The 141,890-nt window shown below is 39.4% G+C and overlaps 1 protein-coding gene and 1 long non-coding RNA gene across 2 annotated transcripts; one reads left to right on the top strand and one right to left on the bottom strand.

The window, feature by feature from the left end:
* Positions 1–21,272: 21,272 nt before the first annotated feature.
* Positions 21,273–69,351, bottom strand: LOC120798896 (sickle tail protein-like). The gene is made up of 9 exons (XM_040143691.1): positions 69,312–69,351; positions 51,108–51,306; positions 49,922–50,120; positions 45,918–46,011; positions 30,210–30,471; positions 27,280–27,556; positions 23,554–23,796; positions 21,685–21,780; positions 21,273–21,285 (listed from the first exon to the last, which is right to left on the bottom strand). The coding sequence occupies exons 2-9, from the start codon at positions 51,217–51,219 to the stop codon at positions 21,273–21,275; spliced, it is 1,296 nt and encodes a 431-aa protein (XP_039999625.1). The 5' UTR covers positions 51,220–51,306; positions 69,312–69,351.
* Positions 69,352–69,531: 180 nt separating this feature from the next.
* On the top strand, positions 69,532–81,945 carry LOC120799491. Its single transcript, XR_005708840.1, has 3 exons — positions 69,532–69,763; positions 78,928–79,179; positions 81,564–81,945. It is a non-coding gene; the product is annotated as an uncharacterized LOC120799491 (long non-coding RNA).
* The last annotated feature ends 59,945 nt before the right edge of the window (positions 81,946–141,890 follow it).

Here is a 141,890-nt window from a genome sequence, read left to right as displayed (position 1 = left end):
CAAAATCTGTGTTGGTGTTAGGGGATGGAGGCTGACTGGAGTGAGAGCTGGCTGGCTGCTTGGCTTGGCTGGTGCTGTATTGGTTTGTGCTGCCGGTTTCTCCACTCACACTGCCCTCTGTAGTCTGTGGAGGACACACATAGTCGCACACATGAAAAAGGAGAAGAAATCTCATCCCTCCAACAGCAGATGAATCACATCTAATTTAAACAATGTGTAGTTTCGAAGTGGACTCAAGTGGGTTATAAAATAACTGCTATTCCTCAAGCATTACAATGATTTTATGTAAAATTGTAGTTAGGCCCTGCTTTACACTGAAAGAGTCCTTTAAAATCGATTGAAACAAAGGATGTATGTATGTATGTAGTGCAGCAACAGAGTGGAATGCTCATTGACCGCGATGCTCTCTGGGATTTGTAGTTGACCTCTCTGCATTTTTTAGGTTTTATGCAGACTGTTTATACCTTTCATGTCTTAAACCACAACTTCAGCTCAGTTGCATATTGCACACTCTGCACATATTCAGCTAATTACGTTGCATACATGTTATTCATTCAACAGTTAATAGGTTTCCATCCAAATGCAGAGCACATTTTAACAAAAGACGACATGGATTAATGCATGTTTTCCACTGCTGTTATGTGAATATTAGGAGGTGGTTCGTCAGGATAAACAGCTAGTACAGCTAATTCTCCAGTCAAGAGGGAGGAAGAAGATGACACAATTAAAAGAGCGCCAGTTTTTTATTGATACATCAATGTTTCCACCTAAGCCAAGCATAAAAACCTTTCATCTCACAATTTATTTGAATTTCCAGTGTTTTGACATAAAACAGGTGGATGGAAACCCACCTGTTGTCAAAGAGAGCTCTCCCACAGGACTCTGGCCATCAATTATAGCAAAAACCGAAATATTACTGAGCAAGCGGCTACTTCGTCTCCAGAAACATTACATGATACTATGTGAATATATCTACATATCATATACATATCATATATTTATATCATATATATAGGATATATGTACACATACACATACACACACACATATATATGAGAGTCATATCATTTAAAACCTACTTTCTCATTAATGAGCCTTATGGATGAGCCAAGTGTGATTCCTGCAACATGTTCAATACCACTCTTAGAATTGAAAAACTGAAGAGAAAAAAGTGACGGCAAGATATTTCATATTTGGAGGTTTGAGCTCAAACTACTGATCAGCCTTTAACTGTCAAAACAGAACAAGAATGAAGGAGAATTGTACAGGGAGAGTATACATTTAGCACTGACCTTAGGGTGTGTCTGTGTGTGTCTTACGGTGGTTTGGTCAATGTGGCTCTCCTGTGTTGGTGCTTCACCTGCCGAACTACAGAGTCCATCAGACTGCAGAAGGCGCAATCTCCTCTGCAGGGCAGGGCTGCCCTCTCTGCTGCCAGGACTCACCTTCACAGCACACATTCTACATCTACACTTATATGTATACACAGGCTCACATCTTGTCAGTTTACAATCATTCAGCACGTGGACCAATCTTTAGTGCAGTACCTTGGCGACAGTGGGTGAGTTTCGTCCATGGGTGGGTATCATTGGGGTGCTGGTTTGGTGGTGTGTGGGCTGGATCACTGTGGCCGCAGTGCTCGTCATTCTGCAGACCATGATGGGGGAGGCTGAGCCCACCAGGCTGACCTCAGCCTGACACCCAGAGAGAGGAGGGCAGGGAAGAGGGGTTTTGAGACAGGATCGAAGCTGTGGTTTGGTGGAACTCTTAGGGTTCTGAGTCCTCAGGGCTCCTTGGTCTGTTTCCAGGACCTTTACAGGCTCCACCTTGGCTGATCTACCTGGGGGGGCTGACTCTGACACACACCTGTTGAAAACAGGGAGGACAAAGATGGCCATACACACATGGTAAATGGACTGAACTTATATAGCGCTTTTCTAGTCTTATTGACCATTCAAAGCACTTTACACTACTGCCACATTCACCCATTCACACACACATTAGTACAGCGCTTTTTCACACACACACACACACACACACACACACACACACACACACACACACACACACACACACACACACACACACACACACACACACACACACACACACACACACACACGATACATCTGAGGCAATTTGGGGTTCAGTACCTGCCCAAGGACACTTCGACATGTGGACTGGAGGAGCCGGGGATCGAACCACCGACCCTCCGGTTAGTGGATGACACGCTCTACTGCCTGATCTACATCCTGATCATGATAATATTCCTCCTGAACAGAACTATTTTACTTCTGAGGGAAGTCCATGAGTACCTGCGGAGAGAACTGAGGGCTTCGGTCAGGGCTCTGACCCTCTTTAACATGGAGTCCATCTTATGAGGCTCCTCCTTCAGGAAACGCACTGCCTCCACCTCTAGCCTCAGAACTGAGCGCATCTTCATCTGCAGCTCCGGAAGCTCATCTGGAAGACAACCAGATGAAATGAAAAATTACCTGTACTCTTTGTAAACTACATAATTCTACATCACCTCATATTATTTAACAATGGACCCCCGGGGCCCTGCAGCCCTGAACTGGATAAGCTGTTTAGGAAATAACTGGACACAAACGATGTCCAGATCAAAGTATGTTTTCCCTCATTCTGATGAGTCCTGTTACACAGTATCAGATGAAGATGACTTTGATCCAGTAGAGCAAAACTGGATGATAAACTGAACTTAATCTCTTAGCAGCTTAAATTTACTCTCAATACAGTTTTCAGTAAATATAAATAACAGCTGCATGTTTGAGTTTGCTTGTATTTGCTTACACCAAGATCAAGATCAACATGTACTTTATTGTCCCTGCCTCAAAGAGCCTTAACTGCCATAAAAAATATAGCAGCATCTATTAAAGTGCCGAAGTTCACAAAGTGGGGATGTTCATACATTCAACAAATTTATTTCTGGCATCATTTTTTCATCAATATTGTTGGATGGAATTCAGGGATAAAATAACCCTAACCCTAAATGATGTACTTAGCGACTGTTTTATGTTGCTTTTGTAAATCCCTTTTTACTTTGAACTATTTGTTGACGGATTAATATTTCGTTTGTAAATTCGTTTTATAATTCCTCTTTGTATTCTAATATCAGTGAATAAATTACTTCATAATTTAGTCTATTTATTCACAGATTAAAACTAATTGTAGTTTGTAATGTTATTAATGCATATTTTTATTGTACAATTAGTAATTAATAAATGAAATGCTTTATTACTATTTCCATGATTCTCGTGGGCCTCCATAGTAAGAAACTTCTAGCGAGTAAATGAATAAGGGTTCAATCATTCTTTCCCTCGTCAGTAAAACACTGACACCTGCTTCAAAACATGTTTACCTGTTGCTGTATTTGTTCCCTGGTTAGCCATGAACCCAGCTGATGTCATTTCTTGTTGAGAGGAAGAAAGCTAATGAGACATGTGGACTGGAGGAGCCGGGGATCGAACCACTCAGTCTCCGTAATGTATTCACCACTCACATTTCAGTACGAGTATAGTTACAGCAGCTGCAGTCAAAATGTGTCTGGTTTTTCAGGAGAAATGATGATAGTAGTTTTTCTGAAAAGCTGAAAGCTTAGGCACAGTGCCTTTCACAGACTATTCCCCTCAGCTAATGTCTGATGGTCACATCATACAAACGGCTTCCTACACCTGCTAATATTACAGGGATTATTAGGCCAGTGGAAGAAGACTAGAAATAAGTGTGTACTCACTGAGAAGAGTATATGACCCCTGACCCCCATCTCTGTTTTTCAGCAGCAGTTTTTACTCAGCCAATGTATGACATCAGTTTAACACGTCATCAAAGATAACAGGTGTTTAAACTGCATTTTAAGTCAGTTGACATAAACAGTGGTTGGAAAATGTTTCCATCCTAGAGACAGAAACCTAAGAGAAGTGGTGTATGGAGTAACTGAATCAATGAGAATCTGAGAATTAAACTGGTGACACTGGTGAAAGGCTGCTGTAACTATCAACAGTTCATTGAAACCAGTACCTACTGTATCATCTGTTTTTATATATAAAAGACAGATGTACAGGCAGACAGGCAGACAGAGAGACAGACAGAGACAAGCAGACAGACAGAGAGACAGACAGGCGGACACAGACAGTGAGACAGAAAGAGACAGACACAGAGAAAGACCGGAATACATACAGGGATCACAGATTTCCTCCAGCTATTCTGTATAACGTCTACCTGGTACATTTTTAAACCAACGGCAGTATTTTAGCGGCAACATACAAATGAGAATACACAGTACATGCAAACTATTATTTTAAGCCACAATGTCTGTGGGATGCACTCAGTGTGGAAATAATTCATTTGTGCTGTTTTCACTTGCTTGTTGTGCTGTGTGTTGGGAACTGGTTCTCGTGTATTAATAGAACCCACTAGGGTGTTTAACAACAGATCTCATAGACATAGTGTGAATGGGGTAAAGTGAACAGAATCACATATGGATTGGGTTTCAAAATAGCTAATCCTGACCCATTACAGGAAGTCTTCATTGGCACAAAACATTCTAAATGAATGCTGAACAATTTACTAAATGTCTATTTTTCAATTTTCATTTCATTTTTTTTTCCATTTCAAAAATCTATTGCTTCAACATTATGTCATGTTAAACAGTCAACCAGTCCAGTCAAAGTGCAACAGTAAATACATAACTGCAGCCACTCATGCCAGGTAATAAATCCGTGGGCTCAGAGCATTGCAGAATTAAACAGCAGCACGTCTTTTCTGAAACAAAGTCTGGTTACTCTGGAGAGTGCAGTTTTTAGTGAAACTACTCTTTGTTGAAGAAGCAGTGTCTACGGTTGTAATTTGAGTCACCTGCGCCTTTAAATTTACAACTACCAGTGTAGCAATTATAAACATTTGTCTTTATTATTTAGACAAAGATGGACTAAAGCAGCTATCAGTCACATCTGGTGCTGATGTGCTGAGGTAAGCGTATTATGTCATTTCCATTTGCCGGCGTTCGTGTGATTGGTAGCGAGTTTTGCTGCTTTGCCTCGACCCGGTGAATTTAGCTAATCTCTTCATTACAGCGGCTATTAACCCACTGTACATTTATGTGTTATCTGTACTGTGCTATGTTCTCTTTCATCCATTGTATCTTATTATATGTTTAATCAGCCAACAGAGTGATGTGATCTGATTCACTCCTTTCTAGGTACAACCCAAATTTACCAACCTTTAAGGATGGCCAGAGCTTCTCCAACCTTCCGCAGACTCACTGCACCCTCCTCCACATCTCTCAAAGTGACTGACAGCTGGCTGGGACTGGAGGCAGAGCTTCTTTGCAAACGGTCCACAAAGTCCTCCAGTTCACTGAGAGGTTAAAAATACATCAGTAGTGAGAACATATGTGATAGCCTACTCTAGACATAAGATGGCAGCCGAGAGTACATTTGAGGAGTTCCACAGTGCTGCTTGTGGTCACCAAACAAACATAATGAAGGTTTAGATACAATAACAAAATGATTCTAAGCATTTCAATTAATGGTACATACGTGATCTACTGTACATACGAGTTTGCTAGTTTTCTTCAACATTTCTGAAAACACCTTTTTGATGCTCTCAAATCTTTAAGAAAAATCCTTTTTGCAACAGCCCAGCTGCAAAATGATTCATTATTTGAATTAAATTTCCATGTAGCCTCCAGATGTTGACTAGAGATCCGCTGCATTTCTGCCTGGTTGGTATGATACAACACTGATCTGTGGCAAAGAGTTTCCGACAAATAAGACTGCTAATCTTGCTGTATGAATTAAATGATGAATGGAATGCACTTATATAGCGTTTTTCTAGTCTAGCAAGTCAGGCCCAGGGACACTTCAAAATGAGGACTGGATGAGCTCAGGAGGAGGGATCAAACAGCAGACCTTCCAGTTGGTGCATGACCCACTCTACCTTCTGAGCCACAGCTGCCCGAACTACCTACAGGGTTTAGGGGTTAACATACATATTTTGTCCTCCTGAACCTATTCAGATTCTAATATCATCACATTTTTCTGCGGGGGCATAGAAATCGACAAGAAAAGCAAGAGCAAGAATTTTTAAAACAAAAAACAATTTAAAAACATTAAGCAGTGGTGGAAAGTACAGACGTACATTTACTCAAGTACTGCAATTATTTCTATTCTTCTTTATCCTTCAAATTTTAGAGGAAAATTTTACTTTTTAGTAGTAGTTAGTAGTTTTTAATGAAACTTTTTACTGCAGTACATTTATGTTGAAAGCTTCAGTGATTAGATTAGAACTAACCAAAAATATATAAAGCCGTTAAAATTAGTTTCAACTCAATTAGCTGCAACATGAAAATGCTGTTTACATGTTCATGCATCAGTAATAATGGTTCAATAATGTAATATTGCTACACTGCCAGTACGAAAGACATGTCATCCATCAGAGCCTCATGAGGCAGTTTACTGAGTTCCAACAGCAAGCAGACACATTACCTGTGTTGTGGAGATTTTGCTGATTATTGGTCAACTGGTCAGTGAAGAAAGTGTTCAGGAACCCAAGATGTCTTATGCTGAAAATATTTATTGACACTTGGCCAAGGAGAATGGTGAAATTATCAATAGTTAATAAATAAAAGTTTATGTGCATGATGCCATCTCCATTCAGAAGGTCAGTCCCCTGTGTTTAGTCTTTTAACCCCTACAGATTATGCTACGAATACCACACGCCCAGAAATTGTCAAACTCAATGACTCCACAGTATGTGGAGTTAGTCTATTGGTTCGTTATTCTGTAAACAGGGAAATATTTTTACCCGTGTTAGTTCAGATCACATTGCATCTAGCCTTCAGTATAACATTAGCACATCCTGATCTGGAGTCAGTGTTATCTGGCTATGTCCATGGATTCTAGCAGACCCCAATCTATGGCGTCTCGGCAGGCAAAAACAGCCATCTCCTTTGACCCTGGCTACTACAGCAATGCTGCTTCACTTTTATCAGAATGGCTGTTTTCCCCAGATAATCTCAGACAGCTGCCCAATGTCTCAAGGAGAGAAGACAGATTACCTTTCAGAGAGGAATTTGCTGCTGTTTTGCCTGAGGCCTTAAGGCCCATGCCTGACCTGTGTAACCCACTAGAAAATTCCCTTACAGCCTGCCACAGGGTCTAAATATGGAGGATAAAGCATGGGAAAGGACAGAGAGGAGGAAGAAACTCCCCAAACAGAGATTTACTTACCCATACCAGGTCACTAGTTCCAATTTTATTTGATTTCAGCATTATTGTTGAATTGAATTTAAACTTTGTTGGGACATCCTCAGTTTTCACAAAGACAGATTCTTACTATAACAGTATGCATATACTGTATATAAACGGGTTAATTAGCAGGCCCAACCCAGTACCCAGACCTAGTACCCCCACCGTGCCATGGCTGGTGCCAAGAGGTACCAATTTCATTGTTGCTATATGCCTTCTTTATTTTTTTTTCTATATCTACTTTTTAGTTTATTTGCCCAGTGTGGCTCCTCTTCTGTTTTTTCTCTTTCAGATATAAATACACACACACTCATCCACATACACACATCTGTTCTGCATAACCACCCTTAGCAAAAATACCTGCCTTGAATTCATTATTACTATTCTCATGATTATCATTATTATTATTTTTATTATTATTATCATCATTATTATCATTATTATTATACTATTATGTCCTTTGTTTTGTTGGCAGGACCACTACAGCGGGGCCAGCCCTACAAATGCGAATGTTTGTGGCTGACTGACTGAGTGCTGAAGTTACACCATTAGTCGGCCAGCCGACTGTTGGATTTCGCCATCGCCCTTGCAAAATGAATTGGCGTAAACAGTTTCTATTACATCAGCGGGGGGGCGTTTGCAGGCAGTGTTACCAACTTAGCACCATTGTCAATAAATTTACTGACTTTTCACAACCATTAGTGACTTTTCTTCACAAAAGCACCTAGAGACAAATGTAGTAACTTCTTGTACAAACTTAGCTACTTTCTGTAGAACAGAGTTGCCAGTATTGCCTCACAAGCTTTCCCTCCGCAGGCACCCCTCTCTATGTGTCTCATTCAATTGACTGCACGGCAGTTGACAAAGACGTTTTTGAGCTTCTAACTTTCTCTTAGTGATCTTTTTACAGGTAAATATAGCCATAATCACGGGAAGCCATCGTTTTTAACTAATGTGTGTCAGACGATGTCGTCGTTATAAAATCGTGATTTTAGCAGTGCAGAGCAGCAGCTGGGAAATCGCTTGCAAATGACTGCTGGTTAACATGTAGTCTTAAGGGGCTACGTTTCAGTCACTATTTCATACATGTTCTGTTGCCTGACAACAGAAACAGAAAAACATGTAAATGAGAACAACTTTATCGGGAATTTGGCTGTATTAAAGAACTGTATATGTGAACACAGAGAAGAGGAGAGAAGCAAACAGACAAAGGGCTGAAACTGGCTGACACTAGGCAGACTGCAAATATGACACGGTGATGTAATGATCATGCTAATTAGCATATTATGTAATCAAGAAACATTTAGTGACTTTTCCGTCAGGCTTTAGCTGCCTTCTATTGAAAGTAGTTTTTTTTACAGTGGTTCCACAACAGTTTTCAACTACGTCCTCAATTTCACACTTTAACCATGCACATTCCAGCCGTGTACTATGTTTTGAACTAGTCTTGTTTTGTTGTGTCTAGCTGTAGTCATGATTCCTCCATTTGAAAGTACACATTGTGGTATATGTTGCCTGAGAAATTCTGTTAAGGAAGATTTTGACAGCCTTTGCTTATATACCATATTAGCACCACAGATTCAGGTTTCAGATCATTAGCATTAAAGACATTAACATATTGCTTTTGATAATTTGGGACTTTTTCAGACATTTTCTGGACTAACATATGTGGGTCTGTGCACAGCTATAAACCCTATTAACATTCATGTACATACAGTTTGCTTAGACACACAGCTTTCATCACAGGATAATGTGAGGTATGTACGCAAACATGTAGTGCCCACTGTAAGTCACACAATGAGTTAGTTAAAGCCAACTTCACTTTCATGGTCCGGGATGAAGGAAAAAATCCCCCTCTATGCTTGCTACTACAGTCACAGACATTGCTCACTACTCAGTCCCTGCTCATACCACAGCCTTACCAATGGATGGTAAATGGACTGCACTTATATAACGCTTTTCTTGTCTTATCGACCGCTCAAAGCGCCTTACAGTACCACCACATTCGCCCATTCACATACAATGCTTTTTCTTTCTATACATAGAGCGCTTTCTACACACACACAACACACCCACACACACACAAACACATATGATACATTGGAGGCAATTTGGGGTTCAGTATCTTGCCCAAGGAGACTTGGACATGCAGACTGGAGGGGCCAGGTATCGAAACACCTATCGAACGACCCGCTCTACCTCCTGAGCCACAGGAGCGGCTGTACCTCTACCTAATACCTCATCTCTACCATGAGGTGAGGTATGAGGTATGTCATCATTTTACAACCATGATAAGTACAGAGTGAAAAGTGTTATAGAGCTGCTATGATAAAAAAGTTTTACATCATGTAACTTTGCAGTGAGTTGTCTACAGTCTAGCGGCAAGATGTTGGTGTGGGTGGAATAATGAGCTGGTTGAAACAAGTAGATCGACATGAGCAAATGAAAGCCTCAAACATGGAAAGCTCTGTTTTAAACAGAAGCAAATGTTGTACTGGAAGAGGTTGCTGGCTACATTGGCAACTGTAGTTACAGTAATGTGTTTAATATTTATTGGTCACCCCAGCACTAATATTACCGCAATGAGTGCTGGCACACTAACACACGCACACACAGTCGTGTCTCCTTGACTTCAGAGGACATTACATTGACTTACATTCAGTTCCTGGAGACGTACTCTAACCTTAACCATAACCACTACTCGCAGTTTAACCTGTCTTATTCTATTTCATCTTATTTTTATTTTTGGAGACAGGGGGCCAAGGGGAACAGGAGCAGATTGTGACAAGTCTTTGAGAGACCTAACTGAATGTGATTTACGTGATTTGATGTACTGGTAATGGTCTGATCCCCTGTGTATGCTATTGTATTTAAAATGCCTTCTTTCAGTTTGGGTCCAGGAGGCAGGCGCCCTCTCCATGTTGAAGCGTAAGCTTAAAACCTTCCTTTTTGATCAAGCTTATAGTTAGGGCTGGCTAAGACTTGAACCATGCCCTAGTTATGCTGCTATAGGCCTAGAGTGCCGGGGGATTTCCCATGGTGCACCCAGCTCCTCTCTCCTCCTCTTCCTCTCCATTTGTACGCGTTCATATCCCATTAATGTTCATTACTAGCTTAACATCTTCTCTCTCCCGTAGTTTTGTGCTTTCTCATCTTTCTCCTCTCTCTTCCTGTTGCTTTCTGCAGGTATTCCTGCCTCTGGAGCTGCAGAGTCAGGATCTGTGACTGCAAACAACCTACTCCTCCCTTGATTCAATATTGTTAATATCATCTGGTTCATATGTACTAAAAACTTAAAAGAGAGTTTTCCCTTTTTATTTAAAAAAAAAGAACAAAAAAGGAATATATATACACTACACATTTAGATATATTTATTGTGACAGGATCGCTACAATTGCAAATGACAGTGGTCAGAAAAACCTTCAGGGTCAAGCAAAAGATTTGTAAGAGTAGTATGCCTCTGCTGCTATAAAGGTTTTTCCAAAATGGCAAAAAAAACTTAGGGTTTCCTCAGTGTGGGAGTTTTCATCATGTCTCTATTAGAACTTTAAGAAAAGAGATTTCAAAGAGGTTTGAGGTTAAAATTAAAAAAGCTAAAGTACATCCCTATAACATGGTTAATGGCAAGTGAGCAAAGCAACTTGAAAGTTTGAAGTTGTGGGAGAAAGAAGCAAACAATAGAGATAGGACAAAGAAAGTGTGTTAAAGTCTTAAAGCATTTCCTTGTGTGTAGATGATGCACATGACAAAATGGTGCAGATGCGTCCTAGGGCTCCTGTTGAGGAGGCTCAGCTTATTATACAACGCCATTTTGTGATCATGTAGCAGAGTTTGACCCAAAATGTTCATGAGATGGCTCCTTTGAAAAATCCCAGAAAGCATTGTTGCATGAACTCATAGATCCTCCTAATCTTAATTGGAGATAACAAATGAGCTACTTCCTAAGGAAAATTATGAACTAAAAGAAAGGGCAGAGCGGCTGGGAAGCCACAGCAGAAATTACAACCTACAAGTGTTAAGCCTAACATAAGCCTGGGATAACATAACTTTCAGGGAAGAATAAAAAAAAATTCACATATGGACATGAACCGCAAGAATTCAATATATGAAGAGGAAATGGGGAATTTGTTTAGTAGTTTTTAGTGTGTGTGTTGACTTACTGACACTGCTTTTTTGAGTTGACCCAGTAGTGTGTGAATTGTAGATTAAGGAGAATGGTGGTAGGTTATAATTATGAAATTGAATTAAAAATGATTCTGAATTTTTTTTGGTTAGTAATTAGCGCCCTTAGAAGCAAATGCATTAGTGGCCATAAAAAGACTATAAATTATGATGGGAGATAGCGTGGCTTAAAGTTTCAGCTTTGTGTATGCATGTGTGCATGTATGAGTGTCTTTGTGGCAGTATCCTGTAGTATGTATACATGTTTGTATATGTTTAGTTATTTTTTCTGTTGCTCTTGTGATAGATCTAAAAATTATGAAATAAATATCTTATGTTGATTAAAGGAAATTTATGATGCAAAGACATTCCACGTTACCAAAAAATGGATTACAAATAGCTTATTTAAATATTTGCAGTTTAAGAAATAAAATACAGGACATTTCAGAAATTCCTAGAGAACAGAATTTGCATATACTGGCAATCTCAGGAACACACATAGATTCAACAATAAAGAGTTCTTTATTGGACATAGCTGGGGTTATACTCATTTATGGGCAAAACAGGAATGTAAATGGAGGTGGAGTAGTGATTTATGTTCAGAGCCAAATACCAGTAAGAGTTAGGGAAGATCTAGGAAGTGTGACGTTGAAGTAATCTGGTTACAAGTTGAACTGCCTTATCTAAAGCCAGTATTTATTGGGTGCTGTTATAGAACACCAGATGCGATGATAATGTATCTGGATCAAATATGTGAAATGTTAGATAGGGTATGTGATATTAATAATGAGGTTTACTTCCTGGGTGATTTAAATATTGATAGGAATTCAAAGTGTTGTGCACTTAGAAAAAAGTTTCTTTCTCTTGCAGACACATGCCATTTGTCACACGCTAATTACAAAGCCAACAAGAATATGTTGCAGAGCTGATGGTTTCACAATCATCGACTTGTGTTGATGTTAAAATCCAGTAATTTTTGCAAATGTCACTGAGTTGTATTTAAATGCAAAATCAACTCCAGCATGCTGTAGTGATCATAATTTAATTAAATTGGAAGGAGGACTAAAGTTACAAAATCTGGTCAAGAAATAGTATTAAAGAGGATATTTAAATATTTAAACAGAAATTTGACTATGATAAAGTAAGAAATATCGACTGGTCAACAGTTTTATTTGAGGAAGATCCTGAAATGATTTTGGATGTTTTTGCAAACTTGTTGATGCCAGTTATTGACAAACATGCCCCTGTAAGAAGCAAGTTGTGAGAAATGTTATTGCTCCATGGGTGGACCAAGAACTCAAAGAATACATAGAGCAAAGAAACCGAGCCAAGATAAAGCAATCAAATTGGATGATACAGCACCACTGTTAGGAATCTCGGAGTTCTCTTTGATCAGGATATGTCCTTTAACTCCCACATAAAACATACTTCGAGGACTCGCCTTTTTTCACCTACGTAACATTGCAAAAATTAGGCACATCCTGTCTCAAAAAGAAGCAGAAAAACTGGTTCAAGCTTTTGTTACTTCTAGGCTGGATTATTGCAACTCCTTATTATCAGGCTGTCTCAACAAATATTTAAATACTCTCCAGATGATCCAGAATGCTGGAGCACGAGTACTGACAGGAACTAGGAAAAGAGATAATATTTCTCCTGTGTTTGCTTCTCTGCATCGGCTCCTTGTAAAATCCAGAATAGAATTTAAAATCCTCCTCCTCACTTACAAAGCTCTTAATGGTCAGGCACCATCATATCTGAAAGAGCTCATAGTACCCTTTTACCCCAGAAGAACACTGCGCTCCCAGAACACATGCTTGCTTGTGGTTCCTAGAGTCTCCAAAAGAAGAATGGGAGGCAGACCCTTCAGTTACCAGGCTTCTCTATTATGGAACCATCTTCCAGTTTGGGTCTGGGAGGCAGACACCCTCTCCACATTTAAGAGTAGGCTTAAAACCTTCCTTTTTGATAGAACCACCCCCTGCTATAGGCTTAGACTGAACTTCCCATTATGCACCGACCTCCACTCTCCTCCTCTTCTACTCCCTCTGTACGCATTCATATGGCATCAATGCTCGTTACTAACTTGACTTCTTCTCTCTCCCGTAGTTTTGTGCTTTTTCTTCTCTTTCCTTTCTCTTCCTGTCGCTTTCTGCAGGTATTTCTGCCCCTGGTGCGAGAGAGTTTTGATCTGTGACTGCAAACCACCTACTGCCCCCATGATCCCGCTGAACAGCCACTGCTTCAATTATTATGATTATCTATTATTATATTTAGTTTTATTAGTATTGTTATTCACCCTATTAATATAATCATTAGTTTTATTTTTAGTCTCATTATTGTTACACATCTTTATGTTATATATCTACTGTGCTATTTCCCCGCTCCTGTCTGTTCTCCCTCTTTCTCTCTCTCTCTTTCTCTCTAAACCCAGCCAGTCAAGGCAGACTGCCGCCCACCATGAAGCAGGTTCTTTTCAAGGTTTCTACCTGTTAAAAGGGAGTTTTTCCTTGCCGCTGTCGCCAAGTGCTTGCTCATGGGGGAATGTTGGGTCTCTGTAAATATCACTATAAAGAGTCGAATCTAGACCTGCTCTACATGAAAAGTACCCTGAGATAACCTCTGCAATGATTTGGTGCTATATAAATAAAATTGAATGAATACGTATACACTCACTGAGCACTTTATCAGGAACACCACGCTAACACTAGGTAGTTCCTCCCTTTGCTCTAAAAAAAGCCTCAGTTCTTCGTCGCAGGAATTCCACAAGATGTTGGATACATGGCTTTGAGGTTCTGGTAATTGTTGACTTGATTGCATCACATAATTTATGCAGATTTGCACATTCATGCTTCCAATCTGCATTCTACCACATCCCAAAGATGTTTCACTGGATTCAGATCTGGTGACTGGGGAGACCAATGAAGTACACTCAACTCACTGTCATGTTCATGAAACCCGTTTCTGTTCTTGGTTGACAGGAGTGGAACCTGATGTGGTCTTCTACTGTTTTAGACCATCTGCCTCAAGGTTGGATGTGTTGTTCATTCTGAGATGCTTTTCTGCTCGCCACAGTTGTAAAGTGCGTTCATCTCAGTTACCATAGCCTTTATGTCAGCTCCAAACATTCTGGCCATTCTCCTCTGACCTCTCTCATCAACAAGGAAAATAGAACTGCTGCTCACTGGATGTGTTTTGTTTTTGGCTCAATTATAAGTAAATTCTAGAGACTGTTGTGTGTGAAAATCCAAGGAGATCAGCAGTTTCATAAATACTCAAACCAGCCCATCTGACCCCAACAATCATGCGTTCAAAGTCGCCAAAATGACATTTTGTCTCCATTCTGATGTTTGATGTGAAAGCTCCTGATCTGTATCTGCAGGATTTTATGCACTGCACTGCTGCCATTTGATGGCTGATTGAATAATTGCATGAATAAGCAGGGGTACAGGTGTTCCTGATAAAGTGCTCTGTGAATGTATATACACCGTACACAATGGTTATTTATATTCAAACAATGCTGTTACAAACTATAATTACTGGATCATCTGATCCTTTTGCTCTACTGAACTTTTATATATTGTGTTTAATATGTATGTGAATATCTTTTGAACAATCAATAGCTTCAACTGCTCCACCTCAACCCTGTACACCATCTTTTTTATTAATTTGTATTCTTTATTCTTATTTCTTCTTATTTCAAGTCAAGTCATTTCAATTTTATTCATATAGTGCAAAATCAACATACGTTTTCTCAGGGCACTTTTCATATAGAGCAGGTCTAGACCATAATCTATATATATAGACATTCCCCCATGAGTCAGCACTTAGTGACAGTGGGAACAAAAATCTCCTTTTAACAGGTATAAACCTTGAACAGAACCCGGCTCATGGTGGGCAGCCGTCTGCCTCGAGCGGTTGGGTTAAGAGAGAAAGAGAGAGGGGGATAGAGAGAGAGAGAGAATGGGAAGGGAGGGAGATTAGAGAGGGGAGGGAAAGAAAGAGAGAGGGCAGGAGGAAAGGGAACAGCACAATGCAGGATCCACATGAAGATGTATAATAATAATAATAATAAGGCTAATAAGACTAGTATTTTATTATTTTACCCTTTCTTCTTGAGGGCCTCCGCAAGATATCCCTCATTTTATTTTACTGTATTGCTCTTGTTATAACATATTGATATTATTTGTAGAAATTAATTTCAATGTTTAATTCTTTATGTTTTTTAAATCCTTAATTTCAAAACTATGCCACTGTTCTCACCAAAGCAACCAAGGAAAAGGAATTTCATATCATCATATGTAGCACTGTTCTATAAAAAGTATAAATTTAACCTTTATTGCACTTCATGTGAGATGACAATATAAGGTCCTTGTATCCTTTGTTGTATCCTTGTATCATCTTAGCCACAGCTAGAAAAACAGAGCTAAGATTTTTCTTGTCAAAAGGATACATCACTCACCAGTGATTGCTAACCCTAACCCTAACATAAACACAATGTCTCACTGAACAATTAAGTAGAGAAATGTGTAATGATGATCAAACAACAATTATGTTGTCGACATGTAACAAGTAAAACCTCAGTGATGTGTTGACAGCTTTTCAGCTTTTCTGACAGACTGAAGAAAGAGACCCTCTCTGACATAAACACAGAGATGTGAGAGCTAGCGGAACAGAAGCTACGTCTTCAGCTCTCTCTACAAAGATAGTGGCAAATCTTTCAGTTCTCAGTATATTTAAGCAAAGTTGCTAAGAAATACAAAGTAACTGACACTTTAGCTAAAACACACTTAATGACGGGCTCTTATCCCATCATTTTCTGAAGAAAAGTGCACGAGTGACGCTTATTCCATGTGCTGGTATTTTGCTAAAGATGGATTTGATTTGCATTGGTGTGTAGAGAGATACTGTTGTATCACACTCAGTCTGAGACTCCTACTTATGACATATGCTAGGCCTCTGTTTGCACAGAGTCATCTGTGCTATGATGTCAACGTGTAGCATGTTAACATGAAAATGGGTTCTGATGTTTCTGGAACCCCACGTCATAGCAGATCAAATCACTTCCAATCCCCTAGCTCTATTTTCATTAACAATATGTTTCTTCACATTCTCCCTCTGCCTAAAGATGTTGCCGTGCTGTATCTTATATGCCACCAATGATTTGACTTTAGCTGCAGTGACATCATTTGAGGCCTGATGTCAGAACAAGTGTTTAAATGTTGACAAGGCTAAATCACCACTTCATAAATCATTGCCACAAATGCAAAAGGCCAATCTGTGCTTCAACCTTAAGCAAAAGAATACAGCTGATATCTCACATTTCATGGAGCTGATGCTCTGCTGTGCACTCAAAGTGTTGTACAGTGTAGAATGACAGCCATAACCCAGTGTTTTTCTGCTCAGCTTGTTGTCTACTGTAAATTACGCTGACACATGTCCTGGCACATAGAGGCTAGGACCAATAAAAAATTGTTAAAGAATAAGTCAGGTGTTATTCTATAGTTTTCTTTTTCTCAACAAATTCCACTAGACCAAAATTAAAGTGTGTTATAAAATTATAGTAATAAGATTTTAATAATAACATTTACAGAGTACATTTCAAGATACTGAAAGACTCTTTACTTGACAATTAAATGAGTAACTAGATTAAAACCTGGTATATGGCTAACCACCCTTAATCTGTTTGCTTCTCTCCTACTCTCTGTACTCATAAATACACTAATTTAATACAGCTGACTTCCCAATAAAGCTGTTCTCATTTTCATGTTTTTCTGTTGCTGTTGTCAGATGACAGAACAAGTATGAAATAGTGACTGAAACGTGGCGCATAAAGATTACATGTTAAACCAGTAGTAATTTCCAAGCCATTTCCAAACTGCTGCTCTGCACTGCTAAAATCCTGATTTTATAACCGTGATGTCGTCTGACCAGGACACCAAAAACAGAAGTGAGGTGTGCTGTGATTTCAGCTATATTTACTTGTAACATGAACACTAAGAGAGAAAGTTAGAAGCTCATTCTCATCTGTGTCAGCTGCTGTGTGGTAAGTTGAATGAGATGCATAGAGAGGGGTGCCTGCAGAGGGAAAGCCTGACCTTGGGTTCATGGGGCAATACAAGCGACTCTCTTCTACAGAAAGTAGCTAAGCTTTGTCCAAGAAGTTGTTAGATTTGTCGCTAGGTGCTTTTGTAAAGAAAAGTCACTAAATGGTCTGAAAAGCTGGTAAACCTAGTGACAAAGGCATTAAATTGGCAAAATGGCCTGTAAACGCCCCGTGATTCCCCCAATTCATTTTGAGAGAGCAGCGGCCAATGGGGAATCTCCAATGCTCGGCCAGCCAACCAACAGTGTAACCTCATCACTCAGTCACGCAGCATTCGGCTGATCAATAGTGTAACTTTATTGGTCACTCACTCAGTCAGTCATAGACATTAGAGTTTTAGGCTAGTGAAGAACATTAGATAAAATAAAGTTCTACAAAGGTGAGTTTTGAACATAGCATGATCAGAATGTCATTGGGGAAAGAGTTTAAGAGGGAGGGGCTGGAACTTTCACCCAAGGTCGGTGCTTAGTCCTGGGTAGTGGGGACAGGAGGTTGGTCAGACGGAGTGTGTTGGTAAAAAATGTGGCACAGGTAGGAGGAGACCTGGTTAAGTAGGGTTTTGTGAGTGATGTGAAGGAGTTTGAACTGAATGGGTTGTAGGACATGGAGTGTGGCTGAGAGCCAAAGACAGGGCAGGAAAGTCATAAAGTACTTACTAACACATTCATAGTTTAGATTCTTTTAAACAATCTCATTGAACTTTAGTTGAACAGTGGTCACTGTGTCCACAGGTGTTGATTACTTAGGTTATGGTCAATGCTAAAATGTGGTGTAACAATGGCACAAGCAGAGAAGAGTCATAAAGTCTGTGAACTGACTCAGTAATGTCAGTCACAGAAGTATTTATATAAAGTTTGCTAACATTAGCCACTATAAGCTCTATAAGTCGACAAAACCTCTTACTGTCCTGAACTGAGCAAGGCTGTGTTTTACTGGTAATGAAACCAACCTTTTATTTGTAAGAGAATGGCTGTGTTACATCTTCTTTTAAAGGTCATTCTTTATATATAGTAAATAGTTTCCCAAGTAAATTGTAACTCTTACCTGAGCTGTGTGAATATTCTGTCCTCTGTGGCCAGGTAATGGATCCTCTCCTCCTCCTTCTCAGCTTTCCGTCTTTGTGCTGCCTCCTCAGACTGAGATAGCTGATCACACATTAACACCAGAAGCTCCTGACCTGCCATCCGCAGGATCGAACTCACACTCTCTTGGTTTGACAGCTGGAACACACGGAACAACTTAGGAATCAGGATTCAACAACAATCCCTTTTGTTCTAGCTCAAATTTCTGTTACTGTGAAAAATTAAGTGCATAAAAGATAACCCCTCCCACCCCCCAAAAAAGTTTTATTTTAACTTCAACAGTCCACAAGACTTGTTTCCAAAATGCATCAGTCTTCCTGAAGGTCTATTGCAGTCAAACAGGGGTATTGATTTGCCTTCTAGCAATCCTACAAGCAGTTCTCTCTGAAAGGTTCCAGACCTCAACTTGACCTCCAGGGTTCCTGCCATTTCTTAATTACATTATGAACTGAGGAAATGGCTACCTATAGCCTTCTCCTGCTTTCAGTTATTTGAATTTTGAGATTGCTAGGCAGCTGCTTTGGGGAGCCCATGGCTGCTTTTGTTGGGACAAGGTTTGAGGGAGCCAGAATATTTATAATGCTTTGAAATCTGAATGACCTGGCCTTTCCGTTTAACAAATTATAGCCCTTACAACCTAATTAAGAGCCATTGGTAAAAGTTATCTGAGAGCTCAAATCTTTTGGGTCGCTCAAACTTATGTATGCTGCTCCTTCCCTTTTTTCAATTTATATATGTAGAAAACAAAAACAATACACTAATCTTGCTTAAAATGTTGAAAAGATTGTTTCACCTTCAACCTTATGCTTTTTGGAGATCAGTTCATCTTCTACTCACTTAGCTATTCACTGCAACAGAAATTTTGACCAGGGTTGCCGAAAAATTTCATTCCACTGTACATTTCTATAACACTTGCTCAGCACTTTCATGATGTCAGAAGAATAAGTCCTAAAGTTTTTGGTAACATTTCCTCTAGCCAAACATTTATACATGTATTTACTCAATATAAAATAATAATAACACTAATGTTATACTGATACCATACGAGAAAGACACTTGGTGTACTATATATTTAATATACAGTAGCGAAAGGAAAAAGGGTTAGAATCACAGAATAAGGTTGAATAAAGCCATTACATGTACATTTATGATTGTGTAAGAGAGCTTTTGTGAGTGACTAGGGAATATTTTAGAATATTAGTAATGATATTAGATTGATTCATTAAAGGTATTATAAAGACAGTGAAATGAAAAATCTAATCCTGTGCCTCTGAGTTGATCGTTCATGTATTACTTCTTACAGGCCAAAAAAGATGAGTCCATTGTATCCAATCAAATGTGATTTGAGGTGACAAGTTAACTTCGCCCATCATGCAAGAGCCACAAATGCTAGCTAGCCGTTGGCTAGCTAGCAGAGCAGTAAGTTTGTTTACCAACCAACTCATGAGTGAAATATCTGGCTCTTAAGCTGCTAAATGTTCCACAATGTTCACCACCTGGTCTCTAACTTTGTCTTTGTGCTAAATAAAATGTTATAGTTTTTTCTGAGATGTTATCATGTTTCGTGATATCTCATGTTTTCTGAAATATTGTGTTTTCTGAAATGTTGATGTGTTTTCTGAAATGTGTTTTGAACCTCAGGGCAACCATACACATCCCTTCGCATACGGACACACATTCCTGTTACCCAGTGCTCATTCCTGTTACCTACCCGGTGCCCAATTCTGTTATCCTGTGTTCATTACTGTTACTAAATAGTTTTATATCTAAAAAATAAAGATAAATAAAAATGTTTTAAATTATGTTTGGTCTATCATTTTTCCAATTGTTTAATAAAGTACATGATAAAAAATGATAAAATTGAGTCTTCTTTAAGAGAAAAAATGGCTTTGCATTTTCTAGAAAAATACAACTTACATGCATATATAGTGATTTTTTTAGTTACAAATATCAAATATTTGAACATGTAACTAACAATTGCTTTAAAATAAACACTCTCTTGAAGGAAAAAAAGAATTAGTTGACATGCTTTTAAACATGCTTTTTAAATGACACATGAGTTTTGGTAATGCAACCATCTTCTGCTTAGAATCCTTGTAAAAATTGAAATAAAGCTGCCTCAGGTTGACCAATATACATTTTAGTTAAATATAATAGTAAATAATAGTTGGATATATGTGTTATTAGATTCATTGTTGCAGAAAGATTTTAAAAAATTTGAATTTGAATTTGGAAGAGTTACAATAAGCAAATAGCACCCATTTGGTGGAATTTTTACAGCTTTTTCACTGAAAACAGCTGCCTGCTACAGCTGAAAACAACACTATGAGAGCAGTGACAGTGAACCAGAACAGTAAAGTTGGGGTCCAGACACATTAACAATGAGCTGAAACTCATTATAAAGCTCTAAAGCTGTAAATTATTATAATTATTATTATTGTTATTATTACTATTATTATTTTTGCTCACTGATAAAAATCAGTGAATACATTGGTAAGTACCTGTAAGTGTCTGAGTTGGCTGAATTGCAGTCGTAGCTCACACACATTTTTCTTTGCTAACATCAAGCTCTGCTGCAATCTGCTGTCAGAAGCAGGGGCCTGAAGAGCCAGAGGGGTGGGACTGGTGCTGTCACTCAAAGTGCCAGGGCTCTGAGGCTCAGATGACACTCCTGAATATCAAAGAAAGGTGATTTTAAGATTATCCTCATATGTTTTGTATGATGGTAATGTCACCATCTGTTATAATTGTGTAAAAAACAAACAAACAACAAAATCTCACCAGATCTGTTGTTGAGGAGCTCACATCCAGCATTCTCACTGAGAAAACACACAATTATGCAATAAACCTAACCATCCTTGTTCTAGTCAGGGTTTATACAGCATATAGATCTAACTTAATGTTATTACCATAATTATTTCCTCCTTCAATGTGATAAATGACTTGACATACCATTGTTGTGTACAAATATAGTAGATAAATCTAAGGAGCATATTGGATGTGTTCACTTGCATTGCTGCGGCTGTATAAGCTGTCGTTGGCTTAAAGGGATAAAGGGAGATTTTCAGACCTGACTGTGTCCATGACTCCTGGTCCCAAAGAAAGAGCATGGTGTACCAGCCCCGCTAGACTGGCTATCTGCTCCTCCATGGCTTTAATTCTCTCACTAAAAAACAGAAATACATGAAAACATAATTTATACGAACTATCAAGTGGTGTTGTCACACATGTATTCAGCTCTTCAGTTGCATTGTATGCTATTCATCAGATATGATAATATGTGAGATATATTTGATGTGAAATATAGAGTACCCCAGGTCCCCGTTGTTGGCCCTGTGCTTTTCTCTCTTTATTTTTCACCTCTTACAATTACCAATTATCAATTACCTCCACCAAGGAAGTTATGTTTTCACCCGTGTCTGTTTGTTTGTTTATCTGTCAACAGGATTACTCAAAAAGTACTAAGCTGATTTGCACAGAACTTGGTGGAGGGATGGGGCATGGGCCAGGGATTAACCCATCAAATTTTGGTGTGGATCCCGATCATTTACAATGAATTTGAATTATATTCTCTGAAGTCTGGTGTATGTTGTTTGACATTGGCGGAGGTATGCGCTCTACTGACTGCTATTTTAGTTTCCACTGTTACACTGATTATACTCAGCTGTATCTTCCTGTAAAAACTGATTACACTTCTCAAATTATCAAAGTAGAGGCCACCCGTAAGAGTAACTCTCGACAACTGTGTGATTTCTCAAAGTAGGACAACAAAGAACCTTGGTGCTATGTTTAATCCCACCCTCTCTTTTGATCAATACAAGACATCACCGAGACCGCTTTTTTCACCCATTTCTATCTATGGCAGATACTGGGACCCTACTTCACACCTTTGTGTCATCCAGACTGGATTACTCAAATGTTTTGCTTTCAGGCCTGCTAAAAGTCGTCAAATGATTCATAATGTTGCAGAGAGAAAATCAAGAAAATTTGACCATTTTACACCAATTTTAACTTCCCTTCATTGGCTACCTATCCATTTCAGATCAGACTTTTGATGACAGACAAAAGTGGGCAGGTCCCTATATACCTGTCTGATCTCCCTAAACCTTATATTCCATCCCGTGCTCTCCGCTCTCAGATTGCAGGGATCCTGTCTGTCCCCAGAGTTAGAAAGATGTCAGCAGGCTCCAGGCAGCAGGCTCCTTTCCCTATGAGTCCCTCTTCCTCTGGAACAACCTCCCTGCTAACATCAGACTGTCTGACTCTGTGGAGGCCTTTAAATCCAAAGCTAAAACTCATCTTTATGCCTTAACTTTCAGTTGGTGGCTCATTCTTTGATTACTTCAGGCCATTATTGTTACTTTTCTGCTGAGGATGGGTCAGTCTCAGTCTCAGTCTCAATGAATCCTTTACACTTAATACGTACAATAAAAAGTCCACGTTGTTTACAGTATAGTCCAGTTTAGTTTTAATTAGTTGTAATGGGACATTTACAGCCAGACTTTTCATTTCTGGACTAACTTTATGTGAACTTTGTACATGTTACGCTCCAATTTAAGACCTCCTAAGTCTGAGGTGTCTTCAACAGCTGAACACATCTGAGATTCTTTAAAGTGACTGTAGTAAGACATGGTGAGCTAAACGTGCAAAATTACTGACACCATCCCTCAAACATCATTATAAAAGATGCCGGAAATATAAACAAACAAAAAAAGTAGCCCACCAGATGGTCATGTTGAGGCATTTTTGGAGCTCAGACTATAGCTTGAAGTTAAATTTGTGATTCAGGTTTCCTGTGTGTAGCATTACGGACTGACAACTTCAGGTCTGAACATATCCTCCTGGAATAATTAGTGTTTTTAGAGTTTTTCTTAATTGAGTTAACACCTCATAAAGTGATTACAGTGAAGTAAGATGATCAGAGTGGCTCTCAGCTCACCTCTGGCTGTTGCTGGCAGTCACATGACCCTGAAACAATCTCTCAGGTTGTACCAGAGGGCTGCCCACAAAAACAGCTGAGGTGGAAGATGAAGAGCCACTTCCTCCACTTCTGTTTATGATCTCCACAGTGGCTCCATTACTGTTCCGGCGCAGAGACTGACGAATCGGTGACGTCCTCTCCAGAGACATCAGGCTCACACCTCTGGTGTTCTGTCTGTCAATCATTTTGATTTCACCGACTCTATGAGGGGAAGTGTGTGGACACATTTACCAAGTGCAGTCCAACAACCATCAGTGACAGTTGTGAAGAATCAGTAACAGTAATAGAGAATGACCATCACAGTGATAAAGATTATCAGCAACAGTAATAGAGAATAACCATCAGCAACAGTAGTAAGAAATCAGTGACAGTAGTGAAGAATAACCATCGGCGACAGTAGTGAAATATCAACAACAGTAATAAAGAATAACCATCAGGAACAGTAGTAAAGAATTACTATCAGTGACAGTAGTCGAGATTCAGCAACAGTAATACAGAATAGACATCAGCAACAGTAATAAAGAATAACCATCAGTGACGGCAGTGAAAATTCAGAGACAGTAGTCAAGAAGCAGTGACAGTAGTGAAGAATAACCGTCAGCAACAGTTATAAAGAATGACCATCAGTGACAGTGATAGAGAATAACCATCCATGAAAGTAGTAAATAATCAGGGACAGTAGTGAAAAATAAGGGGGGGCGGCTGGTAGAGCAAGTCGTCCACTAACTGGAAGGTTGGTGGTTCAATCCCAGGCTCCTCCAGTCTGTATGTCCGTACTGTTGCAGTCCATAGGTCTCTGCTTCTTGACTATTGTCTCTGATTTTCCACTACCGTCGCTGATGGTTATTCTTTATTACTGTTGCTGATTCTTCACAACTGTCACTGATGGTTATAGGCCTGCACTTGGTAAATGGACTGCACTTAAATAGTGCTTTTCTAGTATTATTGACCACTCAAAGCACTTTACACTACTGCCACATTCACCCATTCACACACACATTCATAATGCGGTTTTTTCTATAAATTCTAATTCTAATTTCCTTTATAAATGTTACTGAAGGTCATTCTTTACTAGGGTCACTGACTACTATCCCTTACTGCTCTTATTGAATGTCATTCTTTACTACTGTTGCTGATTCTTTACTACTGTCCTGAATTCATTGCTACTGTCTTTTATCCTTTATTATTGTCACTGATGGTCATTCTATACTATGTTGCTAATTCTTTACTACTGTCATGAATTTGTTACTACTCTCATCCTTTGTTACTAACATTCATTCTTTACTACCTATATTGACGGTTATTGTTTACTACTGTCGCTGATTGGTTTTTACTGTTATTTTCTCTCATCACTTCCCTTCCTCTTCAAGAAATCCATGCCTCAAATTTTACACCTGTTTTACCCAGACCAGATCAAATTTCTTTCTTGCTTTTCTTTTCCGCAGTGTTCAATCAGTGTAAATAAATGTGTTACCAATTATTAGGTAAATTTCTAGTGGGTTACACAGGCCAAGCATGGGCCTTGATGTTGCAGGCGAAACAGCAGTAAATCTTCCTGAAGGGCACATTGTCTTCTCTCCTTGAGATGTTGAACATCTGTCTGAGGTTATTTGGGGAAAACAGAGCCATTCTGACAAAAGTGAAGCAGCGTCGCTGTAGTAGCCATGGTCAAAGTAGCTTTTGCTTCCCTAGACACCGTAGATTGGTGTCTGCTACAATCCATGTGCATAGCCAGATAACAGTGGCTCCAGACCAGGATGTGCTGACATTTTACTGAAGGCTACATGCAACGTGAACTGAACTATCACGGGTAAAAACATTTTCCTGTTTACAGAATAGCAAACCAATAAAATAACTCCACATACTGGGCGTAAAATATTTGCGGCATAATCTGTAGGGGTTAAAAGACTGAGCACAGGGGACTTCGCTTCAGAAAGAAGATGGCATCAGGTACGTAAACTTTTTCCATTCTCCTTGGCCAAACGTCAATAAATATTTTCAACAAAAGACATCTTGGGCTCCTGAACAATTTCTTCACTGATGAGTTAACCAATAATCAGCAAAATCTCCACAAGACCCATAATTTGCACCCTTCAACAGGAACACCTGAAAATACGTACAACATGAGCTTAAACACATAACTTTTACCATTGCTGCTTTTCTTCCACTTTACTTGCAAAAATCTCAGTGTGGTCCTTTAGGAAATAAGAACAAACACAATATGACTACTTAATACCCACTCTGTTATGCTGCATATATCGTGCACCACCACCAGCTGGCAATGACGTAATGTCATTTATATTACTTTTGTCATGATGATGTTGTCACAATGTTGTTTTATTAAAATCAGTTGTCAAAATGAATTAGGAAAATGTAATTATAAATTTACACAATTACTTAAAGTTAAGATGCTTAAGATTTTCATGACATCAGACCCTGTTTTCGATCATATCTAATGTCGGTACGGCATTCAATTTATTTACATTCTCTGTTGACCCCTCAAGTATGTATAGAGCAGAGGTAAGTATGGAATGTAATAATGGTGGTTTTAATCGTTGGTGGCAGAGATTGCATTTCCTAGGCTGATTTCAGATTGCCTTCACAAACGTGAGGGATTGACAGGAAATGATGCAGGATGTAATCCAGTGTTAGTGTTGGTAATTTGATCTGACTGATATCAGCTTCACTGTTTACTGTTTACTCTCCTACAGCTGTATCAAGGCTGGATTAATTTACTGCTAATGCTAAATGCTTTTAATGTGAAACAGTCACAGGAAACGGTATTTGTCACTGAGCTAAGTGCTGACAGCGACTGTTATCAATTTGTCTTCAAAACAATTTAGGTGATGTTGCCAGTGGATGAGTTGTAAGAGAGTAATGGAAAAGTGAGCAGTAGTCACAGTGAGTTTTTAGATGAAAAGCAGCAAGCAACACGCTACACACCTCCGGCTCCTCAGCACAACAACCAGTGTCTTTTACTGAGTTCTACTGTAAAAGTCCTACACAGTCCTGCTGGCTGTGTGTGCAGCATGAAATCAGATGGAGGTTGGAATTATTATTGACTGACTTCTTTATTTAAACAATGTGAGTTTATTTGGCTGCACTGTAAACATACATTAGCTGCTCTTCTGTTGTATATCTGACTAAGTAGCTGCTCAGCCATTGTTGGCAGGAGTGTTAAACTACACTTGAATCCACGGCTGTCGCCACATTAATGAGGACTGAAATCTTAAGGATTATAACTTCTAGTTTTTTGTTTAACTTGTGTTAAGAGTTTTGTCTGATATATTAATTAATATATTAAGAAAATCTGTTCTCTTTGATAACATAATATTGCTTTCATCCATATTTTCCAGTTTTAACAAACAAGGCCAATACTGTGAAGACCCTGGTGGATCTGTAGACCTATTTTAGACCAGACAGTTACTGTGTGTGCAGTTGCCATGGTAACACACAAGGCTCATTACCTCTGTCAACCCCTGACTTCCTGTTCTCTGCCGTTCTCTGCTAGTACCTCCTCCTGCACATGCTCAAATGAAGCAGAAATGACAGAAATAATCACCTTCAAAAAGTATGGAGAAGTGTCACACGTCAGCTGGACTGGGTTATGTTTCCATGCTTGTGTCACTGCTTCCAAAGGACACTGTATATGAATCTGGATTGAGTGTAAATCGGTGTATATACCTGTGGAGGGAGCAGGTCGGGTGCTCCATGCCTCCTCCGTAGCCCATCAGGGGTTTAATGGAGGCCCGGTACTGCTGCAACCCCCCTGGGATCCTTGCAACCCCAGCATCCAACTTGACTGCAGTGAGAGAGGGAGGAGCACTGCATTGGAAGGAGGCAAAGCTGTGGTGACCCCCTCCTCCGTCCTGCAGGGAGGAGCAGTAGGAGTCTGGGTAATGCAGTCCTCCTTCACCACGCACCACCAAGGCCTTGATCTTACTGCTGTCAACGTCCTCATCTAACACACACACAAACCCATACATGCTCATTAGACTTGGAGCTAAACAAACACAGATGTTCAAACACAGTTTTTTCTGGAAATGCCAATATTTATAAACAAAGCTGGACTAGTTAGGAGAGACCTCTACAGTTAGACCACTCATACAAAGTATTATTTGAAAAGTCTGCTGCACTGTTGTTTAGCTGCTGTTAAGAACTGTCTTAAATCCTGGGAAAAGTTTGTTAGAGAATGCTGATTTCTTTCATTTATGAATGACTGAATGGTTCAGCAGGGGGTAGAGAATGGTGGGGGGCTGTTTCCTATTAACAGGCTATGTACCTCAGTACAGTGCTGAAAAGAAACCAAGGGTTTTTTTTATTTTCCTCTGTTAAAGATGAGTAATCGTCTGCTCTGGCATTACAGAGGAACTTCCCATACGTTTAAGACTATCATGCCAGGCCGAACGAGATTCTTCCAGTTTGGTAGAAACGCCATATCCTTTCAAATTTTCGCATAGTTTGCTGTAATATGCAGGTTTGGGAGTTCAACAATGGCGCTAACCTTCTTTGTTTTATTATCTTCTTTTTTAAAGGGGCTACAGAGTCGGGTGTCATTCTCATTGAGCCTGCAGCACTATCAACAAGATGATCACTTTGGGAGGGACTTAGTATACGAGTCCTCTGTTATATTGCGATATGGCAGTGAATTAAGTGCTTATGGAATCACTTCCTTGAATTTAGCTATAGCACTATTAGACAGACATCTAGCGAAGACATTTTTGCCTAATGGTGTATAGTCCAGTAATAGGAAATCAAAAGTTCCCAAACAATGGTCTGATAAAAGAGGATTCTGTGGAAAGACTATTAAATGTTCAATTTCGATGCCATAAGTCAGAATGAGGATGAGGGTGTGGTTATAACAGTGAGTGGGTTTATTTACACTCTTAGCAAAGCCAATTGAGGTGGTCAATTCTTCCTCAAGGTCTTCCTCAAAAAGTCCGCAAATTATCTACAAAGCCCATGTTGTTTGCTGGACAGCACCTTGACAGCCAGTGGTTGATTGATGCGGCTATACATGTCATCACTGTCAGATTAGGCAGGGGTGCAGAAAAAAGTACAGTCCTTCATTGTCTTTGCATATGTACACACCGACTCAACATTAATTTTTGTGACGTCCAATTGGCATACTCAGGTGTCGTTACCGCTGACGTGAATAGCAATCTTACTATAATTATGTTTATCCTTAGACAGTGTTTTTAAACAGGATTCTGTGTCACCCGCTCTGGGCCCAGGAATACATTTGACTATGGTCGCTGGTGTTGCTACCTTCATGTTTTTCAAAATAGAGCCAGAATTGGTTTCTCAGCGGGTGTCTTGCTGATTGGGGAGTATCTGTTTGAAACATGAACTGGTCGGTGGTGAACCATTGGGCTTCTGCTGGACAGTTACCCATCCGTCCTGGTATCCCAGCTGCTTGGAAGCTGTTGGGGGGAGAGTAGGAGCTAGGCTGGGCCTGCTCGCACCGGCTAATGGGGGCTGGCTAACTACCGCGGCTAACGATTTGTTTTCCATGGGGTGGAGCGGTGCTTCCAATTCACTAAAGGAGGCAGAGAAATGACTATGCATTATTTAATTACTTTAAACCAAACAGTTCACAATACTTACAATAGGTGGTCCATGTAAACATTTGGAGCTCATTCAGTCTGAACTCTGCCCTCTAACTGCTACACTGCTACCACCTCCTCCTGTTTTAACAGTTAGTTGTATGTCATGGTTGAATGTTTTTAATAATTTTTTTGTGTTCATATCTGTGTCAAGCTGGTTCAGATTTGTTCCAGAGCATTGCATGAGAAGAGCCACACTTCCAAAATAACATGCATGTTGCATGCATGTGAGTGTCCTGACTGAAATACATTTAAGGCATCAGTATATCTTAAGACTTTTCAGTTTTTAAGGATTCTTACACACACATATCACATGCTAATATGAAGTTAAAATATTAGACCACCTGTTGTTGGTTTCCACTTCACATGAATCTGGGTCTTTACAGTCTCTCATGAGATGTTGCTGGAGCTGCATTCAGCTCCATATCAAAACACCTTCATGCTAATAGCCTCCTTCATTTCAAAGACTCCCTCATGACTACATTTACTCATATTGTTGAAGAGGAAACTAAACAGGCATTAGTGCTCTGCCTGATTTTGTTTGTCATGTTTTACATAAGGACAGGTGAAGCAGTAACAGGACTAGCAATATTGGCAATATTTCAATTTATGACTGGTACAACTCACTTTAACACACTCTGCTTCAAACTTTGTAACTTAACTACTTATTTCGTAATAAATATACTTAAATAACACTAATTGCTTGAGGAATCCTTCCTCTCTTGCACCTTTTTTGCTTTTCAAGGTTTTTTTTTAGTTTTTCTTGATCTGAATCAAGGGTCTCAGGATAGAGGGTGTCATGTATTGTACACATTGTAAAGCCCTCTGAGGCAAATGTAATTTTAGGCTAAATAAATAAAAATGGCTTGACTTGACTTGTGCTGCAAAAAATAGGCCATGTTAATTTCTTTCCTTTTGTCATGGAAAAAACATTTGTTGCATCTGTAAGCTTGTAATAATCAATCATTGATCATCGACAATTAGCTGAAACCCCTGCAGGTATCTCACCAGGTCTGACATCTCTCCTCTCCAGTATGACACTGCTGCTGGTGCAGATGGTTCTAGATCGAACCACCCGTGATAATGTGGTGTTGCCTGGATCCAACACCCCTGCCCCCCCCGCCATGTATGCCATCCTGGAGGGAGAGGAGGGTGTGGAGCGGACCAAAGGGGGAGACATGGAGCCCTGCAGGCTGTGCAGTGTGCTGTGGCCGGAAGATGACAGGGTGTTAACTGGACTGTGACCACCGTACAACACTTCTTTGGAGATCTGTAAAAAAATGAAAAAAGTGTTCTGAAACTCTGAGGGAATAATGAGAGTTACCAGACTTATACTACTACTCTAATAGTTACAGAAGTAGTCATTTCCTCGTAAAAGAGTTCACCAACCCAGGGACTGTCCACAGAAAAACCTTACATACCTTTAAGACATGTATTGTATAACTCTTCATTGTCCCAACATCCAGTATTTTGACATGTTTTGTAATACTGTGCTGTCTATCCAAAGGGCCATACACATGGACAAGAAACTGCAGGACAGAAAAGCCAGAAATATGTTTTGACACGAGTTCAATCTGTTGATATAAATAATGGTTGAGAAAAAAAAAGCTAACTGGTGTAGCTTTAACTGCATACACAGAAACTAACAAGTAAATGAAAGATAAAAGAAAACATAATTCCTTTAATGTTCAGAACAGGCTGGCCCAGGCCACACACTCCTACTGCAAATGTTTGAATAATTTACTATAGTCAGAGTTCTGATTCTTTTTAATAAAGGTTTTTATTGGCATTTTGCCTTTATCTGACAGTTGACAAGATAGAGAGAGACAGAAAATGACAATGAAAATCTTTGTCCTCTAGAACAACACATCCAAGTGTTTTCTGATCTGACCCCTGTCACCAGGACCACATCATCTGTTTGTGGCTTCAAAAATGTGACAAGTCACCACTGGAAATCACATCTTCTTTATGATATGAAAACACTACAGTATGGTTAAGGTTTGGTTAGCTTTAGGGAAAGACCATGGTTTGGATGTAAATTAGTACTTAGTAAAGTACCTAATTAGTACTGCTCCTGTCAAAATTCCTACGGACTCTAGAGAGCACTGTCTTTGTTTACTTTAAAGTAAACAGATGTTGTCCTAGGCACTGGCTGATATGACTGATGCTGGATGACAGTCTGATTGTTTTTATTGGAACTTATTTAATTTCCAGTAAGGTTCCCATTTTAAAGTGACACTAATCAGTATTTGATATGAACAGTGGATCAGATGACTTTGTGCACTGTGACAGGTGTCAGTCAAAGTGATGAAAGCACAGAAAATTATTACACGCTCTGCAGATTCCCTTTACAGTAGTCTTACGATCTGCACACTTCCTGTCTGTTGTCTCCATGTCTCCAGCAGGACCAGGTGAGGGAATGTATGGACACTTGAAATGAACATTACAAATCAGAAAAAACAGCCAGGAATACACTTTCCAGACACTTACTGTTCACCCTCCTAAAAGACTGACAACCTCAAAAGACATGATTTCAAAAATCTCAACAGTATTGGTATTGGTAAATGAAAATCTAAGCCAGGTTGGGAACAGTTTGCTTTAAAGTGACATCTGCCAGGTATACATGAGATGAGGAAAAAAAGGCAATAACAAAGGCTGAATGCCCTCAGAAACAAACACAAACCCACTGCAGGGAGACCTGCTTTTTACAGACAAACACTGTGAAGGCATGCAATGTGTATTTGTGTGTGTGTGTGTGTGTGTGTGTGTGTGTGTGAAAGCTTCATAGGTACAGTGGTAAGAACACCAAGCGTCAACATGCTCTCATGAAGCTGGTGAGTCAATGTGTGCCCTCCACAGCAGAAACACGTTGGTTTTAACCAAACTGAAAACACAAACTGTCAGGACAGCTGACTCCTCTGCAGCCAGTTTACAAGTGAAAAAACCACAGTTCAGTGGTTCCAGGCTCTGACTGCCACACAGATCCAGAAACAGCCAGTGCCACTCTGCATACTGCTGCTGCTGTGTGTAAGCCTCATTACTCTGATATGATGTTTCTCTCTCTGCTTGTTTTAGTTGACTTCAAGTTGTCATGGTCATTACCCACTCGTGCGGGGCCAAATGTTATTATTCACACCATAGTGGTTTGACTAGGAGCTGGGGTGCCAGTCAGAGTGAAGGTCTGACAAAGATAATATTTAGTTATTTTCCACCCTATAAAAGGGCCCATGTGTTTCAGAATGTGACCCCTGTATAACAATACCAAACAACCACACAGTTCAAAGGCACCAGCAGACAACAAGAAACACAAAGCACACAAAGTTCAAAGTTCACCATAGTGTATTGTATAGTAAGTGTCCACTATAAAACCCACAATTCAATCCCAATCAATGAGCCCTAATCTCAGGTCTAATTCACACTACAGCAGGAGTCCGTATCTCAGAAAAAATTCCTCTTCAGGATCCCTACAAGCAAAAACTCAACTTGAGACTTAATGCAACAAAGTTGGCAACTAATAAACATGCTCGGCGAAGTTTCTGGAACAGCAGAGTGGCCTCCCGTAATCTTGTCAGTAAATATGACTTGGTGGATATGTGGAGGAGATGAAATCCCGGCAAAAAACAACCTAATGCTTTATTTAAAAGTAATTACTAGCTTGCCACTTATGTTGCGGAATTTGTCTCGCATATCTCAATTTCCAAAAGCCCCATTATCTGAGTTAGTTAACAGACCATTATGATTATAGCTGCGAGCAGCCTTAGTGTTTACATTACTCTGTTACATTACTCTCTTACAATAACATGCTAAAAAATCTGAAAAAAAGTAAATTACCATTCTGAAACATCCTGTTGTAAGTGTGTTTGAGGAGATGGTGGGTCATCTCCAGCCATCTCCAATTTGGGGTCTAACTGGGGCCCAAACATATAAGGCCAAATAACATTTTCCTCAGCAGTGGCCATTGCCATTTGCATTACCATTTAGTTTTATCAAGCTGCAGCAGGCTACAATCCGTTACTTATGGTTGGCCTGGCTGTGCATCACTCAAAAAACAGTCTACCAATCAGAAGAGAGGCTCATTAATATTAATGAGACAGACACAAAACACTCTCTTCATAGTAGAGTTCCAGAGAGAAGTGAGAGAGGGGATGCAAAACTACTTTGAGATGGTTTTGGGCACTTAAAACCACAAATATATCTTCTTATGGATATCAAAATTTCAGAGAAAACACCCGTAAGATGTAAAATATGGGACCTGTAACTGATCATCCAATGAGAGAAATGGAGAAAAATTGAAGGAAACTGGAAATTTAACTCCAGTTTGATAAAAAAAATAAATAAGAGGAATACTGCACAAGGGTAAAAGGAAAAATAATGATGAGGTCAGAGAAAGTCACACAGGTCACATGAAGTCACACAAGTAAATTGGGAAATCATAAAATAAAAAACTGAAGAATTTTGCAGTAATGAGGAAAAACGAAGAGAGGATAGTGATCTGTTTCATGAAATCAGTCTCGTAGTAAAGATAAATTAAGTCATGAGAATAAAGAAAAGCTAATGGCATTACAGTCCAAACTGATGTTTGCAATTTAGAGAAAAAAGGAAAAGAAAGCAGTGGTAAGTTTGCTGATCAACAGAGTAGAATGCAAACCTATTGAAAAGGAAGTTTTTATATTTTAAAGCAATCTTTATACATTTGCAAACTCCAAAATGTATTCTACCAGCTTCTTTGAAAATAAATAAATTAATAAACAAATAAACAAATGAATAAAAGTTTTATACAGAGCAGAGATTGGGTGCTGTTAGTTTGAAATTAGCGTCAAACTAATTATAAATTCTCCTGGAAAGATTTCAGCAATGTTTTCATCAATAAACTGCAATGATGAACAGGGAGAAAGGAGCTGATGCCAAGCATGAAAAAATCTGTATCTGTTCATGTCAAAAAATAACTATGATTATAAATTATAACCATGTACCTGAATTTACCTAATAATTAAACATAATATGTATTTGATGTCCACCTTTAAAAATATAAAAGTCTAAACTGAGCTGAAACAAAATTTATGTAATTGTCAAAATGAATGGAAATTAATAGCGAAGAAGGAACAGGTCTTATTGCATCTTTTTTTTTTCATTGTGCATGCAGTGGGAGGAGGTTTAGATCGACATAAATTTAGTTTGAAATGTCTATTAAAAATGAGAAAGCTTTTGACAAAAGTTTGAAAAGCTCCCTTGGCCTATTAGCATTCACTTTAGAGACAATCCTTAACTTCAGCTCATCAGTTTACTTTCTTAAGCGTCAGACTGCAATATCTGATCCCAGGGTACAAATGCAGTAAACATCAGTCAGACTTTATTCTGCTCTGAACAACCAATCTGCTGAAAACTGATGAAAACCTTTTGAGAATGAGGATGGTGAATTTCTGAGTACTGAACTTAAACCTCAGTACAACTCCATGTTTTTAGCCTAGTTGTTCTGGCTTCTTCTGGCTCGTCTACATCATAAAAACACCTGCTGCTTTGGTAGCTAGCACTTCCTGTTCACACTGTGACCATGGAGACAGACAACAATCACCTGGATTACTTTTGATTCAGAAGAAAAAGCCTGAATCTAATGATGATGACCCGACACCACAAGCTATAAGGATCACCACTTTTAATATGATTTCTAACAAATGTATGTATGTCTGAGACCCTAACACCACTGTAAAGAGTATTTGTAACAAGGTGTGTATGATGTCTGTGTGTTTATGACAGAGCTTCCACTCTGTTTGTAGTAAATTGTGTCAGTCAGGCGACTGGTCGGCAGGTAATTATTGCTGCAGTAAATTTGAATGTTTTTCTACATGTTCGAAGCATTTTATCTGAGCATATCTGAGTAATGTATTCGTATGCAGTTATATCCCTAATGTAAACATGTTCACTTTAGCTTCAAGTCTTTTTGAAGTTTTGGTCATGTGGAGTATTACCTCCAACTGTTTTACTGTGTGCCCAGGAAGAAAACAAGCATTTTTCCTCTCTCTGCTAGACAAAGCAACATCACTACACATACATGTATGTGACTCAGCACAAAATCAAGATTTATAGGGCATTCTGTATGCTCTGAAACTCTACCTTGTCTCAAGAAAATTCTGATGAATAGTCCACAAAAATATGATATTTGAGATGAAACTGATATTTTAATGGAGGTTAGAGACACTGAACATTTCAGGTTTAATTCAGTTTCACAGAGTCTAGCTAGCTAGCTATATTTGTTCTGAAATAAGTTTCCCCTTCGGAACGCCCAGGACGTGTTCTATGACTAATATTTGTCATAGTTTATGACATGATGATGATATGAAATGATATGCTATGTCAAGAAACTTCATCACAGATGTAAAATCATAATAGCAAGAATAGAATAATAGAAGTTCAACAACTTTCTATTGGACTGCAACTTTCTGCTGCATACAGGCATGGTTATAGGTTCCAATGTGATTCCTCAGTTGAACTACAGACACCAACACAATTGATATTTTATTATGACGGGTTCAAACAGCTGTAAAACAAGATACAGCAGAGCATGAAATCAACAAAATGATGATTTAAATCAGTCTGACCTGATTTAACCTAAAGGTTTACCAAACAGTCACAATTAAGTAGGCAGTCATTATTGAGGTTCCACACCCATGACTAACCAGACTGTGTACTATGATTTTTTTTTTAGTTCCTTAATGATCCTTTTGTCCTATTAACATGTTGAGTTTGTGCAGCTATTGTTCCAAACCACAGAAAAAAATAAAAAACACAAGGTTTTATCAAATGTTCTAATATAGTTTTTGCAGTTTGTGACTTACCTCAGCATGAACACAGTCAATAATCATGTGGCTGTGTAGATGAGAGGTGCACAGCAACCTGTATGACTGAGTGGATGACACCATATGAATCCATCTCTTTATTTCAGAAGGGCCTAGATCTCTAAATCTACACAGAGCTGACATGCTGTAACACATAAACCGCCAGGAGTCTGAAAATCCAACATGAAACAGCCTGCAGTGTAACGTCCAGACCAGTTAGAAAAGGAGAACAGGCTGCCAATCAAATGATTGTTCCAGCACAAATTGAGTTGACACGGATTCCCCAGAACACCAAAATCTCCTTCCATCTGTGACTCAGCTCTGACTGGCTCTCACTTCAGCTTTCAGACAGCATCTCCTCTTTCAGCATACAAGCTTTCTGTAACCTCCAGAAAAGCAAGAAAACCTCAAATAGAAGCTGTAGACACACACGCATGCACGCACACACAAACTACTACTTCAGTTGCCTCCCCAGTCACCATATCTGAATCCAGTAGAACATCTTTGGGATGTGGTATAACCAAGATTGGCAGCATGAATGTGCAGTTTACAAATCTGCAGAAATAATGTGATGCAATCAAGTCAACATGGACCAGGATATCAAAGGCATGTTTCCAATATCTTGAGGAATCCATGCCACGAACAATTGAGGCTGTTTGAGAGCAATGGGAGGCCCTGCCCAGTATTAGTATGGTGTTCCTAATAAGGTGCTCGCTGAGTGTATTTTCGTGTCTATGTGCAGCACAGTGTATTGTATACATCGCTGAGTGCGAAAATAATGTTTGTGCTGGCTCAGCTGTGGAAGAACTATGCATTGTGAAGAAAAGCACAGAGTCACAGTTCTGCTTCTCTGTCTGCTCCTCCAACAGAGAATACAGTAGCTCTCCCCAATGGATCCATTTAGTAGCTTTTCCATAGCTTTCCGATGCTATCACATGAATCTACTTTGCCCTATTATCATAAATATTGTAGATATTCAACTTAATATTGCATCAATGCGTGTATTAAATAAATTTGTGGTGCCTGAGAACACAGGTGGAGATGTATCAAATTTCATCTTAAATGGCTTCTTAATTTTACTCAGTCACTAACACCATATAAAACGACATATCGTTTCATTTATCTGTGAAGTCCACCCCTTGATGTAACACGCACTGTTTTGAATTGTATTTAGAAACGTGAACAGTCATTAGGCCTGAGTATTTAATATTGTTCAGATACAGTTTCATTAATGACACCAAAACATTCTAATACTATTCAGTATAATAATTTTTCACATCTAAATCTCAACTTGCACTAAAAAAAAACTATAATGAGTTGACATCAAGTGTAATATGTGCAATTTCTGTTACTTCTAAAATGGTAATACACAAGAATGTCTGTCAATTTGTAACATTTAGGCGTAAAATTTCTCAGAATAAGAATGGGCTTCAGATTTGTGAAGTCAAAATGGTGCCATTAACATTGAGTCAAAAAATGCAAAATTGCTTGTTTGTCGGTATTTCAAATGTTGGGTTTATTTTATGTCTAAATATACAAAAACACATTAACTAGGGTATTTACTTTGCATAAGACACATATAAAGCTAAAATACGCTACAATGCATTTCTGCATGTAAATCACTTTAATCAAGAGATTTCTTTCCTGTGAGCATGACTAAGCAGAAATATTATACCCGACACTAACGTAATTAAGACTATAACTGTTATTCTCTGGATTTCTACAAGAATAAAGTTCTGTACGGGAATGCAGCATGTCTGTCTTCAAGCATGTCAACTATCTGTATGTGCAAAATAACATGGGGCAACAAACGGAGGACCTTCCACAGAATAACTGGACTGTCCTTCACGCCATACTGTTATTGTGTATGTGAATAGCAGAGGCGAAAAGAAGACAGAGGACTGTGGAGGAGGCAACGCTCTGTCAACATCTTATCTGTCAGATTCATGGGTGAAAAACAGCATTTACAGTTTCTGACAGAATCAGAATCCCTCATTGACTAAAAGCTCCTATAATCCCAGTAATTGGCAACACACATGATAGTGTATAATTGATCATTTTATAAACATCTCAAACTCATGTTATCAGGACAGCGGTCCGATACAATGTCTGTATTACTGCTGACACAACACCAATCCACATGTCCAACTCACGCTCCATTTTAATATCACTAGTGAATAAGACCCTGAGATACTTCAACTCCTTCACTTGGGACAGCAACTCACTGCCAACCTAGAGGGAGCAAACCACAATTTTCCGACAGAGAATCATGGCCTCAGACCTGGAGGTCCTGACTCTCAACCCGACTGCTTCCTACTCAGCTACAATGTGCTCCAAACCATGTGTGCTGAAGGTCACTGTCTGATGAAGCCAACAAAATCAAATCCTCTGCAAAGAGTAGAGAAGCACTTCTGAGGTTCCCAAACCTTATTCTTTCCTCCCCCAGCTACACCTTGAGATCCTGTCCATGAAAATCACAAATAGTCAGTGACAAGCGACAACCCCAACGGACGTCAACACCAACTGGAAACTTAGCTGTGTGACTTTCTGCCAAGGATACAGACACAGCTCTCACTCCGGTTATATAAGGACTGAATGATTCATAATAACAACCCCAGTACCCCCAACAAGACAACCCAGGAGACTTGGTTGTAAGCCTTCTCAAAGTCCACAAAACACATGTAGACTGGATGGGCAAAATCCCATGACACCTCCAGTAACCCTGCAAGGGTGAAGAGTTGGTCCACTTTTCCAGAACATGGATGGTTTCTGGTCAGTCAGCCCTAAAAGTGTTTTGTTAGCTGATTGCAAGTAACGGGTGTTTTTGCCACAGAGAAAATAAATTCATGACAGGTGAAAGTGTCTCCTGCGTCTTTACTGCAGAAGCACACTGGAGGATGACTCATCTGTCAAGCAGCCAAAAATTACAAATGTCATGATAAGATGCTCAATGAACTGACAGAGAAAATAATTCCCTCCCCTTCCAAGAGTCTGACAGAACAGTGAGTATGTGACTGATAAATAGAATTAAGAAGAATTGAAGAATTATCCAAACATGAAAACAGTTATACATAAAAACAAATAAAATGCCTTAAAACTAAAGCTAACATATTGTGGGATGTGTTGATCAGCAACATCAACAATGAAAGCAGTGCTATGGCGGTGTTGTAGAAGCAAAACCAAAAGCAGATGATTTTAGCGTGGATGTCAGCCATTGGAAGAGTGAGAAAAAGTAATCACATGGGCCGGTTTTTATAGCCTGGGAGCCGATTACCCTTCACTGTCAATTATCTGCTGAGCTTGCCAAGGACAGCCTGCTAGATAGTGTGAGGGACATCACTAAATACACTCACTGAGCATTTTAACGGGAACACCTATACAACTGCTTATTCAGGCAATTAACCAATCATCCAATCATATGGCAGCAGTGAAATGCATAAAATCCTGCAGATACAGGTGAGGAGCTCCTTCATCTTCTTAATGTTCACATTAAGCATCAGAATGGGGAAAAAAATGTGGTCTCAGTGACTTTGACTATGGAATGATTGTTGGTGTCAGACGGCTTTACTTAAAATGGTGCCAAAAACAAAAAAACAGTTCAACTCCCGGCCAGGTAACACATATCCAGTGTGGACCCTTAGGCAAGGTCCTTGATGCTGCTGGCCTACCACACTAGGAGTGATACCACAAATTCGAGAGTAACACCAGCTCGGACGTTGCCCGGGTCAACAAGGTTTGCATCAGGTGTTGGGGAACCAGGACACCCTGATGGGAAATGGGCTACTGGAAGAAGACATAGTTGGAGCAGGGCAGGGAATAGGGATCTGTTGGAATGCTAGTAACCCCGATGAGAGGGGCTACATGCAGAGATTTTGGGATATATGGATGCTTCGACAAGCAACATCTAAGCTGACAAAGAAACAACTACTAGCTCAGTGTTCCAACATCCGCAAACGGCAACTGCTATCACAACTAGAGATTGATGAGGTACAAGGACCATGCTACATGCAACAAGGCTATAAAACCGATGCTCAGTGCCTAGTGGATCTAAGAGCAATCTCCCAGAACAAGATCCAGTAACCATTAAATGGCAGACATCCAAGAACGAGTGTCAGGTATGATGAGCTGGACTGCACCGGGCCCAGACATGATCCACACCTACTGGCTAAAGAAACTGACTGCACTCCATGAACGCCTGGCAGCACAAATGAACCAGCTGCTGATGGATGGGATGCAACCAGAGTGGTTAACCCAAGGGCGGACAGTACTAAGGCTAAGATGAACAGGCACATGGCCCAATACATGAGCAGGGCCCAGAAAGGAATTGGTAGTAATACCAGGGGTGCTAAGCACGAGCTACTGGTCGATAGAGCCAGGACTGCAAAACCAGGCAGACTCAATGGCTACGGGTACCAGTTCCGACAACCATCAGTCACCTCCTCTACATGGATGACATCAAGCTGTATGCCAGGAATGAGTGAGACATCGACTCACTGATCCACCTCACCAGGATCTACAGCAACGACATCGGAATGTCATTCGTACTAGATAAGTGTGGTTGGATGGTATATCGAAGAGAGGGGCTGTGACCCACAAACTGGGAGAATGGCTCCAGCTCCAGCGGGCACAACATCACCTAGGACCAGCTAAGATACTGCGCAGACTCCTCGAACTCCCAGGGCTCTGGTAGAGGACCCCAGGTTGAGGAAGACACACCACCCGCCGGGGGGGGGGGGGGTTATTATTAACTATTTATATATACTGTACAGATATAATATGTGCTGAGTAAAATGTGACACAAACAAACAGAAGCACAAAGAAGCTAGGGACAGGCAGTATTCTTCCAGTATGGGAGTACAAAGGGAGTGAACAAAAAATACTCCCACATAAAACCAACTTCAGGGACTGCCTTTTTTCACCTAGGTATCATCGCAAAAATCAGGCATATCCTGTCTCAAAAAGATGCTGAAAATGTAGTCCATGCATCTATTACTTCTACGCCGGATTATTGCAACTCCTTATTATCAGGCTGTCTCAACAAATCTTTAAATTCTCTCCAGCTGATCGAGAATGCTGCAGCACAAGTACTGAAAGGAACTAGGAAAAGAGATCATATTTCTCCTGTGTTAGCTTCTCTGCATTGGCTCCCTGATAAATTCAGAATAGAATTTAAAATCCTCTTATTCACCTACAAAGCCCTTAATGGTCAGACACCCTCATATCTTAAAGAGCTCATAGTACCCTATTACCCCAGTAGAACACTGCTCTCCCAGAACGCAGGCTTACTTGTGGTTCCTAGACTCCCTAAAAGTAGAATGGGAGACAGAGCCTTCAGTTATCAGGCTCCTCTACTATGGAACCATCTTCCAGTTTGGGTCCGGAATGCAGACACCCTCTCCACGTTTAAGAGTAGGCTTAAAACCTTTCTTTTTGATAAAGCTTATACTTAGGGCTGGCTTGGGCTTGGCTTGAACCACCCCCTAGTTATTCTGCTATAGGCCTATACTGCCGGGGGCCTTCCCATGATGCACCAAACTCCTCTCTCCTCCTCTTGCTCTCTATTTGTACGCATTCATATCGCATCAATGCTCATTACTTACTTGACTTCTTCTCTCTTCCGTAGTTTTATGCTTTCTCGTCTCTCTCTCTCTCTCTTTCTCTCTAAGCCCAGCTGGTCAAGGCAGACTGCCGCCCACCATGAGCCAGGTTCTGTTCAAGGTTTCTACCTGTTAAAAAGGAGTTTTTCCTTGCAGCTGTCCCCAAGTGATTGCTCATGGGGGAATGTTGGGTCCCTGTAAATGTAACTATAAAGGGTACGGTTAGACCTGCTCTATATGAAAAGTGCCCTGAGATAACCTCTGTTATAATTTGCCGCTATATAAATAAAACTGAATTGAATTAATGACGACGCCATGTACACTCTGCAGTGTGCACTATATTTAAAGTTGCACTACACTGATTATACACATACAGGTGAGTTTGAGAGAATAACCCTGATGATGTCATCATGGTCATCTTGGGTTAGGAATCCAGTTTATTGAAAACTTGAACAGTGAACATTTCCAGATTGTCAATTTTCTTCATCAGTTGGTTAAAACCTCACCATTTCACGGCACGTTTTCAAGACGTTACATATAACAATATTTGATAGCTTTCTAATTACATCATGCAGACTACAGCACTGTTTGGAGCACAAAATAAATAGAAATAGATTGTTTTGCTGAACTATTGACCTCCACCACAAGCTGGACAGTTTCCTCTTCCTCCATTGTTTTTAACAATCAGCATCAAAAGGTAACATGTAACAAGAGCTGTTACTACCATATTCTAAGCAATATATTAGTTTGTCCATATGTCATGTCCCATGCAGGCATTTGATTGTGTGTCAGATTAGGGGCAGTTCCCCAGTGCATTGTAGCATTGCCTAGATTGCATCGATTGGCCCACAAGGACTACAATTCTTGTGTCTGTAACAAAGGGGCACCTCAGAAAACACTGAGTAGATGTTATCTGGATTTTAAAGCTGGGGGAAATGAGATGAAAACGAGATGACATATTTTTTGCTGATTCGCCTAGAGGGGACTGCATCATTTACGTGGTACAACATGTTTTCCTCATATCACACCTACACACAGTCAGACAGCTGCCCACTGTCTTTTCACAGTGGGCAGAGCCCAGCAATATGCTCAAGGGGCACTCCTCTGTAATGGAATATAACATACTGTGTTTTAACACCATCTGCTATATGTTGATTTAGTAGCTGTAGTCTATCCAAGATTCCTTGGGTAATATTTATTAATGCCACTTGTCTTGTTGTTTATCTCGTCAACTTTCATTTCACGTTCCAGATGAAATCCTATTTAAATCAACTATATGTCATTGCTGTCAGGTGAAAACCAGTTTAAATTTGGTCACTTCATATTTTCAGGATCTCTGAGCTGAGAATACTATTTAAGAACAGGTCAACATTTTGGGAAGTGTGAGCTGTTCAGATCATATTTCATGTCTGTGTGTTCAGCTCTGAGCTGGAGTCAGGACATGGTTAGCTTAGCTTTGCATAAAGACTAGAAGCAGTTAGCCTGACTCTGTCCTATGGTAACAAAATCCACCTACCAACACCTCTAAATATCATTGATCAACAAATTGTATTTTGTTTGTTTAATCTGTACAAAAAACAGACATAAAAATAACAGTTTATGGTTATATGGACAGTTATATTCTTGCGCTACACTAACATGGGAGGACTTTTAGGGGTTCAGTGGTTTTCTCAATGACACTTTGACACATTCACAGAAGGAGCTGGGGATTGAACCACCGAACCCTAGGATTGATAGCCAACACTCACTACAACCTGACTGACCACCTCAGTAATGAAAAGTGGATTTAGGAGTGAAAAATGTCTGCACAAACACATTTTTCACTTTAAAATGGATGAAAGGACAAGAACAAGATGAGCGAAGGTAACGGGAAGGGAAAAAAATATTTATTGCATAGTTTCAGTTGAAAATTCTGCACACAAAGTGTGTTTTTTCTGTATTTATCAGTACTTTGCAAACCCGAGCAGCAGAGGGACAAGAAAGAAAGCAGACCTGCAGGACTTTGTCCCTCAAGGGACACTGATTTCTCCCCACGAGTCCCAGGGAAGAAGAAAGACCAGTCTAAATGGCCATCAGACCTGAGACACATTCCAGGAAGCAGGATTACGTATTTACCCTTGACACAATGGAAATATGGCTCTATTTCAATGTGTCAGACTTCAAATAAGATGAGTAAATGTCTTTTTTATTCACCAAACCAAATCAAACGGGCATATTTATATACTGTAGACAGTTGTATGAAAAAGTTTGTGAAAATGAAATACGTAGTTGATTTTTGAAGTGAAAAGAAGTAAATCAACCACCTGCAGCAAACAGACATTTAAAATGATTCTTTCTTCAAGTGTGAATGCACTATTACTTTTTATTTCATGAACCTAAAAAAACAAGATAAAACATTAATTGTGGCATGTTTAAAGTTTGGGCACACTTCTGTCTGAGAACTTCATTAGGCCTTATTTGAGTCATTAGGACTTGTAAGGCAGGTGAAGAATTATCATTAGGAATTCTAAGCTGAAGATAAATTCTCTGATCCTTTAAACCTTGTGGCCATGGGTCAAAAAGATATCAAAGCGCTTTCAGTCTGAAACTTCCACTGTCTGAAAAGTCATTAAGAAATGGCAGTTAAGCGGAACTGTGGAAGTCAAGACAAGATCTTGAGGACCATGAAAATTTTCAGATAAAACTACAGGTCTGCTGGGCAGAGAAGCAAAGCCAAACCACCATATGACTGCAGAGGAGCTGCAGGAAGGTTTAGCTGACACAGGAGTGGTAGTGCACCGTTCAGGGTCAAGATGGAAGAATCATCAGAAGGAAACTTTACCTGCCACCTCATTACAAAAGTCAATGTTTGAAGTCTGCAAAGCAATATCTGGATAAGACAGAGTCATTTCCAAAATGAAACAAGTGCTGTGGACAGATGAAGTTAAAATTGAGCTCAGTGGCCACAATCACCAATGGTGCATTTTGAGAAAAAAAAGGAGCAGGATTTGATAAAGAGAACACCTTGCCCAAGCATTGGGGTGAAAAAATTCTGCTCTGGCAGTGTTGCAGCCAGTGGCACAGGAAATACTGCGCAGATAGAGGGGAGAAATATCAGGGGTACCAACACAGGGAGCTCCAGCAACCTAGGTGCGGCAAGAACAGTCAAAAAGACTGGTAGTATAACAAAATAAAGCCCATTTAGGATTGATGTTTTGGTCAGTCAAATAAACAAGTTATAGTCACAACCACTGGCCAAAACAGAATGTTATTTTGGTATGAATATTCATGACTTGAATAACTGATCTTTCTTTTAGCACAGTCATCAGGCAAACATTTCAACTCATGCACTAAAAAAATCAAACCTAATCAATCTAAATCATGCTACTAGAAGATTATTCTTTTTTGGTCACTCCATGAACTTTCCTCTAGCACCTCTAACATCGTCAGCATTGTCAAACACAAAGCCACAATCCACACCAACATGTGAGAATAGCATCTTTTCACAAAGAATAAAGAGCAGGCAGCATACACTACTGTAGCTCCAATTGAGGACCCCAAGGTCTGGACCACAGTAATTTTTTACTGCTGTGAGTGACCCAGGATATTTGAATAGATAGCATCAGTGGCAGTGAGTAGAACATCAGAAATCCATGTATTTCTTAAACAGGATAAACAGCAATTCAGCTCTATTAATTAGTAGTCATGGTAACCAACTGCAATGAAAAGAATCATGTAAAATGTGTGAGGATTTAAATCTGACTCTGGCTACAGAGTAGCATATATGAGTAGGGCAGATATGAAGTGAGTCGTTGAGCAGTAGAACAGAGTTTACTAACTCTTTCTCTAATAGTTTGAGACTAGTACATTGCTTGTTAGTTATTCAAATAAAAATAAAAAAATGAAAAATAATGAGAAACTAATTGTATGTTTCAAGCAACATGGTGATAACATCTCTGTTTCTTGTATATGTAATTTTTTCAAAATTATACTGTATGTTAACCTTAATATATTTTATCACAATTTACTGTTATATGTAATTACAGCACACACATATAATGGAGTCTCCAGATTGTCAGTATCAAACTAATGTTTATGGCGTATTGTTTTGCATTTCTGAAAGGATACATCATGTTCCTGTTACAAAGCTCACACCTGGAACACACATCATTCCTTAAAGTCACATCAAAGTCTTATCAGTCATGTCTGAAACACAGTTGATCAACATGTAGTCACCCCGTCAACACTATAAGACACAATGAAAGACATTAAGGGAGAAGACAGAGGCAAAGTTTTGGCTGACTCACCCTTCCCTCTGTTTTGGCAGGCCTGCCATGGCGGGTGAACACCTGTGCTGGGTCTTTATGATAAACCTTCAGACAGGAGTGGGATGTGATGTTTCTGGAAGCAAACACAGCACACACAGTGACAGTTTAATGTGTGTGTGAAGTCATACAAAGGGACACATTTTTATATTCAGAATCAGCATTCACATGTGTGCAAATGATTAATTAGGATTTAGATTTATTTTCAGTTCATGCATGTTGAAAACAGTGATTGATCAGAATGATCAGATCAGTACTTTAAAAAGGCACAGACTAATCCGTCTGGTAAGTCTGTTCCCATCATATGGCTATGCATCATGGAATAATGTAACAAAAGGCTCATTCTAAATACATATATTCATTAGTGCTGTAAGTTTTCATTACGACGGATGTTTTACATTGTTTATAATTGGTCATTTTTGTCTATGATGATGAATATTTTGCTGGCTCTTTGCTCAATATACAGTAGATGATGTTTTGATCCCTGCTAGATCTTCATCATATAATTTGTCTGTGTTAAAATACTTCTGAATTGGAGCGAGTGACACTACTTTATCAGCAGATGAGTGTTGCTGAACCTGCCTGTAAATAATACTTCCAAAACTGCGGAGATTAAATAAACCCCGTCTCCTGGATATTACATTGATCCTGTACACTACTAATTTGCAAGAGTAAATATGTTTTGAGAGGTACGTAATGCCCTAGAATTACTTTTTTTTTTACTAACATAATCAGGAAATGTTTGTAATGAACATACAGAATATGTCTGAAAAATGTTTATTGAGAATGTTTTGAATCTGTCTTTTACAATCGCCAATTCATGGTGACCAGAGCGTGATTAAGGTGTTTTATGGTTCTGTTCAAGAACTTGCAGCACTTCGAGAAGCAGAGGGGAGGCTGGTGGTCTTGGTTTAATATAGAAAAAGTCAAGAGGACGGGCAGCTGTGGGTCAGCAAGTAGCCTGTTCGTTAATCGCAGGGTTGGTGGTTCAATCCCCACCTGTCCACATGTCAAAGTGTCTTTGAACAAGACACTAAACCCCAAATGCTCCCGATGGTTAGGCCAGTGCATGGGTGCAATCGGTGTATGAATATGTGTGTGTGTGTGTGTGTTTCTGTGTGTATAAGTGTGAATGAGAGGCTAATTGTAATGTACTTTGGATGGAAGTGCTCCCAGTCCATCCAGTCAATTTACTTTTTTAACATTTCATTAAAACCACCATCTCTCGCTCACATTAACCAACTGCTTTTGTTGCCTAAACCTTACCTCCTATATGGGAGTTTGGATATGAACCCCAGACTGTGGTGTGAGAGTCCTGTGCTTCATATGCTCAGCCTCGACGGCAATTACCTCCGTATGAGTTGCATGTGATACAAAAGTATAGTGCTTTTCTATTGAAAAAAAGTGCTGCCAGAGAACATAATCCAGGCAGAAATTACATTTTGTTGACACTGTAATAGACAAAACGAATTTAGAGTATACAAACATAATTTCTAAGAGACAGGTTCGTCTAAACAAGCAAAGCCAGGCCAGGACAGTAGGTGGTTACTGAAAATTCTCCAAGTTCCCCCTGAACTGCCCACTGTGCTTTCTGCACTTACTTTAGTTTGTCAAAACTCAAGTAACATCTGTGTAGCATTTCCAAAGTTAAGGAAGCCTTGGATTCTAAACATGTTAAAACTGATGTGGCGATGTGTGTGAATACACACCTGCTTCTACATTTCTCTTAACCTGCTGACTGACAGCAGTCTAAAGTGAGAGAGGACAGAAAAAATACATGGTGTTATTATTCACTTCAGTATTTATCCACTATTCTCTTTTGGGTTTTTTTCTTGTTATTTACCTAATTTCTGTTTCATACTTAAGTCAATCATTATTGCATTTATACTATAATTTTTAAATCGGATTCTTGGTTGGTTTGTGTTATTTGCATTTGTTTAACATTTTTCTATGATTCACTCTACAGTTAATATTTGGTTGATTTTTTTTTAATCAATAAAGTGTTCAAAACCGAGTTACGAAGTGCTTTACAATATAAACAGAGCACAGTATAAAAACACTGAAAGAATAAAACTAAATAAAAGACGATTTTTAAAGTTGAGTTTTTAAAAGCGATTCAAGCAATAATGTCCTTCTAAATTCCATGAGCCCTGACAGAAAAGGCTCTTTCACCTTGTGTTTGAGTGTACATGTTGAAATAACAAGGAGACTGGCATATGAGGACGTCCAGGAGTGACAGGGGAACATAAGGCACTAAAAGATCAGACAATTAAGTTGTGGTGAGGCCCCTCAGAGCCTTAAAAGTAATCAGTTAGCTTTAGTAATCAGTCCAGTAACTGCGACCCTGCAATAACATTTTTGCACTGTCTGGACCTATGATCAGCATTTCTGTCTTTTTTTTAACATCTTTTTAAACATCTACATTAGTAAATTTAATTGTATTTCTAAACATTTTGAATTGAACACGATTTAATCAATAACTTATTTATTTACAACCTGTTTACAATCCTTATTTCAATCTGAACAATAAACATCAAATGTGATATTCTCAAAACATCCAAATAGTTGGATATCATGATGACTTGAGAACTTTTTTCTTGGTACAATACATTTTAGGCCACAGAAATAATATTCATCACATCAAGAATAGAACATTTTCCCAGCAATCGTTTTGCACAGCTTGACTATTTATAGGATATTTCTCTTGCATTAAAATAGCTACAATTCTAATTACAATTGTTTAATAGGCTGATAAGCCAAATTATTTTGCTTTTGCACATTCTCCTCTGAAGCTTGTTCTCTCATATGTTCACCCTCTGCTTCCACTGGTCTCAAATCCTCCATTGGGAGATGCACTATCTTGGCTATGCAAATGTTGTGCAGCAAAGCTGCTGCACACATGATGGCACATGCCCTCTCTGGCTCCACACTGATTTCACTTTGCAAGTGGTGGAATCTAAAAAAAAAAGGCATTAGTATGCCCATATGCCATAGCTATCCATTATCCCATAACATTACTCTCTAATAACGAATACTAGTTTAAGTGTGGGCTAAAATAAACAGGGGGTGGATAGTTTTCATATTTAACCTAAACATAAGCCACACACCTGCACTTGAGTAATCCTATGCAGCGCTCAATGATCGACCTCATCTTTGAGTGCCCATAGTTACTACTACTCCATCCAGGCTACCATGACAGGTGTCATCAGCCACTTCTTTAAAGGGTAGGGCACTGTAGCTAAGCATTATGCCAGGAAATGGGAGAGCAGGCAGGGATGGTCGTTACACACTGCGGCTGTCCAAAAACCTCATACAAATAAGTTAGAAGAGAGCCTAAGCATATGATAGCCTGCAGTAGTAGGCCACAACAGTTTTAAATTTTTTTCATATGTTGTCATGTATGACAAGACCCAAGATGAACACTGTAAGCAGACTACTTGATTACTATAAGAATGTGTCTGTCCCAAGCTGTATTGTATATTCCTATCAACATGATCACATGAGTCACTTTAGAGATTTATTTTAACATGGATTTTCCCCCCAAAAAAAGACAACGGACCGAATACATTTGTCAGCCAGCACTTAAAATTCAAACCCGACACTGACCGCTTTTAAGGAGAATTAAATTACTGACAGTCTTCAGCCTTAGACAAATCATAAAACCTTTATTAGTATTACACCATTTTTAGTATCATGTTCTGACATCACACCTGCCAACACAACTCTTCACTATTACCATTACTGGGGATCCATTGATAAACTGCTTTTTAGTTTCTAATGCTAGTTAATGTTACTAGCGTACCATTTCTCCGCAAAATTATATGTTTTTCCCAACTCTAACCATGCACAAGAAATTCATACAAAACGTGTATGTATATAATTTTATGTTCTCAATCTTCTGTGTTACAATAATCTAGGAGGCACACATGTCAGTGAACTTTAGTACATCGGTTGAACTGCTAATTACTACATCAAAAGGCCCCCACCTGATGTCCTGCAGGTCATAGTAGATGTTGCGGCTGGCGTCTTTGACGTAGATGGCCATGTTGGGAGAATGCAGCATATTCATGGTGAGCTGATGAGGGAAGGCGGTGACAAACAGAGCCCGCAGAGTGTCCTGACTGCTGATCCTAGCCGGCATCCTGACTTGCTTTGTCTCCTCCCCATACTGCAGGTACAACACACCTGATACAACACACACAGGCAGGGAGGATTTTAATCTCTTCAGATGGGACTGTACAGTGTGATAATACTGACACATCCATCAATCTGAATAACAACATCTGACATAAGACAGCTAGACTACATGTGTCCAACCCCTGGGTCACTGTTAGACACTATTACAGTTAATACACTGTTCAAATCCTGCACCTTATATACAAAATACATCACACTAACTACGCAGGTGATTGACGTGTGATTGACGTGTGATCACGTGTGATACTCTTACTTTCAGTGTGGTTGGTGACAATCTTTTACAGGTGGCTTTGACCATACACTGGTATTTGAAGAAGTTTTAAGGGTCTTATTATATTCCAATTTTTATCCTACTGATTACCATCTGTAGCAAACTGTCACTATCCAGTAAGTGACACCTTAATGCATCATAATGCAACTGCTGGCCTGTCAGTGAGCTTAAAGTACAGCACAACAAACTAAAGCCTTGAAAATTACTACAGAGGTGAAACAACACCTCTCTGCAGTGGAAGCTACACAAAGATGAGATTTATGTAAGGCTCTGATAGTTGCATTTTTTTTCATTTGTTCTTTAACGGTCTTGCAACTATGAACACCGGTGTTCAGAGATACTGCAGCTGATCAGATCTGCTTTCAGCTTCAGAACCAGAGTTATGCCGAGAGCTTGGTGAGGTCACGAAACGTCAAAGAAATCTAAAAGTGTAATAGAAGTAACAGGAGAGTCAGGAAAAGCCAATGGAACTGTGTGTACACACACACTCATAGTCCTGAGGAGTAGCTGCCACTGTACAACTGTGACTGGACTGAATGTTTCTGTATTCTGTATCCAACAAAGTGAGACATCTTCTCTCTAGCTGATCGCATCAGGTATCGGGGCCAAAAAAATCTTGTCTTCAGAGCTCCCTCATCGGTCTATTGTCAACATGCTCATGCATGCGCATGCGTGTGTGTGCGTGTTTGTGTGAGTCTACCTACCAAGTGGCCTCTCTCTTGTCTGACCACTCAAGCGGCCCACAGGAAGACTTGCTCTGGCTTTACAGCCCCTTGAAAAGGGAACTGTGGGGGCCAACACCTCTCCATTGGACATGGTCTCTGAAAGTACAGGGTCCTGCTGCTCCACTAAACCCAGCACACCTGCACCTAGGGAGCTTTCAGCAGCCTGGAGATTCCTCACCTGGATGGAATCAAAAAGAAGAAAAGACCAGACTGAATTGAACTGAGAATGACTGTAGTTTTTCAGGGAGAATGGTGGCAATTGTGGAAAGTTAGAACAAGACAGTGAGTTTGAATGATGATGAGACAGCTTGTAACTTCCAGAGTTGGTCTTTTCAGAAAAGCAATATGTAGTTGTTACAAGGAGACGAGTAATTTCACAGCTGCTTCCTCCACTGCTTTCAGTCATCAGAAGAACTTGATGGATTTCAGTCTTTATTTCTAGGTACTAGTCACAGCACTCACATTTGTAATATCCACAGTGCTCGCCAACATTGTCAGTAAGCATTCTATTTCATATCGGCGTATGGCTCAGAAAGCAGTGTTGCACCAGCAAACTGGTATTTTCCACTGAGGTTATTTTCTCTACTATGCCATTCTGGTATTTTGTTGGCTCCTCATCTGCCTAATGGGAGAAGAGGCAGGGAAGAGGGTGTTGTCTAGCCAATCCAGCAGCACACTGCAATCCTGGTGCCAAGAATGAGTGCATTTTGTGTGGCCCACCATACAAAACACACTCAGAGCAGGTCGCCAGTTCAGTGCACCTGTGTTCTGTAATATTTTTGTCACTTTATTTGGTTCGATTATACCCAAATAATCCTCCCTAAAATAACACAAACCCCTTTATTCATGTTTGTTTCGCCTTGCCCCTTTTATTTTACATTTTTCAACTAGCTGATAAGTGAACAAGCAGACAAAAAAAAAAATTGTTCCAATCATAGCATTAATGCCAGCCAGATAGAAAAAAGACGAATGAGTGATTCTTACCAGCTCTGTATTTACAACAGTTAATAGGCAGTCTGTACTGACAACCTTTCCTTTACTGTGGTGAGTCTCCTTACAGCTGTCTGAAGGCAGCAGGTGCCTGTTCAATCTGCAGTCACTAACTGGAGTGTGTTGTCACTGTCAATAGACACAATTAGGCACACCAGATCTGCTATTAAACTTTGTGCAACAAGTACCACACTATTACAAAATAACCACAAAAACCTCTGTACTTATTTGCACATCAAACTTTGATTAATTATTCTACAGTTTCTACTGAAACTCCATAGGCATGTTTGAGCTTGACACATTGAAAACAGTTCACACAGTCTCATGAAAAATCTTAGGTCAAGAAAAACTTCTCTCTCCGCTAATAACCTCCTTGGAACATTTGTTCCTTTCTCCTCCTCCACTGTCTCAATCCAAAACACCAGATAACTGGGGCAACAGCTACATGTTTCATCTGCTTTTCAAGGGTGGTATTTGACTGTAGATGGTTATGGATCATTGTGATGACTAATACAGTTGGGCACTATTACGCTCAGAAGACATGATGACCATAAGATCTTCAGTCAAAAAATGTTAATTCAAATTAAAAACAAGAGACATCATTTGATTTTGACAGGATGTTTGAGCTGCTGTATTTGTAAGTAAAGATCTGCAGTTTCCAGTTCAAGTTTCTTCTGAGAAAATGCTCCACAAGATTCCCAAACTATCATTGCAACATAACGGGGAGAGCCCTTTGCTTAAAGGTGATGAAAGTAGTGAATGTGATTGGCCATGATTGTCACAACCTCCAACAGCCCACCTATAATGTATGATAATGTATTTTTTCTGATCCCACCCTGTAACCACGTGAGCTTCAGGTGCATCCAATGCGCCTAGCCACAAAAATACCAAAAGTGGCGTTTGCACACCCATGATTTACCGGGCAGGGCGCATTTCACTGCGATCTGCACCGTGAAACCGGATTCATGAAAATCAAGCCCTATGTCTGTAGCTGACTGTCTGACAAAACAAAACAAAACAACAAGCTTTTGTACACCATTCTGCTCTACATTTGTCTGAGAGTGTACTGATGAATCTAGCAAGGGCTTGCTGCTGATCCAGTGTTGAAAATGCTCCATCACCTCACACTGTACACTTTAGCTTACATCCCCTCAGCTGCTTTATATGACCCGGCAGTCTTCACTGCTCTATATGGCCAGGGGGGTGTGTTTCCCCTTGTCGACAGCCAGGCAGTAGGCAAAGGTGGGGGCTTACATTTGGTGTGCTGACTCCTGGCATTGTAGACTAGTTCTAGGGATGTGGAACCTTACCTCTCTTGTGGGGAAGGAACCAGAGTTAGTGTGGGAGGTGGAGCGATACCAACTAGATATAGCCGGATTGACCTATGTGCATAGCACTGGGTCTAGAATCAAACTCCTGGGGAGAGGATGCCTTCTTAGAATGTCTGAATGAGGCACTGGAAAGGATACTGCCTAGGGATTCTGTAGTTCCGCTGGGGAACCTCAATTCTTATGTGAACCACCATGGAGAAACCTGGAACGGGGTGGATAGGAGGAATGGCCTGCCTCATCTGAACCTGAACCTGGGGATATCGTTGAGGGGTGGAAAGAGCATTTTGAGCAACTCCTAAACCTGACCAAAATGAGTTTTAAGACTTGGGGGAAGCCATATCCCTGACAGCGATCTCTGATGTAGTTAAGAAGCTTTTCGGTGGCAATACGCCAGGTGTGGATGAGATTCGCCCTGAGGGGCTGAAGGCTCTGGACATTGTTTGGCTGTCTTGACTGATGCGCTTCTTCAATGTCACACAGAGGTCGGGCACAGTCCCTGTGCACTGGAAGATCAGAGTTGTGGTTCCCATTTTTAAAAAGGGGGACCGGATGTGCTCCAATTATCATCCAATTATCCACCACACTGCTCAGCCTCCCTGGGAAAGCTTATGCCAGGGTGCTGGAAAGCACACTTTGTCTGATTGTCAAACCTCAGATTCTGGAGGAGCAATGCAGATTTTGTCTTGGCCATGGAACAGTGGATACCTTCCTCCAGTGGAGCTCTTTACTCTTACATGATTACTCAAGGGGTCATGGGATTTTGCCCATGCTGTCTACACGTGTTTTGTGGACTTGGAGAAGGCTTAGAACCATGTTTCCTGGGGTCATGTGGGGGGTGCTGTTGGTTTGTGGGGTACCAGGGGACATTGCTACGAGCCATCCAGTCCTTATATAACCGGATAGAGAGCTATTTCCGTATCCTCAGCAGGAAGTCAAACAGCTCGGTTTCCGGTTACAGTTGTGTTTTAGATTTAATTTTAAAGAGATAACAACAATCTACACTCAGTAACCCATAATCACAAAGTGAATACCACTTAGATGCAGGGTATTCCCTGGACACCATTCAGGCTCACATTCACACCTATGGGCAAGTTAGGGTCGTCAATTAACCTAACCTGCATGTCTTTGTACTGTGGGAGGAAGCAGAAGTACCCATAGACAACCCATGCAAGCACGAGAAGAACTCCACACAAAAAAGGCCTCAGCTGGCCGGCAAGTTTGAACCAATGCACGACCATGCCACCCTTGAGTGAAAACATGATTTTAGAAATTTTTGCAAATTTATTAAAAATCGAAAAATTAAATATTTTATTTACAAACATATACATACTCTTTGCTGTGGCACTCTGAATTGAGGTTAGGTGCTTCCTGTTTACTTTAAGTATCCCTGAGATGTGTCTAGAACTTGATTGGATTCTACCTGTGGCAAATTTAATTGAATGGACATAGTTTAAGAAGGCACACACCAGTTGATATAAGGTCTCACAATTCATAGCTCATGTCGAGACAAAATCCAGGCCATAATTCCAAGAAACTCTCTGTAGACCTCTGTGATAAAATTGTGGTGAGGCATCAATTAGGGGAAGGGTATAAAACAATTTCTAAAGCTTTGAGTCTTCCCAGGAACACAGTGGTCTCAATAATTTTGAGTAACTGAGTCAGTAAACTGAGTAACTGGGCAAGAACAGTCTTGGTCAGGGAGGTGACCAACAACCCAACGGTAACTCTAAAAGAGTTTCTTAAGTCCTCTGCAGAGATGGGAGAACCTATCGGAAGGAAGACAAACTCAGCAGCACTCCACCAATCAGGCCTTCGCATTTAAAGGACTCAGAGGTTATGAGGGAATAAGATTCTCTGGTCTGATAAGACAAAAACTTAACCCTTAATGCAGAACTCCAAGCACTATGTCTGGTGAACTTCAGGCACTGCTCATCATCTGGTTAATATCATCCTTATGGTGAAGCATGGTGGTGGGTGCTTCTCAGTGGCAGGGACAGGGGGACTGGTCAGAACTGAGGGAAGGATGAATGCAGCCAAAATACAGATGCCCTTCAATGAAATCTGCTCCAGAGTCCATGTGACTTGATACTGCGACGATCGTTCACCTTTCAGCATGACAATTACCCAAAGTATAAAGCCAAGATAACACTGGAGTGGCTTTAGGATAGTCTCTGACTTTCCTTGAGTGGTCGAGCCAAAGCCCAGACTTACACCCCATAGTACATCTGTGGAGAGACCTGAATATGGCGGTTCAAAGACACTTGACATCCAATCTGATGGAGTTTGAGAGAATGTGCCTGTAAGAAGAGGATAAACTGCCCAAATCCAGATGTGCAAAGCTTGTAGAGACTTACCCAAGAGATTAGAAGCTGTACTTTCTGCCAAAGGGGCTTCTATGAAATACTGTATTAATGTTCTGAATACTTAGCACTGTATCAAAACCAGCGCAGACAGTCACACTTGAGATTCTGAAAAACAAGCAAAATTAGCTAGCCAACAAATAAACATTCACTTGGAAAAAGTGCACTGCTAACATCAGTTTGCAGGCTAGATAGCTACTTAGCTGCTCATCTGCAGCACATTAAACAGCATGCAAATGCAGTTGCAAGTGTCACTTGGGTCTGGTTAGATGCTGCTGTGCTCCTTACCCTTTAGAGTCACTTCTAACAACACACTGTCCATGACAGGTAGCTACAGCACAAGTTTCTTTACTTTGTCTCTCATTCCCTATGGTCTAACACCGGCACTGTCAGGCTGCCAGCTGTTGTCATTCAAACACCAACACAGAAACACCCCTCAAACTATTGTCAGTTAAAAACAGATAATGACACACCATCCAGGCAGCTGAGAAAAAAAGGGGAATTTCTGATATTTCCCCAAAGATATTTTTTAATAACAAAAACTAACAATACATTTGAAAATTTGACAACATACATTTTACATTATATTTAACCTATCTGATCATGTGTTACCAGATCTCAGCTATTAACTTGTATGTGAGTACAGTGTTATGATATGATAAGACAAAAATACAAAAACATGAGTCAAGTTGAAATAATCAGTATCAGAAAAACTAGCATGTTTAGAGATGGCAGAGTTTAAATAAAATACTAGTGAAACTTTTGTGACACGAAGTCACAAAAGAACAAAACAACACAGGCCTCTTGACTGACTTAGGAAACAAGCTAAAGAGTTGGAAAAATAAGAATACAAGCGGGAGCAACTGCAACCAGCTGCATGCACACTTGGCATTGTTCTTAGAGGGTAAGAATTGGCTTAGGCATGAAGCGGTAATAGTTAAGGTTAGGGTGGAATGCTTTATATCAAAGAGAGTCTTCACAAGTACAGCCTACCATGTGATGCTGTCCTGTAAGCAAATGCTGTCATCAATGCAGATCCTGAACTGATGTTTGCAACCTGATTTGTGAACATACACACACAAACACACAAAAAGAGACTCTCTCATACGCACACACATACAGAGAAACTGAGTCACTATAGAGTAATGACAAGATAAGGTGCTAAATAATGCCCTATGACTCTGCAACACACCAGGATACACCCTCATCTGTCTGTGTCTGCTCTCACCATCATCACATGCGAGCAAGTCTACATATTCAGAGGGTTCTGGTTAATCATATTATAATTGGAAAATCTTTTGCACCGGGACATATTCAGTGACACGAATCTACTGTGCGCGCACTCACGAAACACTTTATTAGGCACACCATACTAACACTGGGTACAGCCTCCCTTTGTTCTGAAAACTGCCTCAGCTCTTTGTGGCATGGATTCCTCAAGATGTTGGTAACATTGTTTTGAGATTCTGGTCATTCTAAGTTGCGTTTCTGCTCACCACAGTTGTAAAGAGTGGTTACTGAGTTACTGTAGACTTTATGTCAGCTCCATACAGTCTCGCCATTGTCGTCTGACCTCTCTCATCAACAAGGCATCTTCGTCTTCAGAACTGCTACTCACTGGACATTTTTTTTTTTTTTGGGCACCATTCTGAGTAAAATCTAGAGACTGTTGTGTGTGAAAATCACAGGAGATCAGCAGTTTCAAAATACTCAAACCAGCCCGTCAGATCACATTTTTTTCCCCTTTTTGATGTTTGATGTGAACATTAACTGAAGCTCCTGACCTGTAACTGCGTGATTTTATGCAATGCACTGCTGCCACGATTGGCTGATTGGATAATTGCATTAATAAGCAGGTGCACAGGTGTTCCTAATTCAGTGCTTGGTGACTAATGATTGACATGATTAAAGAATGTACCTGTAGGTCTACATGAGAAACTGACAGAAGACAGTGGTGACCCACAGGGTTCAACAATACTGACTGCCTAATAAAATTGTTCTGGTTTGTTTTACGATGCTGAGGGCTGGGCGATATATATTGAATGAATAAGATTAACTGAAAGTTTTGTTTGTATGACGTGTACATTTCTCCATTATGAAAATGGCGTTATTACAATGTGAACAAAAAGGTTGTTTTTAGTCAACAAGTAACATAAATGATAGCTGGTACATTAGCTGTGTTGAGTCGCAACAGTCCTGTAAACTCGACACGACCAGTTACACTATATAAACACCTGCTGCAGTTTACAGGTCAGTAATGGTGTCTCCTGACTCCAGTTGCTCTAGCTACTCGTTATCTCATTGTGAATTTAACAGTCACATCTATGAGACGGACTAAAAAAAAAAAAGATGCACACTGATCTGAGCTCTGTTTGTGTTTGTTGACAAGGTAAAATCTGATTATTAAAGGTGAAGCCACTGGATTGGGCTGAGCAACGTGAGGATTCTTTTTTATTCAGACAGTCCTTGCTACGTTGCCAGGTTGTTAGCGCCATCTAGCAGCCATCTGCACAGTGAACGTAAATTAGCATGAAGCATAAAAGTTTATCATTTATTCACTTTACATGTGTTTCTGTATGCTTTTTTGACTGTATTGCTCTAAAAATACTGTATGCTCACTGCTCTGCGCATTCCTGGAGCCCCCAGGACTGATGTCCTAGTGATTTTTTGTTTGTGATCTCTTACCATAAAGGGTGACGGTGATATTGACCTTGACACTTTCTAGGGCCCGGCAGTTTTCAATTTGATGATTATCTTATATAAGCAACAAAGGACCAATCGTGTGAATTTATTTTTATTTTTTTTTGCGAGAATACTATACTGTAAAATGGTGAAATCAACTTCTCCTCTGGGAGGTATATCCTTCTGACTTCTGACTCCTGTATGCAATAACTGTATGCTAACTTTTGCGCAAAAAGTCACTTGGTTTGTCGCTGGTGATTTAGTGAAGAGAAGTTACTAAAATTGGGGTGAAAAGTCGATAAATCTAGCGACAAAGACGCTAAGTTGGCAACAATGCCTGTAATCGCCCGTGCATGACATAATAGAAACTGTTCTTGCCAATTTATTTTGAAAGAGAAACAGCCAATGGGGAACCTCCAACATATGGCTGGCCAACCAATGGTGTAACATCAGCATTAAGTCATATGGCATTCGGCTGACCAATGGTGTAACTTTATCATGCACTCACTTAGTCAGTCAGTCAGTCAGCCAATCACTTGGTCAGTCACGGACATTCACGATACAGGACTGACCCCGCTGTTGCGGTCGAGCCAAAAAGGAGAGAGGCCAGTACAGAAGCAATGTCGTATTTCTTCCCGGTATCAGTGAAGAGTCTCACTGCTGTATTTTGAACTGGCTGCAGTCGAACTCATGGGAGTCAGTCAGTCATCCCCTTAAGAGAGTTGTAAAAGTCAAGACATGAAGTAATGAAAGCATGTAAGACTCTCTAAATCTCCTAATGAAAGAAATTGTTTAATTGTTGCTATTGACCTAATGTGGAAGAAGCTACTACTGACAACAGAATTTATTTGTTTGTCAAATACAAAGCAAAAAATTATTCTTAGATTTCTGGCATTTCTACAGACATTTGAGGAGTGTTGGCGAAACCATCTGGGAATACCTCAGGGCCAATAATAAGGATCTCTGTCTTACTCTCATCTAGCTGAAAAAAAATTTCTGGTCATTCAGCACTTTACATCTTCAAGACAACTTAAAAGAGACTGCAGTGGTAAGGGATGTTGTATTTTCTAAAAATAGACCCCAGTGGGATCATATACAATGTGAGTAGTATAGGGCCTACAACAGAGCCTTGTGGCAGACAACAGGAGACAGTAGCAGAGGAGAATGAGAAATTCATCATTTTAACTGACACTGATCTATGTTGCAAATATGATGTAAACCAGTCAACAGCCTTGTGTTGAATGCCTACAACATGTTTGAGACACTCCAAGGGTATGAGATGGTCAACTGTATCATAAGCAGCAGAAAGTTCCACCAAGATTAAATGGCGTTTAGCAATATTTTATACTTAGAAAAAATGGTCATAAATGATGCTTTGAAGACGGGTATTTTTCCAGTCTCATTCAGAACAAAGTACTTGACCGTCAGATCCCTTGTTTTGTGTTTTGCTGGATTATCCACTTTAGATCTTCGACGTTTAACTGGCATCACATCCATGTAAGACAACAGAGTGGTATCATGTTTTATTATATCTCATTTTACCTCAGTTAATTCCTCAGATGCCTGACAAACTGAGTTGTGTTTACAACTCACCTCTGCGTTATATTGTGCTTTTTTCACTACGCTACATGATTGCTGGACAGAGTTGCAGCCATGTTGCATCACCTCACCTGATTCGTTTTACAAATTTATTGGGTTGCATTCAAGAGCAACACTTGAGTTTGATGTTTCCAGCTGTGAAACATGCATAAAAATACATAAAGACACCTCGACTGAGCTAACGTTAATAACTAACATGGTTTGTTATTAATGAGAAGGACACCCGACTCTATTGCCCCTCTAAAAAAGAAATTAATAAAACAAAGGAGGCTAGCTCCACGGTTTAACTCCCCAACCTGCATATTGCAGCAAACTATGCGAAAACTTGAAGGGATATGGTGTTCTACCAAACTGGAAGAATCTCGCTTAGCCTGGCACAATAGTCTTAAAACGTATAGGAAGGCCCTCTGTAATGCAAGAGCAGCCTATTACTCATCTTAAATAGAGGAAAAGAAAAGCTGACAGAGAGTCAAAGCTCCATTGATCCATGTATTTTATAGCTCCCAGTAGTGATGATTTCTTGAGCTTCCTCAATGATAAAATTCTAACTATTAGAGACAAAATTCACCACCTCCTGCCCTGAACCGGCACCGATTTATCTTCAAACACAGGAACACTAGAAACAGCTGTAAAACCTGATATATACTTACAGTTTTTCTCCCATCGACCGTCGCCAACTAACTTCAACAATGTCTTCATCTAAACCATCAACCTTTCTCTTAGACCCCATTCTAACTAGCCTGCTTGAGGAAGTTTTAACCATAGTTAGCACTTTTTTACTAGATGTAATCAATGTCTTTATTAACAGGCTATGTATCGCAGTTAAAAACAGCTGTAATTAAACCTATTCTTAAAAAGTATACCCTCGATCCAGATGTTTTAGCCAACTATAGACCCATATCTAACCTTCCTTTTTTCTCCAAGATCCTTGAGAAAGCTGTCGCCAACCAGTTGTGTGACTTTTTACATAATAATTGTTTATTTGAGGATTTTCAGTCAGGATTTAGAGTGCATCACAGCACAGAGACAGCAATGGTGAAAGTAACAAATGGCCTAATTGTATCGGAAAAAGGACTTGTCTCTGTACTTGTCTTGTTAGACCTTAGTGCTGCATTTGATACCACTGACCATCATATCCCATTACAGACACTGGAACATTTAATCGGTAAGGAACTGCTCTAAGCTGGTTTAAGCCCCATTTATCAGATCGATTTCAGTTTTTGCACTTTAATCTTTAAATACTACCAGCTGATCGAGAATGCTGCAGCGCGATTACTGACAGGTACTAGGAAAAGAGATCATATTTCTCCTGTGTTAGCATCTCTGCATTGGCTCCGTGTAAAATCCAGAATAGAATTCAAAATCCTCCTCCACACCTTATTATTAGAAAGATGTTTTTTCTTCATAAAAACGGGCTGATTGTTTCCAGCATTTTTTTCACAATGCTGAGGAGAAGAGAGCTGTCTGAGAGCATCAGAAATGCTATTATCAAAAAACATAACAATTCCAAAGACTACAAGGCAATCAGCAAAGATCTTGAAATCCATGTATCAACATTTCGCAATGTTATCAAGAAGTTTCTCTGTCATAAAACTGTTAAGACACTTCCAGGGCATCTAAAGAGCTTCAGGCTTACCTGGAGCCATCTGGGGTGGTGGTTTCAGCCCATACCATACGCAGCACACTAGTAGGGCACCATTGGCGAAAGCCAAGAAGAACACCCTTATTGAAAGAAATGCACAGAAAGGTAAAACTATTTTTTGCAAAAACTTTCATAGATAAGCCACACTCTTTTTGGCATAATGTTCTATGGACAGATGAAACCAAAGTAGAGCTTTCTCGGAATGCAGTGCTTCAGTTTGTAGATAGGCGACAAAATGAAGCCCATAAGGAAAAGACCACCCTACCTACAGTAAAACATGGTGGAGGTTCTATCAGGCTGTGGGGCTGATTTTCTGCCTCTGGTACTGGAAGCATTGAATGTATCAAAGGAATAATGAAATCAGAAGATTACATAGGCATTTTAGAGAGAAATGTGTTGTCTGTTGTCTGACCCAGTGTCAGAAAACTAGGTTTGAGACGAAGGTCTTGGGTCTTTCAGCAGGACAACGACAAAAAGCGCACATCCAGCAGCACAAAAGAATGGTTTAAAAGGAAAAGATGGACTGTTTTAAACTGGCCAGCAATGAGTCCTGACCTAAATCCCATTGAAAACCTTTGGAGAGAGCTGAAATCTGCCATTGCAAAAAGGACTCCAGCATAGCAAGGGAAGAGTGGCAGAAACTACCAGCAGACAGGTGCAAGAAGCTTCTACATGGCTACAAGAAACATTTAGAGGCTGCCATTGTTGCCAGTGGTTCTGCAAACAAATATTAGTGAAGGGTGCCAATAATTGTGTCTGGGGTACATTTTTAGTTTGTATTTTTTATTTATTTATTAAGATATTCTGAGTTATGTACTTGAAATTCAGTTTAAGTTTGGGCACCTGAAATGATTTGAGCTGTCTTATAACTTTTACCAAGGTCTCAGACCTTAATTAGCTTGTTAGGGTTACAGCTTGTTTACAATCATCCTTAGCTTTAATTTCAAAGCTTTATAAATAATCTAACTCCCCAAACCTTGACCCAACAATCAGCAGCCATGGACTTCTCTAAACAGCTGCCTAGCACAAATTAAAATAACTCATGCCCACAAAACCTCAAAATCCACAATGGACTACCTCAAGAGGCGCAAGCTGAAGGTTCTGCAGTCATCTGACCTAAACAGCTTTGAAAATCTATGGATAAACCTCAGAAGAGCAGTGCATGCATGCGGCCCGAGAATCTCACAGAACTAGAAGCCTTCTACAAAGAGAATTGGGTGAAAATCCCTAAAACAAGAACACAATGACTCTTAGCTGGCTACAAAAAGCGTTTACAAGCTGTGTAAAAAAGTAATATTGCTTAAAATATTAAAGATGTGTGTCATCTTTAACTTAATGCCTTTTAGAAAACAGGTCATCGTCTAATCGCTGAGCTATTCAGTGTAACAGAAATTTTGACGAGGGGTGGCCAACAGTGTATTTTATCATTATTAGCGTATGAATTCTTGAGTTTTTTTGAAAATGTGTTTTGTGAGGTCACAGTGACCTTGACCTTTGACAACCAAATTTGAAGAAATTCCCTCAAGGCATTCCTGAGACATTACTTTCACGAGAATGGGAGGGATCGATAGAAAACCAGACAACCTGAAAACATAATGCCTCCAGCCATGGCTGTCGCCGGTGCAGGGACATAAAAATAAGTAAACAAAATTAACAAAATAAGATAATTAACAAAATATGTCAAATCAATACAAAGAGTAAAATAAATTCTAATTAAGTAAATTAAATAAATAAACAGACTCAACAGTTAGAAACACATTATTGCACGTAGGAAATATGGTTATTGCATGGTACTGATATTGCAGATGAGTGAATTTGTCAGTTTTGGTCTGAGTGGTCTATTGGGAACACTGCTGATTGCAAAGTCTGAAAGCAGCAGAAAGGAAGTACCTGCAGTGTCTCTACTTCACACATTGCGGGTGAAGCAGCTTGTCACTGAAGTATCTGTCCAGTGCTGTCAGAGAGTCCTGCATGGGGTGGCACAAGTTCTCTTTCAGGTATGATAGCTTAGCCATCATCTTCCTTTCTCCCACCACCTCCATTGATACAGGGGGCATCCCTGAACAGATCTGGCCTTCTTAACCAGTGTATTAATTTTCTTCCTGTCGGCAGTCGAGATGCTGCTGCCCCAGCAAACCACAAAGACCTGAGTCTCCTGAGCAGGTAGTGTCTGCTCTGGCCTATTTTATATAGCACATTTACAGTTACAGACCAGTCCAGTTTATTATTTACAGTTAGATCCATAAGTATTTGAACAGTGACACAATTTTCATAATTTTGCTTCAGTACACCACCACAATGGATGGAGATATCTCACTAACCGTTTAGCCATTGCAGCCATTTTTATAAATACTCTGTCGTGGGAACTCTCAATATGCGATCCAAAGAGGTGTCGAAGCAAATGAAGGAGGCCATCATTAGGCTGAAAAAAATCAGACAGATGGCAGAAACTTTGGGAGTTGCCGAAACAACAATTTGGTATATTCTTAAAATGACAGAATGCACTGGCAAGCTCAGCAACAGCAAAAGTCCTGGAAGACCGTGGAAGACAACTAAAGTGGATGATCAAAGAATTCTTTCCTTGGTGAAGAAAAACCCCCTTTACAATATCTAGCCAGGTCAAGAAAAGTCTCAAAGGAGGTAGGTGTGTCATTGACAAAGTCTACAATCGAGAGACACCTTCATGAATGTAAATACAGAGGGTTTACCACAAGGTGCAAACCACTGGTAACACTCAAGAACAGAAACGCCAGATTAGACTTTGTCAGAAAACGTCTAAAAAAGCCTGCCCAGTTCTGGAACAAGATTCTTTTGACAGATGAAACCAAGATTAGTTTGTACCAGAATGATGTGGAGAGAAAAGTATGGAGAAGGAATGGAATGGCTCATAATCCAAAGCATTTCACATGATCTGTCAAACATGATGGAGGAAATGTTATGGCATGGGCATGTATGGCTGCCAATGGAACTGGGTCACTGATGTTTATTTATGATGTCACTGCTGATAGAAATAGCGGGATAAATTCTGAAGTGTATAGGGCTATACTCTCTGCTCAGATTCAAGCAAACAATGCAAAACTGATAGGAAACAGTACAGATGGATAATGACCCAAAAACATTCTGCAAAAGCAACCATTGAGCTTGAAATGGAATGTTCTACAATCGCCAAGTAAGACACCTGACCTCAACCCTGTTGAGCATGCTTTTGACCCACTGAAGACAAAACTGAAAGTAGGAAGACCCAAAAACAATCAGCAACTGAAGGTGGCTGCAGTAAAGGCCTGGTAAAGCATCTCAAGGGAAGAAACCCAGCATCGGTTGATGCCCATGTGTTCCAGACTTCAGGTTGTCACTGACTGTGGAGGATTTTCTTTTAGGTATTAAAATAATCCTTATATTCATAATTATGTTGATTTGTCCAATTACTTTTGAGCCTCTGAAAATGGACTATGTATTAAAATGGCTGTAATTCCTAAAAACGGTTCCTGCAGTATTGTTGTTATACCCGCTTGAATTAAAGCTGAAAGTCTACACTTCAATCACATCTTGATAGTTTTGTTTCAAATCCACTGCGGTGAACAGAGGCTAAATTATGAGAATTATTTACACTGTCCAAATACTTATGGACCAATTGTAGATGAACACCCAGGTACTTGTAAGATTTCATCATCTCAAATGGAGGCGGTTCCGCTGGCACCTATACACAAAACCCAGGATAAGTTCGCCATATTCCCTGATGATTGTGGAGTCTTCAGAGAACTTTTGCAAGTGGCGTTGGTGAAGTTGTGCATGAAGTCTGCAGTGTACAGGGTGAAGAGGAAGGGAGCCAGGCCTGTTCCTGTCGTGCCCCCTATGTTGCATACAACCATGTGACACAGTCCTGTATACTCACATGCTGTGGTTGGTTGGTGAGGTAGTCCATGATACATGCTGTGAAGTGGTGTACCCTCCTACTTGTCTCTCAGAAGCGTGGGCTGTATGGTATTGAAGGCACTGGTGAAATCAAAAAAACATGATTCACACAGTGCTCCCAGCCTTTTCTAGGGGAGAAAGGGATCTATGTAGGAGGTAGATGACAGTGTCATCCACCCCAATGCCAGGTTGATAAGCGAACTTAATTGGGCCCACCCCCTGGAGATGGATAAGGACTAGCTAAATTTATTAAAAATCAAAAATGGAAATCCCTCATTCACAAAAATATTCAGGACCCAAATTCAGTACTTTGTAGGAGCCCCTTTGCAGCAATTACAGCTTGATGTCTTCTTGGGTAAGTCTCTACAAGCTTTGCACAGCTGGAAATGGGCGGTTGATCCTCTCAAGCTCTGTCAGACTGGATGGGAAGCGTGTCTGATCTGCCATCTTCAGGCCTCCCCACAGATGTTCTATTGTGTTGAAGTCTGGGCTTTGGCTGGGCAACTCAAGGACAGTCAGAGACTGGATAAACATTGCCCAAGTCTCAGGTCACATGAATCTGGAGCAGGTTTTCTTCAAGGACCTTTTTGTATTTAGCTGCATTCATTCTTCCATCAGTACTAACCAGTCTCCCTGTCACTGCCACTAAGAAGCACCCCCATAGCATGATGCTGCCACAACCATGCTTCACTGTAGGGATGGTATTAGCCAGGTGATGAGCAGTGAATGGTGTTTGGCAAAAATACTGCTTGGAGTTCTGTCCAAAGGGTTACTTTTTTGAAGAAAATGAGAATCTTATTCCCTCATGCTTTCCGAGTCTTTCAAATGCCATTTGGCTGTCATATGCCTTTAACTCAAAGTGGCTTCTCTAGGCCTGATTGATGGAGTGCTCCTGAGATGGTCGTCCTTCTGGCAGCTTCTCCCATCTCTGCTTACTCATTTTGGCCAAATGGTTACGAAATTGTGTTATACCCCACCCCTAATCTATGCCTCACCACAATTTTATCACAGAGGTCTTCAGAAAGTTCCTAGGACTTCATTGCTTGTTTACTGTATTGATATGCAGTGTGAATTGTGGGACCTTATATACTTTATAGAATCATGTGTGCCTGTGAATACTATGTCCAATCGATGCAGTTTGCCACAGGTGGACTCCAATCAAGTTCTACAAGCAAGGGTAATAATAATTAAAGCAGACAGGATGGACCTGAACACAATTTGATCACTGCAAAGGTCTGCATACTATCATCAATATGGGTTACTGAGTGTTGATGGGAAAAAGTGGCTATTTTATCCATTTAAATTAAATCTGCAACACAATAAAGTGTGCATAAAAGGGAAGGGATCTGAATACCTTCTGAAGTCACTGTATGTAAAGAAAAAAAGATCAGCCTAAATATGAATGACAGATTTTTATATTCAGTAACTGTCAAATCTCTTAAAAATTATGAAATTAGACATTTATAAATTACAAATTGTTAATAAATGGATTTCAACTCAAAATGTAGGATAATTTTGTACAGATTTAATTTCCTTTCTAATTGCCAGTTACATTTTTAAATCCAATTTTTCAATTGAGAAATATTGTTTCAATCAGAACTAAGTGTTTTTTCAGGGATCAGCAAATATCTAAATACTCTTCAATGAATATTATGTCATAATAAATAATATATTGATAGATGCTAAATTATAGTGTTTTAATTGCATGCAAATCTGTCATTGACACAGTTAATATGAATACATTAATTAAGCTTTTTCACATACACCATAAAGGTAAAAACTTTGTGTATGCTGTGTGACTATTCAATGTTAAAGCTGCGTGTGTGTATAATTCATGTCAGCATTTCACTCCTTTCATCCCAACTCCAGTCATGCAGCAGCTTTTCATGCAGCATCTGATTTAACTCAAAACACACTTGGGACTATTTTAAAATTCTCATTCTCATTTCTTTTATGACACAGTTTTAAACACATAGTATTGGTACAATTCAGTTCAATAAGACACTTCAAGCTATGACCAAAATATACCATACAGCTAAATAATTTACAGTCGGCCCATACTACATACAAGGTATTCTCTTTTGTTTTTTTTACATAAATACGTAACATAGGCAAACATTCTTGATCCATTGAATTTGATTTGTTTTAAATAATTATGACCTGGATATAAACTGAACTAGACCAATACATGACAAAAAATCATTTATGTCTCTGCTTCACAATACAAACTTCACACCTGGTTTCATGCTATTTTTCATTTTCCTATCATTACATTTCATGGTACATTGTTCAGTTACTTGTTCATAGGGGGTGTCCCAAATATCATTTTGGGGCTTTTAAGCTTCAGTGACAATTACCCACGAATATTCAAAGCTTTGCCGGGGCAGGAGAAAAATAAGACTTCAACTTTATACTTGTCATGCAGATTGCACTAACATCAGCTATAATGTAAAAAAGAAAATCTGAGCAGTGGCAAGATGGTTAAAATGTAACTTACAGTTTTTCAGGTGATTTGCCAAACTTCTTCTAGATTAATGATATGTTTCCTTTAGAATATCTGGCACTTGATTTTTTGTGAATCATCTTCACAAATTTGGAAGTTATTCTGGATGCTTGACTTTTTTGACATCTCGCTAGCATAGTTGTAACTTGTAAAACACATGTGCTTGTAGAGCGCATACCTCCTCCAAGGCCAAATATTTGTGTCGATATTTGGCCTTACCTTATCTTCCTGGATCTGCCCCTGGATCCACACCAAAATTTAATGGGTTCTTCCCTAGCCCATGCCCCATCCCTCCTCCAAATTTAGTGCAAATCAGTTCAGTACTTTTTGCATAATCCTGCTGACAAATAAACAAACCAACCAACTGAAATGGCACTCAGTAGATTGCATAACCTCTGCCAAGGCCAATGTCAAACAACATACACCAGACTTCAGAGAAAAAAATTCAAATTCATAGTAAATGATCCGGATCTTCCCCAAAGTTTGATGGGTTCTTCCCTGGCTCATGGCCCATGCCCAATCCTTCCCCCAGGTTTGGTGCAAATCAATTCAGCACTTTTTGCATAATCCTGCTGACAAATAAAAAACCAAACAGACATGGCTGAAAACATAACCTCCTTGGCAGAGGTGATAGAAAAAACAAACAAAAAAAAATGCAGCATTTGAATGCTGATTTGGACATCAATTACCATGGTAAGGGCAGAAGCATCAAAGCTTTGAGGCATTCGGGTCAGCCCTATTGTTAAGTTTTCATGTTATATATTTTTTTAACTGTATTGATTTCCCTTGAGTATTTTTAATTCCCATAAGTTTTCCAGTCAATAAAGATCAAAACAGAATCAAAACATGGAATTAAAATATTATTTTCCTCAACAAAAAAGCAACCTAACTATCATCAAAACTCAAAAAGCCTATCTCACAAAAACATCTGTATGTACAGAATCTGCAGGCTGTCGTGAGAAACGGTGTTGTAGTACCTTAACTGATCTCTGAACAGCAGCAGACACTGCCAGGAGCAGTATCTACAGCTAATCTGAGCCCAGTTTCAGTATAAAAAGGCAAGCGCCAAGTGAATACTTAGTACCTACAGTGCATGCTGAGCAGTACACGAGTCTTAAGGGAACAAAAGTCAAAGTAAACAGCCTGTCATGGCACCAGCTATACCTCTCCCTCATTCTTAGTGTTTCTGCTGTTTTTCCCCTTCCTTGTGTTTCTTGTTTGTCCCCTGTTTGTCTGTCTGTCTGTGTGTTTTGTCTGGGTGTGGTGCTCCATTTCCCTCCTGCTGCCAATCCACCTGCGCACCTGTTACCCATCCACTCATCAAGCTCCTGCAGTATATATTCCCCCGACTCCAGGCTTCACCAAATTGTTCAGTTTACCAATGTGGTAGTAATGCTGTGGCAATACCTAAGCTCAAGTTTGTACTTTCCTTGTGTTTGCCTAAACCTAGTTGAACTCCATGCATCAGGTTAATCATCTTCTGCTGATCTCAATCTGCCTGCCTCTCCCAGCACCTCGCAAGTCTGCCTTCCAGCCAACGGTCCTGCTCCTTCTCCCTGCCCTGCTTCACTTAACTCTGGTTCAGCTCCCCAAAACCTCACCTCATCAACTTCTCAGTAAGACTGCATTTTGTCAAAGTTCTGCTTTCGGGTCCCAATGTAACACAACACAGCCATTGTATATACATTAGAATGTGAATTAAACCAATAATTATAGTACACAAAAACTTCTGTAGCACTCTGTTAAAAAACTGTTCAGTGCTAAGCACTGGCGTCGAATCTCTGGTGAGATTTATAATCCACTTCACTCATTCTTTGATCAGATAGCTCCTGATTTAGAGTAAATCAACATTTTCCTATCCAATTTATCCAACTAACATCCTTCCCTCCTGCTTCCTGCAAACACCTGTGACACTAACCAAAGCCCAATGACAGTGTTCAACTTCAACTAACAGGCAGTTTAAACCTAATGTATTTCTTAATAGTTCGGGGTTTTCATTGTATAATCTAGCCTCTTCTCTCCCCTTGTCTTACACACAATGTGTGGTGTAAAGAGTTGTAGTTTTAAGCATTGGTTCCAGAGATGGTCCTTTTCCAAAACAGGAGTGGTCTGCAACATACAGTGTCCTCTGTGCTGTTGAGCCTCTACGATTCGCACACACTAAGTGAAACTTGTTACAGTGTGTGTGTAAAGCTTCCCTATAGTGATATTTATAAAGCAGCAGATTAACTTTTTGACTCAGAAAAGGCTTTTTTAAATGCTTGTGTCAGAGTTTACGTTTTAGCCAGTATCGTGTAGATGTGCGTTGAATGAAAATATCAATGGTCAAATGTCCACTGGTAAATATGCCAAATCAATAAATTAACTAATTAATTAACAGCATTTTAAATGGTCTAATATTGTGTGACCTATAAAATATGTCACCAAGAAAACTTAAATATAAACTTATATTATGCAAAACTTTAGTTTTACCTCTGCTGTTACGAGAATGAGATATTCACTTAGTGGTTGGTCATGTGACTAGGTTTGACTCCGCATACTTGCACAACTCCGACATGTCAAAGCCGACATGTTAAAGCAGACATCCCTCGACCAGTTTTTTTTTTTTTTTTTTTTTAAATGGTGCACGTACTGCAGCCGAGGCCAGCAAGACTATAGAAAAGTGTCAAGCTCCTAAAGAAAATGGAAGATGCAACAGCCAAAAAAGCCAAACAATTTGTTAAACCAGAATGGCAAGAAGAGTTCAAATGGTTAAGGCATGAAAAGGTGGATGGAATAGACCATATGTTCTGTACCATTTGTGAAAGGGCTCATAGAACAAATGGCTTTACCTAAAGGTCAATCAGTATGAAATTTTCTGCACAGGCAGAACATAAACTGCTGTTGCATATAGGTTATGTTCAGTTCCTAAAGTTTGTGACGAGTTTCTTCTTAGAACCACTTCTTGGAAGTGTCTTAACAGTTTTATGACTGTGAAACTTCTTGGTAACATTACAAACTGTTGAATGAGGGATTTCAAGATCTTCAGTGATTGCCTTGTACCTTCTGGAGTTATATTTTTTTGATAATAGCATTTCTGATGCTCTCAAACAGCTCTCGTCTTTGTCTTTGTGAAAAAGAAACTGGAAACTAAAACATCTATGTTGAGTGACAGTTGACCAACAAATACCATTTAAAAACACACGAAAAAGGACATTTACTTTACAAAACTGAGTGTGTCACTGTATGATGCCCGTAAATGTATACATTTTAAGGATGAGCTCTGCACATTTAACTTTAAGTCATGAACTGTGGAAATATTCTTAAGAAACATTGCAGTTAATGCTTTAGTGTACCCAGTTTGGCTCTTTTTGCTTCAAGCAGCAACGCTCTGGCAATTTCCCTGCATTCTTGCTGAAAGATGGGAGATTACTCAGTATTTTATACTGGTAATGGTGAGGGACTTACAAGGGACAGATTTAAAATAAATAAATATCGAAGCAGCGGAGGCCAAGATATCTTGACTTTTAGTACTTCCCATAAATGCAACTCAATGACACCTCTAGTAGGACCTTCCGTGGCTGGTAAATGCTTACATCTTTCAAATCCAGTTTGTAACGCAGGCTTTCTGTTATAAATCTCCAAGCCCAAGCCCAAATAATGCTAGTGACAACACTGTGACATAATGGTAATTTTCTCAGACTTGACAAAACTAATCCAGAAAGATAGACTTTATACATATGTTTTCACAGGCTCAGTAGGACTACCCATGACGAGCAAACTGACACACAAAATGGGTGAAGTGTCCCATTAACTTAGGAAACAGCCTTCAGTACGATGCTGAGGCAAGGACAGAAATGAACAATTTCACCATTTATTTTTAGTTTATTGTAAATGATCTCTAAAGTAGAGAATGTTGTAAATATACTAGAGCTGCAACTAACCATTGTTTTCGTTATGAATTCATTGGTTTGGCTACAAAATGTGAAAAGTTAATATTTCCAACAGTCCAAGGTGACATGTTTACATGTCTTGTTCTCTCCAACTGAGAGTCCAAAACCCAAAGTTATTCAGTTTCCTATCAGGCATGACACAAAAAGCATCAAATCCTCACATCTGAGAAAATGGAACAGCAAATATTTGGCATTTTTGCTTAAAAAAAAAGGCAAAAATTGTTGCCAAATTTTCTGTCAATCATCTAATCGATTAATCATTGCAGCTCTAAAACACACAAATCCAGCAGACACTAAATTGGCAAGGATACCTGTGACTACAGACTAAGCTATAATTTAGCATAGCACATGCTAAACCAAAAAATTCACAGCATTTCCTTACAACCATCAACGCTTGCAGTGAAGATGCAGCCACAAAATCAAACCCTGCTTCAGTTTGCTCCACTGGGCCTGTCGTCAGGTGTCAAACTGGGGCCAAGCAGGGCCCATTAAACACAGAGCAAAGGCTTTGAAATGGACTTACCACTGGGGTCAGTCTCCACTTCAACAAAATACTAGGACATAAGCAGCATAAGGTCAAAATGAGGGCCAGGTGAGTGAAGGGATGGGAGACTAGAGAGCAGAAGAAGAGGAATGAGGAAGGAGAAAATGAAAAGACGAGGGAAGATGAAAGGCTAGCAAGCAAGAAAGATTTCAATATAGTAAGCTTTAGGCCTACCCCAGCTATGTACTTAAAAATTGACATTATTTCAACACATGTCAATATGTAGTGTCACATACAGTACATGTAACAGATATCTGTATTTAATATGACTGAAGAAACTTACTTTAAGATATCTAGAATTTAATTTTACTGACCAAAATTATGACTAAAGTTCGTTTCATCAAGTTGCAAGGAATTCCCAACTGAGTATTGGGGATGAGTTTCATATCTCTGAATTTAAATGAAACTATAACCGGGTCCAAATTTTCCCATGGAGATACTGTGGTTTAACTGTAATGAAAAAATAAATTAGAAAAAAGTTGATCTTAATGAACTGAAAGCTTTAAATTTGGTGTACATTGTTTGAAAATGCAACACAATATCAATATTTGAGTATATGTGATGAACATGAATTAAAAGTCATGTGGTCATGAATATTTCAGTAAATATGTGGATTGTACTGAGTCAGAATTCAGATAATTACATGATAATTATTTCTGCATTAATTTTGGCCATGTTGTCCACTCCTTCTGTAACTCAGAATCAAACTACCTCCTTTAAAATCAGTTTAGATATTCGAGATCCATGGCGTTATCCTTTCTAGTCAGGTTGCTATTGCAGATTGTAGTTAACTCATCTGAATGCAACAGGTATGGAGCCCCCCGAGGGTTAGCTGAAAGTAAAAAAAAACAAAAAAAACAGCCATGTGTAAATCTGTACTCTGTTTACAAATTGAGCGCAGGGTTTTTAAACCCTGTTCTTGGATTCATAATCCATGCTCACAGTTTTGCAATCCATGCTCTCAGATATGTAATCCATGGGCATGGATTGCAAATCTGTGGGCACAGTTTATAAACCGTGCACAAGGATTGCAAAACCTTGGGCATGGATTTGACAGTTCAGATTTACACATGGGTCTCTTTTTCCTCAGCTGACCCCAGGGGGGCTCCATAAATTGGAGATATCATAAATGTAATTATATCTCCAAATTTCACTTTATTATCCTCTGGTAAATTGCTTACCTTTCTTGCTGTACACTTGTGCCCGCAGGTGGCCCAACCTCAGTGGAGCTACATATGTAATAGAGACTCTATTGCACATAGACTCCTTTTCTTAATGTAGCACTAGGAAGCGATCTTTATTCTACCATTTGGTTGAGAAACAGTTCCCAACTTATTTCAGTTAAATATCATCTTTTACAGTTGGCTGACAGTTCGCTACCTTCACCGCAATGGTGGTAACTCCTGACTGGTGGGAATCGTATAAAAGATAATTCTACAAGTTAATATTTTAATGAACTAACTCGTATTTTATGTATAAACTAACGCCGAACGAAAGAGTGGACCCTAACACTTCGTTTATCGTTTCTTGTTTTACTGTGGCTGCAGTGGATAATTGTCACGCAACAGAAAATGGACAGAAGTTAACTTGAGTTTGGCGCTACACGCCTCACCGTAGAGCTGAGCGGTATGCGGCTGAGAAACGCTGACCAACCCGCACAATGATGTGAGAGAGAGGCTCTTTGGTCCAGCTAAACCAACGCAGAATAAGGGTTTAGCGGATTGAAGGCGCGGGTATGTTAACTAAATGTTTAAACGCTGGTTAGTGTGCCGACTTACTAAACAACCTTTTCCTTCAGTTACTCTAAAAAGTCTTTCAGTCAGCAGAAATGTTTGTTGGTTCAATTTATAATCGAGTAGGTTCAGCAAGCTTACCTGGAGGGAAAAGCTTGCAGCGCGGAGTCGTTTCAAAGTGCTAACTTGTAGTTAACACTAGCCAGCTCAGGTTTGGGGGTAAAATCAAGTCCCAGTGCTTCACGTCAGTTTAAAAGTGATTTTATTCGTTTATCGGACTTCTTTGTGTCTCTCAATGGCGTGTTTTTCTGTGTCGGAATCAGGTGCAATGAGAAGACCCACCTCTCTTTCACTGCCTCTCTGTTGTTTGTGCAGTATAAACAAAACTCCCTCAGTAAATAATACTGGCTTTACCAGTCTGACTAGTAGAACAGTCCAACTTCTCAACTTTATGACACTAAACGAGTCACTTATTATAGTAGGTCAGGACATCTCTAGCCACCTCCCTACCCCCACTAAACACAGACACATCATTAACATAATAGATGAGATGAGATTAGGTCTGATTTGATTAGATAAGTATTTCAACAGAAGCATGAAATATATGATGTGCTGGTAAGTAATATGTGCAGTATATGGAAGGTGCAAGATTAGTTTATTGTAAAAAAAAATGTGAAAAATAAAGAGTGCAGGAAGGGTGTAGAATTATATGGGTACTGCAAAATAAATATGCATTACAGAATGTGTGTAAGGTGTAAAAATGCAGGGAGGGTTCAGCAGGCTTACTACCATAGAAAATAACCTGTTCCTAAGCCTGCTGTTACGGGAGCAGGGGCTCCTGTAGTGCCCTACAGAGGGGAGGATGGAAAACAGTCAGCGAATGGGATGAGAGTGATCCTTGATGATGCCACTTGTCCTCCACAGGAAGGTAGATATCCTCAGTGGCAGTGTACTGGGCACTTTCCATTACATGCTGGACAGCCTTGCAGTCAGAGACAGAACAGTTGCCGTGCCACAATGAGATGCAGTTGGTGATGATACTCTCAATGGTGCAGCGGTAGAAGTTCACCAGGATTTGGGAATACAGGAGAGCTTTCTTCAGTTTCCCCACAAAATAAAGACACTGTTGCCTCTAACTGTGAATGGAGGAATCTCTGTCTGTTTGTATTTCGATTTTCTCGACAACTACCCATCCAATTGACTTCAGACTTTGCGAGTGTATTGCTGAGGAAACAAGGAAATGCAGCGTCGACTGTGAAGTATTTTTGATGAGCAGTTCTTGAGAAACCTTGAAACATTTCTTTAAAACTTGCTTAAAATTTCTTTACACTAGTTGGGCTTTAGCATCTTGAGGGCCTGGTTGTTATATTCACACCACATTGCCAGGTGCTGAACATTGTCCATGTAGGCCGATCCATCATTGTTACTAATCAGGTCCTCCACTATGGTGGCATCTGCAAACCTCATTATGGTGCTGGAGCCATGTACAGGTATGTAGCTGTTGGTGAAGAGAAAGTAAAGGAGAGGACAGTATTCAGATTGAAGGGGGAGGAGGAGAAGTAGTCTATCCTAACAGACTGATACCAAAGTTTTTGAGGTTGGAGATCAACTTCATTGGAGAGACAGTGTTAAATCCTGAACTTAAATCAGTGAACAGCATCCTAACATATGTATGATGACTGCCCAGGTGGGTCAGGGAAGAGTGAAGTGCTATGCAGATGGCATCCTCTGTTGACCTGTTAGGTTGGTAGCAAAAAAGTTGCCTATAAATGCCAGAGCTTTATTGAACCAATACCGAAGAAAGGAATGTATTCATCATCTCTTATCTTTACAAATGCAAAGACACACATTCAACATTCAGCACTGCACTTCCAGAAAGGCAATATTCCTGTGGACTCAGCAAACACAGTAAGATGCAGAAAGCAGTTTCTTTATTCCACTGTAATTCAATTCAAATTTCATTTCAAGATATTAATGATGAATATGAAATAATTGGTATGAATTTTTCTTGAAGCATCATTCTCACTCACTGCATATAACTGAAAAACCAAAGCAGCGAATTGGAAACAAGAAAAGCTCAGGTTTATTCCTCTCTAGTGGGAGACCAAAGACCAGATTGGCATATACCATAGAGGTTGGTGTACTTTTCTTACTTTCTTCCCTTTGTCTTCACTCTTACAGGGTAAAAGTTAAGGAAATCAAGCTTTTGTCAATAAGTTCAGTCTGTAGTCATGTCAGACAGTGTTATTTTTTTTCCCAACCAAGGTGGCTGAAGACCTGCCCCTCCCCTGCCTCAGATTGGCTTACCCTGATACTTTTACTCAACCCTAACCAATCATCCTTCTTCATGCCTAAACCTTGCCAACACAATCAACGAGGGCAATGAGTACTAGCCAGTCAGATGCAGAGGCAGACAGTATCTTAATAGTCAGCAGCCAATTGGGGGGGTAGGATTAGGGTTAGGGGGGGCAACGGTTGGCATCCTGCCTCCTACATGTGGGAAACTCTTTAACGCTTTGATTATGGTTAGGGAAAGATTGTGATTATTGTTTTAATATTGAAAAAGTAAATATGTCCTGTCTAGTACTCTGCTATGAGCAACATTACATGTCCTTCAAAACATGTTAGTTTCTTTACAGTAAACAGCAGAGTTATGTATTAAGATAGACTTGATAAAATCTAAATCTAGACTTTAATGTTCTTCAATGTCCTTCAATCAACTTGCAGCGGTTTTAGTTTTGATCATGCTTTAATCTTCCACTCACATCCAAAGATTAGAATGTGTGCATTGCAAGTTAAAAGCCATTACACTGACTTTGCAGTGTATGATTTTAGATAGTATGCCGGCATTCTGGAATCTGAGGAGTGACCTGTAACACAACAGCGTCAGTGACTTTCCGGCCTTTCTGGCTCTCCTTTTTATACAGAAGTTCATACGGCTCTGTGACTACCTCTGCTGTCGGCTTAAAGGCAGAACAAGAATGCCCCTTCCGTGTTCATACCTTTTTTATACAGAACAGCAAGGTGGAATAAAGGCACAGCATTCCCATCTTGAACAGGCGGTACAAAAGGGGCTCAAGAGAGATCAAGTATGACAACAGACCACAAGCCATTTAACTAACTGGCTTACCTCAAATAACAAACAAGAAACATACTTGTCTGTGGGATATAACATAGAAAAGAAGGAGTTGGAAACTGCTTGTAAATATTTCGAAGGAGATCACGAGAAGCCAGAATGTGTTCACCTGGTGTCCTGACAGTTTCATCATCTCATCCTAAAACTCCCGCTACATTTGTCAGTGGCTGTTTTCACTTTTATGTATAACAGCCAAACATGAAATAAAATCTGATTAGAGCCCTAGGGAGTCAACTACGATGGTCAACTTCTTTTATTTGTTGCATCCTATGAGTGAAAAAAATAAGTAATTTTTTGGTACAAAACTGATAAATTTGTGAAGTGAAAAACTATAGCGAGTGCACAAGTTAGTAATGTTAGGGAAGAACAAATGCAAAATGGACTTAAATGTAACATTCATCTATGCACCAACCTCTGCAGCCATGTTGCTGACATTGACTAGTTTCAGAAAAATCCCCCTAATAACCAAACTGTGATAGTAAAAATATTCAGACCAGCAGAACATGTTAGCTTACTTGACTGACTCTAAAACAAAAATTTTAGATAATCTCAAAAATATATACCGTACAGTCAAAATACTATATCAAAAATGCTGACCTTAATAGCTTGAAATCAAGCACATCACAGCAAGTTGTACAATTGTACAATTCCTCTTTGATTTCAACGCACAAGTTCTATCTCAAAATACATCCACTGGCCTGAACGTTTTCTTCAGATATGTGACACATGAATATTCAATGAGCACTCAGACATTGTCTTATTTATACTCTGCTATGTATGATGGTCACTCTTCAGTACACAGGAGAGGACATGTGTTATACTATTCTTTTTTTTTAAATCTGTGCTCTTATTCAATGTAAAATAAACATTACAGTGACACTATCTGACTCTCCACACCTTTTGTTCTGAAGGTCAGCGGTCCCTATCAAAACTGTTATTGTTCCAGTCAACTCAACTTGACTGAGTATTCCCCTGTTATTTATCATACAATTTATTGATCCATATACTCAGTTTATGAGTCTGTTTGCCCAGTTTATCAATATGTGTGCTCCGTTTATCAATATGTGCGCTCAGTTTATTAATCTGTGTGCTCAGTTTATTAATCCATGAGCTGGGTTTAGCAATCCATTCACACGGACTTCCACACAAATACTTTTTGCCCTACAAAAGAATTTGCTGTAAAACGAGCACATATTCCTTGGGTCGAAAACACAATCACTCTTTGTATTATAATGTGTTTGGATTTAAAATGAAAACAAAATAAAACAAAGAAATTAAGTGAAATACAATATATATTTTATGTATTTGTTTTTTATGTATGCATTTACTATGTTAGAATTGAATAAAAAACATTTTTATTTATATTTACACTGCTTTGCTAGCAAGTTTTGCTACATATCACATCCTCTTGAACTTTGACTTGTTTTTTTTGGAGAAATTTCAAAAGTCTGGAACAGAGTCTGAGCAATGCCAACCAAGGCAAAGCGTAGATCCTGAAATGAATGGAACAATCTGGAGCCGATACTGCAGGAGCTGCAAGACGGGAGAAACCAGGATGAACTTTGATGTCTCACACACCACCTGGACTTCTCAGCACAGAGTATTAGAGACTTTATTCAGGGTGGACAGAATTAACTGACAGCATAACAACGGATCCAATGGGAAAAGGTAACATTCCCACAATCAGGTAATGAGCTCTTCATTGTCTCATGCTAACTGTGCAAGTTAAAAATGTAAAGAAAAAACGATAATTGTTTACAATACAAACTTTGTTCCTGAGCATGCTCAGTAGCATCTGCTTTACAGAAACTACTCTTCAAAGACTGTAAAAGTTCCAACAATGGAGATGCATGGCACAGACGAACAACCTAAATCAAGTTTTGGACACACTCACAATACATGTTAGAGAGACACATTCAAGAAAAACACAGAAAATCACCATCCTTTAAAGAAGTCTTACATCTTAGGCAGATGCACCCAGTGAAAAACTTTCACTGAAGTGAATGGGCTAGCATCTAGAGACATGGTATTCACTTTTCTTCATGTGTCAGAGGGAAAACTATAGTAATGGAAATCATGGTTCTTTAAAAAAAAACTTTATTTAAACATGCTACAATAGCTTCACCGAGAGCAATGCTTTCTTCTTCAGGTATGCAGTTATGTTAGGTGTCATTACTGTTGTGGTTCAAAGTTTTGGGTCTGATGTAAAAGAATACGTTTCTGGCGAGACAGTTAACAGAGGTCAGCAAGAGCCTGCTCCACATTCTTTTTGTCCGACACTGACAGCCAATGCACACCAGCACAGCTTTAAATCTCACCTGTTCCCTCATGTGGTCCTGGTTTCCCATGATAATGGCAGCATGGTGAGGATACTTCTGCGTTGGGTGGTCCAGGAACACCTCCTTCTTCCTCTCCACCTCCGAGTGCTGCAGCATCAGGCTGTCCAGTTGGCTGTCCCTGCTACTGGCACCAGCCGCAGTGGCGTAGGTTCGAGGTAAGGTGCTCGGAGAACGTGGAGCTGGACCATAGGAGGAGACGTCCTCGTTACAGAGCAGGTTGCTGTTGGTGTGCTGTTTCATCTGCAGCAGTTGCTCAGAGCTGCTTTCCACGGCAGTAGAGGAAGAAGAGACTCTGGACAGGGAGTTTCCTGGATCTGAGTGGAATGGATGCAAGAGGAAAGGAGTGAGGAAACAAGATGGGAGTACAGAGAAAAAGAGAGGGAAGAAATATTCAAAATGTTCAAACTTCTCACAGGATGTTACCTCAGAGGGTGCTACAGTGAGCCAACCTTTTTCACTTTGACAAGACAAAACTGAATATGCTAAGATACTAAAGAATATATTTTGCCATGTCCCACTGAGTTTCACTTCACACAAGTTCAAACTGCATATAAACTCTGGAGATGTCGAATTTTGTGAAGTAAACTTGTGTGAATAAGAGGCTGATAATCCTGTAATTCTTCTGCCATTTATATTTGATTAAAGAATATGGAAAATAAAGCTTGATTGTACAAATTTATGGCCCAGCGGGAACCAGGGCCTATATTTGTAAAACTGCTAAACATAAAAGTTTGGATTTAAATGAAAGATAAAATAAAAAATCCTTTACTTTTACTTCTCAGTTGCTAACAACTAACTACTTGAAAATTTAAGAATAACAGCTCTTCATCAAATTTAGAAAAAGAAAAAAGTAAATGTAACAGAGGTCTCTTGAGTTGGTTTAGAGTAAATGCTAGATGATAGAGGTAAGCAATACAACTGACAAAAGTTTTGGACTACTTGTACATAATATCACTGGTGATAAATACTACTTTATATAAGCAACATGTATAATTCAGAATAAGCTATATTATTTGCATTTGATTTGAACATCAGATAAGATCTTACGTCACATTTTGTTCTGTTTTGCATTCATAAGGGGTGCAAACAACAACAAAAAAGCTATCATTGACTTTCATTGTCTGCACTGTCAGTGTTCTAAAGACTGTTGAATACTCAATGCTTAATTTATTTCACTTTTGTTGGCGGGCTTGTCAGTAGTATCATTAATTAAAGAATCAATTAATAGAAACACCAGAGGGAGCTGCAGTCACCAGTTAACCCTTTATTAGAAAAGCCATGTGGTAGAATTTACTGAAATTTATAAGTGAAATTGCTGAATCACTATTAAACTGGCTTTTGTAATAACTCATAAGGGTCATTGTAACCTTTGACACCAGACTAGCCAGAAGATTGTAGATTGTCATGTCTTAGTGTCTGAGAAATGCTTATTGTAAACTGTTCTTACTGGAATTTGTTATTCAGACCAACCATGACCTTGTCCTCATTGCAGTTTGATATAAAAAGCTTGTGGGGAAAAGAATGGTTAAGCGGATTCTATAATGGTTCTCATGTGTAGACTGTTTCCTGGGCTCAGAATAAATATATTAATTTAAGTCAACAGAGGCTGACCAGAAGGTGTTTCTTTATTCCTCACCACATAATTACAGAAGCTAGTGAATCCATTCATTTCATAAAACATCCTCCCTCTTAGTCTAATGTGTTTGTTTGTGTGTGTATGTGTGTGTTTCAGATGATACAAGATGGCAATGACTTCTAAAAGGTGGATTCTATCGATTTTTCCACATCAGTGTGTGCTTTCAGGTGTCGAGGAGTACTTCTGCATATGTGAAAACAGAAGTGTGGTCCTTCAGTGTCTCCACAGGGAGCTGTGTGAAGTCTGAAAAATGTCCGAAGACTACCAGTCTGAAAAAAAACTGGGGATGTGAAGAAGTGAGGGCATTTTCATATTAGAATTGATTGCTTTGCACCGTGCCTGAGTCTGCTGCAGGATTGTGTCTCCAGGATTCATTAGCTGCTACTAACTTAATACACCCCAACCTGTACAGTCAAATGAATCGAGCCAATTTGTAATGTTGGTAAGGTACGCACCAGGTTTTGACAAGGAGGAAGAATGTGTGGAATAAAAAAGATGATATATCTGTCCTGCTGCATTGATTTTGATTATTCTAGTCTTTTCTAAAGAAAAAATATTCAGAAAACAGGCTTCAACTAAACAATGACACATGATGATATAGTGGCTTACTTATATGAATATGAGTCTGTTACATACGATGTGTTTCTGTGTTAATTTCTTTAGTGAATCAGTGTATGGATAAATGCTGTACTTATGGAAGAACAATATTTGATCTGATGAGAACATGTTTCAGGTAGGCTTAAAATAAAATCCAATATAGCATTCATTCAGTGTCAGATAGCACATGCTCACACACAGCTGCAGAGGAATTGTCACTGACCGATGAACAGTGTGAGCAGGGAATTACACAAGTTAATGAAGGCTAAGTAGCTAAAGCCTGATTAATACCATTCTCATGACGTGTGGATATTTGATCATACTCAATGTGAGAAATAAGGTGAGAAATAAAATGGGAAATGTGAGCTTTAAGAAGAGATTTGAAAAAGGATAAGGCTCAGTCACTTTTAGTGACAAGTTGAGGTTTTGGAACCGTTGTTAGGGCCCTGCCAGAGGATCTCAAGCAATGATCAGGCTCAATCAATTCCAAAACTCACAGGTAACCAGTTCAGGGCAGCATAGATTGATGAGAAGTGATCACTTCTTTTAAAAATGTGTGAAAAACCTCACTGCAGCATTTTGTATCAGCTGTAATCTTTGGATGTTTCTGTTTCTGTTGATACCAGAATCAAGGGTGTTGCAATAGCCTAGTCTGGAGGACATAAAAGCATGGATAACCTTTTCTAGATCTGTGAATGAAAGGAATGGCCTGATCCTGGTTGAATATCTCAGCTGGACAAACAGGACTGCACCAGTTTAGTCACGTGACTGTAGAAAGACACTTTTTCAGTCAAAAAGTACACCTATAGTCTATGGCTCTCTTTTTAACATTTGATAAGGCACCCAGACTAGCTGAGAGGCTGACGAAGTTAGTGCTAAGGCCAGAAGACGTAATTAAAATGATCTTTGATTTGGAGTCAATGAGTTGCATGAAAGGTTTGGACATCCAGTTCATAATTTCAGCAAGGCAGGACATAATAAATAACGCAGGCTTTAGTGGGACACACCGTTGTTTATTTTCCGAGTAGCAATGAAAAACAACACATCTATGCATGATTTGTCCCACGGGTAGCATATATACACATACACACACACACACACACACGCACACATGCACACACACACACACACACACACACACACACACACATATATATATATATATATATTCAGACGGCTAACCGAGACATTGAGGTCCTATGTGTTGAAGGCTGAGCTGAGGTCCAGGAGAATTAAAGTAGGGTACAGTTCTGTGAACATACATGGAACGCATCATCTTATCTTCACCTTCACACTTTATTATCCTGGAAGCAATTTGATTTGCAGGCCAACATTTAACATACAGGTCACAGTAATGAGTAATGAGTGGCCGGAAATCTGTAGTCAGAGACATAAAAGTGATGTTAAATATTGCCTTCTACACCCCAATGACCTTGCTGCCACCTTGACCAGGTTTGTTAGCCTGTCCTGTTCAGGCTGTAGTAGAGATTTTGGTGCCAGAGGCCTTTGGTATATTTGAGGATAAAGTACGTTACTGGTTTCTTCAGTACTGTATTTTTGCTATCGAAACTCAAACTCTATATACAGTTGGCCAGTTTAATCTAAAATAATTAATTATATTTTAAACTGGTCATATGTTTTGAATGTAAAACCTATAACTACTCTAACTATTGTTGTCAGACAAATGTAGATAAATCTTACTACAGTATTTGACCATGAAATGCAATGGGGTAGAATTATAAAGTAGCACGAAATAAAATGAGGTGGTTTTATGCAGCCCCAGAGTAGGTGATCTACCAAAGACACATGTATGATTTTAGTGTGAGCCCTCAACATTTAAGAGGTAGGTTGACCAAAGAGCAAAACCAACATTTGTACATTTAGGTGTTCAGGGAGAAATAGTGAAAAAGCTAGAGGGTAAGATTAGTGAGTATTCTTGTACTTGAATATATTTTGATACACTAATAACATAAGCACTGTAGTCCTCCCTTTTAGCCAGACACACAAGCAGAAATTCTCCACACCTCTGATTTTTACAAAACAAAAAGTGCTGATGGCACTAAATCCTATGTATGTGGTTGGACATAACCATTAGCACAGTCTAAATGATCTAAATGATCCAACTAGAACAACAGTTTATTGCTCAGGCTGCTGTGACTGATGCTGTGCAGAGAGCTGTGTGGCATTTACAGTCACAGATCTGCAGGCTCTAATATAAACACATAAGATGTAAAAAAAAAACAAAAAAAAACAGTTGTGAATTCAAACACAGACTGGATGCCAACTGATACCATTGAGAAGGAAGCAGAGTAGAAGAATTAGGAAGTGGACTGTCCTTTAGCTCCATGACTGCTTTATTTTAGTTTACAGTCTGTATATTGTTAGTTTAGATTATCTGTTCAGCCTCCTAATCTCCTTTATGCATAAACTGAGTGGAGCCTTGGACTACAAATACTACTAAAACTATCCGTCTGTTCAGTGGACAAAAATGTTTTTAAAAGGGTACACAGTAACTCCCATGTGACAAATATCTCTGAGAAAATATGGTTTAACTCATGTTTTTTTTTTAAATATTTATAGAGTAATATATTATTATTTGTACTTCAAGGATTGTTAGAGTTCACAATTTCACAATTAGGAGACGGGGGTCTGAAGGTCTGTCTTTCGGGTCATGTTTAGGGAAAATGGAGTCAATGTTAATTAAAACGCTTTTTTATAACTTTCTCAAAGTTAGGAGACTTAAAAAAAAAAAAAAAGACTGATTCAGGAGTATAAGTTTACTAATTTCTTGTAGTGCACAGATATGCATGGGCTCCCCTCCCCTACTAAATGCATTGGGTAAATGCAAAAAAAAGTCTGTTCATCTAAGTGTTTTTCACATTTTTCAAATTAGCTAAAAATCCATTATGGTGACCTTTATTGTCAATGAAGCTTTTTTGTAGAGTATGCTGAGTTGAAGATGTGAGTCAATTTTGAAGTCAATAGGACTCATGGTATGGGAGGGCCAGCCTTTCCTTTTAGCGCCACCATTTGGCCAATTGGGATCATATTTTGTGAAGCATTTGCACAACATTTTTGGTATTTGTGGCAACCCCTTTGGGTTGGGCAGGAAATACTTTGGTAGACCTATTTTCAAACACGGCCTGAAGATATCTACCAAGATTTATGATGACTGGATGTATGGTCAATAAGTTAGGGCCAATTTCCTGTTAAGAATTATGTATCTCACTCTTGCAAGGAAATATACCAAATCTGGTGTCTGTTTTTCACATTATGCAAATTAGTAAAAAAGTCCAGAAGGCTTTTTGCATTGAACTTGTGTGTCAAACTCAAGTCAGTTGGACTTAGGGTGTGAGGGGCGTGGCCTTTTCAAATTTGCATTTTTGAGTGTTAATTACAGCACCGCCATCTGGCTGATAGGGCTCGTGTTTCTTAGGAAGCATTTCCAGCTATTGAGCCAAGTTTCATGTAACTCATTCCAGCTCATAGCAATTTGAGCCGCAGCATAAGATTTTATATCTTCAGGGTAAAACCCTAAAAATAGTGAACTGGCACAAACACAATAGGGTTCTACAGATCCAGGGTTAGGACCCTAATAAATTGGCAAAAATTCAATAGGGTTCTACTCATGGTTTAGAAACATACAAATTCATAATTGTAAATCTGAGGTTGAGGAAGATCAGGCAGTAGGGGTGTGGGCTCTTGGGCAGGTTCCATGCATTCATCATAAAAGCCCTCCACATGAATTTCACACAAATCATGCAAAAACCAACATGCTATCCCCATGTGGTGAACTCTGGTCACAAGATAATCCATCCTTTTAAGAAGGCATCTCCACCATCCTTTTAGCCTTCCTAAAGTACTCCACTGTCATGGTGATAGCTGAAGTAGTCTTCATCTGGTGTCAGCAGGCCATTGTCAGAGTATGGCCTCATGAGCCAGCTTTGGAGGAGACAAACTAGACCACACAAAAGCACGAGGCAGACAGTGGTACTTTCAGTGTCTATTGTTGCCTTGAGAAAAAAAATAGAGCATAATACGGAATATGCCAACTTGTTGTAGTAACAGGGTAGCTGCATCTTTTGTAGGTAAGAATAAGATGCACCTGCCATGCTACTGAAACAGGCTAGCGACGAACAGTAGAACTCTTTCTGCATTATAATAGCATATACATATACCATCTATGGAAAACACCTCTCGGCATAAAGTGGATGTGCTTTCCCCAAAGAGGTGAGCAATACTTCTGTACTCCCAAAGAGAAATACTAGAGCGCTGGCAGCCATTTGATTTTCCACAGACACTGAAGGCCACAAAAAAGTAATTCTTCTTCAGGATAGGTCGCAGTTTCTCACAGATGTAGTGCAATGTATTTCCACATTTACTTAAAAGTTTGTGATCCACTCAGCTTCATTAAAAGACTGTACAATTTGCTCTCACTGATCATCAGTCCTCCAGGGCATCCACATGGAGCATTGTTTTGTGGTGACATTATCCACAGAGGCAAACAAGACTGCATCAAGAAAAATTTGTTTTTGTTGCCTTTGCATTTGTCAAAGACAGCACCTTCCTCTGCAAAGAAATAGAAGTAGAGCCCATACAGAACCATACCTTCCCTTGACCTGGGGCACACCATGTTTGTTGATAAATCAACTCACTCAGCCCAACTAATTGGGGTTCTTAGCTGAAAGGGGTTTATTATTACTATTATTATTATTATTATTTGTTGTCTTATGCTATGGCTCAAATTGCCATGAGCTGGAATGGGCTAGAAACATAAAACATGACTCAACAACCGGAAATGATGTGCAAATGCTTTCCAAGAAAGATAGGCCCCATTGGTCAGATGGCGACCTCATCTTGGTAGAAATCTTCAGGCTGTTTGGAAATAGGTCTTCCAAAGCATTTTGAGCCCAACCCATAGGGGGCACCACAAATTTCACAAATGTGTACCTCAAACCCCAGTGGACAGAATTTCACCAATTTTGGTGCACATGCTCTGGGGGCAAATATTAACCAAAATCTGAAGTGCCATATTGATTGGTGCTTGGTGTGCTATTCATCATTATCTGCCATTTCATGCATTTGCTCAATTTGCTGTGAGCTGGAAAGAGCTACAGACATGAAACTTGGCACCATAACTAGAAATTATGTGCAAATGCTTAAAAAAAAAAAAAAAAACTATCCCAATCAGCCCCAGGGTGGCACTATAATTAACAGTCAAAAAAGTAAAAATTTGAAAGGCTGGCCCCTCCACATCATAAAAAAAGAAAACAGAAATAAACAGAAAAACAGAAATATGACAAACTTTTTCGATTTCGACTTTATCAATATCAGATTTGGTATACAGGCTTGCAGGACTGAGCTACACAATTTTGCTACAAATGGGCAGGATCGATCCAAAAACATGGCCACCATCGATCAAAAACATTCACAAGGGTGGGGCTTGGCAGGAAATTGTCAATAACTCAGGTTGTCTTAGACCAATTGTGATTAAACTCAGTTGAGACATCCTGCGCCACCTCCTGTACATACATACCAACATCCAATAAAGGGTGGGCAAATAGCAGCACTTTCAGTGGGCAATTATTGATACTTGTCTGCACATGGCCTATCATATATTGGTTCATAACTTAAGTTGTACTTAAGAAATTGTTTCAAAATGCTCTGACTTTACTTTGATATTCAGACTTTGGTATTAAATCTAGCAAAGAGGAGCTTGGTGATTGGATAAAGCTCCAGAGAGGACAGTACTTCCCTGGATACCTCCATCATGGAGCTTGGCGAATGAAAGCTATCATTCTTTTTTTTTCATTATATTTATATAAAAAAAAAATGCTGTGTAGATTAGTGATACCATTTCTTTTTGATTAATCATGATGAATATATTTTAAGTGTTTTAAAAATAAACAACTACAGTTTGAAGTATCTTCTATTTGCAATACGTATGTAGAATGCATGTACAAGGGAAGTACTGCCCAAATCTGGGTGTAAATTCTCCAATATAAGTATCTAAGATTATGGGGAATACTAGTCATCTTTTATTAAAGTGATGAGTTTATTATAAAATAATTTAGAACTGATGATGGTCTTGTCCGTTTTCTGGACCTTTAAGCTTTGTCACTGCAAACAGTGTCCAGGCAACATAACTAACACTTTTTACCATACCAACACAGCAATAATGTAATGTTTACAATGTTGACATTCATATTGATGTAGAACATCCCACAGAGTTTTGTAGTGTTACACTATTCTAACATAAGTCTAATCAAGTATTAATAGGCTACATTTTGAAACCTACTGTTGACCTAAGAGCATGTCTTGAATTCATAGATTACACACCATCTGATCTTGTCAAAAAGGTTGGATATGAAGGTATTAATTTGATTGATGATCACAGTCGACTTCCTGACCACTCAGTGCTGTATCTACAATTTTGAACCGGGGAATTCTTTAATAACCAAAACATTGTAGACTCTCAGCAGAAAGTAAAAAAGATAAAGCAGAAAGTTTACTATCAAATGTTTTATCTTCTTGGATGTCCTATAAGGCTGTCCTTGGATTCATAGACCAGATGGAAAATGGTCAGAAAACACAGGATAATGTTGATCACTTTTATGATTGTCATTGTGACCTTCTGTATAAGGAAATTGATAAATACTGTTTGGTAAAAAGGATGTTATGAAGAAGAATTACAGAATAAAATGAGTTATGGCTTGACTTGCATTCTGCAGTTTTTTTTTTTTTTGTGTAAGCGCAACGACCAGACTAAGACAAGGGATTTAAAAAATGAATCCAAACTGTCAGTTTAATTATGAAAGAGGGCTGAGGTTTTAAAGAGATGTTTTAAGGGGACAAACTCCCCATGTAGAAGAACAAATAAATAAGTAACCCACAGCAATTTTGAGGGAAATACATAAACTGGGTCCAAAAAAAGAGCAAGTTTATTCCAATGGAGATCCTAATAGAAAATGTTGAATCTTCATTTGAGACTGGAAAGATATTTAAAGAAGTGGGAAATAGATTATAGTAATTTGTATGCATAGTCCTCCTCTATAGAATGATCAGTGCTTAAATGAAATCTGTAAATTAAAACATGAGCTCAAAAATGGCTGAGTGATAAAACACAGTTTCCAAACCATATGTTAAATTGTGAGATCACACTAGAGGGAGTGCAGAGGGTTGTAAAGCTAAATTAAAGACATCTGTGTAGAAGAAATTTTTCTTGAACATAGAGTTGCTAAATCTCTGAAGAATTACAGATTCAATGTGATGAATCAAATCTCCTTACTTCATGCTGCATGGAGAGAAGACCAAGCATGGTCGTTCTCTCAAAGGACTTTCAGAGTGCCTTACCCTAGATACCATCAGGTAAAAAATAGAACAGTATTTGCTGACCTCATGAAAAGGGTTGGTTCAATCAGTCATACATTCAGTTGTTAATTATGCCTTCCTCAGTACAATGGACCTTTAATGTTTTTTGACTGTCAGCTGACTCTCATCTGACTACCTCACAACTTAAATACAGAGAATCATATAGGCATCACCAAATCAGTACACTGATTACCGTATCTAAAATGTTAATTTTCCACATTTCCCCTTTTGACACAAAGTGTCACATAATAACTCACTTAATAATTTAATAAAACATTCTTAATTTTATAGGTACTGGAACTTTACAGGTAGTTCAACTGGAACATGACATTTTATGACTTTTCCTATGGAAAGGAAAGACATTCCTCTGTGAAAGAGTGGTTTTATCTATATCAATGACATCACTTTGACTCGTAAACGCAAGTGAATCAGTCATCGGTGTGGGTGTTGCGATTATATGAGGAATATTGGAGTCCAGTTGTTTCAGGCTCTTGAATTTGTAGGAGAAGCTGTCATCTGACCTGATGACCAGGATTGGACTACAAACAACTGTGTTGACCAACCCAGTAATAAAAAAAAAATGCAGCCAATGTCTTACAGCAGAATTCCTCATCAATTCCCCATAGGTTAGGTTGTCACTTTGTCGGAAGATTCATCACAGGAAAAATGGATCCACGTGTCCCTCTCAGCTATCTGGACGGCAGTTGGAGTTATCAATAGCACCTGGTAAGGTCCTGTTCACCAGGGCTGATGCCGGTGTTTCCTTCTGAAATCCTTGATCACTACCCAGTCTTAGCTGGCGTAGACTCAAGAAGGGCAGCTCTTACCATAGGAAAGATAAGCTTCAAGGGATGGTTAAATGCACAAAATGATCTTAACATGTCATCATCCATCCCTGTAAATTTAACCTATTTTGAGGAAAAGGGGTAATCATCACTAATCATCCGCATAGGACACCCAGTAAGTATCTCATATGGAGAGATTACAGTTGTCTTATTTGGGCAGCCTCTCATAAACATTAATGCAAGGGGTAAAACTTCAACCCATGACAGTTTTGTTTCAGCCATTATTTTTGTTAGTTTTTCTCTTCAGGTTCTGGTTAGCCCTTTCCACTGCACCTCGACTAGTTGCAGTGGTAGGCAAAGTGTGTTTTTAGATTCATCTGAAGTCTTCCGGAAATGCTTTGAAATACACTATTTACAAAATGAGATTGTTATTCAATTTGGACGGGATGTAGATGTTGAATATTTCATATTGTATATGTCAAACATGCTTTCAGAATGGTATTATTCCTTGTGTATGGAACAAATCTATAATTAAACCCTCCCCTAAATTTTCAAAAGCTGATCCTAGAGCTTCAGTAAACAGAGGCATTAGCTTGATCAGTACAATTTATAAATTGTATTATGTGTCCTCAATAATAGGCTCAATAATCATCTAGAGTCTCATGGTGGATGAGCAGAATGGTTTAGGGAAAAACAGTATTTATTTATCATATTTATATGATATATGATGTTGTGATTTACCCCTAGTTTTGGGGTAAGTGATCCGAAAACCATGAGGGTCCCTAGATGTTATGTGTAAGAATTTATGCAGATTGGACTTCCACCTAAGATGAGTTTGAAAAAGCAGGTTTCATATATTTTTCAACTTTGTGTAAAAGTGCCATCTAGTGGCCAATATGCACCATATTTTGCACAGACCCTCAGTGTGGCACAGCAAACTACTGGCCCAAGGGTATGTGTTAATCAGACATACCTATGTAAAGACATGATGATTAAAGGTAACTTGTGATCATGATACATAGATGATACATGCAAATTTTTGTGTAGATCGCACTTACAACTTTAGAGTAGTTTGGAAAAATAATTTTAGCATATTTCATGATTTTGCAACAAAAGCGCCACCTAGTGGCTGACTGGCACACAATTTTGCACAAAGCCTCAGTGCTAACTAATGGACCAAGTTCGTGTTAATAGGAGTGATTGTTGGCATGATATGCAACACTTCCTGTTTTGACTGCTTGCACATTATTTGGATTATCAAGGTTCTTTTAATAAATTTTGATCATGAGAGTCCATAGATTCTATCTGCAAAGTTTCATGCAGATACCATTAACAGCCTAGAATAAGTTTGAAAAAGTAACTTTCTTATATTTTGCAATTTTGCAAAAAAATAATTACAGGCGGAGATGGGCATGGCCTATACCCCATGATTCATTTACATTCAGGGAATGCATGCATGTAAGGATTTTAAAGGTGCGATGTACAGTGTTGGAGTTGCTGGCCAAAACGCACATAAGTGCCAACTGCATGTGGATGTGTCATTTTTGGTGTCTGACGTGTGCACCATTCTATACCGCCTCCGGAAAATTTCACTTACATAACTTTTATGGTGTATGCTGCAGTACCACTTTTAACAACAGGGGAATACTGGGAGCCATGCATGGCCCCTAGCCCTCTCAGGCTTGGATGCTTAAATAAACAAGAAAATTAAAACAATTAAAAACTTGAGCAATTACAATAGGGTTCCCTATTGTACTCCCTGGTACTGGGAGCTACGCTGATTTGCATGCATGGCCCCCAGCCCGCTTGGGCTTGAACCCCTAATTACTACAAAGAACCAGGTATAAAATTACATTTACCCTGCGTGCTCGGTTGATAACTGGTATCTTACTACTGGCCATATTTCTGAAGAGCAGTGTGTCTGAATTTTTGGGGATTTTGGTGTTGTTGAGGATGACTTTCATTTTGTGTTCCATTGCCTCATGTAAAGTGATTTGAGGAATCATTTGTAATATGTTAAGTTGGCTCTTTAATGATGAGATTTTTGTTTTCGCCATATATATAGAAAATGCAGTGCAATGTGTCTGTCATGGAAACTGAAGGTTTTGAAATGTTGTCTTTTTGAATTTGTGAAACTGTATATTAGGATTTTTACATACAGTACATATATGCATACACACTGTAGTGGACATTATGCCCTAAGCTATTAAAGCATTCATAATATGGACCTTCAGAGTTTATGGACCCAAAAAGTTTCCCTTCCTGCCTTCCCACAGTTAAACCATCACATGGACAGGAAACAGAGGCAAAGGATTTTCTTCAGAAAACCAGACCAGCTGTTAGCACGTCAGCTGGATCTATGACCAATACATGGGTCAAATAGACACGAGGCAAATAGGATTAAACAAGCAAAACCTCCACAGAATGGAACGGAGTTCATCCCACCATGACAGGGCTTATCTTTGATTAATATTTGTCTGTTACTTCCTTCAAAGAAGACAACATGAAGAATCATTAAGGTATAAACCCTTCTTCATACTAACCAACTGGACTCACACACATACTCACTGCATTCATCCCTCTTTTTCTGTCTCCCCTTTTGGTAAAAGATGTTTACCATATATAAAAGGCCACATTCCCAATGCAATGCAACAGATTTCTCCTTTTCAACTCATGCAAAATAATATGTATGTAAAATTTAAAATAAAAACTATTCTGTAACCCAAGTAATATTACTCAGTAAATCTGTTATATGATTTAGTTCAATGCCCAGACTTTTATTTTATAGAATGGCCGAATTGTGAAATGTAAAGTTTAAAACAATATCTACTGTGTGACCAGCATACTACCAGCATCCTCCATATAAGGTAACAGGCATTAAACATTCAAAATGTTGTCTTTATTATTACCTACCAAAGGACTGTAATCTCCATTCATTTATTAATAGTGTTAGAAATGATTTATTATTTTTCATTGGTCAAAGTAATCATTTGAAAAATGTTGAAATTTGGAATAATGTATTGAATTGAAATTTACATTTGTATTGCCATTATTAATGCTGTTAGGTATATATTTCATGTTTAATGTTTTAATGAGTCACGGTGGAAGGCAGATGTGTGATTTTTGTGAGTAAACTACAGATTAAGCAATTCAAAATTTCCATAGAAAATTATTCGCTTCTCCAGTTGAAACAAAGTGAGGAAATGAGTACCTCCCCTAAGCTGCACGCCTGGCCCTCAGGAATAAAAACAGCCAGACTTCTTTGCGCCTTGCTTTTTGCCACTTGTGTTTTTTGCTATTTAGCTTTGTCCCATATACACTTCCTGCCATTTTGCACTTTATTTCCTTCATGGGATGCTCTTCTGTAGTTTTGTCGCAGTGTCTTTTCTTCTTTCTTTGCCATGTGTTTTTCTAGTTATTTTTTTTTTCAATACACGCAACCTGTAGCTCTTTTATTTTGTAAGCCAATAACAAATCAAATGAGAAAAGTAGAAAGTGACATATTTTTATAACTTTTCAAATATTACCACAGCTTTGCTGTGATGATTTTTGAAGATTTTGTGTCGTTTGGTCAAAGCAAATCCCTTCTAAAGTTATTTAGTGAAAGTTAATTTAGTTAATTAATTTTAAGTTATAATTAGAGTCATTGCTTTTATTACACCATCAACCCATCGGAGAAATACGCTGGCTGAATGCCTGTCCAACAGCCAACTGAGAAATCATCAGCAGTGCCAAAGAAGAGTTTAGTCTAGTGTAGTCTAGCAGGCTTCCAAAACAGAAACAACCGAGACATCAGCAGAACCTGTCGCCTAGGTCCCATTATTGCCCAATTTAACTTATTACTCACTCATCAGCCTTTGATTAACAGTGTTCTTTTGTTCCACTTTGCAACTTAATTATCAGTCATTACAATTATCCCTTGTTAGTAGACAGTAGTTAATAAATTTTCATTATTTAAGCCCAGTCGTTCCTGTGTTTTCCTTTGAAGCAGATATCGGTGATCCATTGAATTGGGAAGTCATTGATATTAGACTGATTCATTTCATTAATTCAATTAATTAATTAATTTGAGTAATTAATTTCCTATGATTGCTTATATTTCATAATTCTGAACAAAATTAGTTCATGCTACATATATTTTGGGGCCGAGCGTGAAGCCAGTATTTAAAATCACCATTCTCTACAACAAAGGAATTGTTTAGGAAACTGTCATCATATTGCTGTATCCTCCACTTGTTGGCTTGGCTGCTTGGTGCATGTTGCGTGTGAGCATCTAACCCTGGATAAGTCATAACTTTTAACTATAAATTAATTATTTAAGCTTAGCACTTGAATTGCGAAGATGAATTGTAAAAACGCGGACACAAGTGTAAATAATTAATTACTATACTGCAAGTAATCTCCCAGTCCAGTGGTGGCGGTAGTGTACATCTAAGCTGGTCCGTCGACCGACAATAAACTAACCGCAGAAGAAGAGTTGAGGCTATGGCATAGTTACCTTAGGCTGTTAATCAGAATTTGCGTGCAACAGCTTGATTATATGCCTATTAAAAAGGCCTGTTGGTGGGTAGTTGGCCGCTAACTCTATGTCCCAGGAGTCATTAACCCGCCCTGAGTTTGGGTAGATTTGTCCACGTGTCCCGAAGAATTTTGCCTGCCATAGACCCCATGCGCTAGCCTGTTAGCCTAGCTACCTGACGCATTAGCAGCTAGAGCTAATTACTGTAGTTATAGTTAAGAGGTTTTATCTCAGCCTAGTGGGGTCCAACACCCGTGCTTGTGTTAATAAAAGAGTTAAATTACCCCTGTTGTGTGAATTGTTAAGAAATAAAAGTGCTTGTTTGCCTGAATGTCCTAGAGAGGACCCGTGTTGAAAAATAATGAAAGGTAATGAGAAAGGAAAAGAGGAAAAAAAATATTTTGGAGTATGTTTGGAGTACTTTATTAGACATCCCCAAGTGAACTCTCTTGAAAAATAGAAATTTCTTGACGTAAAACCGCTCGGTGAGTACGGGCTAGTGGCCCTCAGGCCTCGTGGCCTATTATTTGAAAGATCAAAGGCCTTAACAGAGAAGTTGCTGAGTCTCAAGTGTGACAGATTGTGCCCTGCCTGAGTAGTGGAGGTCTTCCAGTGGGCATTATTAAGGTAGCCAATCCTGATGTCACCTCCCCCCTCACTCCTCCTGGACTGTTTTGTAAAACAACAGGACTAGGAATTTGGTATCCTCTGGTGTTTGATTTGGTTAACTGAGTTTGAAGGGTCAAATATTCTAACAATGACTGTGTAAATGTAACAAATTGAAACCTAAAACTGTAGACTTTGTAAATTAACAATTTGGTCCAAATCTTGCTACTTACTACTCTCACTATTGAATGAATCCCATATATTAACTCAAAATTTGAATTGTATACCCTAATAAACTTGAAGTTAACAACTAAACTTTAGGTTTTGTGTATACTCTGTTATCATTGTTTTAACTATTTTACATATGTTGTAAAACTTATTGGTTTTCACACACTCACATCTATCATTTTAAGTCACATTGCTTTTCCCTTTTGAAATAAAAGAAGAAAAAAATGTTTTCTCTCCCTCAACCCAAAAAAATAACTGAACAGCAATAAGCTAATTGTACCAAGTTCACTGGAAGGCTTGCCAATTTGAGCTTCCTTGTGACTCTATTTTTCAATATGACCGATCTTTTTGCCTATGTTTCTCAGTTTGCATCGCTTTCAGCTTTGATACTATAGTGTGAACTCATCAATTGGAAGTTCCATTTTTTAGGTTATTGCAGCTGGACCTGGTTAGTTTTGAGCTCTACCCACAACAGGGTGTTCCAATCTTGACACAGTAATGTGGGTCTTGAACTGTCCAACATTGAGTTCCTTTCCTTTGCAGGCCAACCTCCAGAAGTGAGTAACTCACTTCTGGAGACTGCTGATTGGAATGCATCGTAACTGCAGGACTAGCTCCCTGTGGTGGCTATTGCAATTACATTATACATCACTGAATGAATAACAATTCAAATTGGGTTGCTCATAACTCCTACTAATTCAAACAAATGTAACACATGAAAACAACAATAAAAACATACAGGTCTTGCGTAGTTGTTTACAGAACAACTTGAGAGTCATACAGAACCCACTAATAACTGCCTGCAAAATTAACACACTTGTTCACAGTTCTCTTTACTTCTCTTTTTCTGACATAATAACTAAAACTTTTGACCTAACCACCTACATGTCTACTCCTGGTGAATCAAATATGGCAACTTCAACGGCATCAGAGGCTTCAAGCCATGATGACTCCTTTGAGAACTTGGAAATTGCAATGGTGGACATGACTGAAATTTTTTTTATATGGCTATGCAACTTGAATCCAGAGTACTAATCTTTTAGACTTCGAACCGGATCTTGTAGCCAAGTCCCTGACTAAGCCACTGAAAGACAAGGCATTGACCAAAATGCTACCTTGCAATTGTGTTGACTGCACGACTCAGACATGCACACAATCTGATGAAATGGGCATAAAATAAACTGAGGTCCCACACACAACATAATTCACAGCTACAAGAGAAAAACAAATTCCTTCAACACCAGCTTGAACAATCCAAACAGTCTTCAGCTCAGGCTGAAGCACGTATCAATGAGCTAACGGCCCAACATAATGAACCTGATGAAGAGAAAACTGAGTTGAGAATTCAATATTTAGAACAGTCACTCCTAAAATGTGACCAGGAGCTAGCTGAGACCGAAAACTGATTTGATGAGGTTAGTATATCCTGCGGTGAGTCCCACAACCTATTCCATCGTGCATTGGAAGTGATTAATGATCTAAAAGCTAAGAAGAGAGCCTATGACCTGCATCTGGAAGCTAAAAAAAAGCTGATCCAACAGATGCAACAACAGTAAATGGAAGTCAGAGACAGAGTTCAAGAACTGGCAGAACGGCAACCAGTTCTCTCTCCTAATGGATACCTACTAGCAATCAAGAAAGAATTGCGACATTCGTTTGAGATAGGTCAAACCCGACAACCGTATCTCAATGAGAATGGAAAAGAAACATGATATGCCCACTACGGGAGCTCAAGAAAGCTTGCCTTCACAGCTCTTCCTACCACTCATGTCAGACCCCTTTGGGTCCCGCAGAACCCCTCCAGACCCAGTTAGAGTGACTCCCCCTCTGCCATCTTGTACCGCAATATACCACCCTTTGAACCAAGTCCCAGTGGTTCTCATGACACCTGCATTTATTTGAAAGACATCAATTTCTACATACCGAAATCTGCACATGCTACCATTGACGACAGGATATACCTAATCAAGGTGGTCTCTACCCGCGATGTTAACAAGCTCATTGAGTGTCAACCAAACCATGTCAGAGGTAACTATGCCCTGCTCTGCCAGGCATTAGAACAGGAGTTCTCTGACTACATTTCACAGACAAGCTTAACTGCTACTATGGCAGTTAAGCAGGGAAGACAAGAACCTCCCAAACAATAAAACCATCGCCTTCTTCAGGCCTGCTTTGGTTGCCAAAATGAACCTGGGATGGAGGACGACTTGAACTTCAAATCCCTCTTTGTCCAAAACCTCCACCGCAGTATCAGTCATCATCTAGGTGTTCTGGCAAAACTACACACCTCGACCATCCAACAATTATGTGAACTTGCCTCACTGGGATTTGCAAAAGTATGGTAATCCTATGCTAAGCAGGCAGATCCCACTACTATCTTGAATCTCAGCACAAAATCCTTGCCTGTGGAGCTGAAAGGGCCCCCCTGGCAGCAAACTGCAACCACCCACCCTTCCCAAACTCCTATTTTCAGTGGGGAGTTCATGATCTTTCTGCTGTTTATGACAGTAATCTCCGTTGCTGTTGTGGCTGCAGAATGTTTTTCAGCCCCAGATGTTTGAAAACTCTGAAGCTGAATGGACTGGTTATATTCGGTTTTGCAAATGTACGAGCAGAGCAATTGAACATAGAGCAGACTGAGGAGGGAGATTTGTTTTCAAACTGAGGCTGGTATTACATATACTATACTGATCAGTGTCCTGCTGCTGGACAATGTGCCGGCCTTTGACACCAGAGCCTGGGGTTCACATCCAGACTCCCATGAGTGGTTAGTTTTAGGCAACAAAAACACTTTGGTTAATGTTAGTGACAGATGGTGATTTTGGTTGAGTGGTAATGTTAGAGAGACAAAGCTATCATTTTGTCAGAGCATACCGCCGTCATTAGTCACAACACAGCCACGACCTGAACAATTATATTTTGAGCCATGTAAAAATGCCCCATTCTTCTCCTGAAATTGACAACTGTCTACTGTAAGGAGCTATGTGATTAAGTAGTGAGATTAGCTATTAATGTAGGTAACAGTAACTCGATTAGCCAAATTCAGCTGGCTGTGTAAGATGAAACCCTAAAGTGTAAAAACTCCAGTGCAGATGACCACAGTCACTGCAATGTTATTCCCTTCACAATGTTAAGTTCTAGTCCAGTTGATGAGGTGAAGTTAAGCTTTACAACAGAGATAACCTGTCTGTTGTTTTATTAAACACTCAGAGATTATACTATCAATTGGACTTTACGTATATGTACAATGTTTGATGATTTAAAGCTGCACAAAGTAACATTCTTTAAAAAAGAAATATTTTAATTTTACAAGCCTGATTGCTTTAAAGTTTGGTGTATATTTAATTTGTTCTGCGCCCTCCCATGTTACTGTAGATGTTTTGTGCTATTGCACTTTGAATGTCTGTGAAAACCCATCCTTTAAGTCTGGAGTCAGGACAAGTCTCTTTAGCAAACTGACAAAAATACAACATTAAAAAAAATTGCATGGGGCTGTGCTGGTGAGGGTGTGGTGCATCGGTGGCTGGTGGGGTGGTGAACTTTAATCCGTTACTCAAACAATGTAATGATTATATTGATGGTTTTACAAATCTGTATATTTATCATGCCAACAATAATTTTATAATGTATCCCTATGATCGTAAACAGTAAAATCACTATGTTGTTCATGTTACAAAGTATTCTATTGGGAAGGTACACTTTCACGTGTTGGATTGGCTAAAGCATTGCATTGGTGGATGACATTACATTACACTGCTACAAAAGATGAGCCAGGTTCATGAATATCCACTATAGATTACTGTAGTTTAATTATATATCATTACAACTGCATACTCACATTATTGCATGAGCATTCAGAAACATTTAATTAGGATACAAATGTCTTTGCAAAACTCAAAGCTTCCACTTGTGGGCAGCAGTGACCTTTCATAAAGAAACCAACCCTGCCAGCATTGTTTGATCTTCCCTGCATCCTTTCATACACTCAGTGCAGACTTCTCATGAGCAGGTTGTCACTTTCACTACTTTGCTGTAAAGGTCAAACAGTGAGATCTTGTCTGCATGTTGACATGTTGCAGCCTAACAAGTCCTAAGCTTACCTTCAACTGCTGAGCACAAACTATTCAAAGTAGGAGAAATGGAAATGTTGAAGTCATCCTCAATTTAACATTCAGAGATACAAGAAGCAAACTCAGAGCAGTGTGCAGTCTACTTTCTTCAATACCTCTACTGTCAATGTCTGTTCACACTAGGACTGTTGTCATCACCAATCCTGTACATACCAAATCCGATCATTTTCTCTCCTGATCCTTTTTTAGTCCAAAGTGAATGTTTGCTACAGCATCTAAAGCCTGAGTCAATCTACAGTAAGTACAAATATACTTAAATAGCTGTAGTTTATGAAGAAAAATATGCAAATTCCCCCCATCCAGTCATGTTGCCAGGGGCATAAGAACCTGATTAATGCTTAAAATGTCATGGAGAGTAAATACAACTTTATGTGGCACTCTAAATATTTATATTGACCAAGTTTTATTGATGTAAAAAAGGATAGCAGATTTTGTTAGTGTTAATGTTTTCATGTAAATACATATAATACATGAAATATACAAGTACATGCTCATAATACTGTTGTAAGACACTCTGGCCAAACACTTTAGAGAATCAAAGAAATATAGAGATGGTGGAGGAACAGGTAGAGGAGGTAAAGAGATGAGGCAGAGGTGACAAAGGATAATAAGTTTCTGTTTCTTTACTATCATTATTTGTTCTCTAACATTGTTTCGTCTGTCTTTCCTTTTCTTTTCCTTTCTCCCCCATCCTCCTTCTCTCTTTCCTTCTCTTTCCCTATGCCCCCCCCCTTGACAAAGCAGATCTGATTGATCTAGTTCAGTGGAGGCCTGGAGGTAAATCTCAGCTCTTCACTGTGCTGGACAGCACTGTTTGAATATTTGGCTCCCAACATGGACAATTAACCATCCTTTCAGTCGCTTTTAGTAGGCCAGTCACTCAATAAGACACTTAGTTAGCAAGACAACATCCAATTGGCCAGTGAGCCAGCTGTTGTTTGTAGTGAAAAAAGTGCCAATATTTGGTACTTTAAGATAATATTTTATATTTTCTCAATAGCTAGCTACTATATATTTTTCCCGCTGTCCCTTCCCATGAAATAACCAACAGTTTGTCTCGCAATACTCTAAATACAAACTACCCGAATGCGATTGGTTCCTACTTTTACTGTCATGAAACTTATAAACACTTCACAAATATATACTTTAATTTTTAAAGAAGGCTCAGTAATTGCCTAAATCATCTGGTCATTGTTTTTGATAAGTTACGCAAACAGGAGAAAACAGTACATTTGTTGGGGGACTATTTTCAGTGGTCGATTATCCACATTTGGTGCTGTAGTGCATATTCAGGGCAACATGACGATGTATGTGGAACTGAGTCAAAATAAACTACAGTGTGTGTGCTCATGGTAATGAAGGACCACGCAGTGCAACACCATGGCTCATTGATGTGTTTTTAATAGTAATAGTAGTAATACAGTGGCAACAGAGATAGGTATGTGACATGTTAGCCATCTCCGTTGGCATCCATTACTCTTTGTCAAGCAGCTTCGGCCAAACTCCACCCACACCACTGAATCATCACAGAGGCCTTAGCCGCTATTGCCTTCCTGGGGGAGAAAGCCTCTCTTCCAGAGGCTGTAGGTCCAATCTGCTGGGCTCCCGACGCTCAACCCGCCGCCACATCGGCCAACTTGCAGCTCCCGGTCCTGGCTTCTCCCAGTGCAACATTCATTTCCAACTGGACAGTCGCCAGCCTCCAGCGTGCCCTCAAGGAAAGGAAAATCCCATTCCAGACTGAGAATAAAGCCAGGCTTTTCCAGCTTGTCACAGCCTTCTCTTCCACCACTGCTGTGGCAAGCCACTCATTTTCAGGTTCCTTACTCAGCGCCAAGCAGCATGCCAATGACGCCATGGTGATGCAGCCCACTACTGCGGTACTCTGTGTCTCCCTCAGTGTCTGATCTTTCTCATGTTTTTTGCTCTTTTCTTTTATCCCTGTGTCCGCAGCTTGCGCATCCTACCTTTGCAAATACATCCCTCCATCCCGACATCCTTTATTCTTCCTTTCCTTCAGCAGCAGCTGATATAGCTTCTCTAGTGCCACTTGCTGGTCCAGGTCCTTCTTCCTTCTCTCTGGCAGCAACCACTTCTTTCGCTGCTGTTCATACTGCCTCAGCCGCAACGAGCCACAGCATTCCCTCTGCCCGTCCTTCTCTATTTTCTCCTGTTCTATCCCTGTTCCCCTCCCTCCCGGTCCTTACCCAATCCTTCCCCGAATGTCCCAATGTTTTATCTGTTTTTACAGCAACCCCCGCCACCGTTCCTTCTGCTCCATTTCCTATCCACCATCTTAATCCTGGCGGTGTGGTTCGCTGGCACTGGTGTTTATACATACCATATCCTTTTCACTTCTCAGTTCCAGAGCCCACCTCCAGCAATTTTAAAAGGGCACCTACTGGAGGGCCCTTGACTCTGAGTTCTACTGCCGTGTGTTTGCATCAAGACCTTTCTTGGCCTGCCACTTGTGCTGGACTTCTTCACACCCAGCCACTGAATGCCATATTGTTGCCCTGTTACCTTGTCATTCTGCCCCACCTGCATGGGCTCCTCCTGTGTTTTTGAGGCTTAACGCTGTCACCCCTCCACGTCCCAAAACTCCCAACCCCCCTACCAGTCATCACGCCACCATCATCCCCTGGTCAGCTTCACCAGACTGTAGACAGAAGAGGAAGGCCAATCCATTATCAAGGCGGCAGAATGGTTTGCAACAATTTAAATGACTTGGGTTACAGTGTTTCAAGTTGCTGCTTTTTTTTTTCCACTTTTTTTTCTTTTCTTTTTTTTTTACAGCTCTGCCCATGCCAGGTCCAGTTGCCCCCATAAGAAGAAGAACTACAAACTTCCAGTGATTATTCATCTTCTGGACAACTTCCTCACCATCACACCATCATCCTCACCTACATCATATAGTCTCTCCACCCTCAAGTCCGCATTCCTTCAGCTAGGTATTCCCCTTTCCCCAGAAAAAACAGTACAACCAAATACATTCTTTGAATTCCTTGGCATGATCCTAGATTCACTCACCTTTCAGGCCTCACTCCCAACTGGGAAACTCCACCGTATCTCCTTGTACATTTCAAATTACCTATATGCCCTCCTATGTACCAAGCACCAGTGAGAAACCCTGCTCAGACACCTCAATTTTGCCATCCACATCATCTCTCAAGGTTGATCCTTCATCTCCCATTTACTGTCCCTGGCTGCCATCATCCTGTCCCTTCATAATTATGTTGTATTGGATGATGCCTCTAAAATGGAGCTGAGACTGAGGCATAACTTTCGTCCCTCTTGGAATGGCATTTCCTTTTTCTACATTGACCACAAACTCAACCCAAAGACATCCAACTATACACTGACACAGCACCCTCCATCGGATTCGAGGGCTACTAAGGCAGTAGATGGTTTGCCTTTGATTGGCCACCAGAACTGTCCTCGCTCTCTCCCTCCACCACCCTCTATGAACTGTACCCCATAGTCATCGCTGCCCTTCCTTGGGGGCATGAGTGGTACAAAAAAATGATGCTCGTTCATTCAGACAATTGCACCACTGTTGATATCATAAACACAGGTCATCCACAGACTGACGCAACACCAATTCATCATCCCCCTGTCTACATTCCCGGCTACAAAAAACATTGTTGACTCCCTTTTGTCATTTCTCATTTAAGAAATTCTAATCCTTGGCAGCAGACTCAGATCCTCATCTGACACTGGTCCCTCTGTTTTCAGCCTCCATCTTTACTTGAAATCCCAGCCCTCCCCGCTTCATAATAAGCAGTCTTAAATAGTCTCTTGCCAAAAATCCTTCTGTCATACTATTCAGGATGAAACTTTTTCAAAACCTCTTATGGTAAATGGACTGCACTTTTATAGTGTTTTTCTTGTCTTATCGACCACTCAAAGCGCTTTACACTACTGCCACATTCACCCATTCGCACATACATTCATACAGCTCTTTGCTATACATACTGTGCTTTGTACACACACACGCGCACACACACACGCACAAACACACACACACACACACACACACCAATGGACACTTCCACATGCGGACTAGAGGAGCCGGGGATCAAACCAATGAATTTCCGGTTAGTGGACGACCCGTTCCACTTCCTGAGCCACAGTCGCCCTTTTATACCTCGCACAACCTACCATTTCCTTTCATCAACATTGCATCATTAACCAGCTTCATCACTCACACCCACTCAGTCCTCAAAATGAGAACATCCACCATTTAAGTTTACCTCATCGGTGTTAACTTGTTTATCACACTGCTTTCAGGAGCTCCAGCCCGTTCCATTTCTCATCGCCACGTCAACATTTTAATCACTGGCATAAGAAAGACAGAACCTCGGCTCGCACCAAAACGCTTACCCCTCACAGCAGACCCCCTCATCCTATCCCCTTCCACTGACTCAATGTTCCACCTAGAGTTCTTCGGCTTTTTAAGATGCTCAGAATTCACCACTTCCTCATCCACTTACAACTCATCATGGCACCCAAGCGTCTCTGACATTTCTATCCACTTCTCAGGCACTCTAAGATTTAAGCTCAAACAAATCAAAACAAAACCAACTAGCTAAGCCTCTCTCACCCCATTACCCTCTTCTGCTTAAACTTGTATCTGTGCCCTTTCAAACCAATTCTAACCAATGTAAACCAGAGACTAGCCTGCCATGCGTCTCCCCAAAACCCACTCTTCACCACTGAATTGGGCAGAGACTCTACGAGCTTCTGGTTCGACCACCACCTCTGCTAATTTATGTCAAAGTCAGGGTTTTTCCCTCGAGTTATACTCTATCTGCATATGAGCCGCATCTTCAGCTGCTTCCAGACAAGGAATCCCAGACCACACCATCAAAGTTCTCTGCCGCTGTTCTTCCCAAACTTACCATAGCTACATCTGCAGCCACCTCAGGGATGTCCAAAGAGCCCGTTCTCTCCTTGCCTGGTGAAGTTACTTTTGGGGATGATGAAGCTCGTAAACTCATCGAGACATGCTCCAACCCTTAGTCTCCACCCCTGTTCCTAGATGCTCCAGCCACACAATGACTCCATTCGGCCCCTCTTCATCCCCATGCAAATAGTCCCCTTTCATCCCTCCCATCAACCCCGTACCATCCCCCTGTACTCGACCCCAACCAACTTTTAACCATGGTCATCCCCCCGGCATTTGACCCACTTACATCCCTTTCTTCGACCTGCATTATCCCATTGAGCATGACCCTCATCCCATCCTTCCTGATCCTCAAGCCATTTCAAATAAAGCTACTTTTATACTTTAGAAATGGCGTCGTCTTGACAGTGAATAACTGGTCGAACCTCCTTTGGCAGCAATGACCTCAAATAAGCTCTTTTAGTCGCTGTGGATCAGACCTCCACAATGTTCAGGGAGAATTGCTTCAGCTTGACCATATTCTTTGGATGTCAGCTGGGAACAGCTTTCTGAGGTCATTCCACACAAGTTCCATTGGGTAAAGGTCTGGGCTCTGACTGGGCCACCCCAAAAGGTGAATTTTCTTTGTTTAAAGTCATTCTGTAATAGATTGACTTCAGACAGCCACCCTGACATTATCCTGTAAGATACTTTGATAAACTTGGGAATTCATTTTTCATTTCCCCCCAATGATGGCGAGCGATCCAGGCCCAGATGCAGCAAAGCAGCCCCAAATCATGATGCTCCCACCACCACAGTTCCCCTTAGGGATGATTTTTGTTATACCCTAAGTAGTGCTGCGTGTTCTTCCCAAACAATTCAACCTTGGTTTCATCACTCCACAGAACATCTTCCCAGGAGCCTTCTTCAGCTGCACAGTCATGTTTTTTTGGAGAGAAGCAGCTTCCCCTGTGGAGTCCTGGTATGGACACCATGCTCTAAGCAACCATGTACTATGACTTGCATATGGTAGACCCATGAACAGGAAATTAACCAACTCCAATGATTCCTTTAAGCCTTTAGCTTTTACTCTGGGATTCTTTTTTACTTTATTGATCATTCAGCGTTGTGTATTTGGAGCCATCTTAGCTAAACGCGCACACCTAGGGAGATTAGACACAGAACTAAATCATCTCCATTTACAGACAATTTGTCTAAATGTGGACTGATGAATATCTATACTCTTTGACACGACTTTGTAACAATTTGCTTCATGCAAATCAACAGTTCTCGATGGTCTTTTTTTGAGAGGCATGAGCCACATCAGCAGATGCTAACCCTAAACCTTTTTAAATCAGAGTAGCTCTAACTCACACATCCAGTCTGGTTTCATTGACTGGACTCCAGGTTTGCTAACTCCTGACTCCGGTTAGCTTTTGTTGATGTCATTAGCTGAGGGGTTCACATACTTTTTCCGACATACACTGTGAATGTTTGAATGATGTATTGAATATGGACCAGAACAATACAATGATTTGTGTAAATAGATTGTGTTTGTTCATTACAATAATTTAGATGAGGATCTGACTATATTTTAAGAAAAAGTTATACATATATGCATATAACTCCATTGGATTCACTTACTTTTTATTGTTTCAGGCTTTGATACACATATAATACTTACAACTAGGAAACACTACTGTTGGTTTGAGTCTTAGCATGGGATGTGTTGACAAGAAGAAAAATATAGAATATTTCCAGCCTTTAATTTTGAGGCACACATAGTCTGGTTTGTGTAAGCATTGCTTAGTCGTCTTTTTCAGTAGCTGTAAAACAACATGTTCGCTATGACTCAACATCGGAGTGTTAAATTATTAGCCTGTGGACATACAGCAGGTCAGTTTCGTGTTTGTAGCTGTGCATCTATGGTGTATGGACCGTTGCTGCATGCTTGCAATCCACACTGGGTATTCCAAAATTTTAAATTATTTCAGGTAACATTCGTAGTACAATATTACATAAAGGCTCTCATAGGCTGATAGAGATGGTGAATGTAAATCTTGACACCAACATAATGATTCTCTCTCTCAAAGAACAGACTTCATACACATAGGTATATGAAAACCAGGCTTTTGCTTAAATTAGAGTAATTTGAATAAGGTCTCTCTGGGCTTCTCTTGACACAGTGATGACCTCATTCAAATTGCACCCTTATTCGAGCAAGCTGTCATTGGGACAATGATAGAATTATTAAGACAACATTCATTAAAGCAAAATTAAGAAATTTCTTTGCTTCCCAAATTGTGTGTAGAATTTTATGTGCATGGGTTTGAAGCAACACTACCAAAACACATAGTTATGCTGCTCTAGACCAAGGCTGCTTGGGGAACTCCCATGTTGCACTGAGCACTTTTCTTTCTCTTACTCTCTCTCTCTCTCTCTCTCTCCCTCCCAGGCATTTATATCACACTAATGCATGTCATTAACTTTATGCCTTCTTTCTCCTGTAGTTTGTGCTTTTTCCTCTCTGTCCTCGTTCTCCCTGTCCTGATTCTGCAAGTATCTCTGACTGCCACTCTATCACTACTACTCAACACTCATTATCATTATTAATTGTATTATCAATTGATGCTGCTATCATTGTTGTTGTTATCATTAAAAGCATTATTACACCTATAAGTATCACTATTATTATTTTCGAATACAACAGTACAGCTGTTGCAATGTTGGGTTAGAGTTAGGGTTAGGGTTTCCTCCTCCTGCAGAGTACAGCATAAGTAAAGCCCTGCTTTCCCCTCTGACAGTTTGCCAGAACATTCTTTAGGCCAAACTTCTCCATAGCCTCCCCAAATTCCTACCACGTTAAGGTTTTTATGTTGGTGACTATTCAAGCCACAACCTCCTGTAACCTGCCTGCTGCTTCAGGAGACCCCTTGGCCAGCAAAGCTCAAAAGGCCTCCTTCTTTAGCTTGATGGCCTCCATCACAACTGGTGCCCACTACCAGGTTCTCAAGTTGCTGCCATGACAGGCACCACAGACTTTCTGACCACTACTCCAAGCAGCCACCTCTGCAATGGAGATATTGCTCATTTAGGCAAACTAATTGCTGTGGCAGATGCCTTGAGCAGATACCTGTTTGTGAGGCCTTTTGCCCAGCTACTCTTATCAGGGCCATATATCTATGATGTACAGGATGTCACTGTGCAGGATGCCTTCCACTTGATGAGTTAGCCCCAGTCACTGGACAGCCCCTCTCCCGCAGCTGCTTTTAATGTCATCTTGGAAGATGATGTCTCCAATCGTTTGTCCTCTGTCACTGACTAGGATTCTGCTCCAAAGCAGTGTGCAGCATTTCTAGCTGACCACCTGGTAACACTGACTTCACTTGGCCAACATGTCTCCCCTGTGTTGTTCCAGGCTGACCTCTTGTCTCACCAGAAACAGGAGCCTGTTGTTTCCAGAGTCCCCTTTTATGTTGAGTAGAAGCACAGCTCCTCCAGGAGTGAGCGTTGCAATGAAAGCCAGCAGACTGAGGATTTTGAAACAGTGGGATAGACTGACATTTCAGGATGGCGACCTCTACCGATTCACGAAGAATACACTGACCAAATGCACAATGTTTTAGTTCGTTGTGCCTGATTCCCTGAAATCTGAAGTGCTGTCTGGTGTTTATGCACACGCTGTTCATAAAGGTCAGCCACACACTCTCTCTTTAGTTCTTTAGCATTTTTCTTTTATTATTTGGAGACAGATGTACGCAACCATGTGAGGAACTGTTGGAGAACATTAAAACCACTACTCCACTGGAACTGTGGAACTGTGCATTGACTTCTTGTCAGCTGAGTATAGCATCAACAAGTCTGTGGATGTCCTTTTGATCACTGATCATTTCACTAAGTTGGCGAATGCATTTCAATGCCAAGACAAGATTGTTAAGAGAGTGGAGAAAAAGCTTTGTGGGATAGACTTATGTTTATGGCAAATCTCACACCTTACCTTATCATCCCATGGGTAATGGGACTACAGGGAGGTTTTCTTCTCCTGTGGAACCAGTTTTACACTCTATTCAGATCTTTACTTTATCTTTGCAGTGAGCAATGGCTTGTCTCCCTCCCTCTCACTCTCCTGCTCTCTCTTGCCTGGTGTATCTAATGTTCAGTTATTCCTCTGCCTCCTTTAGCGTTAAATGGAACATGTAATAAGTGAAGTTTATTTGCAGTGATGAAGGCGAGGCTCAATTGGAAGCACAGCTCCGCAGCACAGAAACCAAACTGTTAGCTGCGCTAGTTAGCCAGCCCCAGTAGCTGGTGCGAGCTGATCCAGCGTAGCTCCTACTCTCCCACTGGCAGCTCCTGAGCAGCTGGGAAACCAGGGTGGCTGGGGGACTGTCTGTAACAAGAAGCGTAGCCCTAAGCAGAAACCCATGGTTCACCACCAACCAGTTCACGTTTCAAACAGATACCAACTCAGACACACACCCGCTGAGTGGGTGTGTCACTGAGTGTGACTGTGTGTAACCAACTGTGGTTATTGGCAGCTCTATCTTGAGAAACATGAAGTTAGCGACACCAATGACCATAGTCGAATTTATTCCTGGTGCCAGAGTGGGCAACCTTGAATCCTATTTAAAATGCTGGCTAAGGATAAACATAAATACAGTAAGATTGCTATTCACGTATGTGGTAACGACACCCAATTATGGCAATCAGAGTTCATTTGTACATAAAAACCCAATAAAAAGTATGACCACCCCTGCAAAAGTACAACAAAATAGGAGAATTAAATGTAGACTCTTAAACATTGGATCTCTGCCAACTAAAGCTGTATTAATAAACGATCTAATATCAGATCATCATATTGATTTGTTTAGTATTACTGAAAAATGGCTGTGTCATGATGAATATATTAGCCTAAATGAATCCAATCCCCCCAGTCAAATTAATACTCACATTCCTAGAGGCACTGACCAAGGAAGTGGAGTTGCAGCCATTTTCAACTCAAGCCTAATAATCAACCCTAAACCTAAACTAAATTATAATTTATTGAAAAGCGGTTTTTAGTCTCACACACCTAACCTGGAAAACATTAGAGCCTGGATTAGAGCACATTCAGCACTCCTGGAACTTACTCTGAATTTTTATCTGACTTCTCAGAGTTTTTATCGAGTTTAATCCTTAGTACAGATAAAGTAATTATAGTAGATAATTTCATGTGGACATCAATAAATATAGCCTTAGCACTGCATTTATCTCATTATTGGACTTAATTGGCTTCACTCAAAGTGTAAATAAATCCACTCTGCTTTAACCGGACCCTCGACCTTGTTCTGACTTATGGCATCAAAACATTTAACAGTCTTTCTACAGAATCCTCTTTTATCTGACCACTATTTAATAACTGTTGAATTCCCATTACTGGACTCCACACTTTTTAGGCAAAAATGTCTTTATTAGATTTCTATCTGATAGTTATGTAGCTAAATTTAAGGAAGTGATTCCATCAGCACTCACCACCATGCTTCAGTAAAGCAGTCCTATGCTACTTTAGTCCCTCCGAAATTGATCATCTTGTTGATATTGCTGCAGGCTCGATGAGAATACCACTCGACTCTATTGCTCCTCTAAAAAGAAGATAATAAAACAAGAGAGGTTAGCTACATGGTTTAACTCCCAAACCCATATATTAAAGCAAAAACAAAAAAAACTTGAAAGATACTGCGTTCTACCAAACTGGAAGAATCCCACTTAGTCTGGCATGATAGTTTTAAAACTTATATGAAAGCCCTCTGTAATGCAAGAGCAGCCTATTACTCATCTTTAGTGGAGAAAAATAAAAACAACGCTCGGTTTCTTTTCAGCACTGTAGCCAGACTGTCAGAGAATCATAGCTCTAAACATCCATGTATTCCTATAGCTCTTAGTTGTGATGACTTTATGAGCTTCTTCTAGATGAAATTCTAACTATTTGAGGCAAAATTCACCACCTCCTGCCTTCAACTGGCACGGATTTATCTTCAAACACAGGAACCTTAGAAACAGCTGTAAAACCTGATATATATTTAGAGTGTTTTTCTCCTATCTACCTTCGCTTACCAACTCCAAGAATTTCTTCATCTAAACCATCAACCTGTCTCTCAGACCCCATCCTAACTAGGCTGCTTGAGGAAGTTTTAACCATAGTTAGCACTTCTTTACTCTTACCAATCTGTCTTTATTAACTGGCTATGTAACCGCAGTCCTTTAAAGTAGCTGTAATTAAACATCTTCTTAAAAAGCTTACTCTTGATCCAGATGTTTTAGCCAACTATAAACCTATGATAAAAAAAATAATAAATGATAAATAATTTATAATAATAAATAATTAATTATAAATAATAAAATATAATTAAATAAATAGTTCATTTGAGGTTTTCCTCCATATTGTATTCATATCCCACTAATGTTTGTTACTAACTTGGCTTCTTCTCTCTCCTGTATTTTTAGCTTTCTCGTCTTCCTCCTCTCTTCCTGTTACTTTCTGCAGGTATTTCTGCCTCTGGAGCTGCAGAGTCTGGATCTATAACTGCAAACCACCTACTGCCCCCATGATCCACCATGCACTGCTTCAATTATTATTATTATTATCATTATTACTATTATTACTATTATTATCATTATATGTAGTCTGATTATTATTAGTAGTAGTCTTATTATTATTATTATTATACATCTCTATGTGCAACTAGCATTGTGGTATTTTTTCTTTACCCCTTTAGTTTACTTTATATTCACTCCTTTATGAGTGTGTGGTTCCTCACAACTTGATCCAGGTCAATTTTTTGCCCTTGGATGGGACGTTGGATAATGATGCTACTGATCCCGCTGCCACTGTGACCAGTGGCTTCTCAATGTCTGGACCTCCTGAGACTGAAATGTCAGTTGTTGGCATGGGAGCTGTGACAGTTGAGTTCTCCCTTATCATTCCCTCTCCTGAGTGAGAATGATGATGACAGCTGTACATCATCTTGGGTCCAGCAACAATCCTACACTGACACTGATACAGATGAGATGTTACCTGTACTCCTGTCCTCGATGGGCTGGCTGGTGCTGATGCTTCCCCAAAGTTGTCTTCTGAATCAAAGGACCACCCTGTCCAATGAACCTCGAGGCAGATATGGGTTGTAGACTTACCACTTGCTTTGGTAGGGTCATTAGACCAGTGTGCCACTTGATTTATTCAGTGGCTCAGCATGAGATATTACTTAGTATTGAGCAAATCCAGTCTACTGTCATGGATGTGTAATTTTGATTACTATTGCTGTGTTTGACCAGTTACCATTGTTAGTTGCTGAATGATAAATTAGAATTAATATTATTTCCATTGTGTTTTTTTTTTTTTTTTTTAACTATGGCTTCTGCAGCTGCAGCACAGCCCCAAAACGCAGCAAAGGAAAAAATTAGTCAGGACAGGGTTGGTGAATGTCACAGAACAGTGACATTATATGTGGTGAAAGCCCTACACCAGGGCTTTCACCACATATAATGTCACTGTTCTGTGACATGAAGCACAGCAGAATCTCCATGGTTTAGGTGCAATAGTTAATTATTTTCTATTAGCGTCAGTGTCATGCTTGTCTGGTAATTGGTCTCAATATTCACAACTATAATTGCCCATTGTGTTATTACCATTATTACAAGAAACTAGATTCTTAAAGATTAAGTTATATCTCTTGTTACATAAAACAATTAAAATTTGTTTTGTTACTGCTCCCAGTGAAATAAAAAGTTAACGTCTTCTATAGCGGATTCCAAAGGATTCAGATTCAATAAAATGCTATTGGACTCCACGTCTGGCAAAGCCATTTCTGCATTTCTAACGCAAATCTGCTCAACATGATCATTTCTCTTCTATTTATTTTTCAGCAGCTGAACATTTGATGTCCCCAGCTTACCCTAACAGCAACTTTCAAGGAATCAGAGCATCCCAGCCTCATTTTCTTATTTTCTTATTTTCTCGGCTTTAAATCTTCAACCTTATATGACCACAAATGTACTTTTGAAAATTAAATCAGTTTTTCTCTTGTTAGCTAACATAGTCAGTTCTATTATTTGTACTTGCAAAAAACAGAAATAGTCACACCGTGGCTATGGTCAAAAATAAGCACTGGAAACTGTCATGACTCTTATTTGCAGAGACATGTAGCTCCACATGTAGCCTGAATGATCAAAAATATACTGTGGAGATGATTGCAGACCAAGTAGCTGTTTCCCAGGGCTCTCAGTGCCCAGTGAGGCGCACTGCAGCAGATTTTGACTGTAAGACTAAAGAATGGAACAAGAATATAGAAACATGATAATAGTGGTGTGTAGGGATGCAGAAGACACTGCAGGGGATGGGAATAGGAGCGGATAGGAGCGAAGAAGGGACGGATGGAAAGACATCTGAGATGAAATCACACTGCTGCTGTCAAAATAAATCACCAACTCAGAGAAGCAGAAACAGAAAGTTAGACCCTACTGGGGTAGGTAAGGTAAAGACTGCAAAGAGAGACAGAAAAGGCAGAGAAATTAGTAATTTATCATTTTTCTGTTGCACGAAACTGTCACAAAACGGTCCCTGGATTCATGCTGTTGACACTGACTTCTGACTCTCCCATCTGTGTGCCTCAAGAGAAATCCAGAATCTTCATACCAGGCTACGTTTTTTCAGTCCTCAACTTTGGAGATGGTTAGCCTGTACCCACTGCAGCCTCAGATTTCTGTTCTTGGCTGACAGGTCTGGAATCCAACGTGAGCTCTGCTGATGTAGCCTATCTGCCTCAAGGTTCAATGTGTTGTGCATTCTGAAATGATTTTCTGCTCACCACAGTTTTAAAGACCCAAAACATTGAAGGAAAAGAACCAGAAAGTGGCTTCACATGATGGTGAACAGCAAAGAGACCAATCATAGTGTAGAAACATGTCAAAGATGATCAAAAGAGATGGGAATTATCTGAGCTAAACTTCGAGTGTCATAGCAAAGGGTCTGAATACTTATATCAATGTTATATTTCAGATTTTCATTTTTAATAAATTTGCAAAAAATTCTAAAATTGTTTTTTTGCTTTGTCATTATGGGGTGTTGAGTGTAGACTGATGAGAGTAGAATAAAATGTATTTTAACATAAGGCTGCAACATAACAAAATGTGAAAAAAGTCAAATGCACTGAATACTTTCTGAAACTAGGACATGCTGATGAGAAGTCGCCTATTAGAACCAGACATACATGGATAAAGACTGAGAATACTGAATTACTGGAATGCTACTACAACAGCAGGCCCAAGAAGAGAGGTTTTAAGAGCAATATGGGCTGTGACCCCCAAAATGGGAGATTGGCTTCAGCCTATTCCAGGGACAACAACTGCGACCTCTGGCCAGAAGAGTTCAGTCCTAGGAACAGCTAAGATACTGCGCAGAACCCTCAAATTCCCAGGCCTCTGATAGAGGACCCAAGCTTGAGGAGCTTTTTACTATTCGAAAAAAGCCCCATGAAGTCTAAGCCTATCATTACTCCAGTTCTTCCACCATAGTTGACTGTAGATATCCAGCTGGCTTTGTGTTTCCAGTTTTGTGCTGCTGACAGGTACTACACATTTTTACATGCTGCCAAACATCTTTCCTCAAAGATGGCCACCATGCTACCTCCAACACCCTCAAAAGGGTCCTTAGTCACCCAAGGTGGGCTCCTAGTGGGTTGTCATGGAAATACTGAAGGAAATGGCTGACAAGAGACTTAGGCACCACAAGCTGATATTTCTTCCCCTCTCCTTTTGTTGGAATAGTTCTGTATAAGATGTCCTGGTGTACTTCCCATTCTATCTTATCAGCCTGCTGATTCCCTAGTGCTACCATGTCCTTTACTGCTTGCAAATAGTCACCAAGACCTTGAGCCTGAGCATTCTCTAGAAGCGAGTTAGGAGTTTGGTGGCCCAGGTCCCACTTTCCCTTTTTGGGAGCCCCAAAGGAAGCCATCATCCTTTTACTCTGTGGTTCTGCAGCCCTTGAGAGTCTATCCGTCACAAAGTCTATGCAGCCTTTGCAGTAATGAACCCGAAATTGGAAGCACTGAAGCTGACCTAGTGGTTGTCTAGGGGTTGTTGAAGGCCAATGCCAAGGCTGCATGGTCAGTGTATACACCAAATTGAACCCTTTCCAAACAGTGCTCCCATTTTTCCACTACCAACACCCCTGCCAGGCATTCCTTGTCAGAAGTGGAGTAATTGAACTCTGCCCCTTTAAGTTATCTGGATGGATAAGCGATACTTTTTCCCCCTCTGGGGAGAATTGGGTAAAGACAGCACCCATCAGTAAACCTGAAAAGGGAATGATAGGTTTGATTTTGCAAGGACTAGAGGATTCTCCAGGGCAGCCTTCAGCTTCTCCATGGCCTGCTGGCTCTCTGCAGTCCACTGCCATTTTTCTCCTTTACACTGCAGAGTTCAGAGGAGCTGCCAGTCAGCAAAGTGGGTATAAACTTATGATACCAGCCTACAAGAGCCAGGAATCTGGTGATGGAATGTTCATAGAGCTGGGATAGTGTGTCACTGCTGCTGTTTAATCAGAATCAAAACCCACTCCTTCCTTTGAGACCAAATGACCCAGGAACTTCAGCTGAGACTTGAAGAAATGACACTTCTTCAGGTTCAAGTTTAGGTTGGCCTAGTGTAGTTTGCTGAAAACAACGTCCAGATCTTTAAGGCATTGCTGGCAGCTGGGGTAGTACACAATGATATCATGAACGTAAACAAATCAAATGACCCCCCTTAGATCCCAGAGGCCCCTCTCCATCAACCTTTGGAGCTCCATGCAGAGACTCCAGGATATCATGGATGAACGGCATGGAGTAGGTATCCTGTGGTGTTTTGGCATTTAGACCTTGGAAATTAATATAAAATCTAGGGGTCCCATCAGCTTTATCTGTCAAGACCACGGGAGCTCCCCAAGGAGATTGACAGGGCTCACAGATGTCGTCTTTTAATATTCTCTCCACGTGCTCTTTGATGATTTCCCTTTTCTTTGGTGAGACACAATACAGTCTGGAGCACACTGGCACATTGTCCACTGTGAGGATGGTGTGTTTGATGACAGTGGTACTACTAATCTTCTCTGAGCAGACCGGGGGCCATTTCTGGATAAGTGGTTGCACTTCCTCAGGCAGGCTCTTAATCAAGTCATGGAATGTAGCAGATTGCCCCTAGGGAACCCTACCTACAAGGGGAAGAGGCACAGAAACATTGTGAAGGAAAAGTTGGTCTATCATTCATTCACTTTCGGTGATGCTCCTATAGAAGTTTCAAGGTCTCTCCCTGGGGCCTTAGATGTTTTATGAGTCCAGGGGGGCATACATATGGAGCAGTCTGTCACCTTACCATAAATTGAAATAAGCCACGCTATGCCTGTCTGAGCTTCAATTTATGGCCGCTGCATGGGTAGCGCGTGAACATTATATTTTTTTTTTCTTTTTGAATGATGTGTTTTTGTTGAAGTAAAGATAACCAATTGGGACTAAATTATTTGTCTCAAGAAACACTATAAAAGATGATTGTAAGACTTTTTCTATTGAGAGACTCACCTTTGACTTCTTGAGATAAGGTTTGTTTGTCTCCTATATTGTATCTTACTATATATTTCACATTAACCCTATCAGTGTTTTGTGTGTTAAATTGTGTTCAGAGTCTTTTGTAGAAAATCTTCCACAACAACATATAGGTTGATATTGGAAGAGATCTTGGGCCCACCAGGGGCTAAAGTCAACTGGCCAAGTCCCTGGTTGAGAAAGGAGAAATATGCCCATCTCCCTTTAACCGTAAATCCATACCTGCGTTCAGTCCCTTTAATCTTAACCCCTGTCCTCACAATGAAGTTCAACCCGAGGATCAGTGGGAAGGCCAGATGTCTGTCATCCATGATGTACGTCTCAACTGTCCAGACTGAGCTGTGTCAAACGTAAACCAACTTCACCATCCCCATGATAGTGTGTGCTTTCCCATCAGCCAACACAAAGAGCCGGTCCTCACCTATGACCATCTTTTCCCCTGGTCTGGCCAGCTGCTGCAACAGGCTATTCTGCATTAGATTGTACGCAGCTTCCCCTACATAGCCCCGAGTTTCCATGGGAACCACCAAACGTTATGGAGGTTCAGCCTCAGCTAAGGCCATATGATGAGTGGGTATGCTGTCTTGACAATCTTTTAGTCTCGGGGCATGTTTTTTCTTGGGCTTTTCTGGGGGTTTCTGGCTGTTCACTTTAGCCCAATACTCTTTTTTGGCTGCCTTGTCTTTTTCCACCATTGACCCAACCTTGACTAGCTGTTCCACTCTATGACAGGTGCTTTGGAAGCTACTGACTAAGGAGTGATTACAGTTTCACTGTAATCAGTTTCACTGTAATCACTTCAGGCACAATGCCCTATAATCATATGCAAAGTCCCTAATTCACAGGTCAGGGACATGAACCAATGCCCTCAATTTTTCCTCCACTTCTGACACGTAATCAGTGGGTAAAAAGTCACTCAGAAAGGCAGCTCTAAAGTCTTTCCAGTCTGTTATTCTAGCCTTTTCTGCCATCCACCAGCTCAGGGTCAGGCTACTTATAAGTTTCAGTTTACTCAGGTCTACATTTCCATTTCAATCTAATATTACTATTTCCGTCACACTTGCAGCTGTGTCACAATATTTTAAATGTACTTATTTACATTATAATTTGACATTACAATCAACATATTTATACATATTTTATACATTTATTTATTTCATAAATATAATTAATATTTTTGCAAATATATCAAATTCAATCTATCAGTAATAAAAATATCATACAAGGCATTTTTACTGTCCCATGCAATCAGTAAGGATATTAATACTGTAAATGAAATCACATTTAAGGCTCTATTTTATGAATCCAGCAGTGCAGGATATCTTGAAGTCAAATGAGCCCTGCCCTGTGCGTGAGGGGCATGCCAAGCTCACTTTGGTCTTGGGTATTTTTGCGACCAAGCACACCTGGTACATATTTAGCTCACTTGGATATGGGTTGGGATCATACAGAATACATTATCCTATATCATATTTGGCTGTGTTAGAGGTGGTGACAACCTTGGTCAATCACATTCACTACTTTCATCCCCTTTAAACAGAGGACTCTTCCCATCTTGTTGCACTCACAGTTTAGGAATCCTGTGGAAAGTTTTTCTCAGAGGAAACTTATTGTTTTCTGAGATGTGCAGAGTTTCAAATATGAATACAGCAGCTCAAATATACTGCCAAGAGCAGATGATAACTCTTTGAATTCACTTTGGAAATGGATATGTTGAAAACCTAACAATCATTACAATTCACATGTGTAATAGTGTGCTGTTTCATTTATCATACACTAATAAATAAACATCTGCTTCCTGTATTCTAATTAAACATGTCTAGTTCCTGGAGTTACTTTGGTCAGACTTGTTAGAAAGAAGATGAAATGTGCAACTTTTGCCCCAGTTACCTGGTGTTTTGGATGGAGACACTGGGGGAGGAGACAGGAACAGACAGTCCTGAAGAATTTAATAGAGGAGAGAGAGCTTTAAATTTATCTGAAATTTTTCATGAGACTGTGTGAACCGTTTTCATGTGTCAGTCTCTGACGCTTGTTTATTCCAGCAGAAATTGTAGAATAATTAATCAAAATGAATTTTGTTTTTCACATGATCACGGATGTTTCTGTAGTTATTCTGATCCTGCTCAACACCCACTGCTTCAAATATTATGATCATCAACTATTATTATATTTAGTTTTATTAGTATTATTATTCACCCTATTATTATAATTATTAGTTTTATTATTAGTCTGACTATTGTCACACATCTTTATGGTATACATCTACTGTGCTATGCCCACCCGTCTCGTCTCCCTCTCTCTCTCTCTCTTTCTCTCTCAACTCGGCTGGTTGAGGCAGACGGCCCCCCACCATGAGCCGGGTTCTGTTCAAGGATTCTACCTGTTAAAGGGAGTTTTTCCTTGCTGCTATCACCAAGTGCTTGCTCACGGGGGAATGTGTGGTGTCTGTAAATATAACTAGTAAGACTTACTCATTTGTCTTTTTATTCTGTCTGCAATAATGCTATTATTGGAATAATCATATGTATGATCTTATGTCAGCTGGTTGAAAAACATACACTAAAAACGTAAAGATGAACAAAACATGAATAAAAGGGGTTTGTGTGATCTTAGGGGAGTTAATATGGATGTGACATAACCAAATAAAGTGACCAAAATATTATGGAACATAACTGCGTTGACCTGTTCTGAGTGGATTTTGTGTTTGATTGACAGCAGCTGGAGGGGCGTGTCTGTGTTTGATCGACAGCAGGTGTAGGGGTGTATCAGCACTTGATTGACGTCAGACGGAGGGGCGTGTCTGTGTTTGATTGACAGCAGGTGTACTAGCGTGCCTGTGTTTGATTGACAGCAGCTGGAGGGGCGTGTCTGTGTTTGTTGATTGGATAACTGAAAATGCTGCTGTGAACAGCAGTGAAGTCCAGAGAGCCACATGAGAAACCGGTCACTGAGTCTTGTGTACTGCAGGGACTGCATGATGATGAAAGAAATATATCGATTTCAGAGTTGTTATTTCTGTAAGTGGACCTACAACAGTCTGCACAGTTGTGTTGATCTCATCCACACTTGTCACCATTCTTCTAGCTCTCATCCAGGAAGATGAAAACCCAGTTAATACCAGTTGCCTCTACTAATTCGTTCTTTCATAAGGTGTTAATTTACTTTTAAGGAAATTCAGCACTTCCTGCAGATGTTTCACATTAAAACTCAGAAAACATTGAACATTCTGTGAGGTCCTGGAAGGTTTTCAATGTGGCATATCTAGACATGAAGTATTGCTCTTCATTAACAGCAGCTGATCAAGAATGCATATTCCAATCAACACAGATCTGATAATAAGCATACTATTTTTTGTTATATACTGCTGATATAGATAAAATGTTTTGATACCTCCTGATTAAAGGGTGATAATCAATCTGGGAATTGCTTCCTACCCCGTCCTGTTCTAACCCCTTGATTTTATCACTCCCTTTGTCATTGTAAACCTGGTGACTGAATGCAAAACTGCCCCTCCCATTGATCACAACTGTATTTGCATGCTGTCTGATCACTATCCTTTGGTCTACTGTATAAACGTGTTACACTGACATTGTTCTGTGTTGGCTTATGGTGTGTGTACACAGAAAGTGTTTAAGCCGTGTTTCTCATTCGTCTCATATAAATCTAATGGAACAGATATGCTCCTACTTTAATCAATTGAGCTTTCTACACAGGCTGCAAAATGGGTTGCATTTTACTCACACTATATGCAAGTTAAACAGTCTATTTCCTGTGTCTTATGCACATAACCACAGTGATTGTGTGTCAGGCCCAGAGAGCTTTGAAAACGTGGATGACCTATAACTCAATACTGTTAGGAAAGAGAATAAAGGCAGAAAAGAGGGAAGAGTTAAGGTTGAGGTCTGTGTGCAACTGCTGATGTTCACTGAAAATGGTGTTAGAGCCTGTTAGTGCCTGGTGGCTGTGACTTTGCTGCTCAACTTGTGTTTGTATGTGTGTGTCCTAACAAGGACACATAGCCTGGCAATGATAAGACAGCCATGGGAAATATAATTCCTACTTGTTAACAACACACACACACGTGCACACACACACCCACACACACACACACACACACACACACACACACACACAAACACACACACACACACTCACACACACACACACACACACACACACACACACACACACACACACACACACACACACACACCCAGTAGCCTGCAGTTCTTATTAGAATTTTGTAGAAGTTATCAGTCCTCTATTTATTCTGCAGTGGGATCAAATTCACAGCTGATCAAATTAGCTTTGAATTTTTACAATATTAAAATATTCTTTAGCATAATGATAATTATCCAGTGATAAATATTCAAGTACTGCCATTTACTTGAAGTCGTTCATTTTTTGGGCACTGAAAGATATTCAGGTGTGTATTTTGAGGACAGTAAAGCAGTGCAGTAGGCTGCAAACTACTTGTGTGAGTGAGTTTCGAGGCATTGACAAAATATCCTTTTAACAGAGGAAATGCCAGTGCTATCACTATCACTGTCTGACTAATTAAGTTACTAATTGTCTTTCCCGAAAAAATATCCCTCTTTATCCACTACAAAAATTTCTTCCCATGCCATACAACACCTTTGGAACAGTTACTTAGTCTGGCCCCTGAGACTTTCGTTTCCTGCCATTAAAGATAGAATCATTAGTGATGGTTGGCTCTCTTTACCCATCCAGCCATATCTGCTCAACTGTCACACTGTCATGCTGTTCAGTCAAAAATCAAAAGAATAAAAACAAAAACAGAAAAGCGACTGTATTCAGATTGTCAGTCAGAATAAGCCTGTATCTTTAAGGGGAAATAAGATTTCTGGCTTTGTCCTTAAAGTCTGACCTATGTGTACACAAGAAGAATGTACACTGACTTCAGAAAGTATTCAGACCCCTTCACCTTTTGCACAGTTTATTGTGTTGTAGATTTAATTTTAAATTGATAAAATTGCCATTTTTGCCGATTAGTATAAACTCAGTAACCCATAATGACAAAGTGAAAACATGTTTTTAGAATTTGTTTTTTAATTCTTAAAAATTGAAAACTGAAATCTCTCATTTAGTAACTCAATAGTTATCAGATCCTTTGTTTTGGCACTCCAGACTGTGGTCAGATGCATCCTGTTTGCTTTAATAATCCTTGAGGTGTGTCTAAGACTTAATTGGCTGCCCCCTGTGTTAAACTGAATTGATTGGACATAGTTTAGAAAGGCACGAACCTATGTATATAAAGTCCCACAATTCACACTGCACGTCAGGACAAAAAACAAGCCATGGAGTCCAAGGAACTCTCTGTAGACCTCTGTAATAAAATTGTAGTGAGGCATAGATCAGGGCAAGAGTATAAAACCTTTTCTAAAGCTTTGAGGGTCTTCAGGAGCACAGCAGCTTCAATAATTGTAGTTTGAAAGTTTGGAACCACCAGGACTCATCCTAGAGTAGGCCGGGCAAACTGAGTAACCAGTCACCTCCCTGACCAGTTCTTGGCCATGGAGGTGACCAAGAACCCAACGATCAATGTAGAAGAGCTTCAGAAATCATTTGCAGAGATGGGAGAATCTCCCAGAAGGACGACCATCTCAGCAGCAATCCATCAATCAGGCCTTTATGGTAGACGAGAGCCACTTTGAGTAAAAAGCACATGTGAGCCTGCTTGGAACACCATCTCTAGCAAACACCAGGCACTGCCCATCACCAGGCTAATACTATCCCTACGGTGAAGCATGGTGGTGGCAGCATCATGCTATGGGGGTGCTTCTAACCAGCAAGGACAAGGAGACTGGTCGGAATTAAGGGAAGGATTAATGGATGAAGGCCCTTTAGAAAACCTGTTCCAGAATCCAGACAACCTGAGACTGGTATGAAGGTTTCCCTTTCAGCACAAAAATGACATGATGCATCTAGCCGAGATAACACTGGAGTTACTTCAGGATAAGTCTCTGACTGTCTTTGTTTGGTCCAGCCAAAGCCCATACTTAAACCCCATAGAACATCTGTGGAGAAACCTTAAGATGGTAGATCACAGGCCCTTCCCACCCAATCTGATGAAGTTTGAGAGGATTTGCCAGGAAGAATGGGATAAAAAACTGCCAAAATCCAGGTGTGCAAAGCTTGTAGAGACTTGCCCAAGGAGACTCAAAGCTGTGGTTAATGCCAAAGGGGTTTCTACAAAGTGCTTAATTAAGGGTTTGAATAGTTTTGTAAATGAAAGATTTCAGTTTTTGATTGTCAATAACTTAGTTAAAAAATTCTAGAAACATCGTCATTCTGACCTAATTAGTTATTGAGTGTAGACTGATGGGCAAAATGGCAATTTTATCCATTTGCAGTTAAATCTGCAACACAGTAAAGTGAAGGGATTTAATACTTTCTGAGGCACTGTATGTGTCATGTCACTGCTGCGGTCTCCCTGGATTGGCTTTGGCTGTGAGCTCACTTTTTCTTTTTAATTCTGGACGTTTCACACACATACTTGCACACAGATTGAGATTTTTCCAACTATTTCAGTCATCCATTGGTTTTCTTTTATTTCAGTACAGTACAAAATCAAATAGCAGAGACTTGATATGTGTTTGAGCTTTGTAAGTGCAGGGGTATGCCAGAAATGAACTAGTTTGTGTGACAAATAATTCGACCACATCTGAAGGCAAAAGTTTTTCTAACTGTTTTGAATGGCCCCACTTAAAGGCCACTGTTGGGCAATCATTGAAAGTGGGCATGATTGCTGAATTTGTTGGTTTTAAAAAGCTGCTCCTTTACCAAAGTAGTTCAAAATGGGGCCATCAGAGGTAAATTTGAGTGGCTGCAAGATGATGAACAGAATATGTAAGAAAGAAGCACATGTTCCTTTTACTGTTTCAGGGCTGTAATAATTAGACATTTGAAATGATCTGAAGTTAATAGCGGAAATTACTCTTTGATTGAAACTGATCACAAATTAGCCAAATGCAACAAGATATTCCATGTAGAACTTGCTTCATTATGAGATGTCACTAGCCAAAAAGGTTTGGATCAGCTGACTTAAATCTGCACCGAGCATCTTTTCACATCTTTGAGTTCCCACATTCTCTCCATAAAGGAGGCAGTGAAATGGCTCTGATCCTGTTTAGTGCAGCTGTATCCAGAGGAGGTTGTAGTTTAGCTGTTTAGTTAAATGACTCCCTTTTCAAAATGCATAGCAAGTTTAATGTTCTATTTAAAATTATTTACATTATTTCACAGCTTTTTATGACTGTTTATTCAGTGCTGCTATGGTCAAGACTGTGTTGGATCCTCTGAAAGCAAGTCAGGTTTTCTTTTTCTCTCTTCTAAGCCCACTGGTTTCTGCATATAGCAGGTTTGTAAAAGCATATTACACTTTTTTGGCCATCACACCTTTTGCCTTTTTCTTCCTCCCTCTCTGACTCTCCCTCTCGCCCTTCGTCCTGTGCTCTTCCCTCCATCTTTTGAAGTGGAGACCGTAGAGAGATTAGCTTCACTTTATAGTAAATGAGGGGAATGTGATGATACCAGAGGAAATGTAACTAATCAGCAGTGGGCTGTAATCCACAGGGACTAGAGAGAACATTATGGCTGGACTCCAACTCCCCGCTCAGGAATGTATGACAGGACAGAAAAATTGGTAACCACTGACCAGGGGATATCTCACTGAATACTCGACATATACAGATCTATGTGTCTACTTGTATTATTCATGTTGTGGGAACAAAAATTACAAAAATTCACACAGTCACATTACTAGGATTCGACTCCACAGAAGGTTAAGCATTACATTTTAAAGTTATGTTTTTAACTAAGTTTAAGTTGAATTAAATTTGAACCCTAATCCCTTTTTGTGTGGAAAAAAATCAAAATCGTAATCATACCGCAACTATTGTGCATATTTTTCAAAGGAGGACATTTCACAGGCCAGTGGCTGGGAGATAGCTGATACAGAGATGGCTGTCAACTTCCATGCTCTGACTGAAGGACATCATACTGTATATCCTAGAGATGTTGATACCACTCAGAACAGCAGTTTGATGTTAGAGCTTTGGTATTCCTCAAACGGCCATTCCATGCAGTGACTGATTAGTTGTGTGGAGATGTGAAAATAGGCAGGGTTTAAAATTCTGTCTCAGCTCTCTTTTTTCATTCTTCACTCAGGTATTTCTATCACTTTTCATGTGAATAACTGAGATCAACACTATGACTGATTTGGTGAACAGCTGTCTGAAAGTGCAGAAGTCCAAAAGTTAATTTTGATACGAAATTAGAATTTCTCACTTGCTGTACACCAACATGTTGTTGTGTACAAAGAAACAAATACAGTATGTCCTCTCATTCTCTTTTGCTGGTGGTTTGCTGGTTACTGCCACCTAATGATAATTTCTATCCACAGCTTCTCCCTGTTAACAATGCAACTAAGATCGATTTGTTATCTAAAACCACTTCAGAGTGTGCTTATTCAGAACAGGTAAAAACACTCTTGTCTTTAGATGTGGTTGGATGACATGCCACACAAGCTTGTTTTGGAGTTAGTCTTCAGGGAATTCATGTGGATATATGTGTGTACATGTCTACAAAAGGAAGAAACAAAACGAATTCTTGGATGACAAAAGTTATAAAGAAACAATCACAGTGGCATGCCATGGATGAAAATAATGAGGTCTCTTTTTCCCAGAGCAGAGTTGTGCAATCTGACTGGAACACAGATACTTTTTGACTTGATGAGGGAACTTTTTATCCTTCATCAGTGAAATGGGCTATGATGCCAATGGCTCACTTTCTTGTAGCACTGATCTCAATCCTCAGGCAGCTGAAATGGAGGGGATTGGTGGTAGCGGGGGATTGAAACTGCAGCGTTATTTGAACTTATTTTATAAAACCCTAACCAAGCATTTTTTATAGTTTTTGGACCCTCCCTTTGACATGGAAAAAACTGCAAAACCCTCATTGACCCTCATGACATGTTATGCTTTAATTCAAATATTAATTAATTGAGTCATAGATGCAGTAATGGATTAATATATGAGTTAGTCATGTAGCCTCAAGTGTTACAGAAATGTCCTCCAAAAGAGAATAAAAGTCTAGTTGTGCACGCACAAAACACTCACTCACACACACACACACACACACACACACACACACACACACACACACACACACATACATTGCTCTAGGCTCTGACTAATGGAAGCTTGGTCTGTAGAAAGCTAAATTAGCTGAATGCATCAAGAAGAGTGGAATTATTTCCTGTGAATAACAACAAGGTGAGGCCTGAGCTGCTTATGTATATCTCACAGTGTTTCTTTTGTTAGAGGGCAAATTACCTTGAAAGAAATGATGCTCTTATACTGTGCGGTCATGGAGTCAAACAGAGCACGGATCTGTATGTCACAAACAAAGAACTGTACATTTAATACAACATATACAGTATCTTTGTTGTCATACCTATTGCCTTATAAATGGCTTTATATGGATTTTTTTTCCTGTGTTAAAAGCTTTTGAAATATGCCAATATTAATAAATGAAAATCTGTGATGTTTGATATAATGTGTGATATACTGCTGATTACATGATTATGTATAACATACATACATTTTCAGGATAATTTTTGTGTCTTGAAGAAGTGTGCATATATATTATGTATGCATATATTTACAATATTTATACGTATGTATATTTACATATACAGTATAATATCACATTTGGGAGTTAAAAAGTCCAATAAAGTATATTGGTCATCATTTTTGACAAGGGTCCTTAAAATTTGCTTAAGTAAGATTTCTGTCAAAGAGAAAGAGCAGGAAATTTTTCTGTGAAAAAATAAACCCTTAAACTCAGACCTAGTGCTCTCTAGTAGACAGAGTGTTCTGCCATTTCTTATTACCTGTCCACTGACATATTCACTGCTGACATATCTGGGATAAGGTAAATTCAATTCATAACATCGCTCCCCCGATTTATTAGTGAGGCTCTACATATGAGTGTGTATCACTGAATGTACTGTAAATACAATATAGTAATGTAACAGGTGTTCTTGTATACATTCATATCAAAGGTTCTGAGTTGACCAGAGCAAGTCAAGAGTGGCAGTGAATGGCAGTGCAGAGGAGTGGACTTACACACTGACACTGTGATGGATCACAGTTCATGCATGAACTCTGGCTGCATTACAGCAACTAATCCAGCCCTGATGCAGCACTTTGAAGTCAGACAGGAGATCTCTCTTTGCTTTTTAACTGCAGTTTGGAATATGGTTATATACATGATGAAACACATTTTTCAGAGATCTCCTCATATTTATCTCCCCAGTTTCAGCATTTGTATGTTAAATATATACCTGAAATAAAACACTTTTCGGCAGATATGAAAAGGCAATGTGTAAATGCCTACCAAACCCATCATTTGAAATGTCACAAAGATTTCAAACAGATTTTACTTATGTTGTGTTCACATCATTTCATACAGATCTTAACTATGAGCAACTGAGGGGGACAAACTGTTCATGTTTGCTTCTCAATTTCAATTTTAGGGAGATTACAGGAGTTTCTTCCCTCTTGGCAAAAAGAACTATATAAGTGTCAATAAAACTGTGGCAAAAAGGCTGCAAAGTCCCTGTAACTGGCAGTTACCCTATATCCGAATAAAATCCAAAATTAACACATAATTAAAAGCTAATTAAAAATGAAGCTTTACACTATTTATTTGTATATGGGTATTGACAACACTGTCTGATGGGAGGTTTGCCATTTTTTCCCATTTTGCAAACATTTCATGAATCCAGCATTAGTACTTATTTTTACAAGTAGTTTTGGAAAAGCCACAAAAGTCCATCTTCTGACTGCAGCAGCTACCGATGTGTCTTCACCTTGAGCCTCTTCGCTGTGTGATGTTATTTTATGTTACGTTGCATGGGTAATGTTATTATCCATTATCGGAGTGTTACATTAGGTTAACTATGTTTATTCAAAGAGCTGGAGAGAGGCACCTTACCTTTGCTGTAGTTATTTCCTGATCCTCCATGATCAGTGGGTTTGTCCTCCAAGGCTGGAGGTTGTGTCTGCCCATTCAATCTTTGCCCTGATCCATCTGAGGAAGCATGGCTCTGGCTCTGGGCTGGGATGGGTCTCTGGTACAGGTTCCCCTCACTGCCTGCCCTCATCAGCTTCTCTCCAATTCGCAGCATGCATGAGCGATTACCCTGCAGCTCCTTTCTCAAGCTGGGGCTCTTAGACCCCACTGATCCAGGTCGGCCCAGACAGGAGGGGGACTTGGACATCTTCCCTGCTAGGCTGAGGGGAGCACTGGCTAAATTATCCAGGGTCAGTCTGGGTCCCTGCTTTGTTAGTCCCTCTTTTTTTCTTCCTTTAGCTCTGCTTTCTTTTTCTTTTCACGTCTTTCTCCTCCTGGTGCTCTCCCTTCTGTCGCTCTTGTTTCTTGTCTGCTTCTTTTTTGTCTTGTATTTCTTTCTCTCATTTATAGTGGAGGAGAGTTAAAGATGGAGTTATTTTGCATCTGTCAGATTTTAACATCCAATTGTCTTCTTCCTCTTGGTTTATGAGATGGTAAGAGTTTTTGTCTTTGCAGTTGACATCTTCTTCTGTCTCCTTCCTCTCTCTTTTTGTCTGAACATTCTTCTGCAATGTTTTTGATGATATCGCAGTTTTTTGTCAGGTTGTCTCTTTTGCTACCATCTTAATCTACTGTGATCTTCTCTTATTCCCACCACACACTGCCAAACGCTGTTCTCTGGTCTCGTATCAGTCTTTCCCTTTTACTTTTTTCCTTTGTCCCTTAATGACCTTGGCATCTGTATACCACAGAAGTGATCCTGTGTTACAGCACTGATCAGTGAGCAAAGCAGTGCCTGTTCAGAGATTGTAAAGCCAGTTCCCTCTATATTATTCTCTTTCTTCGTCCAGCTGTCTCTTTCTCAGCAGTGTTCTCCCTCTGTGAGCATAAACTCCTCTGGGAGAGGTTGCTGTCTTCCTACACTATCTCTCTCTCTCGCTCTCTGCCCCCTCCTACTCTTTCAACTCTCTTTCCCCACTTTGAATTCTATCTTTTCTTTTTTAATCCGTCCCTCTGTTCTCTTTTGTCTCTTCCATCCACATCACTTAACTCAGCTGTGTTTGCTGCTGTTCATGTTGGCTCTGCTTTTGTCAGTTTACGCCACACTAATCCGTGTTGACATCTCAATCCTCACATTAGCCTAAACTAAAAACCGTAATCTTCTTTGCTTTTATCCCTAGGCCTTTTTCTACCTTCTTTAATGCCTCTTTTTCTTCTACCTAAATTACTTTCCAATAATTTTTTTTTAACTATAAAAAAAAATATATAACTATTACCTGCTCCATGTGAAAAGGGCCCTGAGATAACTTCTGTTATGATCTATTTTAATAAAACTGATTTGAACTTAATGGAATTACCACCACTTATCACTTAGCACTACAATTTGTGTGCACACCAGTTTCCCTTGTGAATGACTCTGCCCTTAGGCAGGGGATGAAAGATCAAAAAAGAGGAAATGTTTAAGCCCCAACACTGTGCAAATGAGAGTCTGCAAGCATGCTAACAGATCAACCATGCTGCACTTAGGCACTGCTAACACGCTCACAGTGACAATGTTAACATTTAGCAGGTGTAGCTGCTATGACATTTACCATGCTCACCATCTTTTTATAACATGTTAGCATGCTAACATTTTTACTAAATCATAAAGTACAGTTGAAGCAGATGTGAATGTCATTTCTTTTGCAGGTATTTGTTAATAAACTTTTAGGGGCAGTCATGGCCAAAAGGTTAGAGGAGCACATTTGTGACTGGAAGGTTGCTGGTTCAGTCCCCGGAGTGGCAGGATTAGATCTGGTTGGGAAAAATGAAAAAGCAACACTTATCCATCACTCATCATCACCACTGTGGTGCCCTTGAGCAAGACCTATAACACCAACTGCTCCAGTGGACAGCAGATCAGACTATGGTTGTACATGGCAGCTTCCAGGTGTGAATGTGTGAAATCGTGAATATGATTAGAGTGTTCTGTAAAATAGGGGTTGCCTCTCAGTGAAACCACCCTGAATAAATAAAGGTTAAAAAAAAGTATTGTTGACCTGATGATGATGCTAAAGGAAAAGTCAGAGGATCATCAGAGTTATTACAATTCAACATCAATGTCTGAACCAAATGTAATGACAATGTATTCGATAGTTTTTGAGATATTCACTAAAACCCAAAAAGGCCAACCTGTCGCTGGCAGTACTAAAACAGTCAGGATTACAAAAGATAGTACGATTCATCGTCTTGGAACCATAAATGTCTTTTCAAAATTTTGTCCCAATCCATTTTGTAGATGTTGAGATACTTCACTGGAGAAGTAAAAACATTGATCTGTTGGTAAAAATAGAAGAAAAGTCAGGGGATCACCAAAGATTATTTAGTTACTTCAGTCTGAAACAAAGTGGTGGACCAACATTCTGCCTTCCCATTTTCAGCCATGATGCTAGTATCTCTAATTACTACAGTTTATAATTAAACATTTTACAAAAGCTCCCCCATCCTTCTTTCCCTGCTGTTCAGTTATAGAAGCACTGCTAGTCGTCATTTACCTAAGCACTTGAATGAACCCTACACAAAGGGTTTCTTGCAGTACCCTATTCTGTATTCACAGAAAATACATAAATTAATATATGTATGATTCAAAACAAATAGAAATGTTTGCCTTAATACAATGGCTCATGAACTTTTTATTTGATCAGTTAAGGAAACCAGTAACCGTAGTGCTTCCAAAAGCCTAATTTTGCCATTACAAGGCACAGGCACTTGTTTACAGCTGTCGAGCATAATGTTCTATATATAGTGTAGGAACTTGTGTAATATGATCACTACTGCGTGACTGATGATGCCTGCAGTTATGAAACATAACGGGTGCTTCAGAAAGCATTTTATTGGTTTGACAGCTTTAGAAGTTTTTGTACTGGACTATGCTATATATGATGCATCATAATATTGTTGGGTTAAATGCTTAAATATCTTTATTTCGAATACTAAATAGATATTCATCGTACATCTATCAGTTCATCCTTGGACAATTAACAGTCAACACTTTAATGTGTTATTTGAGATTCTCTTAAATAAGACAGAAAAGGAGAAAGTTGAAGCCAAAGTTTATTATGCCTACCCTTCTACATTTACAGCAAGGACTTCATTATTTCCCCACTTCATATTCGAAGTAAATGATCAATAATAACTGGAAAAACAACAACAACAAACAAATTAAAAAAATTATCACCATTTCTCAGAACAATGTAAAGGCCATAAACACACACACACAAACACATGTTATACCAAATTCTTATACTTATTCATTATATATCATTATATAAGGTATATTATTTTACATTATTTTAGATTTCTTCAACATAATAATTATTTTACACATTTTAATTCTGAAGGTTAGGATTAGGATTTTTAATTCATCCTCAAGTTTGTACCATAAATTCACCCATTTAACAGAAATACATTGTTTTTCAAATTTGTTCTGGCTGTGGTTTTCTTGAACATTAAATTTCCTTTGACTTTATAACAACTTTCTAATTTGAAAGGTGTTTTGTACATTCTTTGGTAGTAATTTATTTTGAGCTTTATATAATATCTGAACAATTTTATAATATACAATGTCATCAGATTTCAATATCTGTAATTTAAGAAAGAGGTGGTTTGAGGGTTCTCCATTAGTACATCTGTTGATCATTCTTACAGATCTCTTCAACAGAATGAAAATTTGACTAGTATGAGTTTTACATGCATTTACCCAAACGTCTACACAGTAGGTAATGGATGAATCAAGAATTGCTCTACTAATGGTGTTAGTGCCAATGCAGTGATATGATGGACTCAAAAACTATACTAGTTGTCACTCAGAATTTTGAATTTTCTCTATCAACCTATCTAGCCTTGATACAAATGTCCTGTAGTTGGAAAACTGATGTCTGTCACCCGTCTTATCCAGAGGAATAACTTCTGCAGTTTTCATTTGATTTGAAAATACCCCAGTCTTAAAAGAAAAATTACAAATATATATAAATGGCTTGATCACAATCATAATGCTCTTGAGTAATGACATGTCAATGGCATTACAATCTGTTGATCTTTTTCCCTTACAATTATTTACAATTGACATAATTTCCGAGTCATCTACCACACCCAAAAACATGGTGGTGGGGTTATCAATAATAGAACTTTCAATTTCATACTTAATACTTATCTCAGGAATATGTTTAGCAAGGTCAGGGCCCACATTGACAAAGAAAGGGTAAAGAAGATAGAAATGAATTGTGAGATATGGCAAGTACTCCAGGAAAATTAGGATCAAATTTTTTTAGGACCATTTCAGCCTGTTACCACTGATTATTATCTCACTATTTTGTAATTTTTGTAGTATTTTAATGAATAGCTTTATTTTAAGGTTTGCTGAAAGCCATGGATAAGTTTAGGTGTTTTGGACATGTTGTGAATCATACTGTTAAAGAAATATCATTGGTACAAACCTAAAAAATAGCCACACATGGCCAAGCAAAACTGTAGCACATATGAGATTGAGCACCACAGCCAAATAGAAACAGTGTGCATAAAGGCCAGTATGGGCATGGTACACTTAATGCTCATTCAAGAAGAAGAAGCTAGATAAAACATCACTTTTACCATGCTGTAAAGACAATATGGCCAAAGGGAACCACTGGGTGCAGCTCTGGCTAAGCACAGACATCATTGCTGAGGAATATGAGCCTTACAGTACTAAAGCCATCCCACCAAGCCACAATGTGCCCGAATGAGTCATGGTATTGCCACTAAAGTGGCCAACAATCTGACAACTTTGCTGACAAACTCAACATGCTGAAAAAGATAACTACCCAGTCTGTGGCCACTTTGCTGGATCCCAGATTTAATGGTGTTGGATTTTTTTAGGCCAAGCTCCTGTATGCTGAAGCTGCAGTACAAAGGCTTTCAGCAAAGGTTTACCATTATTACTAAGCGTATACCACCAACAGGAATGTTTTTTCAGAACAAATGACAATGTTCTAAGTATTTGAGAGAACCAAACCTGGGAGGATCAGATTACTACTGGGTCCCCCACAAGATGCTCCTCCCACATCTGTGTATCTGAAGCCTGGCACAGTGGAGAAACTATTATTTAAAATAGTAAAAGACTGTGAAAAAATAATGTTCCATGAATACGCATATGACACATTGCCCCTTTCACTTTTGCCACATGACATATAGCTACTTTCCTGAGCATGTCACAATCATTCCCCAATCACATCACACAGCTACTCACATGAAATCTTATCACACAAAAAAATGTCAATCATTAAAGAAAAAAAATGCATAAGTCCATAGTCGCCATAGAGCCTACTGGCTACCTCAGAAGATGGTTAAGGTACATTAATATTTTACATCAACTAAAAAATTTGCTAATTTTGCCATTTGAACAACACATTTATGATTTATTTTATTGTAGTGTATTGATAGAATAATGTATACATTTATTGCAGCGCTGCTATAAATGAACAAGTCTATTAGCAGATTACAATGAAAATGTAGTCTTTTAACCCCCTTCTGTAGTGCTACCTGGTGTTTGAACACTGGTGTCTACAATTTGCTGCTCATTACCCAAAACTAAGGATCATTTAAATACGGGTCAAAAAAAAGAGAAAAATCATTTACTATCAGAAAACTTTGTAGCAATAAAGTGTTGAATATGACTGTTCACTCAAAAAGAGATAACCTGGAGAGATTTTCTTGTATCAACAATGATTTTCTGCTGACAAAAACCCCTTTAAAGTACGGAATAACTGTGTGATCCTGCCTTCATTTGAAAGCTAAAAGTCTGTGGCTACTTTGCAATAAACCATTCTCTAGTAATAAACTCAAAAATAAACTTTCCAACTGCAATGTCCCAAAATAGCAGCTTTTTAAAAGTAGCCAATCAGAATGCATGTTGATAACTTCCTGCAACCTAACTTGACTTGACTGACATATTTTTTTCATCTAATACAGCTCATTTTAAGCTTTATAATGATACATTACATTCCTGATAGATTAGTTTAGTGTTTTGTAGTTTTGTGCATAATCTAACCTTGTAGTTCACTCATGGTCAAAGGGCCTGTAGTGAGTGCAGAGAAAGAGTGAATACACACAGTAAGAGTTGAATGACACTCTCAACTTACTTTCTGTAAAAGACACGTTCTGAAGGTAGATGTTCACTGCAGAGCGGAGAAGTTCTAGATTTTCTCAAAGTAGTTTGACTATTGAGGTGTATGGTCATATATGTAGAATATAAACCATGTGTGAAAATAGAGATATGGCTCAGAGGCCATAGGTCAAAGGTCCTCAGAAGGGGTCTTGCAGACCCCAAAGACAGGTAATGCTTTGTAACTAAAACCATATGTGCCTGACAGTTTTTAGGAAAACAACTGTCCTATTTAAGAGTCGGTGACCAAGGCTGAATTTCAGAGTGGTTCATTGGCTTCACACCCTCTCACAAGCAGATCTGCAGATGCTTGACTTGACACTGTTCTTCTTTATAATGAACCTTTATATGTAATCAAGACAGTGTCAGCGGAGTCTCCTTCATCCTCTTCACATCATCAACACCATCAAATAAACTACACTATCTTAAGCAATCTGCTGAGTGTTACCATCTTGCTCGTGTCTCTCTCTGATCAAATGGAGAAAGAAAATGAAGAAAAAAAACGTCACCAGATAAATTCACTTCCCTCACTGAAGTTCGCCACTAGGGAGTGCCAGAGGACCATAATAACAGAGGGAATAGTTATTCTAATAATGTCATACCTGTCTGGTGAATTTTTAGGAAGCCTGCTCAGACTATCTGGGCTACATCTACATAGGAAAAATATCTGGCAAATTAAGAACAAAACTCTCAGAAGATAAATCAGCCACAAGACATGTTGTTTTCACATTTCCTGTCACTCATCACTATAGAGAGAGAGATCATTTAACTCCAGGTTGTTCGTATAAAAAAGTGATCCAGCCACACAGATATTGTAATCTATAAAGATTACTTCAAAATGAAGCTCATTTGATATTCACATTAACTACATTGTAGAACCTTTACATGTTCTCATTAGTATGTGATTTGTTATACTACAGTACAATGATTCATTGCAGTTGCTTTGATATTTTCATTGTAGTGTACCATATATAAGTCTTTTTATTTTGTAGTTTTCTTGTGTTCTTCTGTTGTTGTTAAAAACAATTTTTAATTGTCCATCTTGCTCACATTAATAAATGGTATGTGTTTGCTTTTATAATCTGTTTTGTAAGTTCATGTACAGTTTTGCTTGTGGTTGACTATGGGGACTAATGGGGTTTAATGATGTGAAGGGGCCCGATGAGGTTTTCAATTAGGCAGGTCTGAGGACACCCTTGACTACAGGTAGCCACTTGGTGCAGCTTTTGGTAATAAGTTGATTGACACTCAGGCCAAGCACCAGTTCCACCCCTTACGCACACAGACTTTGGCACATTTCCCCACTAAGTCCAGGAGGACTGTCTCAACAAATACTACAATTCCTTAAATTGCATACATTGTAAAATTTCAGCCTCACACAAAAATGTCTCTGTCGAGGGAATGTGATTTTATAAAGTGCTGTCAGACAGCATTCTCAGCTCTCACACACTCAAGACCTCACACACTTAAACTGAGGATTCAGTACTCAGGGTTTTTCACAAAGTTTTTCATTATTGGTGAAAAGTTAAAAGGACTTGGCCTTGGCATGAACCTTTACTCTACGTGGACTTCTCCACGTAGAGTAAAGGTGAAAAAGAGAACTCATATGCCACATAGAGGTGTAAACTTCAACATGAATGTATAGTCATAATAAACACACACACATTAATGATGCATCTTTTCATGAATAATCTGAAGCCTTTTTGTAAACTTTGATCATTTTTTGTGGTTACAGGCTATAGACTATATTTCATTAATTCAGATACAAACAGCAGTAGACTATAAAATCAATTAATGGTCAAACATACAATGACAAAAACAACTAATGCAATGTTTTCCCCAACGTTGAAGTTAATGTTCGGTGCAAAGTCCCAAGGTCTGGCGAAAAAAAAACTCAACAATTGCAAAAAATATATATTTTTCAGTTTCATCAAGTAAAAGTTACAAAAACAAACAAACTATCAATAACCAGAAACACAAAGAAAATCTTCTTCTGTGATCAGCCCTCCTTTTCTTATCTATCCAGTATTGATTCTGTCTCTCACTTCTTCTGTAGCAGAAAGTTTCTTAACCAAAAAGTAGAAAATCCTTAGTCTGGTTCATTGGAAGTCTGGCTTCTTTGCTAAAATCTGAGGGGTTGGTATTCTCTGTGTGATCTCTCTCTATAGCTTTGCTCAGTCTGTAGGCAAATTCGATTTGTTTCTCAAATCAGATCTTTAGGACAGACTGTTCGCACTGTAATTTGCAAGTGATCAGATTGGATTTGTGCATCCAATCATCACCAGCCTATCTGCATGGGTTGCTGTGGTAAAGCTGTAGGTGTAGATATGCTGGTTGACGCGACTTTTCCAGCGTGGAAGCATGAGCAATGGGGGCCATCATCATCTCACCCGCCAAACAATTGCGCTGTCAAGTTGTCCTCCATAGCACCAAAAAAATATACTCTTTCACTCTGCTAGTAGCAGCATTGATTCTGCTCACTCCATCATCTGGATTTGACATTGTCATTGTGTGTTGCGTTGTAAGTGACGCAAAAGACACTTTAAAATCTGATTTGAGTATCTGGACTGAGACGCATCTATAGAAATCCAATTGGAATCTCATTTCAAACCACCTACAAATGTGGTTTGGATCCGATTTGCAAAAATCGCATTTTTTGTGGTTATTTGCTGCCCAGACTTTTTAAAATAAATCTGGATACAATCTGGATATACCAAAAAACAGATTTGGGCTGGCAGTCTGAACAAGGCCTTTTTGTTTTTGTTCCTGTGATTGGATGACTACAGAGTCAAGGGTCGAGTCAAATGGAACAACTCATGTCAACTTTTGATATCCATTCTGACAGAGTTTCTGTCTTCAATTATTCCACTTACTGTCCCTTATCCTGGAAGGTTCAAGGTTTGCAATTAAGGATTTCCTGTCTCTTGTGGTCATGACATTAATATAGTTATCTCTAGTAACTTGGCTATTTACTTCCTTCTGACAAGCCTTTTGGGTACTTTCCATCAACTCTTAAGTTTCTCTACTCACAGTCTTACCATGCAATGAACATTTACTTTCTCTTTGAGTCTATAACTCTATATCTTGATAAGGTAAGATTTTAAATTCCAAAACAAAACATTTTCTTCATTAACCCTTGTTTTATCAACATTTTTAATTGCTCTATTTTTCACCAAGTTAAGGAGTTAACCATTGATAAAGCTTATAATTTTATAACATGGTCCATGGCTGGATTACCACCTGGGCAAAGCAGGCAACTGTGCAGTGGTCCAAAGTCCTCAGGGGGCCCAAAGGCTTCAGATTCACTCTGTGTTGGTTTCTGGTGATTTAATTAATTACAAATTAATTTTGGAATATGCATTACTACAGCTCAACATCAAATGATCAACACCTGTGTCAAAATTCACATTTAGCATAAAACTAAATACATTTGTGTTGAACTAAATGACACCACAAACAGGAGGTCAGTAGGGGCTCAAACCTCATGTTTGCTGCAGTATGTATAGAAGACCGCTGTAGGAATGTGTGTGTGAATGGGTGAATATGACAGTAGTGTAAAACGCTTTGAGTGATCGATAAGACTAAAAAAACGCTATATAAATGCAGTCCATTTACCATTTAACTGAATTATTACACTATAATATATATAACTATGATTATCTATAATTATATATAATATTATTAAGCTCACCACTAAAAGTCAGACAGACAACCAGCAAACAGAACCTTGATAAGAAATTTGATAAGCTGATAGAGATTAGTTTATCAAATTTGTATGGCCAAAGGTTTGAAGAATACTCACTCATATGCGGCCTCATGGTGTATGTATGTGCTGCATGTTAACAGAAAGTAGTGTTGCAGTAAAGTTAAATTTGTCATAAGAGATAGCATATAATGTAACTTAATACAAAGTATATGCAAACATTTGGTGAAGTTTTTGTTTGCTTTACTCATTCATCCTGGCTGTTATGTCATTCTAGTACAAACGTCTCCCTGTGTTGATAATCTTCTACAACTACTCAGCACAGAAACAAAAAGAGTGTATTTTATGCTTTAAATTTGGAAGAGCATCACTTCATTTGTCTAATTCAGAATGTTTAAACCTAACGTTAGCTTCATATTAACTTTGGAATGTATTTTCACATGTTATCATGGCTGCAGATTTTGTTCTCCATTCTCACATTTTAAATGCATTAGTAAGGGCTCCTCTTATGTCCATTATGAACAGGAGGAATTATTATAGCCAACAAACTGTTTCAACAACCTGACTGTTGTTTTACAACAGACTTGAAAAATTGGCAACCTACCCTTTAATGAAGGCATGGTATCCATGGTCCACAGTGATCTGAACTCACACACACACACACACACACACACACACACACACACACACACACACACACACACACACACACACACACACACACACACACACATTGTCTGTATTTTTATAGTCAACCAAAGTGTTACCAGGACATTGGAAATTCTTTTATAGACATTACCTTATGCATAAAAACCGAATTGGCTGAGCATACCCAATTACCTCTTAGAAAGCACGTGCTGCACACACACAGCTGTCTTCCTCTTCCCCGTGCTGCCTTTGTATGTCTTAACAATGTACCGACAGTGATTAAATTGTGTTTTGTTATTTAATAGTGTGCTGTATATCTCCAACATGGCTGTTTGTAGAACTCAGGCATTGTCTTGCTGGTTTAGTTGTGATGGACATTCAGATGGACATCTGTCCAACCTGCCTCAGACATGGTACCTACTTCTATTTACTAATTCACCGTCCCAATGGTTAATTTATTAGCTTTAGGGTAAACAATAGAGAGTGGCTGTAATTTTCAGTAAAAGGATTGTACTATTCAGTATAAGAACTACCAGTTCTTATGTGTAATTTGATCAAAAACATTTTTGAATTTACACTTTTGAATACACCGATCAATGACATTGACTGTGGCCAGAGACAGACTGAAACTTTCAACCAGAGAGGAAAATAAAACACAGCTTTTTGGCCCAGTGTGAAATTACTGTTTAATGTTTGATAGTTGTACTAAAAATCATTTGTATGTCTCAGCAAACTTAGTAGTACATTTATGTATTACGCTAACACTTAAATATTCACTGTTGACATTTTTATTATCCTGGAGGGTCAACTACAGATTGATTCAGCAAACCTTCCTAAATAAATGAAATAATGACAGCATAATTAGAATTAATTCATCTGTGCCACCAAAACAACTAACAAACAACAATAACACCAAAATCCACCACAAAGAGTTTTTTTGAAGTATGGTGTTTTAAATTAGGATTTTCTGCTGTGAATATACAGAGAGTAAAAAGACTGTGTCAGTTCTGTCAACAAAAACAGGAAGAGACAGAGAATACTGCTACATGCAGCTCTTAGAAAGATACAAGAACTAATTAAATAACTCGGTTCCACACCTTTGAATTGCCAACTGTGTCTCAGATTTTTTTAAATGAAGTAGTGAAATGAAATGACAATTCAATCTTATTATCAGGCTTGTGCCAAAATCAAATCGAAATCTCAAGAATTCCACACAGTTGTAGAACAACACATGAATCTGTACCAAGCTCCCTCCAAATCTGACCACACATTTTGACTGGTTATTACAGTAGATATGGTTTTATTTTATGATTTTCACCATCACTATTACACTACATGTATTGCATTATATAGTATAGCTCATCTTATCATTTCTAATCTTTTATTTTCTTCATTAATTTTAATGGTTTGGTTGCAACTATTTCTTTCATTATAGTATACTATGTGGTACTGCAATGTACTGTAGTTGTATAGCGCATCAAAGTGCATTTATAGAAGTCTTGTTTAGTGTATACAGTGCATTAGTATGCAAACCATTTTTTTTTTACATTCTGAGTTATACTTTCACTGTAAACCTTCAGCATCTTGACTTGATAACACAGTCCTTTAATATGGTCATATCAATAAAGCAAATGTGAATTTGAAATTGTTGAAGAGGAGGACAATGCAGATGAGAATTCCAGAGGTACACAGAGTCCACAACTCATTTGCCGTCCCAGAAATCCATTCCCACTATGAGGAGATTTACGTGTGACATGTGAAAGTAAAATTGAATCATTAGTTTATCATTTATTCAGTTACTACTATGAGCTTTTGATTACTAGGTGCCTATATGTCTGTTTGGGATGATGAAGAATTTTGAAGATGTCATGTTAAGTGAAAGCAGATGTTCTGTGTTATCACTAAACAGAGGCCCATTGTAATATACTGTATCTTTGTGCACGTGCCCAGCTCATGCTAGTTTCTGAACAGCTTGTGGCTTCTTGTCAATTGGTTAATATTTGGTTGTTTTTGGGCAAATGACCAATCATGTTTTGGGGCATTGTCTTCAGGCAAGGTATGTGAAGGGAGTTTTTTTTTTCCTTCACTGAGACTCTCTTAACTGACTTTGGTGATGAAATTTGTTTGTCTCCTACATTGTACAATATATGTTCATTTTCAGCCCATCAGTGTTTTGTGTGTTTATTGTATTGAGAGTGTTTACAAGCAATTTTCCACTACACCCACCAAAAAAATGTAGATTCTTGGGCCTGTTTCACCAAATACACATTGTGCAAAATGTTAATCTCAACATAAGATCATTTCCTCTTACTCACTTTTACAAGTTTTAATCATCAGAACCAGCAGTATACTTGCAACCCATGCATTAGCGTGCAAGAGCCCTGTGTGGTCTGTAGATATATCTGTAATGTCTGCATTATCTGTAATATTAGAGTAACAGTCATTCATGAAAGATCCAGGATCCAGGATGGGGAGGGTTAGGGTTAGGAAGTGAAAGTTATCTTGATGACTCCACCCTGCCTCGTCCGTCAACTGGTCAGAGTTAAGATTACGGTATAAATCTAATATTCACAGAAGAAAACAATATGAAATAAACAAAAATGCACCCCGTAGATGAAAATAAAAAGTTGACTTTATAATCAGTGTATATTACTTCCATTCTTTAAAATTTAGAGAATGGTGGAAACATCATTGAATGTCAGTGTTATAGGAAAAGCACAAATACTGAATATCAGTATTGCAAAATATAATAATCTAATTCACTCTTTAAAGGTAGAGGAGATGGAATTCTGAAAATAAGTGCTAATATCAAGCAAAACAACAATGCAATTTTAACTTAAGATACTCCACTATTCAAAATTGAAAGATAGATGGAGTTATCGTGGAGGGTAAAATTGAAATTAACTGCTAATCTCAAGTAAAATCAGACACTCAGCTAAAGTTTAGAGATAAGTGCAATATCCAACACAAAACATGCAAATCTAAAGGTCCATGAAAGTATTAAGTTAAAATATAAGTGCTAATCTCAAGTAATCCTAATACATGCATCACCTCTTGCATACAAAACAAAACCCTATAAAAAAAAATAGGAAATGATAGCTGAATCAAGGACCAACCTTAAAGCTATTCTATATATTCTCTCTTGCATGGCATCTGAACGTGAGCATGTGGTGAGTCCAGATACAGCTGAAGGAAGGTGAGCTTGCATTCTTTCCCAAGAACATCAAGCAAGTCCTTGCTCACGTCCATCCCAGTATTGTCCAAATTGCTCTGAAAATTTGTGGCCTCATGGATCCCCAGTGTGGTGAAGAGGGTGCCCATGAAACCTACAACGTCTTGTAAACTATACCTAGAAAAAAGGATATGGATGTCAGGGTCCTTGGCCACAATATTACAAGCAAAGTGGACAGACACAGACCTCACGTCAGATGGGTCAATGATATCTGATTGAGTAGAAGCATTACTTCCATGAATGAACAGGCATTAGACTTCTCAACTGCGTGGTCAATCAAGGACATTATGAAAGTGATATCTCTCCTCAAGACATGGAACTTTGAAGTATCCCCACTGCTTTGTTTTCTTATGGTGGGCCGACGTTTGTCTTTGCATGCAAGGCTGCAGAGCAACCCCTTAACGTTTTCGATGACATAATTGAGGAGCTCTGTTGCCCTCAGGGTGTACAGCTCCTTTTTGTGCAACATAGTGTCTCGGTTAATCCTAATTGCTGGGATCACAGTCATCGGGAGATGGTAGCCACCATCTACATAACCGAGCGTATGCCCCACTGCATTTCTCAGGGCAAGGATGCCATTGTAGATGTATTTTTTGGGAGCCACTTGTTTTTTTTTTACCCAGATCTGAACCCTAACACAAAAAGTGAAATCATTCACTTGTTTTTTTGGACGTTTTCCAGAGTGTCATAGAGACTTGGAAACAGTTGGCATGTGGGTATTATTGGATGTTGCATTCAACGGTCCCACCCCTGAGTCTGTGCGACCATCGACAGTGGGAGAACCTAGCGTCTGGAGGTGAAATATTGAGGGTTAGGGGTTAGG

This window comes from Xiphias gladius, chromosome 14 (assembly GCF_016859285.1).
Source record: "Xiphias gladius isolate SHS-SW01 ecotype Sanya breed wild chromosome 14, ASM1685928v1, whole genome shotgun sequence".
Taxonomy (NCBI): domain Eukaryota; kingdom Metazoa; phylum Chordata; class Actinopteri; order Istiophoriformes; family Xiphiidae; genus Xiphias; species Xiphias gladius.
This window is presented reverse-complemented; position numbering and strand designations above follow the sequence as displayed.

Coding starts and splice junctions, on each gene's coding strand:
- LOC120798896 (XM_040143691.1), bottom strand. CDS start 51,219: ATGTCCAATGGAGAGGTGTTGGCCCCCACAGTTCCCTTTTCAAGGGGC. Junction 46,012..49,921: donor TATGACCTGCAGGACATCAG/GTGGGGGCCTTT, acceptor GTTTGCTTCCAG/AAACATCACATCCCACTCCT. Junction 27,557..30,209: donor GAGGAGAGATGTCAGACCTG/GTGAGATACCTG, acceptor TGTGTGTGTTAG/ATGAGGACGTTGACAGCAGT.